The following is a 144,179-nucleotide window of genomic DNA, read 5'->3' on the forward strand; positions in this document are numbered from 1 at the left end:
ATCAGATTTTCTTACTACTCACCAGGGTGTTCCTCAAGGGTCCATTCTTGGCCCGCTTTTATTTTTAATTTACATGAATGACCTTCCCCTCTCAGTTACTAGCTCTCTGCCTTTTTTTATGCCGATGACACTACAATACTTGCCACTGGTAAATCAATTGACTCTTTAACGCTAAAATTACAAAAAGATCTAAATAACATCTCAAGCTGGTGTCTCACGAATTCCCTCAGTATTAACCCTAAGAAAACTAAGTTCATAATATTTCACTCAGCTAACAAAGTTCTTCCCTCCCAAATTTCTATTAAACTAAATGGCTCACTCATTAACCCTGACAATTAATGCTCTTTCTTAGGAATCGTTCTCGACAGCAACCTGAAATACTCTAAACATAATATTCATTTGCGCAAAAAACTAGCATTTGGTGTCAGGATTCTAATCAGAGCACGTTACTACTTTAACATTTCAATTTTAATCAAGTTATACTATGCTTTCATTCACAGCCATAATAATTATTGCATCACCACTTGAGGAAATACATACCTCACCCACTTATCTCCCATTCAGCACATTCAAAACCAAGCCGTCAGACTAATGACTTTCAGTTCATATCGTTCTAGTGCATCATCATTACTTCGTTACTTCGAAATACTTTCTACTGTTAGTTTATTTAAATATCACCTCATTATCATGCTGTTCAAATCCTTGCACCATCTTGTCCCATCAAGCGTCTTTTATCCTAATGCTTTGTCTAACTTAAACCGTACTAGATTCGCTTCAAATGGAAATTTTCTACTTCCTACTATCCGCACTGATTTTGGTCGCCACACTGCATATTTCTCAGCATTATCATTATGGAATTCATTGCCATCTCACATCAGGCAATGCTCGACTATTGGCACAATTAAAAAACAATTGTATTCGTACTTGATAAACTACTAGATGTTTTTATCTTGTTATATTGTTTATTCCACTCTTCTTTTTACTTGTTTCCTAGTTAGTGTTGGTTTTATCAATTTACTCATCTCTCTGTTTTCACTGCTACTGCTAATTGAGTAAATTTTGTAATCCCATTTTGAACAGGAGGTCCCCCTGCAGCCTTGTGCTTTCGGACCTCCTGCTGTATATATACTTTGTATACTGTTCCTTTTTCTGTACTAATAACTGAAAATAAACTGAAACTAAACTGAAACTGAAACAGAGATGTCTCAAAAATCCTCGGTACACCTTTAACAGACACTAAAGCCGAAAACATTTTTCGCGTATTAGTCAAAGATAATTTTTCAATCCAGGAAATACCACTTGTACCACGACTCGACGCTTGTAAGTGAAAAAAAAACGTGCCAAAAGAAAGTGTGGGTGTAGATATCGCCTTGATCTTCTCGCACCAAACCATGCCACATGTGTTCTACTGATCCGCATTTTAACGTGATAGCGTTAGTGAGCTCTAGGCGCAGAAATTCCACCGCCGGCGTTGGTCCCGTTGGTTGTGAGTGAAAAAGTGTCTGTGCGTCTGTGACCTAAAAAGCAAGTTAAAGAGATCACCATGGGAGGCTGCTACTTTTCCATGCGTGCGCCCACTTTCACAGTGAAAAAGCCATAGAGGTATTATACACACTCTAGAGGAAACGCTGTGTCGGAAAAAATATAGCCACAAAAATACTGACATCTTACATTGTTGTCATTGTTGCCATCAGAGTACTTTAAAAAAGTGCTAAATTTCAACGAGTGAAACTCAAACTTTCGCAGTAAAAATGCTAAACAAACGTGTTCACGAATTCTAAATAAACTGAAATGTATAAAATTTATATAAACTATTTTTAGAAAAGATACAATGGTGATTTATCTAGCTTACTGAGCGTGGTGAGGAGCGTTTGCAGGTTTTTCAGTAGATGGCGCCACCATATTTGGCACATTGAGAGCGTGTCGATGCGACGTGCGGCTGATTGCGCCGACTTGCCTGCACGCCGGGTGAGTCGGCGTCCGTGTTTTTGGAGACGACCTTCAACGAGAAAATTTTCGTCTGTCTGTCTGTCTCTGCTTTTGTCTGTTTGTCCACTATTAACGGCTTTGGGTACTTGAAACGGCCGACTCCATCTGCAGCGCCCACCTATGTTCTCTAGGTTGAGCGTTCATGCTTGTGCAATTGTCAATTAAAAAGCAATTATTGAGAATGTCTGGGGCATCATACCAACACGTTTAATGGTTATGGATTTTAATGCATGGGCTCTATGGGGGGCTTTTCCTCCAGAGTCTGTATAATAATTGTATTGAAAAAGCCGCGCATACGAAGAAAAAATGTTGTCGAGGTCACGAGCAGCGGTATTTTCTTTGCCACCCCTCCCTGTTTAGCTTCCAGCTCTTTGTCGGGACGAGGGAAGAGAATATGCAATTGCAGTACGTGACAAATTATTCCAACTCCACTTGCACTAGACGGGTTCTTGAAAACGTTTGCGGCGTTCCATTTTGAGGCAACAACCTCTCTTAATGAATTCATTCCATGGTTACTTGAAAAAGTGTTTAAGGGCCTATTCAACGCATTTTGTTTGACAGATGTGACGACGAAAATGAGCCCCTTTGACATTAATAGCGCGCTGCTACAATTTACTGCGCACGTTCATGCCTTTTTGTGTATGTATATGTGTGTAACAAAACATAGTATTTGGTATGCACTTAGCGGTTGAATGGTGTGCACAAGGAGCCGGATTTCGCTATCGCAATACACTTTTAAAGGCGATGCTTAAGGGTTCCGCAGTTTTATATAACAAACGGCTCTATTGAAGTTAGAGCTGTCGCAATGATGTCCCATTGTGTGGGGCAACTTTTTGACAACGTTGTTTTTGGCTGAATATGATTAGAAAAGAAAGCTAGCACAAAGCTACACCAAGAAAAGTTTATTTGAGTTATCTACAACTGGTTTCTGCTCTGGCAACCTCACAACTGTATGAAAATTTATTCATACATGTGCCTCCTCAATCAAGAAGGCTTACCTCAAGAATACCCCGTTTGCCTACTGGCCTAGTGGATTCAATTGAGTACAGAATGACTTCTTTTGAGTACTAAATTGCGTCTTTGCAAGCCACCAATCTCCAGTTCTTTTGGGTCCAGCCCATAGTGCCGATCATGTGCCTATCCGGTTGGATTGCTGTCGCTCTCACCAGGTAAAGTGGTCGTTCAAAGTTTACTATGTTGAAGCTATTCTTCTCGAATCTTCTTTTCTCCTGAACCCGCACGATCGAATCCGAAACGTTGCTAGTATAGGAATGCAGCTTTGATTGATTGCTTGTCCGATATGGCCGAACCCATTAGATCGGGTGGTGGCTAATCCCAGCAAGCCATAATAATTAGTGAGCCAAAAAGTAAATTTACTTTTTTTCTTGAAAATGTGAGGCTGAGGACTGGTACTTCTCAGTGAAAGGTTTATATTCACTCGTGCATTGACTTTAGGCACCAATCCAATAACTTCCTTCTAGTTAATTCTACCCGCTTAAAGTCTATTTTGCCCACCTTGTCCCTAAACACCAGTGCCTTGAAAACCTCTGTGCCATCATCTTGAACTATAGGGTGAAGCCTTTGACAGAACATCAATAAGTGTTCGACAGTTTCCTCCTCTTCCTCTCTACACGCACTGCATACCGTGTCTACCCTTCGTGCTTGGCCTGATATGTCTTGGTTCGCAATACTCCCGTCCTCGCCTTAAACAGTAGAGAACTACCCCGAGTATTATCATAGACCCTTTCCTTGGCAATTTCTTGCTTAAAGGTTCGGTAGATCTCTAGTGCGGTCTTCTTAGTCATGCCGATTCTCCACATAGTCTCAGCTTCCTTCACCTTCTTCTTAACCGATAATTCTTTTTGGTTTGGCCCCCTGCTGTTTTCAAGTATTTACCCGTCAATTTTCTGGTTCGCGTCCTCCATTTTGTATCGACACTCTTCATATACAAGTATCTGAAAACATTACTAGCCCAATACTACTCCACCCTTTCTCTCAATGCTTCTCAAAGTTTATCTTGCTTCCCTGCCCCCAAATGATGTCCATCCCATATCACCTTGTATTCGTTTATTTGGTGTATTCCCGTGTGCTCCTACGGCCAACCTACCTATTCAACGTTGCTTAATTTCTAATCTTGTTTGAACTTCTGATCTCATGCACAAGACCACATTGCCGAACGTCAGACCAGGAAATATAACCCCTTTCTATATTCCTCTCACAACGTCATACCTATTGTAATTTTACAGTGCCCGAATTTTCTTCACTGCTGCCTTCTCGTTACCTTTAGCAGTCCCATATAATTTGTGTTCCTGAGTTACATGGTCCTATTGTTTTTTCATACGCCCAGGAGTTCTGCGGACGTATTGTGAAGTCTACCGGCTAAGAAATGCCGGTAGTGAAAAGCCCATAATAATAACGGTGGAATACTGGCAAGCCTTTGGTAGCCAATATTCGTCGTAAAGCGAATGTTGGCGTAATAATAGCATTTCATCTGCAATAGCGTGGACCGAGAATGGTCCTAATTATTTATTTATGCAAAATACCTTACAGGCTCTTAATTGGAGCATTGTGTAAGGGGGCGATGCATGGCAATACAAGACTTGTGGTAAATATAGAAAACGAAGCAATCAAAATCGTACAATCTGGAAAGTGCACTGTGATGTAAACGAATGCCAGAAAAGCAAGAGTAACACCCAGTAGAAAAACCAAACAAAGGAAGAGTAGGTTCGTGCACGAAACACGAACCTACTTAAGAAGAACAATCAGTGATTGTAAAATAAAAAAAATTTTGGCAGTGTTTTAATACTACAATGAGACATAATACAACGTTAACTAATTCAAAACATGAGATAACACATCTAGAGAAAATAAATAAGAAATAACTACGTAAGCATGAAATGTTCGAGTAAGTGGTAGTGAAAGCTTTGCAATTTGTGATCGAACTGATATCACCAGGGAGGTCATTCCAAAGCTGGATGGCGTGTGGAAGCACAGAACAATTAAACGCCTTTGGTTGCCGAAGATGCGCTCGAAACTGCCACGATTATGGAGCCGCCTAGACATGCGCAGTGGGGTTTTCAAAGGCAGAGAATGAGGTCTGGTGTTTTGCAGATATCCATTATGTAGGCATAAAAGGGAAACACACCGGCGAACCTGAAGAGGGTGCAGCGAAAGTTCGAGTTTTATTTTAGTGATACTGGATTTTCGTTCGTAATTTCCGGTATTAAAACGAGCGGGCCCCGCCGCGGTGGTCTAGTGGCTAAGGTACTCGGCTGCTGACCCGCAGGTCGCGGGTTCGAATCCCGGCTGCGGCGGCTGCATTTCCGATGGAGGCGGAAATGTTGTACGCCCGTGTACTCAGACTTGGGTGCAGGTTAAAGAACCCCAGGTGGTCAAAATTTCCGAAGCCCTCCACTACGGCGTCTTTCATAATCATATGGTGGTTTTGGGACGTTAAACCCCACAAATCTAATCTAACGAGCGGCACGGTTTGAACAAGCTCTAAGTTAGTAATTAAGTAGTCTTGATAAGGGGACCAAATACATGACGCGAATTCTAACTGCGGGCAAATGAAGGTAAGGTACGCTAACTTGCGAATGTTAGGTGGCAGTTTACGGTGGTTGCGGCGAGTGTATCCAAGCGTTTGGGATGCTTTAGCACAAAGAGCGGTAATGTGAGGGCGCCATGAAAGATTGTGAGTCAAGTTTATCCCTAGATACTTGAATTACTGAGCACAAGATATGACAGAGTTGTTAATGACGTAGCAAAAATCGAAGTTCGATTGTTTGCGCGTGAAATAAATGAGTGCGCATTTTCCGGAGTTCAATACCATGAGCCATTTTTTACATCACGTATTTATAAGGTTAATGTCACTTTGCAAGAGGTGGTGATACTTGGGAGAGGTTATTTTTCTATAATCAATACAGTCATCGGCGAACAAGCTAATACTTGAGGAAATATTATTGGGCAGGTCATTAATGTAAATAAGGAAGAGTAATGGGCCTAGAACGCTACCTTGAGGGACTCCGGAAGTTACATCAGCTAAGGGAGAAACACAAGTTAATAATTACGGTGAATTGTTGGCGAGATGTTAAGAAATTTCTTAACAGATAAGCTAGCAGAGTGCAGTCTGAGGGAACTTGGAAAACTATCGACAATGAGCGACCCGGACAAAAGCTTTGGTAAACTCAAAAAAATGCTATCGGTATGTAGATTGTTGTCCATGTTAAAGTGCAAATAAGTAGTAAGTTCAAACAATTGCGTTTCACACGACATATTTTCACGAAATCCATGTTGATTTATGAAAAAGAAATTATTAGTCTCTAAGTGGCGTTAGATGTGTGATGCAATTATGTGCTCTAGCATTTTACAAGAAATGCAGGTTAGGAAAATGGGGCGGTAGTTGGGTCGTTGATTTTTCTTTCCAGCTTTGAAAACCGGAATAACCCTGGCAATCTTCCAGTCTTTAGGTAGTTGTCCAGTCGACATTGATTGAATAAGTATTCTGCATAGTATTTTGCTTGAAATCGGTAGGGTATTTTTTAATATCTTAGCGTTTAAATTATCTACACCCGCCGATGTTGATAGTTTAAAGTTATTTATGAGACACGCAACTCCATCCTCAGTGACCGTTATTGGTGTCATGTAAGGGTAACCTAAATCTGGAACATAAGGCACATTTAGGTGATCTTCTTTAGTAAATACCGACGAGAAAAATTTGTTGAACTCGTGCGAGCATTGCTTATCTGTTAGTGGTCTGTTCTCATTAAAAGACAGATTTGTCGCGATTCACTTCCAGGAGATATGGTTTGCCAGAACTTTCGTGGGTTTGACTGCAAGAAGGAGGGTAGGTCATGTGAGTTGTACTTGTTTCTGGCGGAACTTATAGCTGATGAATATTCTTTCAGGCATGTCTTGTACCTATCCTAGGAAGACGCGCTGGATGAATATTTGGCTGCAGTGTAGAACCGCTTTTTATTTCGCAGTTTGCGCAGAGATGAACTGAACCAGGCATTTTTGTTATCGTGAGCAATGGAGATAAGAGGCACATGCTTGTCTACCAACTCTAATATTTTGTTCTTAAATGCAAGCCAATCTTCAGCTACAGACTGAAGAGAGAAAGATTGTATAAAAGACTGATGGAAGAAGGCCGCTAATTCATTGTTCATGCCTTTGTAGTCCACTCCATTGTAGTTACGAATGAACTTCGTAGCCATACAACCTATGTTTGGTACCGGTTTGTGGATGGTAAGTTGCAGGAGATTGTGGTCACTAAAACCATCACAGTATTCGATTGTTCCTATCGTATCAGGGGTGGTGGTTAGCACCAAATCTAGAATATTAGCACCACGTGTGGGTTTATTTACCACTTGTGAAAAGTTGAAATCTAACGAAAGGTTAATGAAATCAGTTGAAGTTTGGCAGGGTGATGATAAAGTGGGCCAGTCGATATTGGGTAAGTTAAAGTCACCAAAAAGGTACACGTGATCTGTAGAACATCACACGATTGCAGCCGAGATGCTCTTTCACAAATCATCTTGGAATAGCGGACTAGCATCGGGTGGACAATAGCAAACGCCTATTAGTATGTTCTTGGTTTGAGCCCTACATGCTGCCCATGTTATTTCTAGATCAGAAAACGTATCAATAACGAATGATGCAATATCGTTCTTAATGGCCAGCAGTACCCGTCCACCTCTCCTTTGTGGGTCGGTCGTGCCTACAAATGGTGTAGTCCTTATCAAACAGCAATTCCTTGTCCCTGATATTAGGGCACAACCAAGTGTATGTAGGTGCTACGACTTTTGGACAGCTGTCATCAAGAAAGGATGAAACTAGGTCGCATTTCGGTAGAAAACTTCTGATGTTAGTGAATAAAAATGACAGCAGAAAAGTGGAGGTGGGTTTCGATGGTTCACTACGACCACACTTATTCCTCTTTCTCTAAAGCTATCGTGGAGATAAAACAACAAAGTTCGTGGAGGGGTCATAAACGTATGTCTCTCTATCTATTCGGAGCTTATGAACCGATAATCTATAAGGTTTAGGTTTTCCCCTGGCCTATTCCAGCAATTTCCTTCTTGCTTGACGTGTTGAGGGTGAAAAGTCTTCGCTTATTCCAAATTTTGACCCTTTTAGTTTGTGGGCAGAAGCCAGAATGTTTTGCTTGTCCTTGAAGGCGGCCATTTTTGCTATTATAGGCCGGCATTTGTTAGAAGCAAAGCAACCTAACCTATGTACCTTATCAAATTGTGAACCATTCATTGTGATGTCAAGATTTTTGGAACAGAAAGATGTGATCTCTAGTTCAGTCGCCGTACAATCTTCCTTCTCATCATCTTCAATGCCAAAAAAAGTATCTTGGAACGTCGCATTCTGTTTTCGGTATCTTCGCACCGCGACGTTATGCTTTTTAGTTGATTGACAATGTCAGAAACATTTGAAGCGTTTGTTTCACTATGAGCGACTGGAGAGTAGGCCGCTTCCAACGTCCCGACGCTTTCATTTAAACTCTTGATTTCAAGGTCAGTCGCAACCTGTTTTTCTTTTACGCCCTGAAGTTCCCGCCGTATAGCGTTCTGACCTTCCTCGATTCTGCGAACTGTCTCCAGAACCGAAGCCAAAGAGCGCAACAGAGCGGCAATAGCGGGAGCTGAGTTCTACTCTACGTCTCCAGCGACTAAAAGTAGCAGATCAACGATACTAGAATACGTCAAGGCAGAAAGGAACAACAATTTCTTAGTGACGTCAAAAACATGGGGTGGGCACGGCCCCGCAATAAAACAACGGTCAGAGGTGCTAACGCTATAGGCATGGTTCGACATCGTGCTATAGGCACTACCCCGACATCGTGCACCGACACCGCTGCCACGATGTCGGGGCAGTGCTCTACGTATGTCGGCGACCACGTCGGTGAAAGGACGGGCCTTTATTCGCATGCGTAGAGTTGGTCAGCGTGGGCTGAATATTGGCAAATGCATATCCAGAACGTCAGACCTTGGCTGGCTGGAACATCGGTGCGTCATGTCTGAACATTGGTCCGTAAACAGCAAGCCTACCTTTGGCCAATATCGCGGCCGACTTTAGCTGACACGTGTCCAAGATTTGTCCAAGGCTGATGTGTCGCCTGGGGGGGATAAAGAGAGGCAGGGAACTTGGCCTTTGCGTTACGAATATGTTCCCTCATGGGAACATAGTCATAACACATATACAAAACACAACACGGTAAACTAGCGAAAATTGGGGAGGGGGACTCCAGCCTTCCTGTGCCTAGTTCTCGCACCACCCCTGAATTTAGCCTGTGTCATTTGACTGCAGACGACCTCGTGCACTTGTTGTTTGTGTGTTACTCACTCGCCTTATCAGTAGAAGACTGTTCATGCGATAAAACTAAACCTTTGTCGGTTCTAATTTTGTCGTTTACTCATGGCGTGTCCTTAGTATGTGTTCTAAGTGTACTCTTATCGTACTTGGCGGGATGATCAGCAACGTTAAAACTTTCAATTCTAGCGAGTCGTTATGCACTGTAAAAGTAACCACCGCTTCTTTCTCCGGCAATCTGTTTTGGATGGTTGGCATGTCAGTGCTTCTCTTATCCGCTGGTGAGTGTTCTGTAAGTAGGACTTTGCCGTTGCAGCTTCCTGGTACAGGATGCAGTGCTCACTCGGCCAGCCTTTTCGGCACATAGGAAAACATGAAAAATGTGGACTAATAACTACATGTGTGCCCTCTATTATTTGCGGCAAGTGTATCTTTGCAGAGATGATGTGCTGTGTATGTATTACTTGCTCGGCTGACAACTCATCTTCTTTTAGTTTGCTGCAAATCAGGTGAATCAGTCCCTTCACTAGAGTGATCTGCTGCGCAGTAGACTAAGGTCAAATCAGAACATACTGACTAGGGAGAAGGTTCAGTTCATCTAACGAACCCAGCATTTTGCTCTGTTCTGGCCACAAGTTGACAGAGCTTGAATGATCAAATTGCATACACAAATGTAGCCACTACTGCTAAATGGTTATATTTTTTCTCTTGGAAAAAAGTTCCCGTCGAAAAGATAATGTGGCACAAACCTTGACAAAACGATTCAACATGGGTCATGAACTCACAACCTGTGATATAGGCGGAACTTTGTGTAGTGGAAGAATAGGGGAATGCCGTAGATGGTCTTCAGTGCAGGCAGGTGGAGTATGTGTGATTTGGTGCTTCGTATTTAATTGCTCAAAATTTCAGGGGTGAGCAATTTGCCCAGTGTCCCTTCCTTGGCTACACCTCTGCAATAACTATGAGGCATCCATCATGCACTTTTGTGCCTTCCGTGGCTCATCACTTAAAGTGCCTCTCTGGTAAATGTGACCATTTCAGCCATTAAAATTATAAATAAGCTTATTATAATGATCTGCATGTCGAAATAAAAATGATAAGTGTCGTTCCAGTCACATGCCAAATAGAAAAATGCACAGATCCTGACAAAACAGGCAACAGTCTTCAGTAATACAAACTGTCGCTCACTCGGAGCTTATGATTTATTTATAGATATTGCCCTTCAGTTATGAAGAGCAGTCCTGACACCACCTGTCAAGTGATCCTCTTCATGTTATGCAGATTACTGCGACTTCTTACACATTTTCCGGTATGTATCGTGTACGTCCACTGATGTCTCGAAAAACAGCCAGCTGGCCTTAGCTGCCTTAATAAGCGGAAAAATAAAGGACAGCGTGTGTGAAATAAAACTTTCTAATTTACAGGAACCAGCTTGCCAGATCTGTGCAAAGCACTTCCATCTTTCCACAGACCTAAAAAAGAAAAAAAGACAGGAGGGGGAGGAGGGGTGTGGTTGTGTATTTGATCAAAACAACACGACGCCGTAAGCATGTGTGTTTTTCGTTCATAAACGAATTAGCCTACGTGTTATGTGTTCCATGCATCAGGACAAGTGCACTCACAGAAACGTTTGAAGTGCACGTCGTACTGCGGGTCCAGTTAAGTCTACGTACTGCGTAATCTAGCTGATGTTTCGGCTACAGCAGGGCAATGTATATATATATATATATATATATATATATATATATATATATATATATATATATATATATATATATATATATATATATATATACACATCAAAATAATCAACGGAAAAACGTTCCACAACAAAATTCTAACTCGCGACGACCCACAGAGACAAGGTGCCCGACGCTAACGCACTTCACCTCACTTTACCAGCCGTTCGCGTCAATGTTGTAGGAAATTCGCGTGGTCGTTGCGATACAAGATGTGTGCGTCAGTGCGTGTGTTAGATTACGGTAAATGCTTGTGTTCTACGAATCAATCACCGTAGCAACTGATAACCACCAGTTCCCACACGTCAAGAACTTCCGTGCCGTTAACTGGTACCGCACTGTGAACTCGAAAAAGCCCAATTGGTCACGGCGATAGCCTCGCAAGACACACGATACGATACGATTTGCGTCCAGTATCCACGAAGTTCAAAGCGCTTGGCGTTGCATCGCCGGCGTGATGCGACAAAATGAACGCCGGCGCACGGGCGTGCCAGGTCATGTCGAAGTGCGTCGCGTACAGTAGTGGCATCTACGGTTGCTTCATCGCACAGATCGGCACGAGTTTCATCTGGGAAAGCACCGCATCGAATGTCTGACAAGTGACAAACTTTATAAATGTTTCTCAGTAGTCTACCTTGCGCAACTTCAATCAATATTAACGGATAACAAGTAGTTGTGCATGATTTAATGACAAAATAAATATCTCATGCACCCGGCATATTACTCTCTCAAACTAGGAAAATCGACGCGTGAAATAGGACCAGATCAGCGCCAAAAAGCCGCACATGCAGAAATTAGCTGATACCGGTCCAATGTTATGTCAACAAAGTTGAGTCTTTAGCCGACGCCGGAAATAACGTTCGAACAACGGGCAAATATTGTCAGCCTAATTGAATGTCTCCACCGATATTGACTGCTGCTTGTACAACTCAGTACAATGTGCCATTCTAATACATTGGCACAGCCTATGTTGGCGGAAAGTTCTGAATGCTGGTTCAACATCACCCGGCACAGCCATTACTGGCGGAACGTTGTGAATGCTGGCCAAAGTCGCTGTTCTATTCGGCTAGCACAACTATCATTGGCGGCACCTTGTCAACCATCATCCATCCTTGGGCCATCATCTGCCAATCTATCCCAAACATGGGGCTAACGTTCGGTGCTGCATGATCCTGATGGACCACGCTTATCGTGAGTGCACTCCTGTTATGAAACAATTCTGGCACCAAACCTGGCCAAAATACTATTAAAGAACCGAAACCTTAAAGCACATGTTACCACCATACTTTGACTTCTTGCTTTGTTTGCAAATGAATCTAGCGAGGGGTATGTGGAACACCAAATACAAGTACAACAATCACCAGAAGCTAGTAGTTGCTTCCATATTAGTACAAAGTATTGAAGAAGCATGCAAAGAGCAATTATACGAAGGAAAATGTTATAAAGCAATAAGAGGCTGTGTGGCGCTTACTGAGACAACACCACAACAGAAAGAAAAGCCTTTCAGTCATGTCAGCAGTTCATGCACAGAACTTAATAGTCATGAAAACCTACTTTCAATGCCTTTCTTGCCCAGGAACTTTAAAAGGAAAATACGCTAATGAAGAAGAAAGCCATTACTCAAATCCGGCTCTTATGCACCGATGGAAGATACTTGGACCTGGATTTCAAAAAATGGCTTCAGTACCACTTTTGAACATACCCACAAAAGTGCTTACTGCAAGTGATTGATTGATATGTGGGGTTTAACGTCCCAAAACCACTATATGATTATGAGAGACGCCGTAGTGGAGGGCTCCAGAAATTTTGACCACCTGGGGTTCTTTAACGTGCACGCAAATCTGAGCACATGGGCCTACAACATTTCCGCCTCCATCGGAAATGCAGCCGCCGCAGCCTTACTGCAAGTGGACAAGACATGATTGATTGATTGATTGATATGTGGGGTTTAACGTCCCGAAACCACCATATGATTATGAGAGACGCCGTAGTGTAGGGCTCCGGAAATTTCGGCCACTTGGGGTTCTTTAACGTGCACCCAAATCTGAGCACACGGGCCTTCAACATTTCCACCTCCATCGAAAATGCAGCCGCCGCAGCCGGGATTTGAACCCGCAACCTGCGGGTCAGCAGCCGAGTACCTTAGTCACTAGACCACCGCGGCGGGGCGGAGAAGACATGATGGCAGACTACAATGCGACACAATGAACACGTCAACCACCAACCATGAACCTAAGCTAGAGTGCGTGCCGCAAAAAGTTTCGAACTCTGGCTCCAACTCAACGTTCCCGTCTGAAATCTTGACCTCTTAGACAAAATAAGATTTTTTCGATGACCTGCTGCCCATCGCCATGATGTGAAACAGGGGCTTATACACACCACCAACTCGTGTTTATTTGGTGAAATTGGTCTTGCTTTCAGAATTATAGAAACCATCTTATCGAATTTCTCTCTAAAAAGCTCACCACCTTTATCGTTGGTGGATGTGTGTTCAAATTGCATGCATGGTCATCTTTGGCCACCTTACATTTCTCAGTCATTTGTTTTCATTTACATTGACGTGTTAGTGTTGTAGTTGAGCATAATCAAAGGGATGAAAGACATGAATATCAGTAAGATATGCATGTAAACTCTGAGATGTCTTTTATTATTGCAACAATTGAACTGGGTTAAAAATAAAAAAAACAGAATTTTGGTCTATTAACACAGTGTAGACTATAGAGAAGCATTTATACCGTGTTTCCGCCATGTTTTTACATCCGATGAGTGGGTAAAACAAGGCTTGCTTCAGCTAAAGTGATGCTTGAAAGCTGAGCAGATAATGACAATTAACGTGTTTTCTTGCACGTTATTCGGCTAACATGTTTTTTTTATTAGATGTATATAGGTAGGGCTCACGTGTTCCTCAATTTATATGGCCTTTGTTAAAATCTAATGCTGTGTCTTGCTCCGAACAACTTTTCCTAGGAGAAAAATGCCATCACTAGCTTGCCTCTTACTTTTTTTGCCTTGATTGTGTGTTTGACTCAGTCAACTGCAGAAACTGTCAGCGACAAATGCAGCTCATTGCACTAAAGCTGCTGGGAGTTGGAATAGCATTTTTTCAGTGTGCTAGAAGTAACTTAAAAAGAGCTAATCACGCAGCAGATACATAATAATTATGGCAACAGTGGAGTCAAAAAGAGTTCATACTAGTGGATTTTCACATAAAAAATAGGATAAAAACTACTATATGTAACCTTGAGATCCAGTAAGCCTTCTGGTTTTTAGAATGACAGGACAAAGGAGGAAAAAAGACTATCGAGCAGCGTACGCGAGCACAAGCTTCCCGAGTTGTCCTTTGATGATGTTCCGAAAAAAGGAACTAATTGGAAAGGTACAGCAAAAATGAAAACCAATCATGCATCAGCTTTCTTTATATTACACTGCAGGGTAAACAAATATTTCACTCTTGTGTACAACTTCTGTTTTGTTTTTTTGTATTGCTGGTCAATTTTACATGTAGCCATGTTGATGTATATATCTCATCTGTAAGTTCGATGAACCTCCACCGTGAATTTGCGCTTGTGCTGCAGTGGTTCATTTGTTTTTAATTTTCGTTGTTTTACTGTTCTAATATTGTGAATCCTTACCAACGTAATATGTTTATCTTATTCAAGCTTTCTGGTTCTAGACTAAGGGTGAGTAATATTTTAGTGTGCTTGAGGCTGAGCGAACCTTGTTTCAGAAAACTTTAGTGGGTCAGAATAAGCCCAGGCGCGAAGTATGCATACGTGAGTTTGAGTGAGCTCTAATTTTTGCCAAACCAATGTTTGACATGAACCAAAACTTCCTTGATAGGACAGAGTATGTTTTAAAGGGTTTGATTCAGCAGTTCACAGACATTTAGTTTATATTATACAAGATGTTTATTTACACTACTTACAACTGCGTTAGAAACCCAAGAATCTATGGTTGACTGTTTTCGAAAAGTCTCTTGTCACTCTTTGTTGGAAGAATGATTCACCCCGTACCGGCCACTCTTGTCTTCCTATATTGCTTGCTGCGCCGCCCAGTATACCAAGGTTCGGTCATCGAATTTCCCTAGTATATTGCGTGCCAGGTCCTCAACCAAAGGCATGAGTGCTGCAATCACTGTGACATGCAGGGTTGGATCACGTGATCTCGCCTCGCACTGGTAAAGAAAAGCCGGCAGTTGCTTGTTTGCTTTTACCGTGACTTCGTGGTGTCTTCATTTTTGAGCAGCGTTGTATTGCTCTAGCTTCAAGTGTGCGGACTTCTGCGAACTACACCATCCCGAAAGACAGCAAAACTTATCAGCGACATGCCACAGGGCGCTGCGTACATGAGAGCACTCTCACGGCCACTTGCAGTGTCACTGTCACCTCTCTCTTTTTGTGTGGGGATTGTTACCTTGAGCCTATGGTGTTAAGATGAGCACAGACCATGAATGCTTGCATAGAAGTGGAACGCTTAAGTTCCCGCATGGGAGCCACACTCACAACTAAACATGAATGTGCGAACAGTCTGATTATGTATATTTTTAAGTAGAATGTAGGTGTGTACATCTGGGGGAAGTTGCTGTCATTACAATCAAGAATGTATGCCGTTGTTGTCCGGATCGTCAGAGAGTCTAGATATATCCCGGAATTTAAAATTGTTTTCGCTTTATTTTGTTTAATTTCACCTTATTCCGGTCTATTTTGTGGCCAGTTGCTTCTGCATGGTTGGCTAGCACATTGGATGAAACCTTCTTTCTTACATCATACTTGTTCCGCTCCAGTTAAAGCTACTTTCCTCGCCAAGCTAACCTAATCGCAGCCTGTGCCACTCCCACTCTCCTCCCCGGCTCTCGTTCTGCATGTGTGTACCCGACCACATGGGTTTCCATCCACCAGTACACATAGCCAGGGTTGGCACGCCAGGCTGGTGCTCAACCTGAAACTTTTTTCTTTGGTATCTAGTGGCGCAGAAAATAGCGACCTACCACATCTGCTTGCCTAGCTGGGACCCCATTCTAAACAAGGTGGCGCGCCCTTCGAAAAAAATTTTTGGCAACGCTCCTGCAATTTCTGACTACAGCTCACAGGGTTCTTTGCTTATAGTTTACGTCTGTAGAGTGGGCCCATAGCCACTGTCACTTCCTCTCATTGTTGGTTTGATCTAAAGGTTAAAACATGGTAAGCGTTTATAGATGATTCATATTCTAAGTGTTGCAATGAAATATCAAACAGCTTGTGAATAAAGCTAAAAAAACTGAACACTCTCTATGTCCCTGAAAGCTGTGAGCCCTTTGTTTTTTGTCTTGAAGTGTCATCGTCCCGGTCACAGTCCCTGGCGATAGACATCCCGGTACTGTCGCCAGGCTAACGGGTGCACGTCGTTGTTACTTCATCTGGTCGGACATGCCTTGCAAGGAAGAGTTGAAATGGTACTTAACCCCACGGTGAAAAAAAAGACAAGGCGGGAAGTTGGGGAGGGGGAGGTGTAGTGGTTACAAAATTCTTGGCATGGGATTATTACCCGTGCAGAGAACCCTGCATAAGTCACCTTTGCCATTTTACATTTTCTCCCTGCAAAAAAGCGTACTAAGATTTGGAAGGGAGTGCTATCGCTAGTCACGCGACATTGCACATTTTCTTCAGTTACTTATGCGCTTGTTCGCCGCCTAGTTCTGAGTGCCAGTGTAACCAATGATGTCTAAATGTTCAACTGGCAATAATTTGGAGCAGTGCATAACATGTCTGCGTCCCTAAATAACTAATACGTGCGCCAGTTTTTTTTAACCACCCGTACTCTTCAGTGTCAAAAATCTCCAAAAATTTATGGTTGCGAGCTTGGCTGATCCATACATAAATTCCCAGAGTCTACCAATGATTTCACAGGCACCGCAAATCTAATATGAACTTTATTATTATTGGTTTAGTGGGGTGTGTAGAAAACAGCTTGAAGATAGAGCTTGGAGGCGAGGAAGAAAAATGGCCAGGGGCACGCTCTGTATATTTTTAAGATCTGGTTGTGTGAACAAGAAAACCGAAGCTGAATTGATTCTATGGTTTCTCTGGTCCTTCTGAAACATGGTGCCGTGACCAGCATATCTGAGGACAGACTCAACGACTTCAATCCCATTCGCAAAAACGGGTTGAAAAACTAAACAGCAGCGTCTGGCTCGACTATGAACTGTCAAGGGAAGGACCACGACGGATGACTGTTGGCGACGCACATAAACAGGCAAGAGCTCTTTCAACAAGTTCTAAGCGTGAATAAAGAGGTCCTTTCGAAGAAGCGGAAGACGCTTAGAGCAAGTGTGGCAGCATTTACGAGCGATATTGACAAGAAGATAGAAGAAGACGCCGATCGAGCGCAACTTATGACGCTTCTAAACCACATGAAGAGCATGTCACAGACGCTAATACAAGTTAACTAACAGATTAAACGACTCATTGAAGAAGAAAACCCGGAGGTAGAATTTGACAGAGTTTCGCAGGATGAGATTAAGATCATCACCGCAACGACGAAAACAAAGGAGCAATTATGCGTGTTAGAAAAAGTGACGCAACTAACTACGAGAATATTCGTAGAACATGCGAGCTCAGTGCAAAGTACTAACCAAATTTTGGAGACGCAAGATCTTGTCATGTTGCAACATCTTGAGATGATCAAGTTTGATGGAAAAAAACAGCATAGCCAACGTTTTATCATCAATTACAGACATCGATGCATAACTGATTGAACATGCCGATGAATAAATTTTTTTTTACCTGGCGTCTCTGAGCGAGCAAGCCGCGTCTCTAATAGAAGGTTTGCAGTTTTCTTATCAGAAATACGATCATGCAGTTGCTCTTCTGAAAGAAACCTTCGGACGACAAGATAATTTAAGAAAGACCTACATGAAATAGCTAGCAAACGTGCAAGCAGTGAAGAGTCCTATAGACGTAATGTGTTGAAGAAAGTCTTCCAAAAGTTGCAAATGAACACACGAGCATTGCTGTCGCTAGGAGTGGAAATGGATAGTTACGCCGCACTGATAGCTTCTGTTAGAAAATCTGGGCTGCTGGTGCATATGATAGTTGACACGAAAATGAGAGAGATAGAGAAAGACAACAGACCAGTAACTAGAGAATGCGACTCAGCGTCAAGACACAGCACGGGCAGTTTGAAAGAAATTATGGAGTTTTTAAAGGTATATATACGCAGCAGAGAAGAAACTCCAGAGTAAAAATACGACGCGACCCAGTCACCACACATTATGAGGCGGACTAGAACATCTACGCTTCAAAGCACCTCGCCGAAAACATGCACCTTCTGGGAGATGACCGAAGATTACACGGAAGATTGCAGGAGAAGCATTACTATGCAACAGAAGAAAGACGTCTTACAACGGGAGCCAAGGTGCTTCAGATGCACCAGACCTCACCATACAGCGAAGACATGCCCCGCTAATGTACGTGGCTAAACATGCAAGGGAAGGCACGCGACATCCACGTGTCGACAACGTACACCTGCAGGAAAGTCAGCACCGCAGCAAATGTATTGATGTTGAGCAAGTACGTATAAGCGCGCAACCTGACCAGTTACACATCAGCAAGCCCTGTAACATGCACGCACAGCAGTCTGGTGAACACAAGTGCATACTACTGCTGGCAGCCTTTCCGTGGACAGAGAGGGAAGACAGATTCTGCGGGACAATGGAAGCCAGAGGACATTCATTCACAAAAGAGTGTGAAGAAAACTAGCGTGCAAGATAAAAGGATCCGAAAGGATTACCGTACGATCATTTTGAGGAGGAGAGATGGAACTAGACATGAGACTCGTCGAGGCCAGCATGAGGAAGGACCCCACATCGGAGCGAGCTATGATTGAGGCTCTGGAAATAGAAGTTATATCCTGTGACGTGCTGATAAGGAACGCGTAACAATGGGCGATGACAGCACCGTTGCAGAGAATAGGCTTATCTAGGTGACAAAGAAGTCATACAAGAATAAAAATTACCTCCTAGCCTACGACGAAGCTTTCCGTGAATACTTCCAGCAAGAAATGGTAGGAAACGTCGAAAACGATGCTGGATTAGATATACAAAATAAATTTGTATACTACATGCTGCATTAAGCAATTTTTAGGAAGGACCGAACAACTACAAAGATATGAATTGTCTTTGGCGCATTGTCAAGCCAGAATTTAGGCGAATACTTGAATGACAACTTGAAAAAGGGGCCCCGACATCACAAGTTTGCTGATGAACTTTCGACATCACAAGTTCACTATGTCATCAGACGTGCAAAAAGCATTTTTACAAACCAAAATACACGAAAATGACCAAGACGCACTGTGACTTACGTGATGAAAAAGAATACCCAGCGAAGTATGCCAAGCCCAAAGATAAAAACGTGGAGAATGACGAGGGTTACTTTCGGGACTACACCAAGTAGCATTGTTCTAGCAGCCACAATTCACCGACATGTGGACAAATTCGAAGAGATATATCCGGAAAGGACTCTACGTCGACGACGTCTTACTGGGAATTGACAAATATTCAACATCAACAAAAATATACAAAGAAGCAAGAGACAATTTTCGTAAGGCGGGAATGAGTTTAAGAAAACAGACTTCAAATGTCGCCGAACTAAGAAAACTGTTTGATGAAGAAGGAGATGATCTGGATTGAGGGATAAGAAAAGAGGGACAAATGAAGATTTCGGGACTGAAATAAAATTTCTTCGACGACGTGTTGAGCTTTTCCGACACTAAAAACAAAATGGCAAGGACATTAGAATACTCTCAAAAAGACAGGCTTTGCAAGCGTTGGCAAGGCTATACGATCCTCTTTGTTTTTCGACACCATTTTCAGCTAGAGCAAAAATGTTGCTGCGAAAAGTTTTGATGGAAAAACTGAAATGGGATGACCCGTTACCAACCCACCATCGATCAGCTTTGAAGGACTGGTCGGAGGAGCTCCAACACTTAGATGACTTCACCACTAACAGATGCTATGACAACACGCAAACGGAGGTGAAAGTTTGGACTCTACAGGTGTTCTCTGAAGAAAGTCCAATAGCGTATAAAGCAGCAACATCTTTTGTAAAAGAATACTTCGATGGAAGCCATAAAGCCAGCTTAACCATTGCAAATGGTAGAGTTACTCCATTCAAAGTGATTACACTACCAAGATTGGAGTTGTTCGCTGCCACAATATCAGTCTGATTGGCCAGTCATATAACTGAGAATTTTATCAGGGAACTAAGGAGTGTGGAATTCTGAACTGACTATCAAATCGTAACATGCTGTATGAAGTCGAACAAGACGAAATATCTGTTTGTTTGCAACCGCGTGGCATAAATCAAGAGCAAGTCCAACGAGAGTCAACGGAGATATGTTAAAAGTAATGAAAATTCAGCGCATTTGATGACAAGGGGCGTGAAGATGAAAAGTTTGCTGAACAGTGAATTGTGGTGGAAAAGCCCCACGTGGGTCAAGAGTGAAAAACAAAGGCCACAACATGACATCGCGAAAGAATCGGTCAGCGATGAAAACAAAGACGACGAAAGGATCGTGGCAAGCTTAACTACCACCACGAGTCAAGAAAAAATAATATGTGTGAACAAGTTTAAATCTTAACAAGCTTAAATCTTTAATATGTGTGAACAAGTTTAAATCTTAAGCGTTACTAGTTACCGCGTGGGTGATGCGTTATATAGCAAACCGACAAAAAGAAAGGAATACAGGTTCGCTCACAGGAAAAGAATTGGACAAGGCAGAGTTTGTGCTGATAAAGCAGGAGCAGAAAACGTTACAAAATGCAGTGATACGAATAGATGACAACATGAATATGTACGGCGCGAATATCTTCAAAGACGATTAAGGTGTCCTAAGACTGAAATGGAGGCTTCAGTGGAGTGATTTGGGCTTTGATGAAAAGCATCCTATTGTTTTACCACGAGAGGGTCACTTTTCAAAACTCCTAGTTCTTAACGCGCATCAAGTTACAATGCATGGTGGCGTTGTGGCAACATTGAAACATCTAAAAACAAGGTTTTGGATTGTGTGTGGCCGACAGAAGGTAAAATATGTTATAGAGAAATGCAACACATGTACGAGGTTTATTTCTAGATCAATGGCACAAGAAATTTCACCGCTACCGGCTAACACAATAAAGCAGACGAGTTCATTCGACACAGTGGTGTAGACTTCACTGGACCGCTAAGTGCTCGAGAGGAGAAAGGCAACAAAATTACAAAGTTCTACATTGTGATATTTACGTGTTCAGTAACGAGAGCCACACAACTGAAGTTGGTCAAGAGGGTGTCATCAGAAGCGTTTATACAAGCATTCCGAACATTCGTAGCTAGAAGAGGATGGTGTGCAGCAATTTACAGTGTTAATGCAAGAGCGAGCGCTCAAGAAATCTAAGAAAGAAATTAACAAGATAATAAAAATGGAAGATGAAAGAATCCAACAATATACCAGTAACCTGAAAATGAAATGGGATTTTATTGTTGAGTTAGCTCCATGGTGGGGAGCTTTTTATTGAAGACTGATCAGAAGCTTTAGGAAGTCCATGGCAAAAGCTATAGGTGCTCCACTTTTGCATGAGGGAAAACTACAAACTGTGGTTGTTGAAGCAGAAAGAGTAATTAACAACCGGCCTCTTAATATGTGTTTGATGATCCTAACGAGCCGCAACTCATCACACCGGTGGACGTTATAGGAGGCAGGCAAGCAATGAACATGAAGGGAGACAACTGACTCAAAGAATACAGTTTGCTGAATTACTAGAGTTTAAAAAAACAGTGAATGATAACTCGGTAGAACAGACGGAAAAATAGGTACCTGAGGGAGAGTAAGTTTGCCAGCAGAAAAATAGAGGGTCACACAAGTATACAAGAAAAAGATGTACATCAGCTTGAAGAAGCGCAAAAAAAACACTGTGGAAACTTTGCAAGAAGAAAAAGATTTTCCGAGGCAAGGATGAACTAGTGAGAACATGCTTGCTTCATACACCTGAAGGAAAACTGGTCAAGAGGGCGATTGAACTGTTGTATTCACTCGAACGTTGCTTCGGTGGAATCTGGTCGGCGGGAAGATTTAGAAAACAAATTAAAGATGGAGCTCGGAGGTGAGGAAAAAGAGGTGGCCAGGGGCAAACTCTGTATATTTTTATTCTTGTTCTGTAGCAATAAACAGAAGACGTATCGGTTTTATAGTCTCTCTGGTCCTTCTGAAACAGAGTGATTCAAAATACCACTTTCATTAAAATAGCAGTGCTCATGTTTACACTGCACTATTTAGGGGATGTCCAACGGTTTATACATATTTTGTTTCTAAATGTAGACCTTCTTTTTGCTACTGCTCCAAATTTGGTATCTAGTGATAAAAACTGCACATTTCCCCCCCTCTGACCTGCTCAAAATTTACATTTTAGTTTTCCAAAAGTACTTGTTTGTGAGTGTGAGTAACAATGGATCTCGGCACTATTCGTCGGCAACGTTCAGAAAGTCAGTGATCGCTAAAACGCCGTCATCGGATTCAAACATGGTAGAGTTAGGTGGATCAACGGGATGCCGGAATAATCAATCAGCGTCGCTGCGCTGCTTTCCAGATTTGTACACAACCGAGAACGTGTACTCCTGTAATCGAAGTGTCCATTGGCCGAGTCTTCCTGTAGGTTCCTTAAGCGTCGACAGCCAGCAAACCACAAGATGTTCCGCGATGACTGCGAATGGACGTGCGTATAAGTACGGACGGACTTTCACAATGGCACAAACGAGGGCTAAGCATTCCCGCTCAGTGATGGAATGTTTGTTTTTGCTTGCCGCATAGGACGTTTAGCGTAGGCTATTATACGGTTGGTACCAATCTGCATCTGAGAGAGTAGAGCACCAACGCCATGGCCGCTTGCATCGGTGCGAACCTCTGTTTGAACGGCTGCATCAAAATGAGCCAACACAGGTGGGGATAAGAAGAGGGTAATCAGCGACGCGACGGAATGTTCTTGGTGTTTTCACCTAGAAAATGCCACATTCTTTTTGAGGAGTTCCGTGAGGGGCCTGGCAATATCCGCGAAGTTGTAGACAAAGTGGCGGAAGTATGAGCAGAGCCCAATAAAGCTGCGAACTTCTTTTGTGGAACGCGGAGCCGGGAATTCTCGGACTACAAGGACTTTGTTAGGCTCGGGTTCAACCCCAGTGGCGTCAAGTAGGTGGTCGAGTAGTTTAATCTGCCGGCGTCCAAATGCGCATTTCGAAAAATTCAGTTGGAGACCAGCGCAACAAAAAAAGGCTAGAGACAAGACAGGTGGCTTTGGATGGAGGGCGGGAAAACGATTACATCATTCAGGTAGCAAAGGCAGGTCGACCATTCGAAACCACGGCGAAAAGAATCCACCACACGTTCAAAAGTAGCTGGGGTATGCACAACCGAAAAAGCAGGACCTTGAATTGATAAAGGCCGTCTGGTGTGGAGAATGCCGTCTTCTCACTGTCAAGGTCGCCGCCACATATTTTCTAGTATCCGGATTGAAGGTGAAGGGACGAGAAATAGTTGGCGCCGTGGAGGCAGTCGAGCGCATTATCGATTCGGGGTAGAAGATAAACATCCTTCTTAGTGATCCGTTTCGGGTGCCAGTAGTCGAAGCAAACGCGCCAGGCGTTGTCCTTCTTTTTAACTAAGACCAGAAGGGATGCCCAAAGACTCGATGAAAGCTCAATAACGTCTTTTCTGGGCATTTTCTCGACCTCCGTCTGTATAACTTGGCGCTCAGCATGTGACACGCAGTAAGGGCGTTTGTGGATTGAACTGGTGTAGCCGGGGTTTATGCGGTGGGCTACGGCACTTGGCGCCTCAGGGGACGGTCGTGGACGTCCGAGATATCTTGTTCAGAAAATGCAGCCCCCCGGAGTGCTCCAACTTGTAAAGTTTAGAGGTCGCCAGATATCATTGTGTCGAACAATGTTTTACATTGAGGGGTGATGACAGGTTTCACCACGGTCTTAGTGTCAAGGGTAAAAAAAACAAATTGAACATTCACTCATTGTGGAAAGATCGGCTAAAGTGATGCTTTAGAGAAGAACTTCGGTCGACGTAGAAGAGTTCAGAACAGGAAGTACCGCTATGTTGTTAGCAACAACCAATATAGTATGTGGTTGTGCGATATTGTGTATAAGGGTCAAATAAATGAAGGGCGCCACCAGATATTCTCCACCAGGAACGGACGGCAAGGGCGACATAGGAATGTACATAGCAGCCTGGGGCGGTAGCCATCGAGACTCCGCGGATTGTAGCCGAGTGCGACTTGGAGGAGCGAAGTCGGTGCACAAAGGCGATTCGAGCCATAAGGTACCGGTAGAACAATCGATTAGGGTGCGGAAGGTGGTTAAGAAATCAATTCCAAAGACGGAGTAGTGTTGGCAAGCATCCAGGGCTGCGATGAGAATGGAAGTGTGGTGGCCGGCAACAGTAACGTGTGCAGTGCACATGCCAAGCATCGATGTTCGACTTCCATTGGTCACTCTAACGGTAGAGAACATAGCAGGTGTGAGAACCCTCTCAGGTGAGACCAAAGCGCAGAACTCATAACAGATACTTCGGCCCCAGTGTCAATTAGAGCAGTAACGGCGTGGCCATCAAAGAACACTCGAAGTAAATTGCGTGTTGAATTTGTAACAGGTTGAGGGCTTTCGTTTCGAGTCGTCAACACAGCGCCACCTCCAGGAGCTGCACTGGTCAGTTTTCCGGGTGATGAAAAGAATAAGCCGGTGTACGGAGAGTACACGGCCGACACTGAAGTGACGGAGAGTCGCTGTACCAGTTTGTTTGGGCGACAACGTTAGCGTAAGATGGTTCAATGCGTGGAGATGAACGGCGAGGTGAAGAGTTCTGAAGATGGTCATACGGAAAAGCGGGTTGCGGATAGGGTCCACGGTCCTGACGGTGGTCGACATTAGGAAAGCTTGGCCGGAAATATCCCCTGTTACGGCAACAGTGGGAGATGTGCCCAACTCGAGAGCAAGAAAAGCAGATGGCCGTACATCGTGCATGCACCACTCAGATGGATTTCTGTAGCGTGGTGAAAACCGAGGAGTCTATCCAGCCACAGTGACAAGTGGAGCAGAGTGGTGGTCGGCGTTCTGGACGGGAGTGCTCATGAGCTGATGAGAATCACCATGCTGGAGACTGCGTTGTCCACAGAGCAAGAGAAAACGAGGGCTATGGGAGAACGGCTCAAATCCGCCGAGGAGGCACTAGCGAAGATCAACAAAGGAGTGGCGCAGGGCCGGCAGCATGCAGTGACAATTCCGTACACGTGTCGATGTCTAGAATTGCCAGCTACAGGGGCCTGCGTTATTTTCCCGCTATTTCAATACACTGCATCAATAAAACAGATTTTCCTCCAACCTCCTTTGTTTACGAAACCCCTTTTGTAGTTTTCCCAGCACCCCCTCATTTTACACCCATGTCTGTAGTCTTCTATTTACTGTCTGCATCATCAGCCTGTAAACTACTGATGTCAATGTTATAAGACGTTAGTTGTTCATATCGGCTTTGTCCCCCTTTCTTTTATAAATCATGCTCATCCTACTTACTTTCCACCCATCGAGAGCTTCACCATGCGTTATTGCTTTGCTCGCTACCTCTCTAAATGTTTGCTTAGAGTTTGGTCCTAGTTTCTTTTATAATATGATTGACATACCGCCAGGGCCTCTTTATGTGCAATTAGGTACTCTTTTCTCTGCCCTCTTCCCCTCTCGTTGTCCCAATGGAGCCACTGAGCTAACTGGTTCATCCTTATTTGGTACGGTGCATGTGGCGCTTTCTTGATGCTTAAAATTTTTGTCATCATTGTTTCTTTATATTCCATTGCCTCATCCCCTTCAAGTCTGACCCCTTGAACTGTAGTAATAAACCTCTGTTTCATGCTTGTCTTAATAGTTAGAGCACTGAGATAGTTCCAAAATTTTTCAGCTGCCTTTCTATCCTTTTTGTTTATTTCCGCTATTCATTGGGCCCCTTTTTTCTGATCTTTTCTCTGATCGAGTCAGTCACTTCTCTTTTGCGGCTTAAAAAGTTATCCCAATTTTTTTTCGACATCATCGTCCAGTTCACCCCTCTGTTTGCATACCTGCGTTTCCTGAAGGCTTCCTGATGTCTTAATAAGGCTCCCTTAAGCGTTTCCCGGTTGATTTGACTCGCACCTTACCAAGCTCTAACTCAAAAAGTCGAGTTAGATTTGTGTATGTCCACTCTGTTTTAGTGCCCTCGGTGAATATTTTCTCCATCTCTTCAGTTGTTATTTCTGTTGGCCTTTCTTAATAAATATTGCCGTGTTGTTGCTCGTAATGCCATTTTTCTAAATTCATTTCTTTTTCAAAACTCAGCTCAATTCGTTTGTGATCATTACCTAAGCTTCTGTACCCATAATCATCTATGTTCATCACCCTAAGCTAATCATACATTCTATGTGACATTATTGCGTAATCTATTGTCGACTGCCGCCTTCTCACCTCCCCTGTTATCTGCCCTTCACAATTCTCGGTGCTGTTCCGAATGATTAAACCATGCTTTTCACACATATTCATTAGCATTCTGCCTGTTGTGTCAGTATATCCTTTCATACTATTTGTGTGCGCATTCATATCTCCTAATATACTTAACTCGCACTCTTCTTGTTCGTGATTGTCCTTTTCTGTGCACTGCACCCTTTGTAAGTTTTCCTCTCTGGCTTTTGCCCCTGCCCACACGTATACAAAGCCCAGGAGCGTCATTTGCCCTGCCACTTTTCTTTTAGCCATAACTGTTCTTTGCACTCATGCTTGACCCTTTGCCAGTCTAAATTTATGAATGACTGCGGCAATACCACCCCCCTTCATGCTGCCTTCTGTTTTATTACAATATTCGCATGCGTATTCCGGATTGTTAGGAGGTTGTTTTGTGTCCCTATGATATGTTTCTACGAAACCATATACCATCGGCTTCTCCTCCCTTGGCTGTTCTTCGATTTCTTCCCACTTCAGCCTATTCCTGCCAACCTGCATGTTAATACTCCCTACGCCTGAATTGGTTCGGCTCTCGTGGCAACGTCGATTTCTGCTCCAGACTCCACGTGTCTCAGATATTGGTGCCACTTTGGAATTGTACCAGGCTATACCACCTGTCAAAGGGCCCCACTGGTTGTTTTCCTCGTTACTAGCTATCCTAGACACCGAAGGGTCCGCGTGCCCTTCGAAAAAGCTACTGCGCGTCCTGCAAGTTGCCAACCCACCTCATGACCTATCCTCCAATCGAAGTGAATTCTGTCTCTTTAAAACCACCCCACCTATGCACTTCTCTGTTTATTTCCATCACCTCAAAGCCTCTCTTTCTACTCATTCGCAATATCTCTTTGTTTACGTTGACAACTTCTCTTTGTAGGCTGCCGTCACGAATTGGTACCTCCGGTACCATGCATATCACTATCTGTACTTGAGGAAAATGGTGCCCAATGCATCGACCCCTTTTGCCAGTGTGGTCGCTTGTCCTGCCATATCTTCATTCAGGACATCGTTTAAACCACCTGCAATTGTCACGAAGTTTTGTTCATCAGCTGTAGTTTTGAGATTTGCGCTCACTTGCCTCATGACTGCTTCCAGCTTTTGTCCTGGGAACGTCCCAACTGCAGCCCTCTTGTCACCTCTTACCCTCGCTTTGATTGTTTCTGTGCATGAATTTAAATTCGAGTCTCCGGCGATTGTCACGTGCTGTGACATTTCAGCTCGAGAGTCCTACACCTTAGGATTACTTGCACCTGTGACGCCGGCTGGTTTGTCTCCTCCCAGACCTACCACTAGTTCACTGAAGCTGGGTCTTGCGATTATATAACCGGCTGAACCTGTTTTTTCCGAACTTGCTTGCTCTTTCTTCCCCGCCGTTTTGGTTGCCGGTGCCCTACCGTTCTCTCTGTCGGGCACTCCTTTGTTTGCCTGCGCTAGTGCCTCTTCGGAAGATTTGAGCCTTTCTCCTGTAGCCCTCGTTTTCTCTTGCTCTGTCGCAGTCTGCAGCTCGGTGATTCTCATCAGCAGTTCACTATGGGCAATTGGGTCACTTCGCAAACCCAACCCGCATCCCTAACAGTTTACGTTTTATTTAATCATGTTTTTGACACCAATTGTCCTTACGAATCATCCCTATGGATAATTACAAAACATGGCGTACGACCAACCCTTTCCTATGAAAATAGATTGTCTAAGCTCCACTGCAAAAGTTTGTGTGTTTTGTGTACGTGCACCTTCCCCAAGGGTGGGGGGCAAGAGAAAAAGCACAAACAAACATGCACACAAAACTAGTAAATATATGGTGACTGACCACTGAAAAAGCCGCACAATATAATAGGTGCTACAAAGGCTTCAACTGCTGTACTAATAATTATAAAAGCAAGCTCGAAACATGCAAACCACTTATCTGCGGAGTCAATCGGGAGCGTTCAAAAATACGTCCATCCACCGTGCCAGTCCGAACTGAATTTTGCGCCAGGTGGTCCTGCATGAGGTGGCTGCGAACGACAGTACAGAATGCTTTTGTTGTCTGTTAAAAGCTCCTGACGCTATCATGTCAGGCTTTTCTTTAAGCGAACGACCACCGTTACGTCAATCACATTCTTGTGAATTCCGAATTTTTAAACTTGTTTTTCACTCTGATGTGCTTTTATTATTTCCGCGAAACCTAGCTTTCAACAAAACCTTTTTAAATATTATTTCACAAGTTACGAGCGCTATAAAGGTCACATGGTATGTAAAAATGTAGTGCGGCTCATACTATTGATAATCTGTTTAAAAACTTCCTTCGAGATCTGTTTCACTGTAATGTGTATATTAGGCCAATAAAATTATGCACTGGTGCCCCCACTTTGCTAAACATTCACGTTTTTAAACTTCCATGTCAACCTAATAAAGGCAGCTAGCTGCTCCAAAATTGAAATTTCGCTGGTCGAAAACCAGGCTCCCAATTTAGTTTTAGCCGTCTCACCCCTGTTTAAATAAAACGTTAGCCTTAGGTCTAGAAACTGAAGGTTTAATTCTTGCGCCAATTCTGTCGTAAAGTCAAGTACGCTTCCACTCCCATTCAAAGAGACCCTAAAGGGCGAAATGATTTCATGCACAATATACACTGTATTTAACAATCACCAAAACACCTCTCTTACCGCGACATGATGATTGGCGACGAAGAAAACTTGCAAAAAGAAAATTCGGGTGAAGATTGAACTGCTATTTCCGTGTCAAATAAACTGACGTACGAAATATTGACAGCATCTACTGGATCCAACATAGCTTCTACTCAATAAAAATGAACTACATTGTCTTCAGTGCGTGCCCTAGATTTAGCATACGAAGGTTTGGAAAATTTCAGTGAGCCATTGTCGTCAAAATAGGAAGAAGACATTGAGAAACTTGCTATGTGAGGCTCATAAGCAAGGGGGCAATAGCTGTGCCGATAGCGCTAGTTTGATGAAATCCTCATTTTTGCGCCAAGCTGTGCCAAAACCATGAAATTTGCCAAAATTGCGGCGCGCTGCGCCAAAATGCCTGACCAAACTAAAAATTTTTTAACAACATAGTTTAAGCGAGAAATGGAGACCACTTTAGCCACCGGTAGTTTGCAGGATCATTCCATGCGGGCAGATCCTAACCATGAGCCGCAGTGTAATATAGCTGCTCATTAGGCCAAGACACTCGCAAAACGCGATCGACCAGATGAAGTAACAACGCCGTGCGCCTGTCTCTCTACTGATCGCAGCAGATATTTACCAGCGAGACGGCGCAACTTCAACACAAAAATGGGTTACCATAGTCAGCAACACTTCGTGGAAAATGTGAGATTCCTAGTGTAAAAGTGCAGCCATTGCATGTTAGGAACTATTAGGAACTAGAGCTAGAAGTGTACAAGCTTTCAGCAGGTCACGCTTGTACGCTTCCAGCTTTAGTTCATGTCATGACCACGCAGTTCCCATATTAACGCCACATGCGAAAGATATCCGGTGCCGCTGCCAGGTCAAAGTGATAATGACCGTTGCCACGCCAACATGCCATTATAACTTTAGCTTGCCAAACGCACTTTGCAAGTGGCAAGCCGAGAAGTTGTGTTTAAACATAACAACTTAATGAAAAAAAATGAATGGTGGCGGGAGGTGTGGTTCGACAGTTTCTTGGTCTTGTTCTAACCTGTGCAGAAACACTGCTTGAGCCACCTTCGCCATTGTGATGGGCGGCCTGCGGAAAGGCTTTAAAGATTTAGAAGGAGCTTATAGTTGTAGTCTCTAGACGCTGCACAGTTTGTTCAATGACTGATGCATGCACACGCCACACAAGTGCGATTACTAATGTACTCGCTGATGTCTAAAACTTTATTGGCAAAACATTTTATGTACAATATGACAGCTCTGCAGCTGTAAAAAGTCAAACAGTTTTTCTCAGTTTTACGAATTTCATAGTCACCTACTTGAGGGATCAACATTTGAATCCTCAGACTCTGTCAAACAATTTGACAAGCAAGGCGACTTCTAAAATAGACCTCATCATATATATATATATATATATATATATATATATATATATATATATATATATAGAAGGCAAACAAGTGTATACTTTACGACTCGTTTTTCGTGTTTACACAATATTAATGAGATATAACGGACAATAATGCCAAGGAAGATATAGGGGAAGGTATTAGGCCAATTGTAATGTAAATGAGAAGAAAGAAAAGTGGGTGAAACGATAACTTGCCGTGGGCAGGATCCGAACCTGCGACCTTCGAATAACGCGTTCGATGCTCCACCACTTGAGCTACCACGACAGCCATCCCCCCAGCCACTTTATTGAGTCTCTATGTCAATTTAAACGTGGGAGTGTCAGTCAGCGCCACTAGTAGCTATGGCGATGAGTGTGGCACACTCTTTATGAGCCTGTTTGGCTTCACGCAGCACGTGAACTTATTACTAACTGGCAGCTGACCAGTAGTCCCTCGTATGCATCCTAAAGGCTCCAAGTCTGCCAGTACGATACCCTTGTTAATGAATAAGAGAAACAAGTGTATACTTAAGGGCTCGTTTTTTTGTGTTGACACAATAATAATGAGATCTAACAGACGAAAATGCCAAGGAAGGTATAGGAGAAGGTATTATGCCAATGGTAATCTAAATGAGAAGAAAGAAAAGTGGGTGAAAAGATGACTTGCCGTGGGCAGGATCCAAACCTGCGACTTTCGAATATCGCGATCGATGCTCGACGAGTGTGCGAGTGTGTGACGTTTGACGAGTGTGCCACGCTCGTCGCCATGGCTCCTAGTGGCGCTGACTGACACTCCCACGTTCAAATCGACATAGATACTCAATAAAGTGGCTGGGGGGATGGCTGTCGTGGTAGCTCAAGTGTTAGAGCGTCGAACACGTTATTCGAAGGTCGCAGGTTCGGATCCTGCCCACGGCAAGTTATCTTTTATTATTCCTACGTTTTGGCCGGGGTTCAGCCTTCGTTAGGGAATACATTGCAAACGTCAACGTGCTGCTTATATACACTGGGGGCCCCCAACACGTGTCTATTCAATATCAAATGTCACATATATGACAGTGGCACACAAATCAACAGGCGAAACAGCACGATGTGATAATGACAAGACCATATCCCGAAATGAAATGCGTGAGTTTGCATTGTCGTCATACGTAGCTTCACAAAAAGTACCAAAAGGCCTTCAGCTTTCCTTCAAACCAGCTACACCGGAAATGTCTAGCCATATTAAGAACGTTGGAATGACACGCTGGGGAAAGCGTCTTTTGACCTTACCCACATTGTAATCAAACACTACAGCTCATTGGCAAAAACTTAAGCAACCAAGAATGACAGCTACGAAGCGCCCATTCAAGTAGTTCCCACGAACGTATTTTGCTTAAAGATTACGAACAATGGAAGCGATTAGAAATCCAAGCAAGGAAATCTGCAAAGATGGTTCGCGATAACGTTCTACCTTCACCGCTACCAGCACTCCCGTCCACCAGCGCTTCAAATTTATCCGGTCAGGCTATTGATAATGAAAACCAGTTAACTAACATTATCAACATTTCGAACATCAAACTTACAAACCCTGAAATGTCTCTTCTTTCTCGTGGTCTCAACTACTGTCCGGCAACTGACAGGTACAATGAATTTCAGCTCGTAAAGGACCTTGACGACTTCGCGCGGAACATGAGACTACGCAAATTTTTTCATGAACGATCCTCATCCAATGCGTGTCATCCAGTAAACATTGTACACCACCGGTACAACGTGACAAGTGCCTTGATATGTACATTTCAGCTGTCCAACACGATATTCTTGAAGCATATAACCAGAAAAAGTCTTTCAAACACAACTTGACCTCAAATGAAAGGAAAGCCATTAGGACATTGCAGTACCGTTCAGACATTGTTATCAAGCCCGCTGACAAAGGCGGTGCAGTAGTGGTAATGAATACATCCGACTATATCACTGAAGCATTGAGACAGTTAGGCGACACAGCATACTATAGGCAGCTCGGTCACGACCCAACTGAGGACTTTACACGCATTATTGCAGAGGCCCTTGGGGAACTTTTACAAAAAGGGTGCATCAGTAAAAAGACGACGGAATCACTAATACCGCTTAGTCCTGCTGCAGGAAGGTTTTGTTTATTACCGAAGGTGCACAAACCAAATAACCCCGGTCGTCCAATAGTTTCAGCTATTGGCAATGGGCAGGGTTACTGAACCTCTTTCCGGCTACATTGACGCTTTTATCAGAAAAATTCCCGCCTCCTTTCCCTCGTATCTTCGAGACACTAACCATTTCTTGAGTGGCATTGCTGATCTTGACGTCCCCGACAAAGCGCTATTAGTCACTCTAGACGTAGCTTCTCAAGACACGAATATCCCGCATGACGATGGCATTCAGTCCGTAATACGCGCATATGACGAATCTTCGCTAGACAAACCTACTGACAGCTCAACTCTAGCCTCCTTTTTAAAACAAATTGTGCAACTAAAGAACTTCGAATTTAATTAAACCCACTATGTACAGACGAGTGGCACCTCGAAGGGCACGAAGATAGGACCGAATTACGCCGATATATTTATGGGCACATTGGAGGACAGGTTTTTTGCCACGTGCGCCGTAAACCATTATACTATAAACGCTTTATTGACGATATCTTTTTTATATGGCATCACGGGGAAACTGAACTTTTGTCTTTTGTGGCAAGCTTTAACAATTTTCATCCATCAATCTCCTTCTCACTCGTCTACTGAGCATCAAACATAAATTTTCTGGACGTCACGGTATGCTTATCAGGTGATAAAGTAACGACAAAACTTTACAGAAAGTCGACTGATAGACACCGCTACCTTCATTTTGAAAGTAGCCACGTAGGACACAACAAGACAAGCATACCGTACACCCAGGCGCTCCGTTTTAAAAGGTTGTGTTCCGCACAATCTGACTTCAGCAATAATTGTGACAAGCTCAGTGATGCGCTAAAATGACAAAAGTACCTGCCTCAGATCATTGACGATGCCATTAAACGTTCTAATGAAGTGGACAGGAGCGTGCTCCTCCATTCCAACAAGCCTGCTCAACAGCGACCATCTACAAACCTACTATAAACGCATTCCGCATCAGCACCAAACGTTAACAACATCCTACGAAGGCACCACAACATTCTTATGCAGACTGACCGTCTTAAAAACATATTTTTGGAATCGCCACGTGTAGTCTATCGCTGGTCGAGAAACTTGCACAATATGCTGACTTCATCTGTACTAAGTCATCCTGCCTATTCAGGTTGCCTCCCTTGTGGCAAACCACGTTGCAAGGTTTGCGTACACATGACCACCTCTATTTCAGCCCAGAGTTCGGCGTCAAATTTCACAATGAAAATAATGATGATTACGATTGCGATACAAGTAACTGTGTATACCTACTTGAGTGCTCAGTCTGTAAGCATCTGTACTTAGGCCAGACAGCGACACCATTCAGACTGCGGTTTATTAACCACAAGGCACATGTCACAACCTTTCCTAACCTACTCCTATCTAAGCACCTGAATGCGACAGGACATTCACTCGATAACCTAACAGCAACCATATTAGAACCTGGTTTTAATTCTCACCACGAACGGGAAGCACGCTAATCATTTCTCATCTACTAATTTAAAGCACTGTCTTTCGGCATTAACGAAAGCGCCGGAAAGCTCACGTTCCTGGGCGCACGTTCCGCAACGGGATCACTATGTCACGGAAAAGGCTAAATTCTCCATCACATGTCTGTTGCTTTCATCAGTTTTCAGCCTGTTACGTACAATTCTGTTATATTTCATTCTCATGAATGCCATGTATTTCACTTTCACCTAAGTTTTTTTTTCAAATCACCATTGCCACATAATTCACCTATGTTTGCTTTATATTGCTGTTCTCGTTGCTTTACACCTGTTCTTTGTTAATTCTTTTAGCGCATTGTTGCTGGTTGTTTACCTATGTTTTTTGTTAGTTCATTGAGTTGCTTTAACGCAATATTGTTAAATGGATTCGCGGTACATAATCACCCTTGTTATGTTCATTCTTCCCGTGACTGTGAAAAACGCCCCTTTTTTTTGCTTCAACGTTTATTATCATTTCGTGATATAGTACTGTCATTATCACATCGTGCTGTTTCGTATGTTGATTTGTGTGCCACTGTCATATATGTGACATTTGATATGAAATAGACACGTGTTGGGGGCCCCCAATGTATATAAGCAGCACGTGGATGTTTGCAATGTATTCCCTGACGAAGGCCGGACCCCGGCCAAAACGTAAGAGTAATAAAAGTTTTCGTACGTTTGTCCGCTCAAGCCGATTATAATATGTATATATATATATATATATATATATATATATATATATATATATATATATATATATATATATATACATATATATATATATATATATATATATATATATATATATATATATATATATATATATATATATATATATATATATATATATATATATTGTTACACAAATTAAGGTAACCTAATGGGGGGGGTTTAATGGGCCCTGATCCGCGATCACAGTATAATGATGATGATCACCGCCATGGCTCGTACCCACTCAGGGGGATGGCAGTGGAGGCAACGTCGTCTTCCTTCTCTGCCCACGCTTGCCTTGTTTTTCCTGGTAGTGATACTTTGTATCATTCCTCCTCTCTCAGACGAAGCCCTCTGGGCGAGTCATTCTTGCATCCTACGTGTAAACGGCTTCAGGCGGGCAACATGCGTCACCTCCGTCTTGCATGAACGTCGGCCACTAGTGGTGGCACGTGCAATTTTATAGTTGACCTCGCTGACACGACCGAGTATCACAAAAGGACCGGCATAATGTGCCAGTAGCTTTTGGCTCAAGCCACGTCTGCGTATTGGGGTCCACACCCACACTAGATCACCGGGGGCATAGGTTACATGCCTGTGTTGACTGTCGTAGCGAGTTTTGGATGACTCTTGCGCTGCCAGTGTACGTAAGCAGGCAAGTAGACGGGTCTCTTCCGCACGACACAAGGTTTCCGCAATTGTTAAATCGTCATGGATGACAAAAGGAAAGATAGTGTCCAGCGTATGTCGAGGTGAGCGAGCGTAGAGCAGATAGAAAGGGCTATAGCCTGTCGTTTCGTGTTTCGACGTGTTGAAGGTGTACGTGACGAATGGTAATACTTCATCCCAGTTATTGTGGTCACAGGCGACGTACATTGACAACATGTTGATCAATGTTCAGTTTGTGCGCTCGGTGAGACCGTTAGTTTGCGGATGATACGCAGTTGAGTGTCAGAACTTGGAGGCACACAAACGAAGTAATGATTCGACAATATCAGCGGTAAATTGTCGTCCACGGTCACTTATTATCATGCGAGGAGGTCCGTGTCGGAGGATGACTTAAAGCAACAGGAACTCCGAAACCTGGACTGCCGTGGCGCAGCATAAGGCAGCTGTCTCGCAGTGCCGCGTCAGGTAGTCGGCGCATACAATTATCCACCGGTTACCTTTTGAGGAGCGTGGAAACGGTCCCATCAGATCAATGCCAACCTTTTCAAAAGGGGAACCGGGAGGCTTTACCGGTTGCAGGTGACCAACTGGACCCGAGGAGGGCCACTTGTGGCTCTGGCACTGCGTACAGCTGGCCACGTAGTTCTGAATTGTTTTGCTCATTTTCGGCCAATAGAACCGCTCTTTCGTGCGACTAAGTGTTCGTGCGGTGCCTAGATGGCCAGAGGTGGGGTCATCATGCGTGAGGCGCAGAACAGACGTTTGAAGGGACGCAGGAACAACCAGCAGAAAGCGGGCGCCCGTCGTGGACAAGATTCTCTGGTTAAGAAGACCATTTCGGACGCAGAAACGGCCTTCGCCTAATGAATTTCTCGCTCCAGGGAAGAGAGCTTTTAAGCTTGGGTCATTACGCTGCTCAGCGGCGAAAGTAACGGCATCAGGAAAGCCAGACGACATAGAAGCGATAAGGTGGTCAAAGTTATCGGCTTCACAATCTGTCGATGGTAGCGGCATTCTGGAGAGGCAATCCGCATCTGCGTGTAGACGGCCAGTCTTGCAAGAGATGGTGAAGACATGTTCTTGCAAACGAATGACCCATAGTGCGAGGTGGCCGGATGGGTCACGAAGGTTGATCAGCCAACACAGGGAATGGTGATCTGTGACGATAGTGAACGTGCGACCATAGATAAGCGAAACCGTTGCACGGCAAAGACTACCGCTAGGCATTCCTGTTCGGTCACTGTGTAGTTGCGTTCAGGCTTGCTTAAGAAACGACTTGCGTACGCCACAACGTGTTCCTTCTTGCCAGAACGCTGAACGAGAACGGCACCGATACCGATGCCACTTGCATCTGTGTGAATTTCCGTGGGCGACGAAGGATTGAAATGCTGAAGTATTGGCTGCGAAGTTAACAAACACTTCAGCTTGTGAAAAGCGGCGTCACACTTGGAGGTCCACTGAAACAGGCTGTTCTTGTGTAGAAGGCTCGTCAGGAGGTGAACCACATCCGCAAACTTGGGTACGAACCAGCGGAAATACGAGTAGAGTCCGATGAAGCTACGGAGTTGTTTCACAGATTTAGGACGCTCGAACGATTCAACGGCCGCGGTCTTTTGTGGGTCAGGTCTAATGCCATCTTTGTCGACGAGATGTCCTAACACCAATGTCTGTCGCTCGCCAAAGTGGCACTTTTTTGAATTCAATACAAGGCCAGCTTTTTCAATGTAGCTTAGCACGAGGTCTAGGCGAGTGTTGTGCTCCTCAAACGTACGTCCAAAAATTACGACATCATCAAGGTAACACATGCATATATGCCATTTTAAACCACGCAATATAGAGTCCATAAATCTTTCGAATGTCGCAGGAGCATTGCATAATCCGAAAGGCAGAATGTTGAACTCGTAAAGTCCGTCGGTCATAACGAATGCCGTCTTTTCTGTGTCAGCTGCGTGCATCGGAATTTGCCAGTAATCTGATCTCAGGTCGACAGATGAAAAGTAGGACGCGTAATGCAGGCAGTCTAGAGCGTCATCGATGCGCGGCAGTGGATAAACGTCTTTCTTGGTAACAGAATTCAGTCGGCGGTAGTCAACGCAAATTCTCCACGTACCATCCTTTTTGATACTTTGTATCATTATAAATATATATATATATATATATATATATATATATATATATATATATATATATATATATATATATATATATATATATTGACACGAGCCTCTTCAAAGGCTCTTATCATCTCTACCAATGGCCACCGCCAGTTCACAACATGTATTACGAGACAGTAGTCCACCAACCCTATCTCAGGTAACGCTTTTTTCACTGTTGGTGCTTGATCCCTTTGGTGGTGGCGCACATGAAGACATCGAAGGCTGTCTTGATCACTATAAACGTGTAGCCGACGTCAACCAGTGGTCTCTTGCGCAAAGGGTCTCCCGCGCCTATTTCTATTTCGACGACAGCGCTCGTACTTGGCACGAGAACAGAGAAGGCAGTTTATCAACATGAAGTGACTTTAAGAGGGTGATGATTGACACATTTGCCAATGCGAACCAGCGTCCTCAAGCTATAGGTTAAGAAACCCGATGAAACGATCGCTATGTTCACTGAGGACATGTTTCGTCTCTTCTGTAGAGCTGACCCACGCATTACCGTCGACAAAAAGTTACGCTACCTCTTGCGCCGCGTTAAAGAGCAGTTGTTCGCCGGACGTTTGCACAAGCCGCCATGCACCGTCACGAATTCCATCAAAGAAGCTGCAGTTATTGAGCGGGTGCTCAAACTACAATGCCGACAGTACGATCGCTTGTCAAGCATCGCCCACATTCAAGTCGCCGCTACGACGTCTGACAATGAAATGTCATTGCGCGATTTAATGCCAGAGATTGTTTACGAAGAACTGCTGGAGCTGCGGACTTTGGCCACAGACCCAACCAAGGCCTCTGTCGCTGAAGTCGACCGCGAAAATATACGCCAAGCGTTCTCAACAGCTGATCCTACTTTCGATCAGCTATCCATGAGCTACGCGCCCACGATTCGCCACCCGCCACTCTGTAACGCCATCATACCGCCAGCCATCAGCAGCCGTTCCTTGGTTGCCACCGCAAAAACAGACACCGCGGCGCCTTGCCGTCATGCCTCCGTACGAAATGCCACCGTACGAAGAGCCGTCTCCTAACGTAACATGACATTTGCCACATTACGAGCCGTTGCGGCGTTTACGGCTTCGCAAAAAAGATGCCTAGCGCAATGTAGATAGCCGTCCGCTTTGTCTTCCCTGAGGATGTGTGGGCCAGATTTCCCGTCTTTGCTGGCACCGCGTCGATACTTTTCAACCTTTTCGGCCGTGGTCTGACGATCAACGCACCAACGACAACTACGCACTACGCCGAAACGCTGATTCTCAAGGACCCCCTTGTCTCGGTCCCATTCGACAACCACCGTGCCAACAATGACGACAATGTGCCTGATTTCCAGCCAGGTTCGGGACGTCTACCGCGCTCTCAATCTCCGGCCTATTCGCTTTCGTCGCGCCACCGCAATACTGCCGACGTCAGTGGAAGGTGAACCAGTCTATGCTGGGAAAACTGCAGGCGGTGACCACAGGGGATGAGGATGCAGGCCGTCAAGGCGACGAAAAAAAGCCCCCGTTACTTTCACCACAGGATGCCGTAAAGCCAACTAGTCGTAACACTGACGAAAATGTGACCACAGCTCTCACCGTTTTTGTAGACGGACAGCAAGTAACAGCCTTAGTTGACACTGGTGTCGACTTTTCCATTATAAGTGAAAACCTTGCCGTAAGCCTCAAGAAAGTAAAGACTACGTAGGCGGGACCTCATCTTAGGACAGCAAGCGGCCAGCTGTTGATGTCTGTCGGAAGGTGCACAGCAAAACTGGGCATCGGTGGCTCTTCTTTTGTGGCGACGTTTGTCCTCCTCACCTCACGCTGCAAGCACCTGATCATAGAGAACGACTTCTTAAGAGAATATGGCGCCGTCATCAACATCCCGGACCGTTCAATTACGTTTCACAACAGCCCTGGTTTGGTCGACTGTTCAGACGCAATACGTAACACTTTACGTATAATTGATGATGATGTGGTCGTTCCGTCACGGTCATGCACTTTTTCTACAGTGGAAGGGCACAAAGCTTGTCACGGCTCAGGTTATTGGCAACCAAAGTTGCTCGCTACTATTCAGCCATTGCATTTGGGTCGCACGCGGTATCGTCCGTCCCACTGATGGACGCACGAATTTGCTTCTAACTTAAGTACTGAGCACCAGCACCTTCCAAAGGGCGCAGCTATCGCTCCCTACGACAATATCGTAGAAATGCGAGCCAGTTTCTGTTTGTCGGTATTGGACAAAGCGCCTAATCAAGAACGAGAACCCGCTCTCAACGTTGGCACTACGCTGTCAGTCAAAGTACGACTGACAGAGACTTCTTCAGCTGCTAGCCAAATTCCACGAGTGGTTTCATTCACATCACGAGTTGGTTGAACACCGTTCACAAAGCATCGAATAATCAGCGAGGACACGGCGAGACCTATTCACGAGAACCCTTATCGTGTAGTTTTAAAAGAAAGCGAAGCCATACAACAACAAGTCACGAAACTACTTGAAGATGACGTTAATTAACCGTCACAGAGCCCCTGGGCATCATGTGAAGTGATAGTAAAGAAAAAGGACGGCATCCTGCGTTTTGTGTGGACTACAGTAAGCTGAATCATGTGGCCAAAAAAGATATGTACGCACTCCCACGTATCGATGACTCCCTTCGGAGACTTCGGCACATTCGCTAGTTTTCTTCCATGAACTTGAGGACTGGATACTGACAGATCGAGGTAGACCCAGGAGACCGGGAGGAAACTGCTTTAGTGACGCCAGATGGTTTATATGAATTGAAAGTCTTGTCTTTCGGTTTGTGTTCCGTGCCAACGACTTTTCAAAGGCTCATGGACACCCTAATTTCGGGATTGAAGTCAAGGACGTGTCTAGTTTATCTGGATGGTGCCATAGTGTTTTCGGTCACTTATTACAAGCATCTCAGAAGGCTGTAAGTTGTTTTACGTGCCGTACAATCTGCGGGCCTCAGATTGAAACCAGAGAAGTATCGTTTCTGTTTTTACGAACTTCAGTTTCTCAGTCACGTCGTCAACAACGCAGGCATCCGGTGTGATCCTGGAAAAATTGCCGCCGTCACACATTTCCCAGTACCCTCAGATAAGAAGGCAGTCAGACGCTTCCTGGGCCTATGTGCCTATTATCGCCGGCGTATCGGAGACTTCGCCCGCAACGCCTCGCCACTAACTCATCTCACAAGACACCACGTAGGTTTTTAGTCGAACGAAGAACAGGAGGCTGCCTTTAATGGCCTGAGTCAACGTCTTCAAACGCCCCCAGTGCTGGCCCGCCTCGACAAAAAAGCCCCACCGACTCTTCACACAGACGCTCGCAATGTAGGTCTGGGGGCTGTGCTTGTGCAACGGCAAGAGGGCACAGAAACAGTCATCACCAACGCAAGCGAAACGCTAACAAGCGCAGAGGCTAACTATTCAACAACAGCAAAAAAACTCCTCGCCGTGGCATGGACAGTAATTAAATTTCACACGTGCTTGTATGGCTGGCGCTTCAGAGTTATTCGTGACCATGACTTTTGCTGGTTAACTAATCTAAAAGATCCCACCGGCCGATTAGCGCGTTGGAGCCTAAAGCTGCAAGAGTTTGACAATATGGTTGTACACAAGTCGGGGAAGTGGTATATGAACGCCGACTACCTGTCCAGATCGCCAATACATTCAGCTTCCTTGCCTGATAAAAATGGAACTACGTTTCTTTGGGTCCTTGATATGTCTACCATCGTCCAACAACAACGTGACGACCCTGAGTGGCTTGGTTTGATTAATTACTTGGAAGAGCGATCGCAGAGCACACCCAGAGTTTTAGCAAGAGCATTGTCGTCGTTTGTCGTACAGAACAGCGTCCTGTACAAAAAAAAATTTGTGTCGATCGGTTTTCCCCACTTGCTTGTCATCCCGGCAACTCTCCGCACGAAAGTGTTTCAAGCTTGTCACAACGTATTGACTTCTGGTCACCTAGGCTACACACGCACATTGGTGAGAGCTCAGCAAAGATATCCCTGGCCAAGGCTCACCGCTCCCGTGAAGCAACACATTCGTACTTGTTTGGACTGCCAGCTACGTAAGTCTCCTCCGACGAAACCAGTCGGCCGGCTGCAACCTGTTCAGGTCTCAAGTACGTCATTCGGTCAGATCGGAATGTATAGCTTATGTCTACTTCCTACTTATGCTGCAAAGAACCGCTGGGTTATCGTCGCGATGAATTATGTTACCCGGCACGCCGAACCGAAGGCTATTCAACAAAGCACAGCAGCGAAGGTAGCCAAATGTTTCACAGAAAGTGTTGTACTGCGACATGGTTCACCATCCGTCATCGTAAGAGACCGTGCAACTGCATTCAAGGCAGGTATTGTTGAGCACGTCTTGATGGTAAGTGAAACGAGTCATCTAAAGACCTCTGCCTACCACCCGCAGACGAACGGACTTATAGAACGCCTGAAGAAGACAATTGAAGATATGCTGTCGATGTACGTGGACGTTCGACCTAAAAATTGCGACGATATCTTGCCCTATATTACGATCGTGCACAGTACCACAAGGCAAGAGGCGACTCGCATGACTCCATTCAGCCTTGTTCATGGACACGATGTAGGGACAATACTAGATGCCATGTTACCACATGAATGGGACGACAGCGAAACGGGCACCGCATATATACCGAACGCGCGGAAGAAGCCAGGCAGCTCGCACGTTTTAGAATCCACCAGCAACAAGGCTACGACGCAGATTTCTAAAATGCCCACCGGAGAGCAGTAACCTACGAACCCTGTGAGCGAGTGTGGGTTTGGACACCCATGCAAAAACGTGGACTGTCCGTGAAACTCTTGAGGCGATACTTCAGACCATACTTGCATCATCATCATCATGACCATCATCATCATCAGCCTGACTACGTCTACCGCAGGGCAAAGGCCTCTCCTATGTTCCACCACTCGACTCAGTCCTGCGCTTGCTGCTGCCAATTTATACCCCGAAAACTTCTAAATCTCATCTGCCCACCTAAGCTTCTGTCTCCCCCTAACCCGTTCACCTTCTCTAGAAATCCAGTTAGTTAGCCTTGATGACTAGTGGTTACCCTGTCTCTGTGCTACATGCCCGGGCCATGTTCATTTCTCTTCTTGATTTCAACTGTGATATCCGTAACCTCTTCCCCCGGTTTCTTCCCTTAGACACTCTGCTTTTTTTCTTGTCTCTTAGGATTTCACCTACTATTTTGCTTTCCATTGCTCGCTGAGTCGTCCTCAATTTAAGCTGAACCCTCTTTGTAAGTCTCCAGGTTTCTGCTTTGTAGCCAAATACTGCAAAGCTGCAGCTGTTATATGCTTTCCTCTTGAAGGAGAGTGGCAATCTACCTGTCATGATTTGAGAGTGCTTGCCAAATGGGGTCCACCGCATTCTTATTCTTCTATTTACTTCAGTCTTGCGGTTAGGTTCCGCGGTTATTACTTGTCCTAAGCAGACAGTTTTTCACAACTTGAAGTGCACCCTTACCTATTGGGACCGTATAGATTATTGCAAAAGTTGAGTAACCTCAACTACGAGGTCGTCTCTGACAGTCCGTCTTGCGCCAAGCGTCAAAAGCAATGGTCTGAGCTTGTACATGTGGTACGCATGAAGCCACCGGTCACGGGTTGACTGGGTTTTCTCACAATGGTCACTCGGATGTAGCATCAGGGCGATGCTCCTATAAGGAGGGATAATTTTCCTAAATGTAAGCCTTTGTTTTTTTCAAAGGCACCCAACATTCGGTCTTTCGTGGTAAAAAAAAGAGTGTTTTCCTCTTGTAACCTGCTCCAAGTTTGGGCTTTAGTGCTCCGAAAGTTACTGTTTGCTGCTCTGCAAATTGCTCCAAACTCCATATCGGCTGCGGCGCCCTTGGTAAATGTTTCAGCACAAAATTCAACATTAAAATTTCGACCTTGATTTTTATCCATTAATAATGAACTTATGACAGTGAAAATCGTAGCCTTGGAGTTCTCACCCTGCAATTTGTCAATGTAAATCAAGTCATTCTTTCTGTTTATTGTTCCGAGTATATTTACCTGTGGCTGGTCTGGAGGCGCACGCTCGCATTTTTTACGGCCTGTGTACAGGAATGATGCTGTGCTTCTACCTATCGCCGCAATTTCGCTCTAAACTAACTCGCCGCCATCCATTGCAAAGAAAGGCAAGCGCACTGAAATAATGCTCTGGTTCATTTCTACTGTTGCACTTCCTGTTGGTACCATTGCAAAAGAAACATGGTAGGAAGCATTATGACAAGTCTTTCTTACACTTCAAGAAATGAGTAAATTGGTAAATATTCGATTCTGCACGCATGTAACATTGTGTAACGTGTTCAGAAGGCTCGTCCAGATGACCGTCACCAACTGGCAGATGAAATAACCAACAACGTAATCTTTTTTTTTGTCGTTTTTCTAGGAACATAGATTTGGGAACGTTTACTTTGAATCGACATGCCGGCAGCCAGTGCCCATGAAAGTTATAAACTGTGCACATTTTTGTTCAAGGTATCACAATACGTGCTTATTGAAATAAGTACATCAAAAAGGTGAAAGGTGAATCACAATAGGGACGGCAGCTATTTTTTCTAAGTAGGCGATAATAGCAATCGCAATAGCAGAAATAATAACAATAGTAACAAGAATGTGAATAAAAATAGTAATTGTTCAAAATGAAAACACAAAAGTTAGAAACATGAAGCAGCATGGACTAATAAAGTTTCAGGAAGTCGTTGTAGCACAGAAAAAAAAACAACCTCAAGCCAAAGTACACCATGCTGAGTCTTTGCAAACATAAAAAATCTCAAGCCCACACAAGCCTGGAAATGTGAAATAGTTTCATAAGCAATAAGGCTCGCCAGAGATGCCAGGAAACAATAAAATTTTAGAGATGGACAAAACGTTCTCAATAGTACTAATATATCTTATCCACCGGAAAAAAAAAGCACTCTTGGCAAAACTCTGTCGTGATGATTCAGCTGAAGTAGCGACATTGTTTCCAATCAGAAATGCTTATGTTTGGGCTTGGAAACAAAGCCAGCCGGCAAGTCATTCTGATACGTTAATACTTTTATGCAATTAACTGGAAGAATCCAAAGAAACTTTTCAGAAGTAATTAGCGCCAACCCTTCTGCGTGACTCTTTTCCACACTTTCCGTACAGTTCAGTAGGAGTGGATTTTTATTGTATCACTCAAGAATCAACTGCAGATTGTCAAGTATTTTCGTTCGAGGAAGTTATTTTACTGATATCTGTAAGAAAAACGCCATAGTGGAAGGCTTTGGGAGTTTTCACCATGTGGAGTTCTTTACCGTGCACCTAAGCGGTAAATCCAACCACACGAGCCTCAAGCAATTTCGAATTCAGCAAATAGAATGTGTTGAAACCTTAAAAAAAAGATTTTTGTGCCGTTGGCTATGCGTATTCATTACCCAATGCATGAGTGCCAAAAACTGCAGGCTGTGGACACACACACCTCTACTACACTCGCCACTTCCTACAAATGAAAAAGTAGTTAACAAGAGAAAGTGGCCTGGGAACACTTATTTACTATGCAATGCTTATGCTGCAAAAAGCGCTTCGAAGAGTTGGCTGTCGACGCCTTCACGCGTAGTACGCTGTCACTGTATAGCAAAACTATATTGTACTCGTGGTGGCTGCATAGGCTATAAGAAGAGGGAGCGAGCGAGTGCCTATAGACCGGCCGTGATCTACCATCCGTTCGTTAATATTGTTCCCTTTACAACTGATCAGGTAATCATGCATATCCCGAAATAGATACTGCCAAACCATCTAATATTACTGTCCTGATTCGTCTTGCTGGCATCACTTAAGAGAAGTGAGAAGAATTTTAAAGATAGGGGTTGTTGTTCTATACAAGACGATTGGTTTCAATAAGGCAATATTGTGTTGCCTGGGAAAGCATTGCATATATTTTTAACACCTGTTCCTTGAAAAGGCACTTTAAGTTTCGATATCAAGTGGGTGGCCTCTGGGTGACATGAGAAGGTAGTGTGACGTTGCGGGAACTTGGCTATTCACTACGTACCTATGGCAGATAATCGATGTGCTTGTGGTACATATAAATGATGAATGCATTGTTTCTATTAACCATGACAGTTATTTTTTGTGTGGTTCAGGCAGCATGGAAGACTCCATTTGCGAACTCAGAAGAATGTTGTTCACTCATCATGATAATGTCCAGTTCACTGTTTGCTAATACTCTGCAGCGAAAACTTTAAAATCAATCTAATTACAGTATGCACACTGGCTGGCTTTTGTCTTGTAAGTGGTTATACTACTTCTAAACCGAGCAAACTCAAAATTTTCCTTTTGCGATGTCTCAAAATTGCCTCGGTACACCTTTAAAAGACACTAAAGACGAAAACACTTTTCGCTTATTAGTAAAGTGCAATTTTTTCAATGCAGAAAATACGACTTGTACCGCGACACAACGAAAAGAAAACGCACAAAAAAATAGGTGTGAAGATGCCGCCTTGATCTTCTCGCACGAAACCACGCGACATCACGAAATTTAAACGCGTGTTCTGGGTCTTACACAGCTAATAATTGTTAAAATTTTAGTACACTGTCACCTGTCAGTGTGATGAATCTAAGATACGAAGTTTGAGAAATATTTATTGAGCCAATGATGTGAATATACAACACATTTTCAAAATTTGGACATCACGAAATTTAAAAATAACCTGAACACCGATTTTCCCATCTGATCATGAACTTGTGGCATGAGAAGGCTCGGTGTGCAGCGTATCAGTCTAAACTGGAACATTGGTTCCCTTTATTGTACCTTTGAAAAAATACTGCAAACTGCTGGTGCAACACAAGAGTCACTTCAACCACTGCTTTGAAGCAATATTTGATTGTAAATGCCTACAAAAGCCGATTGAATTCAATTAAAACTTCAGAGGTTCCAGGAATCTGTTCACGGACACTTTAGTCCTATCACTTCATTGAACTTGGCCTCGTCCTTGACTATTGACTTAACGGTGGTGATTAGCTTTTTTTGGAGCATGACGTAGCGTTCTTAGTTTCCATTTTTTGTACCCGATTCAGGGGCTATCGTGATATTTCTGCTGCAGTATGATGTGAAGCATGCAATGAATTTAGCTTACATGTCGAAGGCATATATTACCGTGAAATGGGGTTACATAATGACAGATTTTGCATGTTTTTCTTCCTTTGCTGGAGAATTGTTAATATAAAGGCAAATAAAAATTGCACAACATTTATAAAACCTTCCCTCACACGACGGAGTGTTCTACTGATTCGCATTTTCAATGCAAAAGGCTCTCGTTAGGTTAAATTCTGTCACATTGTTGCCCTGTCGTGTGGGGCAATTTTGTGACAACGCTCTTTTGGCAGAATATGATTCGGAAAAAAGGCTAGCATAAATCTACACCATCAAAAGTTCATTCGAGTTATCTGCAACTGGTTTCTGCTCCAGCAACGTCACAATTGTATGAAAATCTATTTGTAGATGTACCTTCTCAATCGAGATGTTTCACCTCAAAGATACCCCGTCTACCTACTGGCCTAGTGAATCCAATTGAGTACAGAATTATTTCTTTTGAGTACAAAATTGCGTTTTCGCTGTCCGGCCATCTCCAGTTCTTTTGGGTCCTCCCTATAGTGCTGACAATGCGCCTGTCAGGCTTGACTGCAGTCGCTCTTCTCGGGTGAATTGGTCAATCGAAGTTATTCTTCTCGACGGTTTCTTCTCCGGAACGCGCACCATCAAATCCGAAACGTTGCTAGTATAGGGAACCAGCACTGGAGTTTCCACAGCCACCCTGTCAGTGAGAGCGTGCACTTTTTAGCTGCTTCCGCAGATGATAGTGGCAGCTGGTAGAGGCAGTGCGCGCACGCATCGTCGTAACAAAACAAGAGGGCGCTGGCGTTACTGCTGCTTATTCAGGTCCAACAATATTTAAAAGATGGACGTACAGCGGCAAGGAAGGAAGTAGAAAGAGGAGGCAGCGTTGCTTGCAGGCGGTCAGCCAAGCAAAATTCTTTTCTCGCTCATCTGTTTGGTGCTGTCGGGATTGTTTCTAAGCCGGATGGCACGTGTCTGCTATATTTAATCGATAGTGAAGACAGCCCCCAGAGGAAATCTGGGCCACACAGTCGAGTTTAAAGGGTGTTTCGCCGGAAGTGAGACGATCATATTATGTGACATCCAAAATTGCAGACTTTTTATCTTGCCCGCTGAGCGTTGAGTAGTGAAATTGAAGACCAGCAAGATTTCCATTCATCAATTCATTTTACCAGCACCACAAGACTGCATCTGATGCCACCACGTTAAGTGAACGAAACTACAGGCAGGTAGTCTTTTTCTGTAAACAGTTGCCTGTAAACGAAAGCTGTCTTATCCGCAAAACTTGTGTGGGGCCCCGTTCATACGCTTCTGAGTTTATTTATTTACAAATACTGTTGGCCGATGTGGCTGTAACAGGGTAGGTACAGTAAGCATAAAACAAAAACAAGTACAACGTATTTAATAGAAGACAGATTTTTTTAATACACAAAGGAAAAATATATCAACGCTGTTAATAAAAACGTACATACATATAATGTGACGGTGGTATAGCATGCAATATGAAGTAACTACGCGATGCATTTTTGAACAACTTGGCAATATATGCACAATACTTTAGCAACACTTAATGTTCACTACATATTTATTGCACTGTTCAAAGCTTTTTATGTTATTCGAATTGAGTACCAGTACCGGCAACTGATTCCACTTTTTTATCGTTCGCGGAAAAAAGGAATACGCATACACATCAAGATTGCGTTTAGGAACCGAATACAAATTGATTGCATCACCTGACATTGCTGGAAAGCCTGGGAACAAGTTAGGGTTTAGTTTCAATATGAAGGTGTCCTTTTGATAACAAAAAAAATTTAAGTCGACCGACTTTCTGGCGATGAGCCAGCGTAGGCAATTCAAGCAACCGAAGCCTTTTAGAAACGAAGTCAATTCGTAAATAAGGCGATAAAATTAGTCTTGCGGCTTTTTTCTGTATTTTTTTTTCAATTCGATTTATTAACCCCGACTGGAAGGGGTCCCACACTGAACTGGTGTATTCTAGCGCTGGCCTTACGTAGGACAACTATGAAAGCAGCTTAACGAATGTGTTCAGTCTGTGACACAGGAACCATAACTTTCTTCTGCAGCTGCGAAAATGCTGTTCACGCGAGTTTCCCAACATAAGTCATTTGAAATTATTAGGCCTAGGTATTTTATCGAGTCATCTTCGATTAGAGTTGTCGAATTTATCTCATACTGACATTTAATTGCATGTTTTTTCTGTTCGTAACTCTGAGCATAACTGATTTGGGTTCATTGATTTTCATTTGCCATTTAGTGGCCCATCTTTCTATGGCTCTGAGAGCTTGCTTATGTGACGCCTGATTATTCTTGTTATTGATTTCATGGTATATTAGGCAACCATTAATGAACAACCTGATGGATATGTCGTCACTTACGTCATTAGCAATATCATTTATGTAAATAAAAAAGCAGCGATCCCAAAACGGATCCCTGTAATACGCCTAAAGTTATGTTTAGCAGATCGGATTTGATTGATTGATTGATTGATTTGTGGGGTTTAACGTCCCAAAACCACCATTTGATTATGAGAGACGCCGTAGTGGAGGGCTCCGGAAATTTTGACCACCTGGGGTTCTTTAACATGCACCCAAATCTGAGTACACGGGCCTCCAGCATTTCCGCCTCCATTGGAAATGCAGCCGCCGCAGCCGGGAATCGAACCTGCGACCTGCGAGTCAGCAGCCGAATACCTTAGCCACTAGACCACCGCGGCGGGGCAGATCGGATTTGTTGCCATTTATTTTGAAGTATTGTGTCCAACCTATGAGGTATGAGCGGGTTCACGCTACAACTTTATAATTTATATTCAGTTCCATTAGCTTATTTATTAAGTTGGTTTGCACAACCTCGTCAAAAGCCTTTGATGAATCTAAACATATAGTGTCGATCTGCTTTTTGTTATTTAGTGCAGTCTTAAAGTCATTAATTGTTTCTTCCAATTGTGTAACAGAGGATAGGTTCCGTCGAATCCCATGCTGATTAGAAAAAAAACACCCTTTTGTTTTGAAGATAACCATAGATTGATTTTGATATTGTGTGCTCCAGAAGCTTGCAGCACATGCACGTCATTGAAATGGGCTGGTAGTTTCCTATGTCTTGATTTCCACCTGATTTGTGTGCTAGAACAACTTTTTTGACTAGCCAATCATCTGGAATTTGTTTCTGTACTAGTGATGCTTTAAATATAATCTTAAGATAGCGGCCTACCCACTCTAAATACCTGCGTAAAAACGCATTTGGTATACCATCAGGAGCTATGAATTTTTTATCTTAATGTTAAGCAAAACTGCTACAATGCCTTCATAGGACATCTCTATCTCAGGCATTGTTCAAATGCATCGGGGTGTCAGCGCAAAGGGTGAAGAATCACTTGCAGAACTATAAGTAAACACAAGTTTGAAAAAGTCATTAAAACAAGTTGTAATACGAGAGCAATCTGTCACGAGTTCGTCATTAACGACAATGTTTCTAGGACCCTCGTTATCGTGTGGCAAATGGCGCCGAAAACGGTGTGGCTCATTCGTCATAAAACCAGTCAATATAACATCATAGGAGTTTTTCGGAGCGGCCGTCAGCTTTGTGTGCAAGGCACAGCTTATGGCGAAAATTTCACTGTGATATTTCTTTAATTTTTTTCATTTACGGCTAATTTTTCGTTTTAAATGCATGATTTCACGGATCATCCATGCATTCTGTTTATTTATTTTTTCTTTTCTACTGGTATAAACCTACCAATGCAGTTAAATACTACATTTTCAAATTCAGCCCACATTGAATTGACGTCATTCGTCTGACTGAATCTATATTAACATAGCGAAAGGTGATAAATAGTGCTTGTGTCATCAGCTCTCACAAAAATTGAAGCATGCGTATTTGTGCTGTCAGTCCTTGAGTACAATGTGGTACGCTTTATTTCCAAATAAACTAACTTATGATCAGCAATGCCAGCCTCTACTAATACCTCATATTCTTCAAAACGCCCGTCCAGGAACACTAGATCCAAAATCGATCCCAATTTCCTAATTATGCGCGTGCACTCTTGAACAACCTGTTGTAAATCATGACTGATGGCTATGTCTAGAAGCCGTTCACAATGTTTTTTTTTCGCGAGGCTCCGCACCAAGCTCAAACCAGTCGATGCCTGGCAAGATAAAGTCGCCAGAAATTATATTTCGAGAGCTGCGGATCTTCAGGCCTTCTAAGTGAAGCTCCATATTTTCGAGATATGAAATAGGGGAGTTAAGTGGTCTATATACCGCACCTAGAATTGTCGTTGTTTTATCTACTTTGATTTGAAACGAAACACTTTCGTATGTTGGAATGCCAGCCATTTGTAGAGAGTATATATTAGCTATGATCACTACAGCAACTCCGCCCCCCCCCCGCGCATCGCGGTCCCTGCGAATGATTTCATAGTTTGGTGGCACAAGCTCTTGGTTTTTTTGTTTCGGGCCACAATCACGTTTCGGTAATTATGATGACGTGAGGATCATGGTTAGCCAGGATGTATTCGATGTCTCCACCCTTGTTAGCCAGACTTATTTCAATTAAACTGATCAAGCGTAATGTGCTCGGATCACACTCTTTTTTCCGTCAGTTATCCCTACCCTAAGAAGCATGTCTTTTTGGACGCTGAACCTTCATGCGGCTATTCTTTGACTGATCCAACGTGCATACGTCCGAGTCTACGTGCAGCTTCTCATAATTGAAGCGTACATGGCGCCCACTATCCCTTTCCTGTTTCGCAGAATCCCAGAGAATTTTACGCCTTGCCAATGTTTCCTTCGAAAAGTTATCCGATATAGAGATGCCACTGCCTTTAAGGTTTCTGCACTGCTTGTAAACTTCAACCTTTTTTCTATAGTCATACAACCTGAGAATGACAGGTCGAGGACTAGAGCTTTTCTTCTCCATTCTGTGTATTCGTTCCATGGTACTCAGGTTGACACCAAACCTTTTCTGGAATACGTTTACGAGCACATTCGCTTCAAGGTCGGCAGCAGATTTCTTGTCAGTTTCCGGTACTCCAAATACCATTAGGTTATTTTTCCTACTTCTGTCCTCGAAGCTTCCTCTTCTTTCCTGCTGCTTACAAAGGGTAGTCTCTAATTCCTTAACTCTTTTTGACAATTGAGCTGTTGTACTCGCTTGTTCTTTAATCGCTTTAAGGCTGCTTTCTACTACAATCATTCGCTTGCTCAAGTTTTCTAGATCAGCTTGTATCGCCTTCTGCCCATCACACAATTATTCAACATTGGTTTCGTTTCTGGCCCCGGAGTTTATTTTTAGATCGCCGGAAAGCAATAGACACAATGATGCAAAGCCAGGAAAAATCGCTTTGGGTCACAGCAGCACAACAATAAAGCGACCATCATTCTTGTAGCCATATTAACAGTAATGACTAACCTGTTCAAGGAACAGAAGGCGATTAGGTGACATTGCATAAGCTGTGCTGCGGTGCCCACTGAGGTCATAGGTCGAAGCTGGCAGATTTTATAGGGTCAGCCATGATACGTGTTGCTTGCCGTTGATCACAGTGCCCGAAACTGCAGTCGATAGCGTGGTTCCATTGAGCACCGATCGTGTCCGCAGACGGCCAGATGGCGCAGTGATTTCACGCATGAAGTTGGTATGATGTGGCAATCAGCATCATCTTTTTAAGAAACAGAGATGATTAGGCGACATTGAATAAGCTGCGCCGCTGTGCCACCGAGGCCATAGGTTGTAGCTGGATGATTTATTGGGTCAGCCATGATCCGTGTTGCTTGCCGCTGATCACAGTGCCCGAGATTACAGTGGATATCGCAGTCGCATTGAGAGCCGATCACGTGCGCAGACGGCCAGATGGTGCACTGGTTCCACGCATGCAGTTGGTACGATGAGGCAATCAGCATCACCTGTTCAAAGAACAGAAGGCGATTAGGCGACATTGCATAAGCTGTGCCGCTGTGCCCACTCTCCTGTTAGAAAAGACACTCTCGCGGTGAACACTCGATGCGGAAGTGCATCTGTGTGACTTAATTGTGCGAAAGTCAGGGTTCTTGTTACGAACAAAGCAGCGGACTACTTGAAGCTTAGCTTTATATAGCCAGCCGAATGCGGTAAGTGTTTCTCTCAGTGGCTGCCGTGGCAAGTCACATTGTAATTTATGCGTTGCTAGAAAGGTATTAAACGTCTTCATGTTTACGCGTTGTTTAATTCACCTAACACAGAGTTTAGTTTTCTTCTGCTGCCTGTATCGGCCTAAAATGAACATGTGAGTTCAACATTGATAACTGCTAGGCTTTAATGTGCCAACAAAATAATATTCTGAGGTACGCTGTAGTGTGCGTATCAAGATAGTGACCGCTTCGGGTTCTCAAGCGTTGGAACGTGACACCACCCGTGTTATGCTGTCACAGGGATTTGACTGATCAACGTCCAAGTACAGATACCGCAGACAGGGCGTACGTATCGCGCAAAAAAAAAAGTGATTTCGCACCTACTACTTCCTCGTTTTTTCCTTTTTCTAAAGATGTGCGCAGTGTGGTATTCACGCCGCCTGGGCACATAAATCGGCACTAGCTTAGAACAAAATCCCAACGAGAAAATGATGACAAGGGAGTCGAGATCTGTGCACAACACTTCTTCTTCCATGCCACATGCATATATGCAGGCCACTTTGCAGAGCTTCTCCTCGTTTTCAAGTACAATTTATGTGAGAGTAGTCTTCAGACATTGTTTCTTGAAACCACAGTGCAGTTTTACTGGCACAATGGCTTTTAGGGCTGTTCGTTCCGAAATAAAGCACGGCAGCGGCACACGTGCGTGCTTTCCCTGCAGCTGGTCGTATGGGCGCGAGCGGCTGGGTTGTGTCGCGACTCTCTGCCAAGTGCTGTTTTTTGTCGAGCCACCTATCAAGTTCTTGTCTCCTATGATATCAAGGCTTCAAATCAATGCAAGTAGCAAAAAGCGCAAGAAGCTTCAGTGATTTATTTATTGCGAAAAGAACAACATAGGGAACCACATCAGCACATCTTTCATAGCATTTTGATATACCATTTTAAAATAATACAAGAGCCTTGCACTATTCCACATGTGTCTGTGCTGAAAATAGGTTTGCAGGGATTTTTTTGTGTTGTGTCCTCTATCTGGTGGTATTAGTTGACATGTGTCCAAGAATAATACAGAGTTGAAAGTTCGTGCATTCGTGTGTCTTGTTGTCCTGTTATAAATTTATAATTTATATATTAAAATATCCCATAGCTGGACACTAGTTCACTTTGCTTGCAACCCTGTGTGTCATGTTTGTAAATCGTGAAACACCTTAATTTTATTAAATTATTTGTCAAAGGAGCTTGTTTTGATCAACTTTAATTGAAACCTTTTTCTGAATATTTCGGTCTGTGGCAGATTTTCTTTGCAAAATTTCTGGTGAAGTATTTGTTTATTTCTTTTCGTATAGGTCATATCGTATTTGGTCTGAACAGTACAACATACCATCTGCTGTCATTGTTTATTATTTCATTACCTTGCATATATGTCATACTGCACTGTTTAGAACCTATTTTGTGGTACTTATTTCTATTCAAGTGTGCAGGTGCCTGAAAACTCTCAGTGTTTCATCAAGACGTGGCTTTTGAAGTTTGTTGGCCGCAATGGCGGTTAGGAAAGGCACTTCACAGATGTGCTCACAGTTTTGTAGCCTGATCGTTGCTGCCCTTCGGAGCAGGAATCTGCGACAGCTTATGATGATTTGTTTCCTGCCCAATTGCTGCTTTTAGGACCCTGGGCAGCCCACCGTCGTTGCCTCATCTCCTGCTGCAGCCTCAAAATTATCACCTCACCCCTGCTGCCCTGGCCAGCCCTATTACCATATTGCCTTGCGGTTCTCGCCTTTCAGTTTGGGTGGTATTACTGAACAACAGTAACTTGAAAAACTGAACTAAAAATGAATGATTTGACTTGGTTTATTTACCATCAAGGTATAAAAATTGTGTTCTTGTAGTCTTATCTATAGATTGCTTGTATGCGGAGTATTTGCATCAAGCAGTTATTTTAGATGATGTTTTTTAGCTAAGACTTGACCGAACAGCCTTGGTTACAAGTTCTTGCAATACTGAGAAGGAATGTTTAGATTAAACTAGACACTAACTTGGACTTGTGCAGTCTTGCGCCCTACAAGTGGGGAGGGTATCGGGACATGCAAGAAAAAAAAAGAAGGCCTAAATGAACGATTTAGCAGAATTATCTAGTGTTATACACTAGGTCATCTTGTGGTCATTCGATGTAAAGTATACTACACCGCAAAGCTCATACAGGGCTGCTATAGGCTGCTAGGCAAAGTACGGGGGCGTACTGTGAAGCCTATCGGCTAAGAAATGCCAGTAGCCAAAATTCCTATTCATAACGGCGGAATACTGGCAAGCCAGGGCCAGCCAATATTCGTCGTAAAGGGAATTCCGGCGTAATATTGGCATTTAATTGCCAACAGCATCGCCCGAAGGCGGCCCTATGCTGGATGTGAGGCGGCAACTACGTCTAATAAAGGAGGATGCTTCATTGGTATGTGTAGAGTGGGTCAGTGTTGGCTGAATATGGGCAAGTGCAACGACAGAGCCTCGGTTCCAGGTTGGCTTGAACATGGGCCGACATCTGAACAAGTTGCACTTGTCCGAGAAAGCCAAGCTTGGGCCAATGTAGCAGCCGACGTTAGCCGACACGAGTCCGACATCGAACCAACGCCAGCGTGCTGCCTGGGCACCATCAAGTGACCGACGTCACATATGACATTGAACCACTGTCTTCCTCCTCGTCAACCTAGCCCCTCTCCGACATCGTTCACATTGTCCATCTGAAGCGTTATCGTACACCAGACTCCACCAGACATGGACAGTGACGATTCTCACTGCCGTCTTTTTCCAGCTGCACCGAGTCGGTGTTTTCGCCGCTGGAATGTAATACTATGTGCCGCTTCATTTCGGACGAAGAGAAGAAATAAGTGGTTCCTGGTCTCGCCATCTTGGTTGTTTCTACCCTGATTACATAGTGCCTCTGAACTATTTTTCCATTTCGTGCCGAAATTTGTTTTTTGTGTTTATTCTGTACATTATTGTCATGATGTTGGAATAGCCAACTCTAATGTAGGCGACTTTCCCATATAATGGCGAATATATATAAAACTCTACTGTGATTGTGTAAATATAATAATTACAACCTTTTTCTATCGTTTGCCTGTGACACTGTGACCGAACAGCAAGCTTCTGTTGTACGAAGAGACGCCTAATTGGTGAACTTTCCAGGATCCAAGGCTTATTCTAAGGCGTAAACTATTTTATTCAGTCCATAACACAAAAAAGGAAATAAATCTTCAGAGTATTTAAACCCACCACATCGTCTTTTTAGGACCACAAATTTAAGGTGCAGCTATACAACTCTGTATCGCCACTGTTTAAACATTCTTCTTTCCTCAAACCGTAGCCAGATAGAGCATGTTTCCAGCCGATTTGGTTGGCCACAAGACAGCAGATTGATTGCATCATAGACTGTGCTCCCGCAATAATGCCTAAGATGAAGCTGCGGTTAATGTTCCTTACAGCCATAGTTTTTCGCTGCAGACGATGTCGTTGGGCCTACTTCAACAATTCTTTGGGCCTACTTCAACCAAAATACCTCAAAATCTGTATTGTGAATAATATTTACATATGTGGCCTGCAACCTCCAAATGAAGGGCTCAATTTAGATTTTGCTCAACTTGAATTTGCTTGTTGAAATTCTGAATCACAGTGAATGAACGTTAATGATAGAGTATGAATCTTCTTTGCTAATATTATTAATAATAATAATAGTAATAATAATAAAAATAATATTAATAATAATATCAATAGTGGGGTTTTTAAATAACTTACACTGAATCAACAGGCAGCACCCTGGCTGTTGGCTGGTTCTTCCTCTTTTCCTTTTTTCTCTTCCCCTTCATGGCTCATACAAAATGCAAGAAATTGGCTGAGTACGACGTGATTTTTTGGTAATTTCTTCGTTATGATTCTCGTATAACTTGTGATTGGTTAGTATATTAAACTTAGCTACTCATTATTAGTATTGAAATATTTATTAGATGAAGAATTCAGCTCGGTATTTTTACTACTGCGTGGTAAATTATTATATGGCGCAGAAAACATGCCTATGATGCTAAAGGTTCTTCTTCTGCTCTCATGGTTTAAACGCAATGCAGAAAATTGGCTGGGTATTAGGTAAAACTATTCGGTTTTTTCTTTGTGAGATACTCTTTGTATATGCTATAAATAGCTAATATAACAAGCTTACAGACAGAATAACATTACCTAAATATCGTTTTTATTCTGATCCTCTTCTTTTTCTTCGTTCTCCCTTTTGTCTAGCGCAGTTTTGCGCCGAAATACGCGAAATACAGTAGATACCGTCTTCCATATAGTAATATTGCAGTTGACCACCTCAACTGTACTTTCTTTTGGGGCTTTGTTGCCGATGCCAGTTGCCGATGTCATGCAGGAGTTTATTAAAGCTACAGTAGATGCCGTCTTCCATATAATAATATTGCAGTTGACCACCTCAACTGTACTTTCTTTTGGTGCTTTGTTGCCGATGCCAGTTGCCGATGTCATGCAGGAGTTTATTAAAGCTTGAAAAAGATCTTCAGACTATAGAACATCTTATTACTCCTAAATTACTTGTTTCGAAATCTTTTTCGTTATTTATTTATTGATTGTAGTTGCTGAATTGATCTGCTTCATTTTCTATATTCGTTTTCTCCAATTGTCAACTTGTATTTTTTTGTTTGCTCCCTATTATTAATTTAAAAGATGTCAGCTAACAAATTAACGGTATTTTGTTAGGAATACTTGGTTCTTCGCCAATGTCCCAGTGTAGAAGTGTGCCACAGTTTCCAGGCTCTTCCTCTTTTGAGTATGCGCCCGTGCCCGAGCCCCAGTAGAGCAGTCATCCTTACATTCAGTCATCGCTGCGACATACCATTGACATTGATGATAAGGGTTGCAGCACACGCACGGACGTGCTGCAAGAAAATCGCACGGAGTGGGCTGGAACACCACACGGACAAATACGGAATATTGCTGAGGCGTAACATATTAGGAAATTTGATGATGGCTGCGTGAGCCAGTTTTCAGTGGCTTTGCATGAAAAAGAGATCCTGCTTTTAGGTAGGGGTTAGCCATTTTATTATTGTGCCTTCGCTTTTATCTGACACTCCCTAAGAACTAAGTCACGTCGCTCACGTTTGCTTGTTGAAATATTTTGCCCGTTTGTATAGAAAATGTGTGCTGCGAAAAATAGGTTCAGTTGATAGCTAGCACTCGCGTTGTCCCTCTTTGCCTTCCGTCTCTCGCCTTACGTACGCTTTTCTTCCAGCACATTAGTGCTTGTGCTGCAAACGTCATTACCATGAAATTTAGCACTAGCCGGAACAGTCGTTCTTTTTCAGTGTAGCATGACCAGCCGCCCAAATAGACTTTGTTAGGCAGAACTGAGTGTGCCACGGGGGTCTATCTTGTGTACGAGACGCGTTATCTTGCCGCGCATTGTCGAGACGGAGGTCGCACGCCTAGCAGATACGCTGTCACTATTTCGGGCATAGGTGTAAGCCATGCTTGTCCATGTTAACAAACTGAGCAGACATGCACTTTGCCAATAAAGCATGCTTGTGAATACGGCCAGGCTACGAGAAGTGACCTTCAACGATTAGGGCGGTAGCTATGGTGCTTTCATCACATCACTTTGCTCTCCCGTAGGTACAAGGAAGAGAGACGTTCTCAGGTAGTTTCGTACCACTGCCACATGAGTTAACAGCACTTTCACTGCACCCCACGCTGACGGTGCCATAGCTGTACACAAATAACATACCACCGCTTGATGCTAGCAGGTGACCACCTGAGCAATGAGTGTCGCGTTCCCTGTAGGCACAAACCACTTCATGCTGATCCCTATGGTATTCACGTTTTACGCGAGAAGTCTGAAAACCTCTTTGTCAGTTGCATTAAAATTACATGCTAGGTGGCCAGAAAGGCCGATACTGGGATCTTTTGCCTGCAGCGCATCGGTATCATCGGCCTTGCTGCGGCCGATAGATACTGATGAAACACTCACATTTTCGATAAGTTTGTCCTCAGCGGCCATGGTCGTCTTGTGGGCAGCATCGGCATATTCCGCTGACTTCAGTAAAGTTTGTATTTGCACCTCTGGCTGCTCACTGAGGTTTCTCTCTTTGCTGGATATCGGTGGCTGCGGACTTCCCACTGGGTAGCTTGAGGCCAAATAAACACTTAGAGGCAAAGAGTGGAGCTTTACACTGCCGCCGTCAATGATAAGTTGAGCTTCACCGGACACTTTTTATGTGCAAAAAGACGAGGTGATTATTGGCCACGTCAAAGTGACGGGATTAGGTAACTTCCAACCATCTGATGTTTGACGTCCATTGACATCGCATAGTACACGGGCTTTAACCACCACGAGTGGGATTGTCTTTTCTGTGTTGGTCGTATTCACAGCACGAATATGTGTCACTCGGTCATCGGTCACTAGTCCAGCTGCACTGACACAGAATTTTCATGAGAGCATGAAAAAGACTTGGTCAGATATAAGTAAAATCATTAGCGCAGATACCTCACTGTGGCTGAAGGAAGCATTGGGACAAATGTCTGCGTCATCGATGGCTAGCGCCATAGTCGATTCGGCCGGTCGAAACAGAATTTGTGCTCTCACAGGTGGAGGACCGTTCGGCAGGCGGTACCAAAGAGGTAGATCAAATGGCCTTGGTTATACTTCCCACTGGGTATCACACCCGATATACTGACCTAAAAAGGTATCTTAATTTGATGATTAGTTCATGCATACCCACGAAACGTCAAAAAGTGGTGACTAGCCGACACAGCATAAAGAAGGCAACAGTTAGCTGTACCCATATAGTCCCTCAGAATTAGGGAAGCTGTAAGGTACATGTGCTGGGCAGGCCAATATAAGCAAACATACACGTGCTACAGTTGGTACAAGCTCAAGCACTGTGAATAGGCCGTGGGCTTCTGAGGTGCGCCTTGACAGCAGCAACTGTCACTCTAGCTAGTGAACAGCTTATCAGAAGGTACATTTTTGTAGATGCTTTAAGAATGAACATCGCAAATGTCACCCGGATTTCGTTGCCACATTTCGCCTCCCTTCCGATTTCCAGGCCACACACTGTGTTCTGCACTATTATTGTTTTGCTTAGCAGGGTATTATAGCGACTGTGATGCACGCAGCAAAACTATTATTACCGTTCTGGGTTAAAATTTTACTGGAGCCTGTCAACTTTCCCCGAAATGCAAAAGAAGAAACAGTCCTCGTATTTCGCCCTACTACGGGCCTGTGGTATCTATGGAAACGGCCGTGCAGGTAAAGCAGCCAGATCTGCCTATTATGCTGTCTCTTGTGCAGCAATACCATTTTCAAGAACGGACGCTGCAGCAACGCCTCGTTCACACACACGAGAACTGGCACTAAAGCAGTGTAATTCGATGGCATTCGCCAGCGCCTGTCTTTACAACTTGTACCCAAATCGACTGCTGCGCCTTCTGTCGACCATAACCACACCTGACGAGACGCTAATGAGCCACTTGTGGCTCTGGGTTGCTTTTTCGAATGCTCAATTGTTTCAAATTAGAATATCTAGCAGCACAACATGGGGCCAGGTCCAGGTTGCAATTTTTTCTCTTCTTCGCCCGTGCCGCCTATACTATACAACCTAAAAACTTCGAAGTATGGTAAGTTTACAGCACATGCGAATCTCTTGCCGTAGCATCGCGGTTATCAGTGTGGCGCGTATACACAAGGGAAAAAGCCCATTTGAGAATAAATACGCCCAAGCATTGATTTGGTCTCTCCTGGTCCTTGCTCGACATTCCCAAACGAAAGCGAGTTATATAAAAGCGCAATACCGTTCTTTTTTTCGTCACATATGCAAGCTTCGTCAACAGCTCGGCAGCCTTTTAGAGCATTCAAAGGTGTGCCGTGGTGCCAAAAAAAAAAAGAGCGAGCTACGCCCACCTCTGAAAACACGCTCTCTCCGTGTGATTGGGACGGCCGGAGTGAAACCCGCCGCTCGTCCATCATTCCGGAGGTCATGCGAAGACGCGCGCTCGCTAAACCGCTCGTCTGGCCACAGTCGCAAGGTACGCGACCGCGTGTGGTTTGATTATAACCTCACCACCGTCTCCTCTTATGGACATCTCTTCTGCAACAATCACAATCATATGTAAATTATTAAATCTTATGTGTTAATTTGTATATACAATCCCCATTTATAACGTGTTGATTGATTGAAATGTGGGGTTAACGTCCCAAAACCACCATATGATTATGAGAGACGCCGTAGTGGAGGGCTCCGGATATTTCGACCACCTGGTTTTCTTTAACGTGCACCCAAATCTGAGCACACGGGCCTGCAACATTTCCGCCTACACCAAAAATGCAGACGCCGCAGCCGGGATTCAATCCCGCAACCTGCGGGTCAGCAGCCGAGTACCTTAGCTACTAGACCATCACGGCGGGGCTTATAATAACGTGTCACGTTTTATATTATGTGAAGGGTTAATGTTCAATTCAGTTCAGTTCAGTCTACCTTAAAGGCCCTCCTTTCTTGGAGGGACATTACATCATGAAATTGGGTTGTGTTGAGTTTAATAAACGCAGTGAACAAAGTTTTAGTTTTGAAGATGATGAATAATACGATCTTGAAAGGCAGATGATGAGGCATCGGTGACGATGTCCCGGGCAAGGCCTTTCCATTCCGTGGCTGCTCGGAAAAAATAAGGATGCAGAAAAAGCAGTACGGCGTAGTAGTCATATTGTAATATATTTAGCGCAACCTCGACTTTCGCAAACACTCACAAAATCACTCACACAACCATCCGAGTAACACACACAGTGCTGTAAGCTGTGTGTCTCAGTCGGGGGGTTTCGTGAGTGACTGTGTAAGTGTTTGCGAAAGTCGAGGTTGCGCTAAATATCTTACTATATGACCAATAATGAACTACCCCAGAAACAAGTCTTATTGTGCGTAGTAGTGTTTATGTTTCACGGGTTTATCGAATACCTTGGAAGCGTTGCCCAATTCATCAGAATTAACTTTTTGGAGATGACGGGGATGTTTATTACATTTAAAGAAACGCAAAAGCCAGTTAACTTTTGATTCTTCCTCAATCTTTTTTGCCAGATGGCATTAAAACCAGAAACTTTGTAGTCTAAAGACAGCCAAAACAAATAGGTCAGTGACAAAAATAATACTGTATGAATCAATCAATCTATCGTTCAGTTTATTATTTCTAACAAAAATAGAGTGCAATGGGTAATATTTAAACAGTTGGACCCCAGAACTCAGCAAGATTTGTGGTAGAGGCCCTATAATAAACAATGGTATTTAAATTCCTATACAAGGATTTGATATATATGTGTATACTGAGCAAGACAAATAAGATACAAGGAGCAAAAACAAATTAGAAACTAAGCAGTATGTAAAAAATATGAAGAAGGAGAAAACGTGTAAAAGTATTCTATACGTAGGTGTATGTGAAACAAAGATTATTATATATTAAGTAAAAGAAAACTATTCACAGCGTAAAAAAATTTAAAAAATGAAAGCAACAAATAGCTACATGGTACACAAAACTCGAAAGAAAACAAAGTTGTGTTTTTTTTAAATTGCAGACGAAGTACTGACGCAAAGAGTTGAAAATTGCTGAATGGATGATAAAGTGGTTTCTGTAAGAAGGGTATTTCAAAGAGTGGCTGCAGCATTCATAAAAGAAAATGCCCCATAGTTTGTGCGTGCTCGTGATATTGTTGACAGCGTTTACAAAGAGAAACGTGTTGTATAATGCGTTACGTGTTGATGAAACTGAACTGACGGACTGTGTATATAATTTCTTAGAAATTTGCTCGTAAGAGTAGCAGTGCTAGAAAGAATGCTATGATTCAGCAGTAAAATATTTAATAAGGGATAAGCAAATGATATAGATTCAGAACGCCGCAAAGAACAGATTATTCGCAAAACAGTATGTTGAGCTTCCTCAATAGGATGTAATGTTTTTGCATATATGAAACCGTAAACTGAAATACAGTATGACACAAGTGATTCCACAAAACGACGGTTAAGAATCAGGATGATGCGTAGTAGAATCCAATATCATAGCTTATAAAATATTGACATGATTTTGTATATCTTCCTAGTTATATTATATACAAGACTGTGCCTCATGAGATGTTTCTTTATGACAAAGCCTAAGAATTTCTTTCGCTAAAATCTTCTAGGGAAACTTCTCTCAACACCAAGTTTTTGTCCTTACTATGTGGCACGTTTTGGACAGATAAACTTGTAAAAATACTTTTAGAAAGATTCAGAATTGATTCATTGATGTGTAAGCTGTTAGAGAGCCTTTTAAGAGTGCAATTAGCTTTTTGGTGTAAATGTTTCTCTGCCTTAGCCGCTATGAAGTTATTTGTGTCGTCTGCGTACAGGACGCATTCTTCCCGCAGGTATGATGGGAGATAATTTATAAATACAATGAACAAAAAGGGACCTTATAGTTACCCCTGCGGGACACCTGTACTCACAGGTTTTTTATCAGGTATTTCTTCCATTGATGCACACATACTGTTGTCTATTTGTGAGAGTTTTTTATTAACTGATTAACAGTGTCTCGAATACCATAGCCCTCTAGTTCTTATAGCAGTAGCTTGTCAATAATAACATGGAATGCTTTTGTAAAGTCAAATATTAAGCTCATAGTGAGGAGCTTAGTTTCAAAGTTTTGCCGTTTTTTTCCGTTAGAGTATACCAGACCACTTCTGCACGTTTGGCTTTAAGGTAGCCATATTGAGCGCTTCGTCAGAGTCTTATTTTCAAAATGAAAGCTGGTTCGTTTATTAAGGTATTTTTCGAGACCCTTAGATAGAGGTGAAAGCAAACTAATTAGCTGGTAATTCTCGACGTGTATTTTTTAAATTGTATCGTGTGTGGTCGTTGGGCCATCCTGACAGTCCGAGCGTAACGGGAAGAATCCCCTAAGTTTATTGTGCCATGCTTTATATACAGGTGGAACGGGCGAGGGCAAGCCAAAGATATCTTGACTGATCGCCACGTGTTGTACATGCAGTAGCGATATCATCCGATACATCCTCTTTCGTATGAGTAAACAAAACAAAACAGTTAAATATTTTCCTAACGGGGAGTTACAGGGTTGAACAGTGCACAGAAGAAACATCGTTCATTGCACGCCACTGGGAAGCTCATCACGACACTTGCACAAAGTTTCTGTCGTAGGTCAACCGCTGTGGTGGCCGTCGCAGTCTTGTCGAACTTCTTGAAGTTACGATGCCTGCCGTATTGGGTGCATGGAGAGCTGCGGGCCCACTACTGCAATTTGCAGTTTGTTCGGCGAAGTCCTCACTGCTGCTGGAACACGTGCGCCTTCGAAAGCTTTCACCGGTCGGAAGTAGGTGCTGGCGGTTGCGGCGGAGGACCCTTCCTTCCTCTGTGACGACATGGTATGACCTGGGAGTATTGCATGGCTCGAGGACTCGTGCTTTGGTCGACCATGACCCCCCTTTAACTCGAACGGTGTCGCCTGCTCCCAGCGGCGCTAGGGTCCTCCTGCAGGCGTTGCTCTGGCGATGCTTTCGGACCGGAAATTCTGGAACGGAACGGACATCCGGCAGCGTCGTTCGCAGTCGCCTTCCTTGTAACACCTCGGCAGGTGAAGGCGCACCCTCCATCGGTGTCGTCCTGTAAGCGAGTAATCCAAGCCAAAAGTCTTGTTTCGCGTCAGTAGTTTTCTTTAGTATTCTCTTAACGACCTGTACTCCTTTTTCTGCGAGGCCATTTGATTGTGGATACCTCGGGCTTGAAGTGACGTGTTTGAAATCGTACAGCTGAGAAAATGCAGCGAAGTCATGACTTGTGAACTGCGGCCCATTATCGGTACAAAGTTCAACTGGTATGCCATATCTGGCGAAGATGGCACTTGCTGCTTCTATGACAGTTCTCGAAGATGTGTCTTTGAGCAACTCCACCTCGGGAAAGTTGGAGAGCGCGTCATAAACACACAAGTATGTTCTACCGCCATATTCGAAAAGGTCCGCCCCTACACGGTACCAAGGCTGGGGTGGCGCCGGGCGCATCTTAAGAGGCTCTGTCGGCTGTTTGTATGCGTATTTTCTGCATGGTGCACATTTATGGCAGATCGATTCGATATCTTGATTTATTCCAGGCCAAAAAACAAGCTGTCTTGCCCTTGATTTACATTTGTTGACACCTAAGTGACCTTGGTGAATGCGATCTAGCATTTCACGTCTCATAGAAGCCGGTATTACCACCTTACAGCCTTTCAAAAGTACACCGTTAACTTGAGATAGTTCTGCTTGAAATGGCCTCCATTGGCCCTTGATATCCTTTCCAGATTCTAGGTTTTTCAGAACGTCTTTAAGCTCTTCGTCCTTCTCTGTTTCTGCTGACAACCACTTCCATGTTCGGTCGCTCACTAATGAAGACATCACACTTACCGCGTGGACTTCTACATCGTCGCTGTCGGTGTCACCCGCTTGCCTGCTTGTGGCTCTCGAGAGCATGTCGGCCAGGACGAGCTGCTTCCCTGGAATGAATTGCAAGTCAAGGTCATAACGCAGCAAACGGAGGAAGAAACGCTGTAGCCTTGGCGGCATATCGCCTATTGGTTTCCGAGCAATGGTAATCAAGGGCCGATGATCGGTCTCTGCAATGACATTGCGGCCGTAGATAAAGTGATGAAATCTTTCGCAGCCGTACAGCAATGCTAACGTCTCTTTTTCAATTTGTGAATACCGTTGCTCAGTTTCGCTGAGCGCTCGTGACGCGTACGCGACCGGCTTCCACGCGTTATTGTGGTATTGCAGCAAAGCTGATCCAACCCCATTCCGTGATGCGTCGCACGACACTTTGGTTTTTCTCTGAGGATCAAAGATAGATAGCAAAGGTTCTTTGCTCAAACTGTCGCATAGCTGCTTCCATTCCTGATTGTGGTTATCTGTCCATTCGAAGATTCGGTCCTTTTTGATCAGGCCCCTCAGTAGTGTGGTTCTTTCAGCGAGTGACGGCAAGAATTTGCTGAAGTAGTTGGCAACGCCCAGCATTCGTTGCACCGCAAGCTTGTCAACTGGTGTGGGAATTTGTAGCATGCAATTTATCAAGGATGGGCTTGGTCTGATGCCGTTTTTGTCAATCACGTCCCCGAGAAATTCTATCTTTTCGACCGCAAACGTGCACTTTTCTGGGTTGAATGTAAGGCCGGCGCGTTCAGCTGCTCGTAGCACCGACTTAAGACGCTCATTATGTTCTTCTATGGATGCACCCCAGATAAGGACGTCGTCCACGTACACTCTGACCCCAGGAAGTTCTTCAAAAATTTCATTCAGGGTCCTCTGGAAGACCTCTGAAGCCGATGCTATACCAAAGGGTAAGCGCAAAAACCGGTAGCGGCCGAATGGTGTTGCGAAGGTGCAAATTCGGGAGGTTTCGTCATCTAAAGGGATCTGGTGAAACCCCGAGTTTGCGTCTAGGCGTGAAAAAACTGTCGCGCCGGCGAGGTCTGCTTCTATATCTTCTCTGCGAGGCATTATGTAATGTTCTCTTTTTAGGCACTCATTTATGTTTCGTGGATCAATGCACACTCGGATTTTCCCGTCCTTCTTTCGAACAATAACGACAGGACTCACCCAGTCTGTAGGCTCGGTCACCTTCGTGATAATGCTGGCTCGTTGCATGCGGTCCAATTCCATCTTGAGGGGTTCTTGTAAGGCCACTGGAACACGCCGTGCGGCCTGGACGACGGGTATGGCGCCGTCACGTAACACCATCTTGTATGCTCGTTGCACGCACCCGGTTCCGGTGAACAGATGGCGAAATTCGTCAAAGATGCACTCATGGTTGCTTTTAGACACGCTGTAAACACGCGGCACAAGCCTCATGAGTTGGCATGCTTGAAGTCCGAGGATCGCTTGACGCCCCTTCCGTACGATGAAAAAATCCAGTACTGAGGTCGAGTCATTCAGTGTGACTTCGGTACGTATGACCCCGACGTGCTGAATTGCCCCTCCTCCATACGAACGTAACACCGCGCTACTTGGATTCAGCGGCGGTTGAGGGCGCATCTTGAGGTAGCAGCTCAAAGGCAGCAAATTTGCTTGTGCTCCCGTGTCGACTTTTAGGTTTACTGGCAGGTTCTTGATTTGAGCTCGCACCGTCCAGTCGCGTGGAATTTTGCCTAAATTTGACACGTCCAGAATGTCAAAGTTGTCTTCGGAGCCTCGGAGCTCGTGAACTTCCGTGGTTGTTTTGCAGCATATGGCGAAATGGTTGCGCCTGTGGCACTTCCGGCACTTCATCCCGAACGCTGGACAGCTTCGTGGTGCATGCTTGCGCCCACATCTCAGACACTTAGAAAAGGCGGGTCCTGGCGAAAAAGTTTTGTCAATAGGAGCCACGCCTACCGGATCTACTTCTTTCAGTTCGCGTGCCCAAACTTCTTGGTGTCCCGCTGCTGCTTCTGCGGCTTTACCTGCCAGCTCGGCCTTTTGTAGTGTCAAATTGTTGTCCCTTAACAGCTTTTCTCGAAGGTTGCTGTCAGTAGTCCCGTAAACGATCTGGTCTCTGATCATCGACTCCTTAAGACTGCCAAAGTTGCACGATGCTGCCTGCGTTTTCAGATCCCTCACAAAATGTTCGAAGGGTTCTCCCGGCTTCTGGATCCTTGAGCGAAATACATAGCGTTCGTGCACTTCGTTACTCTGTCCGGCAAAATATGCATCGAACTTCTGCACGACTGTTTTGTAATCGCTGCTATCCTCCTCTTGCTGGTATTCGAACGTGTTAAAGATCTCAATGGCTTCCTCACCTGCGATACTTAGGAGGAGGGCAGTCTTTGTTGCTTCCTTTCGGGGTTTGCCACTGGTCTCCGACGCGGTCAAGAACAACTCGAAGCGCTGCTTGAAGCCCTGCCAGTTCTTGCTGATTTCCCCATTAGTACGTAGTGGGGGCGGTGGCTTCACAAAATCCATGTTGTACATGCTAGGCGCTAGCTTCGGTTAACTTCTGACACCATGTATCGTGTGTGGTCGTTGGGCCATCCTGACAGTCCGAGCGTAACGGGAAGAATCCCCTAAGTTTATTGTGCCATGCTTTATATACAGGTGGAACGGGCGAGGGCAAGCCAAAGATATCTTGACTGATCGCCACGTGTTGTACATGCAGTAGCGATATCATCCGATACATAAATAACGGTATTACATTGCCAACTTTCAAAGGTGTTGGAAAAACACCAACATCAGAGGAAAACGCGGTGTTTGTTATGTTGGCTAAGAGTTCTGCTATGAAATGAACTGGGTGTTTTAACAGGACTGCAGGTAAGTCACCATGTCCTACAGAATTCATATTGTTTAACGCTAGCAGAGCACTTTGGACCTCAGTAAGTTCAGTTGGTGCCAGATAAAAGAAGGTGCTTTGTTGCTCAATTATTGGTAAATTATCATTCTGTGAAAAGTTGGCAGGTTGTTGTTTTGAGGTTAGCTCTGTAATAGCATCAGTGAAATAACCAATAAATTTCTCTTTGATTGCATATAGATTCGTCATGACAGTGCCACTATCAGGAATAGCTATCGCAGTACTTGATGTGTTATTTTATTCATTGCAGAGTTGAAAAATTTTCATGTTTTAGCATTGTTATTAGCAGCACGAGTTATTTGTGATTAATAAAAATTGGCCTTCACAATATGCACTAATTTTTATAGACGTCTTTTTATATTTTGTATCTCGTTTCTAAGTCAAATTTATAGGAATAAAACTTGAGTTTTTATGTAGATTGTTCTTATAATTTATTGACTTTAATAGGCCTTGGGTAATCCATGTCTTTCTCGTTCGGCCTTGCCTACCACCAGATACAATATTGCAAGAGCTGCTCTTGTGACCATGTAGTGTATTTGTAAAAGCATCAAGTTTTTCATCAGTAGCAGTGTCACTATAAGCACTCTCCCGTGTTTCTAGACTGAACTTGGACATTATGGTTTTGTAGTCATATACTTTACTTAAATATTTTTCATTCTTAGCAGCAAATTGCGAAGCGGATGCAGTAAAGATAGGCATATGATCTTTTATAATAGCGCATATTGTACCACTCATAAAAGCTGAGCATGGATGATTAGTTACTATGTAGTCAAAAGGAGTATGCTTGTTACCACTGTACCGAGTTGGCCTAATTATTTTTAGGGTACGACTATGAGACGCCAAAAGGTTGAAGTACTCGCAAGCTAGGTTGTTCTTGCAAAGGTATCAATTTCGAGGTCACCAGTGATAAAAATATTTGTCGCAATGACTACTTGTTCTTCTAAAACATTTGTAGTGCTTGAAAGAAATCTTCCCTTAGGTTTTGTAGGTATCTGTATATTACAACCACATGTGTATTTTGGTTTTATGTGGTACACAACAATTAATCTGTAAATAGCAGGAATTTCTACGAAAAGTGATTCACACCATTCTGTTGTAGAACATAGGTCCCATCGTAATTTGCACTTTATGCAGTCTTTAACGCATAGAGCTACCCCTCCGTGCAATGAAGTGCCTGTTGTGGATCGCCGACTATCTAATAGAAGACTGTGACCCGGAATAGTGTTGTGAACACAGAACGAAGCTCTGTGACAAGTATCAGATAAACCAATCATGTCGAACGAATGTTGCAAGGTGACGCATAGATGCAAAAATTTATCATAAATACATTGGAGACTATGAATTGGAGACTACTTTCAAAAGACAGGAACCTGTGTATTGTGGAATTCGATACCTAAATATTCAGGAGAAATCAAGCAAACAAACATCTCTAGCAGTGATGATAGTTACTTACTGTTAGCGTCCATAAATATACGGAGGTCTTCCATAAACTTATTTTTGTGTACGGCGCTTGGTGCATTCCAACGAGCTTTTATCACACACTAATACATCCACAAAAACCACCAATGATTTGTTTTGTTAAGCTTTAAGGTCGGGGAAAAAATGGCTTTGTTCTGAGGACTTCAATGGTCATTGAGGTAGATGTTCATTGGCTCACTGCATAAGGCAAGTTCCTTAGCTGTGAGCCTTGCTCCACGCACTTTCATTTGAAATTCATTCTTTTTGTTACGCGAAATGAATCCGGCTACGCTGTTATTTGCTTTCCGGTTATTTGGTATGGGAATCCTGTGAATCGTGTCAATATATGAGTGTTGAACTTGACGTTTCACTCTCGTTCTAACTCTGCACAGTACTTCGCTCAAGTTCTCGTATTTAGCGTTTAGGGCTGCTTTGATCTCTATATCGTTAAGACGAGAGTATTTCTCCACTTTTTTACTTGGTTTGTTCATTTATTGTTGTTCGAGCTCAGAGCATCGTTTCTTTTTTTTTAGTAGCTTATTCTCGATGAGAACGGAGTCAAGCTTCGCTGCAATGCCACCATACTGGTAACTGATCACTCAAAAATTTCACACCCTTCGTGAGTTCACTTGCTTAAGCCTCATAAGCTGTAGCCCTGTTCTCACCCAGAACATGGGCTTTCCTTAATTCGTCGCCCAAATCTTTTATCTGTCTGGTCATGTCGTTCTCAGTGTGTTTATATGCATGATAACCTCTACTTGAGGAGGTATATTGCACCTCAACAATAAACAGCAGGAGCAACACACACAAGAAAAAAAGTAGCAGAAAAATAACTTGAAACGTGACCCATATACTAATCGAAATGCAGAAATTAAAGTGACACATGGTCACCTACCTCTCGCAAAAAGAGCTACAATAGTGCTCATTAAGATAATTTGAGTAGCACGGATTGCTTTATAGCGGCGTAAGCCACTGGCTATTGCGTTTATGTAGCTTTCTCCTGGAGGAAGTACGTCAACCGGATGCTCACGCAGCCACTGAGTCAGTCACGCCAGGTCAGTCTACATCAGTCAAACAGTCGGTGTGTGCCGGGGTCGGGTATCAATGCAACGATGCAAAGATTTGTCGTCAGCAGCCGTGCAGAGATAGCCGTAGCAAGAACATTAGTGCTCGTCAAAATGCTTTGCGTAGCACATATTGCTTTCCAATGCACCTAATGCCGAATTATGTTGGTTTATTCTTACTGCACCGCTGCTGTTAAGTGCTAATGGGGGGGCCAGTGGCCTTGTCCAGCTGTCTGAACGACCGATTTTTTCACCCGCCTTTTCGTGTAGATCACTGTATTGATGCGAAAATAAAGTCATTGTCATTGTCAATAAGCGCTAAAGGTGCAAATTCATGCGTGTAGACCTTCTATTACACCACATGTTCAAAAGTTTGACAAAAACTTGCCAGGCGAAAGGAGTTCATGAAAGAAATAAAACAAGCACTCACCTCGGACGAAGAAAAACAAGCCACACCACGTTTTCACTACACAACGTTTCATACAACAGACGCAACAATATGTAACCAAGCGAGACTTCTTGCTTAGTTGGAACTAAGGAACAGTTGATTAAGTCTTAATTAATGCAATTTTTTCTTCATTATAAACGTGATCAAACCATAGCGGCCTTTGTGATCAGTTCCGTTAGCACGCAGCCAGTCGTGCAGACATCTACATTGATGAAATTAGGGTGCGAGACAAATGGACTGACACAATCCGCTGACCGAATTTCCTGCACGGAATCTACAGTGCCATTGTCACAAACGAGCACAAAACAATGCGCGCGTCACTGAACTCCAACCGCTACATGAAATCGAGGCGCCATTCAGGCACGACAGTAGCCAGCGCAAAAAGAAAACAACTATAAAACTACATGGGCGCGCTACCTCTTCCTCTCCAAAGCGTCGCTATGCTGACCAACTTCCCTGCCCCTATCACTGAGCGAACACCAGAAGCTTCGAGAAAAAAAGCGTGGTAAGCTGCGTCACGCATGTCGAAGAGAGTTCTAGAAAAGTCTCGCACCTTCCCCAGCTTTGGCTGTGCGGCGCGCCGACTAAATTTCCACAACCCAGGGCAAACATATATACTCAAGTAGCGAAGGTATTCGCAATCAGGACATGAAGAGAGATTTTCCGTCATAAGGCGAAGGCTTGTATTGTGTCTTCAGTGACATAGCAGGGAATGAGGAGGTTTACACCTAAGGGTAATGTATTTTGTTACAAGCAGAAGAGTGTGTATTTAACTTCAGTTGGCGAAGACGTGTCCTCCTGTGGCAGCACGGGAGTAGCCGGCGTGTTGCCGGTGAAAAAGTTTTGATATTGAAGTGCGGACATTTAGCGCTGTAAGAGCTTCCTGAAAGAGAAACCTCAGCGGTGCGACAACCAGCGCTGTACTTTGAGTGAATGTTTTTTTGAAGAGGAACATTCAAGTTTTGTTTCAAAAACATTGGACTGAATTCTTTTGATGGACATTTTAGTTCATAAGTGTCTTGGTTTGTTAGCGAATGAGATTGCATTGTAGTGCGTGTTGTTGTCTTTTGTACATTATTTTGAGTGTTTCTAGTTGCCTTCTGTAGCCCGTTGTTTGGACCTCTTGAGATCGGTGACGTATTGTGTTGGAATACTTCAGAGTGTGCATGTTTATGTGCTTTTTGGTTCAGCCGTATTTTGGAAATTATGTTTTGTTCTGTTATCAACCCTCGGGTCTGTCTCGTTTTTTTTTTTGGACCACAGCTGGCGTTCGCTGGCACGCCAAAAACTAATCCTAATATATCCGTGCTTTTGTGGTGAAGTTTTGGGGGCCGATATGTCGGCTTTTGTAATCAGCCCGGTGATCGCCTCCCTATTGAACGGGACCAAAGACAGCTGAACATGATTCATAGAATAGATTTTAGGCCACCTCTACATTATGATAGTACTATTTTTCTTGACTCGAAAAATATACGGGAGTTCACATCCCGGCTGAACTAAACGTGTTGCCGCACATTGAGTTACTATAAGCAGTGCTCACTAACTGCTGGTCTCAATACGACAGAACTTTCGTACTGCTTGCTGTGGCATAAAACTGCAGCTTCAGAAGACACAAGTGCCCTCTGAACAAGAGCATGCTACATCAGAGCTTGACACCAGCAATTAGAAGCTGGCAACTCCCCTTGTAATTTTACACAACTACGTTCGTTTTATATTGTGCAATTGTAACAGCACTGAGAGTGTCTCCAGCATGAAACCGCTTACACTACCTTCATAAACATTTCGCAGAGAAATTTCTCATTTAGGACACTTTCAAAGATATATCAGTATTCTATTGTGCGTGACACACAACTAATTCGCATGGGCGAATATCGCGCCATCATTGTATGTATTCCTTTATGCAACACAGACGCGTTTTAAATTTATTTGTTATTGTACATCATAGTACTGGAACAGACTTTTTGGTGACAACTTTACTAGGAATAATAACAGCTACCCCCTAACGCATTAGCTTACATTGTATAATAATGTATTGTGGCTTCTTAACTAACATCATGTTGTGCGAACTTTATATGCACAAATTCAGCGAGTGATCTCTGTTCCCTAACGAGAAATAGAAAACAAAAACTTTCGTTGATTTCACACTGTATATTTCTACTAACGTTTAGTCTGGTGAAGCATATATATATATATATATATATATATATATATATATATATATATATATATATATATATAAAATACAACAGACTACAATGCCAAGGGAAGTATAGGGGAGGTTATCACACTGAATTGTAAGATAATTGCGAATAAAAAGTGATTGAAGTGAATGTAAAGATAACTATAGCGTGCCTGATAGTCATATGGTGGTAGGGGTACGTATAAGTCCTGATATTGTATACGATCATGCCTTCACGCATGGACTATGCTGTGATATCACGTTTCCTAGGATATTGAAAAATTATTTGTGATGCTTTTTGATGAGCCTCGTTGCATTGACGAGTGCTATTGGTGCCGTGCGAAACTAAAACGCAAAGCTTACCAAGTATCTTGACGCCAAAAGAATCCATTATTTGTTTACCGGCTTAAGTAATGGATAAAGCAAGACAGTTCAGGGAAGCAGAGCTCCTTGTATTCATGACAAATTGGTAGTATGAAACAACACGACACACACGAAAGTGTAAGGAGCATCGTGAACGCGCCTGGCGATAAAAAAAGAAGGCTTTTTTCTACACCAATAAAACAAAAGTATAAACGTCACTCTGCATTGCTTGGATCCATTGTAGGTAAAAGTAATCACACATGACTGGCCGCGGCCGGCTAGGCTCGGCGTGCGCATGCGCGCGTGCAAGACTGCCGTGGTTGAGAAAAAACTTGAACACAAGAGAAGAAAGGCGGATTTTTTCGTCCTTGCCGGGAGAGGGCGCGACGGGTAAGGCGCCCGAAGGCGCAAAGTTGCTTCACAAAAGAAGGAACAGAGCCCATTTCTCTACTTTCACTTCTCTTTTTTTTATAGAGTGTAGTAGCTCACTCGCTCAACCAACAGGGCCACAACGGCAGCCCGGCGCGCGGCAATACGAATGGTGTTAAGAAGATACTATGGTCGAAAACGGGAGTTCGAGATGCGACTGTGTTGTAGAAAACTGAATTTTGGAACGTAATAATACGTGTATGAAACTGTCGCTCCGGCACTGCTGAAATATAACTCAAAAGGAGGAAGACGACAACATGGTTGTTGTGGGTTGGACTCTCGAGTTTCCCCCGTTGGACTGCATGACTGTGCGCTCTTTTAGGCGTTAGCAAGACCCGCTGTCGGTGAATAAATATTCCCCGTAACAACTTTTGGTGGAAAGTGTGGGGTCTTCACATAACGCGGCTCTGGAACTCCGCAGTGGACGCCAGCTTTGGCCAGCCGCGATGCCTGAAACCTGCACTCAGGCTTCGCCATACGCGCCGGCTCCACCACCTGTAATCCCCCCCCCCCCCCATCTTCTTGACCCTCGCACGTTTTTCGGGATGGACAGCACGGACGTCGAAGAATGGCTCGAGTTATTCGAGCGCGTCAGAGCGCTACAGGCGGGACGAGCCGCTTATGCTGGCAAATATTCCATTCTACCTACAAGTACGGCACGCGCCTGGTATGAGGCGCATGAAGAAGAATTAACGAGCTGGGACACACGCAAGCAAAAGCTTCACGACTTGTTTGGTCGGTCATTAGTTCGTCAGATGGCAGCCAGGCCGGAACTCGCGTCGCGTGTTCAATCATCGACGGAGTCGTGCGTCACGTACATTCATGACGTACTGGCACTGTGCCGGAAGACTAAGAAAACCATGTCCGAGGCGGACAAGATCAGCGACATATTGAAGGCATTGCTGACGATACTTTCAACATACTAATGTGTAAGAACTGTACCACTGTCTACTACATCATATCTGAATGCCGACGATTTGAACAAGCTAAAAGCAGGCAAATAACGCACTACTTCATGAGACTACCGAACACCCCTGCGACTTCGTCTTTCGGGGATTCTGCTACTCCCCGTTCACTTGCGCCTCCTGCCAATATCCCGAGGCGGACAAGATCAGCGACATATTGAAGGCATTGCTGACGATACTTTCAATATACTAATGTGTAAGAACTGTACCACTGTCTACTACATTATATCTAATTGCCGATGATTTGAACAAGCTAAAAGCAGGCAAATAACCCACCACTTCATGATACTACCGAACACCCCTGCGACTTCGTCTTTCGGGGATTCTGCTACTCCCCGTTCACTTGCGCCTCCTGCCAATATCGCTAGGATTGTTCGCCAGGACCTGGAGGCCATGGCACCCGCTTCCTGTCAGCCACTTGCGCAAGACAACTGGGCAACAGTCTCGCTTATTCAAGCCGTCGTATGTCAGGAGTTTGCTAACCAGGGTGTCAAGGTTCTCCAGCCCCTCAGCCTCACGCCACAGCCCATGAGCACTCCCGTCCACAAAGCTGACCACCACACTGCTCTATTGTCACTGCGGCAGCTTCGACTCCTCAGTTGCCACCACGCTACCGAAATCCATCTGAGTGGCGCACGCACGATGATCGACCCATGTGCTTTTCTTGCTTTCGAGTTGGGCACATATCCCGCCATTGCCGCAACAGGTGGTATTTCCGGCCAAGCTTCTCTAATGTCGACCGCCGCCAGGACCATGGACACTATTCGCAACCCGCTTTTTCGGATTACAATCTTAAGCACCCTTCACCTCGCCGTTCATCTCTGTGCTCCGAACCGTCCTACGCTGATGTCGTCACCCAAAAAAACTGGTCTAGCCGCTCGCCGCCCGCCACGGTCGGCCGTCACGCTCCCTTCAACACCGGCGCTCTCTGTCACCGGCTTATTCTGGTCGTCCCCCGGGAAACTGACGAGTTCAGGTCCTGCATGTGGCGCCGCGTTGACGAATCGGAACGAAGACCCCCAACCCGCTACAAATTCAAAACGCAATTTACTTCGAGCGTTCGTTGAGCGCCACGCCGTTACTGCTTTAATTGACACTGATGCCCAAGTATCTGTTATGAGTTCTACACTTCGATCTCACCTGAAAAAGATTCTCACACCTGCTCTGTTCTCTACTGTTCGAGTCACCAACGGAAGTCGAACATCGATGCTTGGCATGTGCACTGCCCGCGTTACTTTTGTCGGCAACCACACTTCCGTTCTCTTCGCAGTTCTCGATGATTTCCCAGAGGACGTTATCCTTGCAATTGACTTCTTAACCGCCAGTTCCGCCCTCATCGATTGTTCTATCGGTATCCTTCGGCCCGAATCGCCTTTGTGCACCAATTTCACTTCTCAAAGTCACACTCGGCTACGACCCGTGGAGTCTCTACGGCTACCGCTCCAGGCTGTATGTACATTCGTATGTCACCCTTTCCGTCTGTTCCTGATGGAGACTATCTGGTGGCTCGCCTCATTGATTTTACCCTTACGCACCACATCGCACTACCACATGCTAAAGTGCTTGTTGCTAACAACGTGGCGCTACCTTCAGTTGTGAACTTCCCTACGTCAACCCAAGTTCTTCCCCAAGGCATCACTTTAGCCGATCTTTCCATCCATGATGAATGTTCGATTTGTTCTTTTACACCTGACACTGAGACCTTGGAAACCTGTCATCACCCCGCAATATGAGGCTTTTCTCGACAAAATGATATCTAGTGATCTCTTATCTTCCAAAGTTGCAGCCCTCCGTGGTGTTTCATTTTCTTATCTGAGTATCTTTGACGTCGACGGCTGTCCCCTGGGAGGCACAAGTGCCATAACCCACCGCATCGACACGGGCGACGCCAATCCACTCCACAAACGCCCTTATCGCGTGTCACATGCTGAGCGCTAAGTTATACAGATGGAGGTCAAGAAAATACTGAGCAAAGACATCACTGAGCCTTCGAGTCCTTGGACATTCCCTGTAGTATTACTTAAAAAGGACAACACGTGGCATTTTCGCGTCGACTATCACCACCTCAATTGGATCACCAAGAAGGGCGTTTATTCTCTACCCCGAATCGATGATGTGCTCGACTGCCCCCACGGCGCCAGCTGTTTCTCGTCCATTGACCTTCGATCCGGATACTCGCAAATTTCGGTCGATGACCGCGACCACGAGAAGACAACATTCATCAAACCCGATGGCCTTTAGCAATTCAAGGTCACGCCCTTTGGGTTGTGCCATGCCCCGGCTACTTTTGAACGTATAATGGACTCTCTTCTCAGTGGTTTGAAGTGGTCAACCTGCCTTCGCTATCTGGACGACGTAGTCGTTCTCTCGCCCTCCTTCGAAAGCCACCCGTTTCGTCTCTCGGCAATTCTTGACAATTTTCGTGGCATTGGTCTCTAACTGAATTGTTGAAATGCTATTTGGACGCCGGCAGATTCAACTACTCGGCCGCATTGTTGACGCCACTGGTGTTCAACCCGACCCTGACAAAGTCCGTGCAGTCCGGGAATTCCCGGTTCCGCGTTCCACACAAGCTCGCAGTTTTATTGGCCTCTGCTTATTCTACCGCCACTTTGTCTTTACTTCGCGGATATTGTTAGGCCGCTGCGGATCTCCTCAAAAAGAATGTTCTCTTTTCTTGAGGGATGGACCAAGAAAGTCCATTCATGTCAGTGATTACCGCCCTCACATCAACATATGTGATGGCTCATTTTGATCCATTGGCTCGAACAGAGCATTGAACTGATGCAAGCGGCTATGGCAGTGGCTATGGCTATATTGGCTCAGATACAGAATTGTGCCAACCGTGTAATAGCCTACGCTAGTCGCCTTCTGTCGTAAGCAGAAAAATTTATTCGATCAATGAGCGGGAATGTTTAGCCCTCGTTTGCGCCATTGCGAAATTAGGTCCATACTTATGCAGACGTTCGTTCACAGTCATCACGGACGGTTATGTGCTTTGCTGGCTGTCGACACTTAAGGACCCTACGGGAGGGCTCGGCCGATGGGCACTTCTATTACAGGAGTACACGTTCTCGGCTGTGTACAAATCTGGAAATCCGCACAGTGATGCTGACTGCTTATCTCGGCACCCCGTTGATCCACCTAACTCCATTGATTTGGAATCCGATGCCGGCATTTTAGCCATCGCTGACTTTCTGAACGTGTCCGATGAACAGCGCCGAGATCCATCGCTGCTCATCATCATTGAACGCCTTCCAGCGCGTCATACTGACCCTTCTCTTAGCACATTCCTGCTTCAAGAGAACGTGTTGTGCCACTGCAATTTACACCCCGATGGTGCGGAACTTTTACTCGTCGTACCACAACACCTTCGAGAGGATGTTCTGCGACAATTTCACGACGCCCCAACTTCTGGACATCTGGGCGTCTCCAGAACTTACGACCACGTTCGACGACGAGTAATATGGAAGGGTCTCTACCGCTCCGTTTGCCGTTACGTCTGAACTCGCGACCTCTGCCAGCACCGAAAGAAGCATACGACTCCCCCTGCCGGTATTCTTTACCCTATTAGGTTCCAGTCAAGCCGTTTTATCGAGTGGGGTTGGACTTGCTAGGTCCTTTTTCTACTTCTACAACTGCAAATGAATGGAATGCAATGGCAACAGATTATGCCACTCGGTATGCAATCTCTCTGGCGCTACCAACTAGCTGCGCAACTGACGTTGCCGACTTCCTGCGCTACGACATTATTCTCCAGCATGGCGCTCCGTCTCACCTGCTCACAGACCGTGGTCGCTACTTTCTATCTCGTGTAGTTGATGATCTACTCCGATCTTGTGCTACCCGTCCCAACTTCACCACATCTTACCACCTTCAGACTAGCGGCCTTAAGGAGCGCCTTAAGCATACATTGACAGACATGCTTTCCATGTATGTATCTACCGGCTACACTGATTGGGAGATTGGTCTGCCGGTCGTCACCTTCGTCTATAACTAGTCGCGTCATGAAACAGCAGGCTACTTTCCATTTTATCTACTCTTCGGACATCAATCCTTACGGCCCTTCGAAACACTGTTTTCATCAGACCACCCATTCTCCACTTCGTACGCTCAGGACGCCATCACCCGTGCGCTTACGGCACGCGCGGTAGCCCACGCTCGGTTATCGTCGTCACAGACATCACTAAAGTCTCTTTACGACCGTCGACATAGGAATGGCGTTTTTTCTGTGCAATCTCTTGTTCTCTTGTAGCTCACAGGACAACGTGTTGTCCTCTCCGAAAAACTACTATCGAGATACGCTTGGCCCTACCGAGTCCTTCGTCAGGTCACACCTGTGACCTACGATATTGCTGCTACCTGTCGTGGTTAGGTTCGTCACGTAGCAAGGCGTGTGACGCGAGGAAGATGGAGACAGTGAAGAAAAGAAAAGGAAGTTATATTGGACGAAAAAAAACTATTGCACATACAGTACTAAAGTCGTACACGCACGCGGTTTACAAACATAAGAAAATAAAGTCTCACAGTCTGAGCCCTAACCCGGTGCCTTGAAGTGGGACCCGTTGCGCACTCGGATGCAGTCGTCTCTTGGGTGCAAGGTCAGCATACCACTGTAGAACGCATCGCCAGGTCTAGGAGTGGCCGCACACTGTCAGCGACGTCGGCTCGGTGGACGTGGTCAGCAGCTCCGGTCTTTCGAGGGCGCTCGCTGTATCAGAGATATCCACAGGACCACTCACCCAGAACTCGGGCCTGGCCATGCCGACACGCCGTGCCCCGAGGACGTCAATGGCTCGAGGACTGGAACCCGGCCTTTCAAACCTCGCGCGTAGTTGCGGGTTCGCCCTAGGCTCCCTTGCGTCGTCTTGTCGGCATCCGAACAGCTTCGTTCTCCGCGAGCGTCTCCTGTTCTTTTTTCAGTGGGCGCGCTGCAATGCCGCTTCATTCTTCTCATCTTCCAGGTGATGTGGCCCTTTCGTCTGCTATGCTTGAATTTTTTTAGGCTACTTTATCACACTACCATAAACTCATCAGCTGAAGCACCCAGAACAGAAGTATTCCACGTTTCTCGACTTAAGCCCTACAACGCAGACTTGCTCATTTAACAGGCACAGAGACGGTGCCTTACCGGTCGGTGTGATGATACGTGTGTGGAACTGTCGCTCCGGCACAGCTGAAATGGCACCAAAAGGAGGAAGACGACAACGTGGTTGTTGTGGGTTGGACTCTCGAGTTGCCCCCGTTAGCCTGCATACCTATGTGCTCTTTAGGGCGTTAGAAAGACCCGCTCTCAGTTAATAAATCTTTCCCTAACTGTATTTTTCGTCACGCAGAAACATGATTGTGGACTCAAATCAAAGCTTAGTCTTCGTACTATAAGGCCTCCGAGAAGTTTTCAGGCTTTCATTAGGTGTTTCCAGACGGCCTTGTTTTTGTCCAAAAAAACCTAGGTGCGATTTCGATAGCTTCCCTACGGTCCCATGGGGTGAACTTTATTCATCGTCGTACAAGAATCGGGAGCCCTGATGTTAACGATGCTGCAGCTGTGAAGTGCAGTGCAGCTCCTAGAACTTGTACCTTCCAGATATTTTGTGATTTTTGTCTCTACAATTTTTATTGTGGAATAATAACCCCATACCATTCAAAACGTGAGAGCTTCCAGCCAAGGCTGATAGGAGCGCTGATTAGTCAGTGTCCCCATAGTTAACGTATTCGCACCTAAAATGAAATCAAGTGAGTGCTGCGCAGTTAGGCAACACTGGCAGTAGTGGCGGGTGCAGTGAGGTCAGTGCGCAGATTATTGCTGCAATAAATACTGCGTTTCTTGGATTGCGACGTTACATTCGCGATGTTTTTTTGAAGGCGAGCGTGTTCTTGGCACTGAGCAACGTATTTTAGTTGGTGCGAAGGACAAGTTTGACGATGAATCGGGTGTTGCTGCTCCGCGCGTCCAGATGTCCGGTGTAAAGTTGGACCCACAAGGGATCGTAGTGCGGCTTCGAGGTGTTTTTACGGAGCCTGAAATTGGGAATGGCCAGTGTTACTGCTTTGCGGGCCTCTCTGTAAAAAGCAAGCATGTATCAGCCATGCTCATTCACTGCTACGGGTAAGTGCTGCTGTGCTATAAGATGTGCAGTCATCCTTCAACAATGGGCATGCTTATTGCCTAGAGGTGCGCAGGAGCTTCTCATGTATCTCAGCTAACCCGCGCTTTTGCATGGAATCGCGGTGCCCTCAAATTTTGTTGCTTATCCTCATTTATCAATGTGTATCCCACGTAAGCCACAATCATCCCACGTAAGCTCACAAGTCAAGAAAGCTTAGCGCACAGTACCTGAAGAGTGAGACACAAGCAGTGGGCGTAATCGAACAAGCATCTCTAAACTGTACGACATCTTGTTACGAAGCGCACCGCCGACGAGGTTACGATTGGTGCCTTGAAACACGTCGCTTACAAGGACACCAGCCGTTTATTAGCGTGTGTTACTCAGCTCACGACTGCTTCTGCGCAGAGCTAATAGGCGAGCAGACGAGACGACGGTGAATTAAGGCAAGGTTTATGTACAGCATAATAATAGAGGCGTTACATATTCAGCACTGAGGCCGACAGCTTAGGGACTCGATGAGCCGAGGTGTCTTCTCTGCCACATACGTCGGCTTCTGTCTGACTCATAGGTCAACTGCTGGCGACGCGCCGCTTGGCTCTCTTATAGGCACCAAGAGTACCTTTTTCGTCACCTACGTGCAACCAGAAGCACCACTTGCAGTGATGTCAGAATCCTCCAATGGGGACCCACCACTGGGCGGCGTCATGATCATCAAATCCGGAGCCACTGCGCTTGGTTGCACCCAAGGACGAGTGATAATGCCTAGCATTGCGTAAAACTCGCCAGTCTGGAAGGCGCCGATTGCTTCAACGGGCTCGTGGGCTGAGGAAGCTCGCTGTGCGTTGCGTAAGACAGACCGGCACCACCGCTTGATCACGTCGTTGAGTTGATCGTAAATGGCGGGATCGATCGCTGGCCTTAACACAGATTGCCTTTGCCGAGGCATTGACCTTCGGTGTGGACTCCCAGGATTAACAGCACTCCCGCTGCCAGCCGATGTGCCAGAGAGACGAGCTGCTTTCACGTGGCTCGGATGTCGGGCGCGCTCGTTCGCCAGGTCCCTCCAGGTTCACCTCCAGGGCCATGGGGAGAATGTATCTCTAGGCTCAGTTTCGAGAACACATCCCATTCTTGAGGACGGATCTCCGCTCCACTGGCTTGTCGCCACAACTTGTCGGTCAGCTTCGCTCGTCTCTTCTGATGATTTTTGGTCTCAGCACTTGACGATGGTTCTGCAATTTGTCAAGAACGGTTTGACAACAGACATCACACGACATAAGCAAGTGCCCTAGGTTACCCCAAAGAACACCAGACAAAGTATAGAACAACATATACCAAGCTACGTGTCTATCGAAATTTCGTTCCCCCTAAATCAAGAGGCACATGTGAGGCACAAGAGTCTTAAAATGAGAACTCAAGTTTTTACGCGCACAACAACCTAATGAAATGGAACGCAACATAAAGTTGGTTCTTTAAAATCACTCTTGACGAGAGCGCTCAGCTAGGGCAATGATGAGGACAAAAGTTTGCCCCGACTCGCCAGCGAAAGTCCGAAAGGTGAAGGTACTAGCTAGAACGCACAGCTCAGTGCATGTGCAATAGCTTGTAGCTTTCCCTTTTTGTAGCGAACGTCAAAGTTGTGCTGTTGGAGTATCATGCTCCACCGCAGTAACAGGCCACTTTTAGGCGACATGTTATATAACCAGGTTAGAGAACAGGAGTCTCGTTCGACCACAAACCTTGAACTGGAGGCATAACAGGCTAGCTTTTGAACGGCCCACACGAGGCAAACGCTTTTTTTCAGAGGTACTGTATGCCCTTTTCCAGCAGCTGAGTTTTCCACCTAAATGCAAAATGGCCTTTAGTTACCAGCACTGTCTTCCTGGCACAATATAGCTCTCATGCTGTGATCACTCGCGTCGCATTGAATGACAAATCTCTTAGAGAAGTCGGGCGCCATGAAAACGGGTTCTTCGCTTAGGGCCTATTTCAGCTTGCAAAACGCATTCTCCTTTTCTGAGTCCCATACTGCTTTGACCGGCTCGGACTTTAGAAGTGCGCAAGTTAGATGGCTGGCAATGCTAGAGTAGTTTTGCACGTAGTGCTGATAGTATCCACCTAGGCCAAAGAATGCCCTTATATCAGATTTTGTGGTTGGTCTTGGATAGTTCATGACGGCGGCTATCTTAACTTTGTGAAGTTTTACACTGGCCACGCCCCACAACGTGTCCCAGGGAAGACACCTCGCCGCACCCTAGGGGACAATTAGTAGGTTTCGCGGTAAGACCAGCTTTTTTTAACCTGTTCAGCATGACGCGTAAATGCTCGTCATATTCTTCGCGGTTGTTTGAGAAGATGGCGAAATTGTCAAGACACGGCGGAGCGAACTCCGTGAGGCCTTGAATTAAGAACGCACTTCATTAGACCTGAAAAACAAAAGGACGCATTTTTCAATTCAAAGCTCAGCTTAAGTGGACTATACGTTCCGAATGGAGAAACGAATGTGGCTTTGCGGCTAGCACGCTCCGAAAGAGGGACTTTCCAACACCCTCGAACGAGCTCTAACGTGGAAATATAGCTAGACTGTGACACAGTTTCAGCCCTCTCCTCTAGGTTCAGCATCGGGTAAGTTTGGTCTCAAGTTATGGCGTTAAGACGCCTATAATTGATGTATGAACTCGGGTCTTTTCCCGGCACTTGAACCAATATAAGAGGGGATGTATAGCCACTCTCGACTGGTACTATGACTCCCGACTCCAGCAATTTATCCTGAAAAACAAAAGGACGCATTTTTCAATTCAAAGCTCAGCTTAAGTGGACTATACGTTCCGAATGGAGAAACGAATGTGGCTTTGCGGCTAGCACACTCCGAAAGAGGGACTTTTCAACACCCTCGCACGAGCTCTAACGTGGAAATATAGCTAGACTGTGACACAGTTTCAGCCCTCTCCTCTAGGTTCAGCATCGGGTAAGTTTGGTCTCGAGTTATGGCATTAAGACGCCTATAATTGATGTATGAACTCGGGTCTTTTCCCGGCACTTGAACCAATATAAGAGGAGATGTATAGCCACTCTCGACTGGTACTATGACTCCCGACTCCAGCAATTTATCCTGAAAAACAAAAGGACGCATTTTTCAATTCAAAGCTCAGCTTAAGTGAACTATACGTTCCGAATGGAGAAACGAATGTGGCTTTGCGGCTAGCACGCTCCGAAAGAGGGACTTTCCAACACCCTCGCACGAGCTCTAACGTGGATTTATAGCTAGACTGTGACACAGTTTCTGCCCTCTCCTCTAGGTTCGGCATCGGGTAAGTTTGGTCTCGAGTTATGGCGTTAGGACGCCTATAATTTATGTATGAACTCGGGTCTTTTCCCGGCACTTGAATCAATATAAGAGGGGATGTATAGCCACTCTCGACTGGTACTATGACTCCCGACTCCAGCAATTTATCGATCTTCTTTCATGATCTGCTTTTGCACAGGGGAACATCGCTACAGCTTGCTACGGATTGGCTCCTCACAAGTTAGCTTGATATCGTGTTCAATCACCGTCGTGTTTCCGGGACGGTTCGAAAACACGTCTTTAAACTCGGAAACAAGGTCCTCCTTCTGGACCTTGTTTCCGAGGTTCTTAGGTCCTCCTTCTGGACCTCACTTAACCTAGGCTCTAGGTTCAACTGCTCCTAAATTACCTCCGATCCCCTTTTCATTACATCGCTAGAGGCAGAAATTTCTGCTCCCTCTTCCTCTGTAAAAAGCAGATTTACGACTGCTTGTCGTCGAACGTATGATTTCATCAAGTTACTGCGGTAAATTTTGTTCGGCCGCCTTCCTGATTTCACTTCACGTTTGGTATCAGAAAGCTTTGATATTACTTTGGTGGGCCCTTCCCAGTAAACCTCAAGTTGGTTCCTTTTGGACAGCCTCAGCAGCATTATCTGACTATCCACTTCAAAGGTGCATTTCTTTGCCGATTGGTCGTAGTACTCCTTCGATAACCCTTGTGCAGCCTAAAAGTGGCCTTCCACAAGATCTTTCGTTTTTCCAACCCAGTCGAAAATTCAAACAGCCTGTCAGTCTCATGAAATACGTAATTTGGGCTTGCATGTACTGGTCTGAGTGTAACTGGTCTGCATGGTGCTGGTCTGCATGTAACTGGTCCTCATGTACCTGGTACGCGTGCTAGAGGCTCGGCCAGGCCCGCTCATTAGGCAGTTTTTATGCGATTCTGTGGCAATTTAACAGCAGTGATAACCCAGAGTCATCAGTTTGAGCACTTAGTGTGGCCACGCGAAGGTTGCATAATTACGAGTGTTGACAATTTACCTTCGCATGTTCTTGCCCCTCTTTGCGCAGCTGCACGTTCCTGCCGACAAATTTCAGGGTGACAATCTTACAGAGAAACAATCTGAACCAGTGCCACGCTGGAGTGCCTTCAACTGCAGAAGCGCAACTTGCCTACCATACACATCACCAAAAATGGCACAAAGCAAGCGGACACGTACCACACTCGTGAGGCAGCTGCCTCACGAAACAATGAACGAAAGGTTTATAACAGTGAAAATTACCATCGTTGCAACGACAAGTTTAGGGCGCACTAATCATGTTGGAAGAAGAAATCTCGGTGATAGTTACAACCAGCATTATTATGCAAACATGGTTGACTGTGCATGCATGTTATGTGGTATTCAAAACGTGACCATCGAGGGTTGATTATGCAAAACAATATGCACTATAAACTATTCTATCCAAGCCCTTATGATCAAGCATGCAATGCTGCAGGTTAAAGCACTGCGACACACAAAACATGGTGGCGATGCTGATATAATGTTGAAGTAGCAATGAGAAGTTGCGAAACAAGAAGTGAAGGATTGATGCAAATGACAAGGGCTGTTTCTGCCTATTACACTTATATACTATATTCATGTCACTGCAACTGAAAGCAATACCTGAAAATGAAATAAATGCCTGTATACTCTAGGTATAGATTTTAGTTTTGCAGCATAAGTGTAGTGACACCTTCGAGCTTCATTTATTCAAGGCTCTTCGATGTAAGAGCTTTCTGTACAATTTTTCGAAGTGAAATAAAGTCATTTATTTTTGGTACGTATTTCCGCTGCACATAACCCAGATTTTGTGTTAGGTGCTTGCGGACGCTCTCTTCACCCTTTGGTGGCGACATCTGCTGGTGTGCCATCCCTCATATATAGAACACCGCTGCGAAGAGAAGAGCACTGTTACACTCAGACAATACACACAGAATACTGCCACCGGCCGATTTTCCAGACCTGGCTGGCACCGCAAAATAGTTCAAAAAATCTGACATACAAAAAATGTTCTAAAGGAATGCAGTTCTGAAGGAACGAAGAGGAAAACAATACTGCTGTTTGTTGCAGCTTTAACCTCGGTCATTATTGACATAAACATAAATAGAGTCCACACAGTTCACGTTCGCCAAGTAAACAAAAAAGAAAAAAAGTTTGCTGGAGTTGCTGAAGCACTGGCCACTAACAAATTGATATTAGATGGCGACAATGCCTTCTACTTTGGTTTTCCGTGAACATAGCTTTGCCTTCTGTGCACTTCACACTTGGCTCACTTTAAGGATCATCTCAATTTAACCAAGTTGAGGCCAAATGTGACAGAATAATTGAGAGTTTGACACCTTTCAACAATTCATATGCTTGTGGGACCAGATTACACTTTCGAATTGTCTAATTTTCTAAATAAACAAGTTTTTACTATACCGCAAATTAACTGAGTTGAAACCACACAAACATGCTCATGGGCTCATAAGAGCCGATACCACGACATGCTCACAGAGAGCCTAATATATTCCTAGAATTACCCATAATGAAGAATTACGCCGGTACTTGCGATACAATAAGGATCTTAATGCAGTAAGCAACAGATAGCAGGATGTGAAAAAAGCCTGCTACCTGTGATAGTGTTATTCAAAGGGACATGATTAGAAACAATGGCATGAAATCCCCATCAGCTGATCTAACCTAAGACATAAGACCATGATACCTTTCAGAGAGTTTAGCTTCTCCGGCGTCATGGCAGATTTCGGCTGTATCGCCCAAGGACCTTATATTTATTGGACAGGATCCCCTTGACACTTTGGCATTTAAGCTGCTCTGGTGTCCAGTAGATGAGCCATGCCACACGGAAAAACATTGAATCGCTGGGCGATTTCATCAACATGCCCTAGGCATACTTTTCTACCCACCGGTTGCACCCAGCATAGATCTGCATACAGAAAGGGGAAAAAACAAAGCTGCACAATTTAAACAAATAGCAAGCATGCACAGCTCACATCAAATTTACTAGTTAACTAACGCAACATTGTTACTGGCTCTTTGGCAAGCACAACATTTCGTGTTAGAGTGACTATTTGCTTTGTAAGTATGACATGTACACTCAGAGAAAAAATAGAGAAAAATGCGAATTCTTTTGTCCCACAACAATAATCATATGAATTGCTTACATTTCCTCTCTTGAAAACTTGGCGCTTGCCGCTTGCCTACCAAGAATGCTATGTCACGCTGATAGCGCGCATGCCCTTTGTGACCAGAAAAACGCTGGGCGTGCGGTGACAATGTAAGAAAAAGAGGCAAAATAAAACACTAGCCCTGCATGGAAGGTGCAGCACAGTCAGAGGGAAATCTAGAAGAGCGGCTTTTCGGAGCTTTTTCTAAACACTCATTGGGTAACTACTGCAAGCGCACTTGCTTGATACCCACTAGGTCGTTATTAATACATTTATCTGAGTAGTAGGCCGGCATTCGCTATGCTATATTTTGTCATTCTTCTGAGAAGCGTGGTGTCCTTTAAACTATTGCGAGGAATTTTTTGCCAACTACACATACAGTGGCTGACGACGATGAGGAATTATGGCTGAAGCGGGTGTTTAGACGATGGCGTTCCAGACACTGCGATCAGACTCAACTCCGTCTTTAAGGTATAAGGCAAAAAAAAAACTTGTTTATTTAACTGCGTTCGGAAGCGCTTTGCTGTCACTTGAGCGTCCCCGCGTCCCTCGCTCGCGCTCTTCTTCTTTCTCGTTTCCTTGTCCCAGCCCAGAACGTGAAAAATAATCAACATTCCCGGCCGCGCAAAGTTGAACACATAGTTCAAGTGGGTACAGTCTTTGTATCGGCCTGATCGCAAGGTGACCGCCTTGCAACTTGATCTTGCAAGAACGAATGAGACCATCTTCACTGCGGTACACTTCCGTGACACTTGCAAGCTTTCATAGCTGGCGTGGCGTGTTGTCCGCATGCACGAAAACGATGTCCCCTTGCTTCAATGATGTATTTGATTTCGTGTCGGCATAGTGTGCCGATCGTAATTGCAACAGGTATTCTTTTTGCCAACGCTTCTAAAAACTTTCAACCAGCAGCTTCCTGTAGTTGTGTCTGCGTATGGCGTCTGATCGTTTGGAATTACTGTTGACTTCGTCAGCGGTCGCATACGGTATGGAAGTCAATCTTCGTCCAAGGAGAAGTTCGGCTGGCGTCAAAGTGCAAGGTTCTCCTGCATCTGTCTCGATGAAAGTCAGAGGCCTAGAGTTTACGACTGCTTCGACCTCCGCCAGCACTGTCGATATTTCTTCGTAGTTCAGACATCGGTTTAGTTAGCCACTCGGGACCATGCCTCCATTTTGAGCTGCACAGCAGTCTTTCAAGCGTCGCGCCACGTGTGAGTAGGTCAGCCGGGTTGTCCGTTCCAGGTTAGTATCTCCACTTTGATGGATCTGTAGTGCACCTAATTTCATTGACTCTGTTGGCTATGAACTGTTTCCAGTTTTTGACGTCACCTTTAATCCATGACAAAACGATGGCGGAATCTGTCCACATCTTGTAGTCAACTTGAACATTCCTCAAAGACCTTTTGACGTATGCCAACATTCTTGAGCCGATTAAGGCAGCCAGCAGCTCCAATCGCGGCAGCGTTGTCTCGTTAATGGGTGCTACACGGGACTTCGCGATCAACAGTATCGGCTCCTCAGGACTTGATACGACGTATATCGCTGTTCCGTATGCCGCTGGACTGGCATCGCAGAAAACATGTACTTTAAGCACACTGGTCTTCCTTGCTCCGCCGCCTAGATAGCGAGGAACGACGACGTCTTGCAGTTGCGGCAGCTGGATGACCCAATCATTTCATTCTTTTCGCAGGTCATCGGGTAGGACTTCATCCCAGCCAATTACTCGTATCCACAGTCTCTGAAACAATATTCGTATGGCAATAGTATATGGTCCTACGAATCCCAACGGGTCAAATATTCTTGATGCTGACTGCAAGACAAATCGTTTCGTACCCGTCTGTGCTGTCAAAAAGCGGAGTAGTTTTCAGGATTTCAAACCAAACCCAGGACCTTGACCGACGTTTCGTGAAGAACGACCATCTCATTACTAGTAGATTCCACTTGATTTTCATGCGTGCGCATCAAATTTGCTGAATTTGTTGTCCATTTTTGCAGTGTCATGCCGGCTGATTTCATTATTGTGCGCGCTTCTCGGCATAGTTTATCGGCTTCCTCTTCTGTGTCGGCACCAGTGACTAAGTCATCCACGTAAAACTACTCGGCAAGAGTTTGCGCTGTTTGTGCCATAACAGCCGGTGCTCTTTTCACGTGGTAGAGAATAGTAGCTGTGAGCGAAAATGGGCTACATGTAGCTCCAAAAGACACTCGTCTCATCCTTCACTCTTGCAGCTTGCCCTTGGATAAATCTCCTTCTGCAAACCAGAGAAAACGGAAAGCGTCTCTGTCGTCCTCCCGAATCGCAATTTGAAGGAATGCCTTTTCTATGTCCGCGATAACTGCCACCGGGTGCGTTCTGAAGCGTAGCAGAATTTGCAAGAGGTCTTGGTATAAGTTGTCACCCTTTTGAAGGCAGTCATTAAGGGACTTGCATCCTTTGGCATGTGACGAAGCGTCAAACACCACTCTCATTTTCGTCGTCAGTGCTTGTTCACGCATGAGTTCCTTGTGCGGCATGTAATATAATTTCGTCACCTCTGCAGGTACGTCACTGACTACTTCGGCGTGTCTTGCCCTCAAGTACTCCCTTATGGTATGGTCGTAGGTTTCGAGCAGTCCTTTTCTGGAGTTTAGACGGTTGACAAGCTTGTGCAGTCGAGTAACGGCTACTTGCCTGTTGCTTGCAAGCTCGAAATTATCCTTCCAAGAGAGGGTCACTTCATATCTTCCGTTTATAAAGCTAATCGTTTGCTCAAAATGCCTCATGGTGTTGCTCATTTCAGGCGGCTTGTTTATCGTGCCCGTAATTCCTGTTTTCAAGTTCCCAAAAGGAGTGCGAAATCTCGTCGGAATCGGTAGCTTGGGCTTTCAGCACGCACACCATCATTTGTGAAGTAGTTGGGCGGGACACCAAGTGCGATGTACTTCCCTGGAAGGTCCATCCAAGCTTGGAGTTTAGTGCGATCAATGATTCGTTGCCTTCGCACCATGAAACTTCGCCGGTCAACACTTTCCACATCTGATAGGACCCGATAAGTACGCTGATGCCACTCTTAGTTATGATAGATGGATGTTGGAGCTCATCGGCAACATCGTTTCCCGGCTTCTTGAAAGACGCAACGAAGGCTACGTTCATTGCAGTCTCTGCGATGTCTTGGCAGATGCTTGGAATCTTTATTGCAGTTAAGACTATTTTCGCGTCGGAAAACTGGCTTCGCAGTCGTAGTTCTACTATCGACGCTTCTTAGCCTCTTGGTCCGATGTATTTGCGAAAGTATTGAAGGCTATTCGAGTTGCTCCCACGCTTTTCAGCTTGAGGTGCTTGAACAGATCTTCAGTTACGAAAGTCTTCTGACTGCCGCCATCGAAAACGCCTCGTATGTAGCAGCAGGTGTCATCATTTATGGCCCGTGCTCTCAAAATCTGAAGAGAAACGGAAGTGGTAGAGTCTTCCTTGACGGGTCTTCTTACAAGTGATGCACAGACTGTCGTAGTTTTTTCGTAGTTCTTTTTAGCATATTCAGGACTTTCGTGAACACCTATCGGAACCGCACATGCTTGTAGCGCGTTGAGCTTGGCATCTGGAGCAGGAAATCCTCTTTTTGCAGTCCCGTGCCCGATGTCCTTTGGTGGTGCAGCGGAAACACCTTTTGTCACTGGAAAGCAGTTCCTTCTTTTTCGTCAGTGACAAGTCAGCTGTACAGGCTTCCGATCCGTGATGGCTGGATGAGCAGAAACGCAGTTGTCCTTTTTTTCTCGTACCGAGTTGCTGTGAAGCATAGATGACGTCGGTTTCCCACGCCGAGAGTACGTCGACTGACTGGCCACGGGGAGTGTTTTATGTTCTCGTCCTTTGGCATCCTTCAAATCACTCTTCTCCAGGCTTTCCAGCTCGATACACAGGAAGTTTAGCACACGGTCCAGTCCCACGGGTGTAGCTTCAGCTCTCGAGTCATATGCCAACTGGACGGCACATGATCGATGATACTGCACGACTATATCCCGTGGAAGAGCACGCAGTAGGATATCGCAGAGCATTGACGAAAATGACGACTTGTGCACACCCAAAGCCTCTAAGCCTCGGATATTCACGAGAACTTGGTCGTACAAGCTGCGTAGCGCTTTGGTGTCAGTCGATGAACGGACAGGGCTTAACATTCGTAGTTTGGCAAAATATTCTTGCTCCAGGCGCGTTTTGTCCCCAAATCGCTTCTGTAGCATTTTGATGGCGTCACTGGAGCAACTTTCTGTCGTCGGAAGGCCCGCAATTACTGATGCAGCGTCTCCTTTATGATACAGTCGCAGGTAATGAAACTTCTCTGTGGCAGTGATGTGATTGTTACTATGAACAATTTGGTAAAATTGTTCCCTAAATTTGGTCCACTTGCATTGGTCGCCAAAAAAAGGAGCTATTGTCAGTTTAGGCAATTTAACTCCAGTTCCGTCTGATGGTGCTACGATTGTCTGGGCAACTGTTTCTTGAGTTCCAGCCGATGTCCTTAGCATGCGATCTTTCTTGCTGAGAATCTCAGCGAGAATGCGCGTAGCAACGTCTTCGTATTGTAAGACAGCGTTATACTCGACCTCGAACTCCTCGTCAGGTATATGCGGCTCAATCTCGTTGTTCAGGTTTTTAAGCTCTTCGTTATTAGCCTTCAGCCTCTCATATATGGAGTTGAGCTGGTCATAGGAGGCAGAGTCGTTAGCGAGGAGCTCACTTGCCTCGTTTGTAATCCTCGTGTTCTGTGCTCGCCGCGACGTCAGCTTCGACTTCAGTCGCTTCATGCCGCTGCAGTTGACTGGTAGCCGTCCGTAGGGTCCTGGTTTTCAATCCCGGTTATTCAGCACCAATTTGAAGACGATGGCTTTCCAGACACTGCGATCAGACTCAACTCCGTCTTTAAGGTATAAGGCAAAAAAAACTTGTTTATTTAACTGCGTTCGGAAGCGCTCTGCTGTCACTTGAGCGTCCCCGCGTCCCTCGCTCGCGCTCTTCTTCTTTCTCGTTTCCTTGTCCCAGCAAAGAACGTGAAAAATAATGAACACGGGAATGCGCAACAGTTAATAGGAGACCAAGAACAAATTTTGTGATGGGTTGGGGCAATGGACGGCCCACTCGTTACGCTATTCACATTGTGTGGCTGGTTGTTTTTTCGCTGTTTCAAAATGATTTATAAATCGTATTAACGTGATTGCTTTCCCTACACGAAGCCTGCCTAAGGCAAGTTTCACAACAACTCACAAGTGTTTTTGTAGCTCAGTGGTAGAATACTGGGCTGGCACCCAGCGAACCCGCGTTCGAGCCCCACTGCGTCATTGGTGCTAGGTTTTTTTGTGATTTCGCGCGAGGTGATTACGGACATTGGCGGCGGCGGACAACTGCGCGTTACCCAAGTTGTGATCTCATAACAGCTTTTGCTGTGAAATGAAGGTTATTATTGTGGGACGATGTCACGGGTCCCATTAATTTGGGAGGCGATCGCCGGGCTAATTCCAAGGGCCGAAGTATCGGCCGCCCGAACCGCACCACGAAAGCGTGGACAATTTAGAAGTGGTCCTTTTGGCTCACCAGCGGACGCCGGCTGTGGCCCAAAGAACAAGTCAGAACCGAGAGTTGATAAACAAAACAAAATTATATTCTCAATAATTGCAGATCAAAAAACAATACACAAGTATGCACACTCCACAATAGTTGCATACAATATGTCACCAATCAAACAACGTACTACGCAGTACAATGAGCCACACTCGAAACAACGGACACAGACAAAAATACACACTACAATGCACTCGCATGCATTGAAAAAACCAAGGCACTTAAAGACTAAAGAGATAGAAAACCTATTCAGTCCAAAGTTCTTGGAAGAAACGTCTGGATGATACTCTTCCGAGAATCACTCACTCAAAGTCCAGCGTTGTTGTCGATCCGCTGCCCCCGAAGTTTCTCTTCCAGGAAACCTCGCCGAAGTTTCTCTTCCAGAAAACCTCGCGTCTTCAATTGGCTACTCTCCAAGCTTCAAACTTATTCGCCGGAAACACGTCGGCTTCACACACGCAGCTGTTTCCACGTGTCTTCACTCGATAAGGGTAGACACACGCTCTTGCCTGTAGCTCGAGCCTTCACCCCTCAGGTGGAAATCTTCTTCTTCTCCTGCTTTGTCACTTTGGACAAAACCTTCGCCGACTACACGGCGGAATCCCTATGCGCTCTGGCGCTAACTTCCGTCTTCTCCTCATCTCCCATCTCCGCTGCTCGGGTGGCTTCCGCGCGCAATTTCTTCCGCGCGCAATTCCTTCCGCGCGCGATTCCAGCCTTCCGCGCGCGATTCCTACCTTCCGCGCGCGATTCCAGAAAATTCTCATCACTTGGTCGGCGCGATGCGCAGCGAAGGCTGGGGGAAAGCGCGAGACGGTACGAGGGCCGTCCGCGACGGATGACTCAACCCGACATCACCACGCCCCTTTTCATCTAGAATGTTCGAGGGCTTGCTCGGCCGCCGATGTGGGTGAGGAGGTTCGTCGGCAAACCTACGCTTTCGAGGGGAGAGGGACGCGTGCCCAGGGAGTCTTTGGATGCTTGTTTTCTTTTCCTTTTTTTTATCGTTGACCTCTCGGCGCTTCGTTGCGAGAATTTGGCGGCGCGCCCTTTTTCGAGCGCTCGTTTTGTCACACTGCCCCCCACTTTAAGAATAATATCTCATAATATTCAAAAACCACACAAACGAGCGCGAACAGTCCCCACACTCTCAGAGACTGTAACATAGTCCATAGCTCATGACACGTCACATTCACAATCAATCACTCAATACAATTGTACATTGCAATTCAATCTCACAGCACATGAAATATAACCACAGGTACATGAGTACAACACTCCATCACATATTCGAAACAATACAAATGTACAAGGTTCTCCCATTACAACAATTGTACAATACTATACATCACATCACTGTAACAAAAATTATGACTCACTCGACATACACTTGTGACACAGGATAACAAGAACATTACCACAACATATGGTACTGAGCCCTGCCAAACACATTCCGATCCCACCTCAGTACCTATCCTGTGTACCTTGAGCGGCGCTTGCGCCCTTTCTTGCGGTGCTCGCTCGACCTCTTCTCGTTTTTCATCGTTCTTTTTCGGCGAGCCTTTTCCAACGACGGTGTCTAAGGCGGCATCTCAGCCATCGTTTCCGACACTGTTAACGGGTCATAACATTCAACCGATCCGGTAACCCTCTTGTTCATGTCACGACATTGGGCCTGGAAGGCCGACTCCATCACCTTTACATTGTCGGTCGGTTGAGGTCGAGCCGACGTAAGTCCAGCTGCCCAGCACGTAAACTCATTCAATACGATCATGTTCTTATTCGCTGTCTCTTGCGCCCAGGCTTCACCTTGGGCTCGAGTGAAATCCTTCACGGGATTTTTCTCCGCTGTATCTCGCGGTCCCTGTGTCGGCGGGGGCTCCACCTTCGGGTCTTCCCCCAAACGTTCTGGATCATTCGGCCCTCGCGCCCCGTCGATGTTTCCGATGAGGAGGTCGTACAGGGGGGTCGTCATGCATAGAGCAGTGACTTTCTCGCTGAATTACTGGGTTTCCACCTCAATTTCTGCTTCGGGAAGCATACGAACCGTACTGTCAATTAGGCAAACCGGTTCCGTTTTTTCTGTCAACTCACTCTCCCGTACCAATTTTCTCTGCACGATAACCGTGGAGCTACCGGTGTCTTTTAAAACCGTAATCTTCTTGCCCGCAACTTTTCCAGGCAGCGTTGGCATTCCCTTCGTAACACCGGTTGGCTGTTTTGTCATTACAGTACCCACAATAGGAATTTTCTCCCCAGTTTTCAACTCTACGAATCCATCGGTGACGGCATTATTACCGGATTTTGGTGCCGCTTGCACACAGGATACCTGGTGAGTTTGACTCGCTCCGTTTAGACATGCGTCTGCTTTGTGCCCAGTCTGACCACACTTGAAACATTTTACTACCGTCGGGCTCGTAAAGTTAGTACGACAGTTGTTCGCGCGATGACCACTCGGTTACACAGAAAACATCGCGGAACACTCTCCGGTGCACGCTCCTTTTGTTCGGGTGCCGAGATTTTCGAATCTTCGGGACACTCCTTCTTGACCTTGGCCAAATTAGTTCCACCTTGCGCTTCCAAGAATTGATCAGCCGATTCAAGCATGTCTTCAAGTGACTCAGCCTTCCTCTCTTTCAAGAACAGCGACAGGCTTGGGTGGCAACTAGTAAGGAATTGCTCTCTAATGAGGAGCTCTCTAAGCTCATCGTACTCCTGCACTGTCCCTGAAAGTTCAATCCATCTGTCGAAATAATGGCAAAGTCGGGCGGCCTACTGCGTAGCCGTCTCACCATCAGCTGGCTTTCCTGTCTGAAATCTGTCCCGGAAACCTTCCACAGTAAATCTAAATCGCTTCAGCAAAGCAGCTTTCACCTTTGCATAGTTGGCTGCATCGGTCGGCGTCAGCCTACCGTACACACTAAGCGCTTAACCACTCAAACAAGTACTCAAAGCAGTTGCCCATTGAAGTTCCAGCCAATTCTGGCTCCTTGAAATTGTCTCAAATCTGTGAAGGTACGCGTCAAGGTCGTCCTTTTTTTCATCAAACGCTACGAGCAGCTTGCTTGGGTTCAAGCGGAGGCCATGACCTCCCGTTCGCTGCTTTCCACTCTAGCTTGGACCGGAGTTTCACATCGCTGTTGCAATCGGAGCCGCTCGAGTTCCATCTCGTGCTGCCGCTGCCGTTCCCTTTCAGCCATCTCTGCTTCTCTTTCTTCTCTCACTCTTTCGGCTGCCAACTTTTCTCTCTCCAGCTCCAACTTCAGCTGCTGCTCTCTTTCTTCCTTCAGCTGTCGCTCTTTTGCCTCTCTTTCTTCTTTCAGCTGTCGCTCCTTTGCTTCTCTTTCTTCTCTCGCCCTTTCAGCTGCCAACCCCTCTCGTTCCAACTCAGCTGTTTTTTCTTCCTTGGCTCTCTCAGCTGCCAACCTCTCTCTTTCCAACTCAGCTGCTTTTTTTTCCTTGGCTCTCTCAGCTGCCAACCTCTCTCTCTCCACCGCCTCATTCTCCTTCTGGCTTACCCACTTCCGTAGTTCGGCGCCAGAAAGACCCATCTTCTCACCAAGAGCTACTAACTTTTCGAGATCCATGGTGTCTCGCAAATAAAGTCTTTCTGCGTGCCAAAAAGTATCTGCCTAAATCAGTCTATCAGAACACTCTCCTGCACTCGTTAATGAGAACACTGCGCAATACATGAAATCGTTCCGATAGCAGTATCAACAACTCGAGGCTTTTTCTCACTACTTGAGACACACTGTGCACCAAAAGGTCCTGTCGCGGACGCCAGATTAATTGTCACGGGTCCCGTTAATTCGGGAGGAGATCGCCGGGCTAATTCCAAGGGCCGAAGCATCGGCCCCCCGAACCGCACCACGAAAGCGTGGACAATTTAGAAGTGGTCCTTTTTGGCGCGCCAGTGGATGTCGGCTGTGGCCCAAAGAAAAAGTCAGAGCCGAGAGTTGATAAACAAAACAAAATTATATTCTCAATAATGGCAGATCAAAAAACAATACACAAGTATGCACACTCAATAATAGTTGCATGCAATATGTCACCAATCAAACAACGTACTACACAGTACAATCAGCCACACTCGAAACAACGGACACAGACAACAATACGCACTACAATGCAGTCGCATGCATTGAAAAACCAAGACACTTAAAGACTAAAGAGATAGAAAACCTATTCATTCTAAAGTTCTTGGAACAAACGTCTGGATGATACTCTTCCGAGAATCACTCACTCAAAGTCCAGCGTTGTGGTCGTTTCGCTGCCCTCGAAGTTTCTCTTCCAGGAAACCTCGCTGAAGTTTCTCTTCCAGGAAAACTCGCGTCTTCAATTGGCCACTCTCCAAGCTTCAAACTTCTTCGCCGGAAACACGTTGGCTTCACACACGCAGCCGTTGCCACGCGTCTTCGCTTGATAGTGGTAGACACACGCTCTTGCCTGTAGCTCGAGCCTTCACCCCTCAAGTGCACATCCTCTTCTTCTCCTCCTTTGTCTCTACGGACAAAACCTTCGCCGACTACACGGCGGAATCCCTACACGCTCTGGCGCTAACTTCCGTCTCCTCCTCATCTCCCATCTCCGCTGCTCGGTCAAATACCTTCCGCGCGCGATTCCAGAAAATTCTAATCATTTCGTCGGCGCGATGCGCAGCGAAGGCTGGGGGAAAGCGCGAGACGGTACGAGGGCCTTGCGCGACGGATGACTCCACCCGACATCACCACGCCCCTTTCCATTTAGAAATTTCGAGGGCTACGGCCGCCGATGTGCAGTGAGGAGGTTCGTCGGTGAACCTACGCTTCCGAGGGGAGAGGGACGCGTGCCCGAGGAGTCTTTGGATGCTTGTTTTCTTTTTCTTTTTTTTATTGTTGACCTCTTGGCGCTTTGTCGCGAGAATTTTTGGGCGCGCCCGTTTTTAAGTGCTCGTTTTGTGACAGACGACAGACAGCCTTTTTACTTGAGTTTTCACTTTGAGTGTAGGCCATTTTGCAAAGTGATAATGATGATGATGAGTGGTTTTTAATGGCACAGGGGCCAATCCATGGCCAAAGAGTGCCATCTCAAAAGCTTCGATATATGAACAATGATATGATGCGTGGGTGTAAAGAGGACTCAAAATTCCTGGCGCTAACGCGGGTAAAAACATAGAAACATTAAAACCATGACATTGACGTGAAACATGTGCAATAATACTAAATGACGAGACGTCGTGATAGTAAGACAGTGACGGAGATGCAGCCATTGCGGCAGCGACCTCTCTTTAGTGATCGTGCTACGAAGCGCCTGGATACATGGCATTAAAAGTATGTAAATCTGTTAAAAACACCAGCGGTGATTTATGAGGAAAAAGGGGTTCTTTACCGATGAACATTGGTGGGTGCAAGGGGGTCTGTTGTCGGAAGAGATATAGAAAGTGCTTTTTTCTGAGAGAATCTGGATCACTGCACTGTACAAAGATGTGGAGAACCATGAGCGGTTCTCCAAATCTCTCACACAATGGTGCATCGCCACCAGACATAGGGTATGAATGTGTTGAGTATGTGTATCCTATCTGTAGTCTTGTAAGTGTGACTTGTGAGTAGCGTGATCTGTATACTGTTGGCCAATTTCTGTATACTGTTGGCCAATTTCCAAATCTCTGTTTGACAACATGCAGTTTGTTTTCTGTCTGCTGATCCCATATGCGCTGCCAGCACAATCAGAGCTCCCGTCGTAGAAATGGTTTCAGATCTAGCACAGGGACAGCTACAGATGTATTGGCTCCAGTGTTGTCTTGAGCAGATGCGGCCAGCTGATCCGCCAACACGTTTGCAGCAATTTTGCGGTGCCCCGTCACCCAACAGACTACAACATAGCGTTTAAGAGCGTAGATCGTGCATAAGAGAGAGTACAAGGACACAAGGACAGGATTTTTATGGTTTCGCAGAGTTTTCAGAGCCAATATACACAGATTCGCTCAGCGAATCTGTGTATATTACCGCGCATTGTAGTTGCAGTTTCTTAATATGTTTGATAGCCACAAATACCGCGTGAGCTTCTGCTCTGAAAATGCTTGTTTTGGAGTGCAGAATACTGAGTTGGAGAAAGATGGGCCAACAGCTGCATAGGACACACCAGTGTGAGACTTCAAATCGTCTATTAAAAATTCTTAGCAAGTGTAATTGTGGTGGAGTTCGAGGAAGTGCGTGCGGATATGTACAGAAGGTGCGTATTTAGTGACTTCCATGAAAGACACATCGCAGTCTATGACTTGCCACTTCCATTGGCAGATATACTGCTGGAGTCATTAAATGTTGTCCTAGAAGTGGCACAGCAGTTTTTTCAGCCAGCCTCCTGACACGAACTGAGTATGGCTGTTTCAGGGAAGGACAATTATTGAACAAGGTACAGTTAGACAGATCAATATCTGTGGAGTGAGCGCGATGTTTCTCATCAGCGTTAACCTTGAAGAAGTATGTAAAGAAAAGGTAACATCTCTGCAGGCGGAGTGACCATTCATTTGATTCTACGTACAGACTCTCTACGGGGCTAGTTGGAAAAGCACCCGTAGAAAGGCGTATGCCTAGATGGTGAACAGAGTCGAAAATTTTTAAGGCTGGTGGTGTCGCAGACTGATAGATTATGCACCATAATCTAGGCGCGTGCGTACGAGGCTTTTATATAAATTCATCAGACATTTTCTGTCACTGCCCCACGTAATTCGTGATAAAACTTTCAAAATATTCATGGTTTTTAAACATCTGTCTTTTAAATACTTGATATATGGGATAAAGGTTAGTTTTGTGTCCAATATTAGGCCCACAAATTTGTGCTCTGTTTTCACAGACAGACGTTGATCATGCAGGTCAATCTCGGGATCGGGATGAACGACCCTTTTTCGGCAGAACAAGATGCAGATACTCTTTTGCGCGTTCAGTTTAAAACCATTCTCATCTGCCCATTGAGAGACCTCTTTCAAACCTAGTTGAACCTGACGTTCACACACTGCGAAGTTACAGGATTTAAAGCCGACCTCCACGTCGTCAGCATATGTACAGTAAGACATATTTTGTGGGATAACGAGGCACAAAGAGTTCATTTTCTCTATAAAAAGTGTACAACTCAATACCCCTCATTGCGGCACTCCTGTTTCTTGAACAAATGTACGGGACAACACAGTGCCCACACGAACACGCAATGTCCGATTGGACAGGTAGCTTTCGATTATTTTCAACATTCTGCCCCACACACCTAGGTGTGACAGGTCTCGGAGTATGCCAAAGCGCCACGTAGTGTTATAGGCTTTCTCTATTTCGAGGAACACTGACAAAAAGATTTGTTTATGAATGAAAGCATCTCTAATTTGTGCCTTGATACGGCCAAGGTGGTCAGTAGTGGACTTAGCCTCTCGAAACCCGCACTGGTAAGGGTCAACCAGGCTATTTGTTTCAAGGAAATGCATCAATCGCCTGTTCAGCATTTTTCGAATACCTTGCATAGGCAACTTGCCTATTGTACGGGCCTGTAGCTTGATGCTAGAGATGGGTCCTTGCCCTGCTTAAGAATCGGAATAATGATTGCTTCTTTCCAGATGGAAGGAATCTTACCGGAAAATCGAACGGCATTATATAAAGAAAGGAGAGGTTTATAGTTTCAGGAGGCAGACGTTTGAGCATTTCATATAATTACCGGTCTGAGCCTTGGGCGGTTTTGTTACAGTAATTTAATGTAGTAACGCTTGTAACTCATCTCTGACGAAAGGTTCATTGTATGCCTCATTGTTTGTGGATTTGCGTTCTATTTTTTTGTTTTTCTGTTGTTTCTTTGTATAGTTGAAACGCTGGACTGTAATGGGACGAGCTGGAGACCTGTTCAAAGTGTGCACCAAGGGCGTTCGCTTGGCCTTCCAAATTATTGCCTTGTGTGTTTGTAGAGGAAGAGGGTATGTTTCTCGTCCTACTACCATACTGACTATTCTCCAGACTCTTGCTTCTTGTGTGTATGTATTGATTCCCAATAAAAACCTCTGCCAGCTCTCCCTTCTGTCCTGTCGACGCGTACTCCTGGCTTGGGACTTGATGTTTTAAAAATTGACAAGATTTCCAGCGGTCGATGAGTCCCGGAGCAGTTTGCATGCCTTGTTTTGTTGTTCGCGAGCATTTAGGCACTCACTGTTTCACCAGGGGAGTCGTTTTCTGCCCAGTCCAGATGTTTCCGGAATGCTCTCAGCTGCAGCTTCAATAATAAAAGCAGTAAACTATTGTACAGCTGCATCTAGGCTAGAACCGCATATGTCAGTCCAACTTAAGCTACCAGCCTTGTAAAACTGCTCCCAATCGACTTTTTCTATTAGCCATTTAGGAACCTCTGGAGGATTTTCATTTGGTACTGCTAAGCTCAAAAACACAGCACAGCGGTCACTCACAAAAGAATTAATAATGACTTTCCGGTGAAGTAATGGAAGAAGCGATGGAGATACAATGCTTAAATCGATTGACAAGTAGGTATGGTAAGCGAGGCTATATTGTGTTGCCTCTTTCCTATTGAGGAGACAAGCGCCAGAGGAGAAAAAAAACAGTTCAGTCAGACGACCTCCTGCATCGCGGCGCGAGTCACCCCACAGACTGCTATGTGCGTTAAAATGTTCAAGGAGAAGTTACGGTTCTGGAAGTTCAACAATTAACACCTGGAGTTCTTGTTTACTAAGTTGGTGCTAAGGAGGTATATAAATAGAGCAAATTGTCACCAGTTTATTCAATATAATGGCTCGGGCGGCTACTGCCTCAAGAGACGTCTGAAGTCATAAAAACGTACAGGCACTTTCTGGATCCACAACAATGGCAACACCACCAAATGACGGAACTGCATCATTTTGATCCTTTCGAAACATGGCGTAATGACGTAGAAATTTATGTGTTTCGGTTTCAGGAGTGTCTCTTGCACACACAGCACTTTTGGTGTATATTTGTGTATATGTTCTTGAATATCATCGAGGTTCTTCAGCAGTCCTCTGAAGTTCGACTGTGATATTTGTGTCCTTTTAGTCTTTGTGGTGCGGTGTGTACAGAAATGTTGCCTTACGTTACAGGGTCCTTAGGAGGCCCTGTAATTTGTATTCTTTCTTTTTTTGTGTACTTCAAAGAGCTGTGCCTCTCCTTCAGCGTCTCGGGCGCTGGAGTAGTCGTACTTGTTTCCATCACCTCTTGTGAGGTGGTGCATGGTGCCTGCTCGACAGACCCATTTACGGTGCTTTCGGGCCTTACTGTGCTTGCAGTGGCCCGCGGTTCGACAGACTGGGGGGTCTGCTGGCCCTGTTTGTTAGTTGGCGGAGCAGTGCTGGCTGCTCCAGTCGGGGGCGCTTGTGGGGCGCACGCCATCTCACTTTGTGCGACTTTTTCGGGCACGGAAACATGCGGCGCGGCGCCCCGGCGCATCACATCGGCGAAGAAAGGACTGTACTGATGGATAGAGAACCGTTTTCGTGCTTCGTGAAAAGACAGATTGAACTTCCCTTTTATCTCAAGGATTTGTTTTTCTTTCTTCTATATTGGGCACGTTCTCTGGTAGGCAGCATGGTCTCCTTCACAGTTCACACAGTATGGTGTGGTTGAGGTACACGTATCTGATGCGTGCCCGTTGAAGCACAATTTGCACAAGTAATGTGCCCTCTGTAACTTCGTGACCCATTTTCAAAGCGCTGGCACTTGAAACATCTGTGAGGGTTTGGCACTTAGGGCCTGACACGGAGCTTGCAATAGCTGGTTTCAATTGAATCAGGTAAGTCACTGGTACCAAATGTGATGATTACGTGTTTTGTGGGTGTTTCCTTTTTGCCCGTAGTATAATTATTTTTTGGACTTTGACGACATTCTGGTCTTTCCAGCCTTCCAATAACTTACCTTCGCGCAGCCCAAGCAGGTCGTCATCTGAGACCACACCGCGCACTGTATTCATTGACCTGTATGGGCCCACTGAGACTGAGACATCCCCAAACGCTACCAGTTTAGGGAAGTTGTCGTATTTGAGCTTGTCGTGAACCTCCAAAAGGAGGTCACCGCTTATTAACTTTTTTACACAATATCTTGGGCCGATGGCTTCGGTGAGTGTTTTCGAGACAAGAAAAAGTGATATTGCTCGGACTGTTTTGTTCCCTTTCTGACAATGCACAACATGAAACTTGGGGAAAGGCTGCTTTGGTTTGGAAAAAAAGAAACAGTTCTTCGCTGCGATACTTTCTTGGGTGGCGATCAGGGAGAGGCGATAAAAAGTTGGCCATACAGATTATGTACAGTTCGGCGGCGATGGTGGCCTCCCCCCACCGAGCCCAACAAGGGGACGCTACAAGGTTGAATAGTGAACACATGGAGATGCCAGCCATGCATCGCCGCTGTAACTGAATACAACTAGCCAAGGTTTGGTAACTACACAGGGTTAACCCTCTCCGCCAGGAAATTTGGAAGTAAATGGAAGAGAGAACATGATAAGAAAGATAAAACGTGAGAGATAAAGAACAAGATTAGAAGGAGAGGGAGAGAAAAAGGCGACTGCGAATTTCCCCTGGGTGGGTCAGCCCAGGGGTGCCGTTTGCGTGAAGCTAGGGCCAAAGAGGTGTGTTGCCTCTGCCGAGCGGCCCTAAAGGTCCAAGCACGATGCACCAACTCAACCCCCAGGATCTCCTTTTCCCAGGACACGGTTCAGCCACGCACGGCTAGGCGTGGGAGAAAGTCGAAACTCCCCCGTTAGCTCGGGTCCGTGGTGTCGCTACACACCAAACGCCTGCTCGCGCAGACGCCCCTGCGGGGATTTTGCAAGGTAATCAGTCGTGCATTCATCAAACGAATATTGCTGAAAATTCAACATCTGTTTGTGATTGCCAAAACTTCATTCACTGCTGCTGTAGAGATGCCCTAACAGGGCAAAAGCATCAAATCTATGTCTTTAAAATGCAGAAGTCACTTCAGCTGATCTCCCCCATTGAGCTTATATTCTCCTGCACAAACACCGGAGATGAGACGGCTGAAGTGGGATTGGCAGCAGTTTCTGGAGCACCAAAATTTCAATTTGTGAGCAGAAGAACCTTTATTTCGTGCAGTCAGCGGCGTTTATTATGTCGTGTTAGTAACAAATGAAAAACAAAGTTTTAGTAACTTGGAGGACAAGTACATAATTTAATCAGTTTAGAATATGCTTAACTCAAGCAAGCTTTCCAGGAAGCCTTTTAACCAACTATCACCAGGTTTGAACTGCACTACCTTTTTTACGCACCAAGCAACCTATTTAGCCGGAACAAACCCTATAAAGCAATAGAAGAAACATTCTGCAAACTATGTTTACTTCACGAACACATAAAAAAGGAAACCAGAAAGCATAACACTTTTCAAAAATAAAAATTGAATCGTGATTGCACAAAAATTGTAGTTACATAGTAGTAGGCCTTCATTTATAATAATGTGATATGATTAGGCAAACTATTGCATACGTTTTCTGTAAGTCTGCTTATTTAGCTTTTCGAGCTTCCCCAGAGCTCCAGCATGTCAGGGCCAGTCTTTATTAGAAGCACATCACAAAAAGCACCTTCAGCTATCTGCTTGGTCACGCAGTTGATAAAAGCACGCAGTATAAAAATAATGCTATATCACAACAAACATGTGCTGAACCACTGTTTGCTGCAACCTCGTGCGGAGCCACCTTCAAAAGTGCGACTCGGGAACCCAAAAACCTCGACCACTATCACAAACGTGCATATGGTACTGCAAGCATAGCGGCGTTGTAAGCATACTGAATGCTTTTAGTAGTGAATGACACAAATGCGCTTCATATTTCTTCTGCTGGCACCCTCTCACGAAAAACATCTTGAGCATCACGAAGACGCATTGTGTGCATGAAGCTAGTCGTCAGCACGTTGATGCAACACAAGGTATTCGCTTCACCCAAGCGCAGTATGGCGCTTCGCAGCACTCCAGCGGCAAACACACGTAAGTGACCTCGTACAGCAGCTTAGACACGAAAACGACAATGATCGGATGAATACGTACGCTACCCACAACAACGAATCTGAGATCAACCCCACTATGTGTGCAACTTTGCAAAGAAAGACTATATAGCCTAGCGAGTACAAGCAGCATGTTCGGGGCACGGCCGCAAAGTTTTTAAGAGGTCAAGAATATTTACAAAAGCCATGGTCTCAGATTAAGGTGGCACTCTGGAAGCCTTTATTAGAAATGTACATAGGGCTTTTTGTTCTGCGAACGTCTCATTTTCTTAGTATCCCTGGCACTTTTTTTTATTTTTGCTCTTACGGGTGTTTCACGAAGAGAATAGTTTAAAAGTCGCTGTTCAGATTTCTAACAAACTCTGTCACAGTATTCCTCAAACTCAGGACAAATGAAGCTTTTCGGCCAATCGATTGCGTCTGTAATTTTTGATTATAAAATATGAATAACGCAAGCCTACTCACCAAAATAAATTAAATACTCGACTAAAATTTTTAGCAGTATGAAAACCTTGTTTTTGCCAAGAAGAAGTTTGTAACAGAAAATGGGCTGCGGAAGACTGCCAACCAATAGTCGGGGTTCCACTGTACCTTGCCATCATCTCTGCTTGAACCAATGACAGTTTGATCTTGAGAAAGTCTCGCTCCCTCTGGCTGTCACCAAGCTTGTTGAGGTCACCGAACTCGTCCTGGCTGTGGCCGAGCTCGACTTGGCTGTCATAAAGCTCGACGTAGCTGTCGTAGAGCTTGACATGGCTGCTGGCGAGCTCGACACAGCTACTGCCAAAGTACAGGTCGCCTAAGCAGAACACAATTTATGAGACATCAGTAGCAATGCGGAATGTTAACACTGTCTGTCCAAATAACATTAAAATTTATAAACACTTTCGTCGAACAAAGACCCAAGAAATGTTATTGATGGAGATATGCTTGCTTACCAATGCTTTCACTATCACCTGCTGATGCAGAGGCTGGTGCAGAAGATGATTCAGGTGGTGGCACTGTAAATGTTACACTATCAGAACAAGTGTTACACTATCAGAACTACAACATAAATTCGGCATGCTCTATGCAGATGTCATACTGCTTGGGCTGCGAGTAAGAGTGTACACATGGCCCAATGAACATAACGATGAACAGTTTGCCCTGGTCACTGAACTGGATTTGCATGAAACTAACTTTAGGTGTAGGTTTTCAACCCAGAACACTTACTCTAAAGTTACGTTTCTTGTAAATATTTTTGTTTGACTTTGAAAAACATTATGTTGCATAGTTGAAAACATTGTTTTGTCAAGTTCAGAGTTTCGAAAAGTCAAGCGCATGTAACAAAATTATGGTACACATGAGCATCAATTTTTTTTCTAAAAAAAAAGGATTGAAATGCAATGTTATGAATAATTTATGGCACGCTGCCAGAAAAAAGGCTTTGAGCAAAAGAATTTAAAAACAACAAACAGCCCAAAATGCTAGTACTGATTCAGGATATTATTGAAGACAAGTTAAACTGAGGACGTAAGATACTATACACACCTGTCAAGGCACTGTATAGTACGTAACAAAGCAGAATAAGTCTTGCAAAGAAGTAATGCCTAAAAGAGCTCTCTTGTGTCCTTTTTTAAATATGAGACAGTGGTCTTGCAACTGTAACAAATGCATATTAAGAAGTAGGTATTGGTAAGAAGTAGGTATTGGTATCAATGACATGATTATGAAGCAGGTCATTGGGGGAAGGAGGGACTCTGGATTGACTTTGACTACCTGAGGTACTTCGTATCAATGGCATGTTCATGAATGAAACATACTGAACTGGAACGCCACAGACACGTGCCCATTGTGCTACTTACTTGAGCATTCTGTAAATTATTACAAGCGTCTAAGAAAACATGCATGTAAGGGACGTATTTACGTAAAGAGCACTATCACGGCATTCTCCATAGTGATGGCCTTGCATGCGTACCAACGTTTTTATATACTGTCAGCTGGAAAAGCTCGCTCCAAAGGCAGCCCGAACTCGTATTCACTCCTAGCAACGACGCAGGCGTAGCGTTGAGATTGTGCCGCCACCCCTACCAGCGTCCCGCGGCAGAGTTGATTTTGTTTAGTTCGCTTGCTCAGACCAGAGTGGCGGGAGCTTGAAGGGAAGGTTATATTTCAGTCATCGCAACACATAATACTTAATATGTTACACGACAATCAAGCATGCTTGATTGAATTAGCTGTTTAACATAATAAACATGCCGACCTGCGGCACGCCGGGCTGTCAAAGTGGCTATGCCTTTTATGAAAACACTTGCGATCGGCAGCACTTCTTCAAACCCCCAAAATTACCGTGCACTTCTCAGGACCTGAACAGCTGCTATTCCACGAAAAACCTCCCTGGTGACAATCAAGACATACATTTCCGACTTACATTTCAAATCCGAGGACATAACCAGTTCCTGCGAGCACATCGTAAGCGGAAACAAGGAACTTTCATGTGGTATCTGGACACCCAATCCCGGTGCGTTTCCTAGAATTCTCCCGAATATTTCGGCGCTTTTGTCTAAACCAGAAGCATTAAAGTGCAAAAGAAAACTACCAAAACTTAAAGAAACCGCGAATTTTGAGGGCTGTGTGTCCGCAAGTGGTGGCTTGAAGTCCAAGTCAACATTGAAATCAGCGATGTTGACGAAGCTACTGGTAGCCCCCTTCGCGCCTGAGTTGTGTCTAGAAGTAGCAACTTTGTTCCTTGTACAAGACCGAACAATGTTCTAATCCTGGAAGGCCGAGCTTATCCAGAAAGAAGGTTTTTTTTTTTCAAACTCTCTGTTTCTGCTGTGCTGAAAGCTTCAAAGCGAAGTCAGCCAGAGGGCTGCGCTATGAAACTGAGTGGCTGATTACTTGCGTGCTCCTTAAAATATTGACCCCTGCTGCTGCCTATAGGTTGATGTCAAAAATGAACATACTGCCTCTGCCGGCATCGCCACCCCTTAAAGAAATTATGAAGGGAATGCTTTGCGAATTCGGCTTCAAAGAGGTTTCGGTCAGCAATGTCAGTTGTTGTGCTGGAGGAAGGCCAGTCATCAGTTAGTCCACTTGGCTGGCAGAACACTCGGAAAGACGTGTTTTTCTTTTCCGTATGTGGTTCTACACTTTTTCTTCAAAACTGTGGCCCTATTGACCGTAATGTTTTGTTTTTAGTAGTCGAGTATAATTTTTGGTGAAGCTTCATTTGATTTGTTGATTCCTTTCCTTTTTTTCTTCTACCGAGCTGAACGATTCTTCCTTCTGTTCTTGCACGGTGGGCGTAAGCTTCCGGGATAGCCTGAAAGTGATCCTCCACACATCCGGAATCTTCGGTGCTGATGTTGCGGTCTAAATCGAAGGAAATCAGCTTATATGACAGCCCATGTATGTATTCAGGTGATCAATATATTGGAATAAAGTTGACACTATCTGCAAGCTCGTGAGTTTCAGCTGGCTTTCAAAACAACGTTTGCTGTGTGCACATTAGAGGTCAAGCTTCTCCCTACAACTGAAGACAAAGGGAAAGCCTTTTCTTATCACCACTGCCTTGTCGATACCTTTGTCAATACCTTTGTTTTGAACAATTTTGAAGAAAAAAAGATTTCCTGAATAAGCTTGGCATTGCTGGATTGAAACTTTCGTCGGTCGTTTACTGCAGGTAACAAAGTACCTGCCTCTGGACATAATTCTGGATGGGAGGAGACGCCAGTAGCTTCGTCAACATGGCAGTACTCCATGTTACGAACGGCCGACACACGGCCCTGCAAATTCGCGGTTCCTTCTAGTTGCCGGGGTTTCCTTTTTCACTTAAATGCCGCTGATTAAGACAAGTGTGCAGGATTATTCGGAATAATTCGAGGAACAGCACCGGGCTCTAGTGCTAACGTACCACGTTGAATTTTGAGACTTCCGCCTACTATGTATTCGCAGCAAGGGATTAGGTCCTGCGATTCAAAATGTAGGTCTTGACTGTCACCTGAGAGGCTTATTGTGGAATAGCAGCTGTGCAAGCCTTGAGAACCGCAAGATTATTTGGAGTTTGAAGAAGTGCCACCAATCCCAAGTGTTTTTCTCGGAGGCATACCTACTTCGACTGCCTGGTGCGCTACAGGATGGCATGTTCACTATCCTACCGCTGATTCGGTCAAGCATGCTTGATCGTTGTGTCACGTGTAAAATACAAAATGTGAAAGAGCTTTTCTATTTTTAAATTAAAGTTGTTTATACTAAATGTATGCCATGTATTGCACTGTGTTCTATTTTTTTTAACTCTGGAAGCCCTGCTCCTAACTCCTTGGATTAATTCACCTACAATCCTAGGAGTTTGTGTATGAAATGCATCTTCACATAAAAGTTATACCATTTATGTCAGCTGTGCCAGCATTAGGCTTGCAAGCTCACTGAAATAAAGCACAGCAAGATTGTGGCGCTGATTCGCGCAAAACTGCCCATGTGCCCTGTCAATTTTTTCTTGGCTGTTCAAAAAAAAGCACAATCGTTCCTAAATATGTTCTTGCGCGTAATTTATACGATGTGTAATTACAACAGGCTGATTCGCTTAGAATCTCCCACAATCTGAAGACGCAGATGAACCCTATTTATTGCAGAGGCACAGGCAGAATTCTTTTTCGGGGGGAAGAGGTACTACCTCGATATGAAGAGGGGGCCGGACAGGTAAGTGTGGCCGAGTGTCCCTTTTTACTCTGTAAACAAGAGTGAAAGGATTTTTCTTGGAAGGGGATGGCACTGGTCGAGTGTGCCACCCGCTGGCTACATTACGGAGCCATTGCAGGCAAAGCAATAATTTTATATGCTTAGGTACAGTTGCGGTCCTTATTTATCACTAAGTTGTAATAATTCGGTCTTCATTAAGCTGCTTTAACAACAATCCGAGTATTTGGAGGCAAATTGCTCGCTGTTTCGCATGCAGAGGTAACAGACGATGCTCCTTCGCCAATCTCAAGGTGACTGCAGCACTGCTGCTGCGAGGGATACGGGAAGGGGCCGCTCCTCAATGTTCTAACCACGCGTGTTTACCCAACTTTCAGTATCTAAAAATGTTGGTGCACACGTCGTCATCGGACTACAACCAAAGTTCTTGGAAGCATATGTTATGTTGTTATTTTTTAAGAAAACAGCTTAGTGAGGTGCAGTGCTGATAAACATCGCGCTGTCCTATGCTGGACCGTTGAACGACCACGGCTATGATGGTGCACTCACTAGCACTGTGGTGAGGTGAGTTCAGTGAATACCTCCTGTAAGGTACTATACACACGTAGTGAATATTAAGCTATCTGCTTAGAGGATTGGCTGTGTTCATGGTCCGAAGAATAGGCTGCTCCTGTGACTGAAAAAGAAAATACGCACCTTGTGTAAAAAAACCCACTTAACTGCATGAGAGAATCAGAAAAAGCATTTTATTTCTTCTGCACAAACAGAACAAAAAGCCACTACCTGAAATAGCACATAAAAACATTAGACAGCGATGTACGAAGGATGCGACTGGCAAAAATAACTTGCCTTTTTTCCCACTTCTGGGCGGCATCGACGTTGAATTTACAATGATGTCTAGTGTATGGACCTGTATAATTATGCATTCTGAAATGACAACATATGGTTAAAATTCATCAAGTGCATAGAGTCCTTATTTTACATATGAAGCAGGAGTGAAGTTACAGCTGTATTCTTGCCTCATTGGTTCTACCAAAATAATACAGACAGTTGAAATTCGAGATTTTGTGTAGGTTTCAATCCCTTGAGACACTACGTACAAAACTGTGTACGCGACTTGTTTTTGCTACAGTAGTCCCAGTTATATCAAACTTGGATATTTTGATTTATTTTCTGTAGCAAACAGTTAAGAAGTCCCCTTGAGTTTTCTATGCAAATGTATAGGGCTGATTCACAGGTATATCACACTTCCGCACAGCGAAAGATCCAATATATGGAACGCTGTGCCGAGCAAACCTCAGGAATGAATTTTTCCTAATAAATGCTGGTCATTTTCAGCCACGTTCGGTCAAGTGCCGATATCTCTCCGCGCGCAGGTGACAAAAAGGTGTTGTTGTTGCTTTACGTTATTCTGGTTAGCTGCGCAGCGTTTACGAGTGTATCAGCTTGTTTTAATGCGCGATCTGTAAGCTATAACAAGCGTGCATAGAGGTTTTCAAAGGGGCCGATTGCCGAAGACACCAAAAAGAGATGAATGTGCAGATACTCGGCAGCATCATTGAAATGTTCACATTCCTTTCCCTGTTTGTTCGCCCCCGATGGCATGTGGGCCCAAAAAGCATGGCGTTTGAAATCTGCTATTTATAGTGTTTTCGGTCAAAAGCACACAAAACGGAGGCTACCCTCTTTCTTGCTTTTCGCGCCAAAGCAGTGGCTGCTTGCTGCAAAGATACCAAGTGTCATCGTTCCCGCCAAGATGTTGACAGTCGGGACTACTTTCAATTTATTAATATAAAAAATACATTAAAGAGTTGTCACCATTGCTATGTGATGGCTACCCCTTTTCACAGAGTTGTTGGGGTAAAAAAAGAAGGAACGAAAATCCTTCATTGTTTGTGAGCCGCATTATCTCTTGCGGATTGAGGACTTGTGTACTCGCTTCGTTCGTGAAAATGCTCATTCAGGAGTTGAACTAAACGTTGACCCGCTTATAGCGATGAAATGATGACTGGTGCTTGGAACGACATCAATCAAGCACCGTCATGAACTTTTTCTTTGTGGGCTTTGGTGCCAGGGGACGACTTTGGGAGCGTCATGATTTCTGATGACGGCGTACAGTGCCTCAGTAAATTTTGCGACTTAGCATTTCCGGGCGCACTCTCTGAATGGGTTAAATATCTAACTATTCACCTGTACATCACTATTATGCAAAACTGCTTAGATGGTCAGCAGAAATCTAGTAGGTGCCTATGTGCTCTTAACTTCTTAGTAGAGCATTTCTGTAACACTGACCAGCCCCATTTCTCTTCACTGCTTCAGTACTCTAATCGACTTTTGTGGTACCTTCATAACATGTGTACAATGTGCTCCATGTGGTTTGGCGTGTATGAACGTGCTCAGCTAAGAGCTTTTTTTATTGCCCGCTATGTCAGACGGTATAAAAGCATAACAGTTATTCACATGCTTTGAGCACTGCAACTCAGCGCTCTACAAAAGCTTCATTATGTTTGAGGCCACCTGTGACATTAAAAATAATTGAAAGAAACAGGCTTGATTTGTGTAACATATGATCGAATAGCAGCACTCAGCGAAATGACAAAATCTGCAGGCGCCGGCTGCTTCAAAGCAAGTAAGTTTGTTCGAAGAGTGTGCTTGAAAATGGGGTAACATTGTGCTTTGCCTGTGAATTGGAAAGTGCCATGCATAAACACATTTGACTGACCTTTCATAGAAGCACACTTTCTAGCCAGAGAATGTTTCTTCACCAAGCCCAACAGCTGGTCTCAGAACCCTTTAACGTAATGTTTGCATACAAAAACAGCTCCCTCTTATTGTGTTATTTACACAGCAACCCTTATTGCACTTCTATATGCCTCCTACCTTTGTCTTTCTGCTTGTATTCATGAGACAGTCATGTCGTAAGCAAAATGCTGATATTATAACATGCATTTAGAATGAGCAGCACTGGAATGTTTTATCACTTTTTTATCAACTTGACCATCTTTCCTAGAAGTGATAAGCGTAGCCACTTATCAGCCCCATGCTGCCCTTTATGGAGTCGAAGAAAGCAGAAAGAACACTTACTGTTGGGAAAAAACTTTTGAGTCAGGCTTTTCTGGAGGTCCCTGTTTAACGCCTCTAGCACCTCCAGCTTCTTGTGCATTGTCTTGCAGTTTTCACAAATGTCCACAACGCTGCTTTTTTTCAGCAACGCCAACTCTTCTTCGATATTGTGCAACCTGCTCTCCAGGGCATCAAACTCTGTCTTTAGCACTGTACAATCTTCCCCGCTACATTCTGCCAGCAAGTCTTCCTTGTGCTTTTTCTGCACAGCCTTCCTGGCTTTGTTGTTAGATTGTGGAACCTGCATATGAAAATCCAAATAATAGATGAAAATCGACCTCATCACTGATGAAATTTTCAAAAAAAGATGTCAATATCGCAATAAAAAGTGTGGGCAAGGCAAACTTTTTGGACACCTTTAGTGCAGAGCATGTTGTATTTGGAACAGAACACTGCAAACAATGAAAAGCTCTGAGAAGAATGATAGCGCATTTCACTACAGTCCTTCCTTTTTCACATTTACACTCACGGTTCACACCCAACTTGTAGGGCTGTGCAAGAAAAATCAAAAGGGATATTTCAATTTTTATTCTTTATCGTATACAGGGAAGACCACCAACTGTAGTACACACTGGTGTAAACGAATGCGCAGTATAAAGCCATTTCGTTTCTTATGGGTTCACAACCATAGTTTTCTGGCATGTCTTCACACAGCAGTAAGGCTACGGGTGTGACAGTCAGTGTATCTACTATCAGCGAGTCAAGCCAGAATTTCTTTGATTCCCAAACTGGAATCAGATTCATTGGATATAAACCTACAGAAGAGTAATCGCTAACCAGTTCATAATCATAATCTGACCATGGAGAATTTTTTTTCGAAATTGTGCATAACTCGGCAATCCTAAAGTGATAAAGGTAACAGTGATATGCTCTTTGTAGTTCTGTAAGCGTGTGAAACATTTGTTAAATCAGCCTGCAATTTTTATTAATATATGATTGTACCTAAATTCTATCTACGTTACTTATGAATGAGCAACAGGTCTCTAGCTACAAAAACACTTTTTTGTTTCTTTGTGATCACTCAAAAAAAGTAGAGCAAGCTCTTTCTGAAATGAATTCCACTGGGAATTTCCAAATGTCCAATTTAAATACACTAGGTCACATTAGACAGAAAGTGTGATCCTCAAAGAGGCAAAGCATGGTAACCAAGCACCATGGCTGAGTTGTATGAACACTCGCTTGTACAAGCTATATGATGAACATCATCGGATAACCATCAGTCAAGCGTAGATGTGCATCACAAAACATTACCTTCTCCTTGCTCTTTGTTGCCCGCTTCCTAAATGTGCCACTAGCAGTCTTTCAGAGGCACTCTTCACTTTTCTGGAATGCCTCCACTTCTTCCTTCATCTCTATATTGCAAGAACTGATATGTGGTGAGAGTACTTGAAGCAAGCAACCACTTTATTTTTCTGGCTTAAGAAAGTGAATGAATGTTACACAGCTTAAAAATGTTTAGTTTGTGCGATGTTTGAGCGCGCTTAGTGAAATGAAGTTTAATTGTGTTCATTTTTCTACCTAATAATGGCAATAGAATGAAAACTGCAATTTGTACATGAACTGTGTTACAGCTAACACATCACGAAGGAGTGGTAGGCATAAATAAAGACATTACATAATGAAGCCAGGCAGAGCCCAAATGATGTTATTAGTATATTTTAACTGCAGTAATTGCGAAGCTTGCTTTTTTCGGACTCACCCATAAATAATGGAGAGGGGTCCTGGTGTGCCTTCATCCAACTAACAGAACTGTGCAAATCTCTGGAGTTGCCACTAATGAAATAGGGACCACCAACCTTAACATTGTTTCACATCAATTTCACACTGCCATGCATTTTGTGATCCCTTCAAACACTTCTATTGTACGCAGTCCACTGTTTTACCCATTTCCTAACAATCTCCCAATTCACCTGTCATAGGGTGTTATAGGGTGTATGCACTGAGCCTTGATCCGTAAGGTGGCAACACCATCGTTGCGCCATCTTGGAGATGCGTTCATATGCGGCGTCCGTGCCGTCCATGCATCGGTGTGCAGAAGGTGTTCCGGATGTCTAGTAATTTGTGCAGTACAGATCTGCGACCAATCTCGTGCAGCGAGCTTCTGTCGCGTGTGGCGAGTGCGCAAACTGTCAAAATAGTGACCCCATCGATATCGCTTCTGGCGGATGACGTCATGTGCATACCCCTTATAGGATTGTGAGACCACACGTCCTACTTTAACAGGCGCATAAATTTAAAACCTTGGTTTTATTGATGACACACGTGCAGCCGCATCATGTGCAGCATGATGCCAACTGTCCAGGCAAGCATTCTTGCATTGTTTTTGTTGCATATTTTCTGAAACTGGGTTTAAAATATCAGCCCATGAGCCCAATGTACAAGTTTTTGCACATGATAAAGCTATTGCAGACATTGTCAACACATTCCAAACATTTGTTCGCATGCTTCATTATGGACAGTCGGATGTGTTCGGTTCTTTTCCACATTATTGATGAGCTCTACATCTTTAAAGGAGCGGACAATGCGCCATTCTATCCTCAATATTTTGAGGCAGTGTGAACATCTACACATAAGATATTATACTTCATGACGGTGGCTAAGTGGGCTTTTTCGTACGCACTCATAGTTATTTCAAAATGGCTGTGTAGTGTGGTTTTTTCTTGTCCCGTTTCTGTATTGTTTTAGAATAACTAATTTAGTGTAGCTGCTTTTTTTTGTGCTCTGAATTTGCAGCTGCTTCAGTGTCGTTACTTGAGCTTCTGAACGCTTTTGGCCCTCAGATGTTCTAAGTGTGGCAGAATAACCAGTGCACTGTACTCAAGCTACTTGCTGCTGCATCCAACCGTGACCTAGCTAAGTAAAACGCTTCGTTCATGTTTAAGGTGGCAATAGCCAATTTAAATAGGTGAAGTGCCTTCTAATGCTTCAAGTACTCAATTTTGATTAGGTGTCTGTGCTAGCGATCACGCCTTGCAATTCTGCATAATTCTGGCTATTGATGGCGTTGTTTTCTTGTGTGTGTGTGTGTGTGTGTGTGTGTGTGTGTGTGTGTGTGTGTGTGTGCAATTTTAGGTGCTGTTGTCATGCATTCTTCGACAATACTTATAGTTTCGTATTTACGCAACGGGGATTCGCCACCGCGTCTGGACAAATTACGTGAACTTTTCCCGCACTCGTCGCCTACTATTAGACTCGTAATTCTTAGCCAACACAAAGCGCGCGACACAATAAATTGTACAATCTTCGTCACAAATACTTCTTGCGGGCTCACTTTTGACTGAAGTGAGTACATGCGCGAGATGAAGCACTACACAATGATTGTCGACGGCAACAATACCTCGACAAAGTACCTCTGAGCCTCGGACGCTTTGTGTAACCAATGCTTAGAACTCATGCTACGACTCTGTAACAGCAAATGATCAAGTTTGTGTACATCACATGCCAAGCGAAAATCCAACCAACAATATATAAACTTACCAGCTAAGTGATGAAGTGTCGCATCGTAATAGGCACCCAGCGTATCACTGTCACCGAACCAATAGGCCCGATATGTGGCACGAGTATCGAAGTGCGCTACATTTCTCGGTTTAAATTATTGAATGTCGCCACTCTCCAAGATGGCAGTTGTAGAGTCTACGTGGTATTGCTCGAGAGCATACATACTGCGAGTGCTGGGGCAAACGAGAAGAGAAACAATTGAAGAAAAACACAAGAAGGCGTAACCTCGAGAAAACCTGCACGTGTACCACCAGTCATGAATCCACCCATATGTTCCAGAAGTTGGATATAGCAGAGATAAGGCCACCATCTTAGTAAAGACGGTGTTTAGGGGTTTAGTACTTTTATGTAATTGTTCTGTTGATGGAAGTTTTCGTCTTGCAAGTAAGACTGTAAACGACAGGCTCCTAATTTTCACTAACGCATCTCATTTTTCTTCTTTTCAATATTTTCATGTGAAGAATGACGCCAGTGAGAAAACTGCCCCATGCAGAGCCCGCGATCCTCGTTTGACATGCTTTTAGAATTGAAAACACACACAAAGTATCAGTATGCAACTTCAAAAGCATTAGTAGAAAATAACATCCAAACTTCATGGATGTTGTTGACATACATCGATCACAAATGTAAGAATTCCTGGTTGAAATTATACAATGATTGCGAAGATGGATAACTGGAACTTCTCCTTAGGTAATCTTGAATATGATTGCAAATGAAGTCATGTATGTGTGCGCAAGAGGGCCACGGCAAATATTGTAACCATCGACCAGCAAAGCAGCCCTTACGCTGAGAGCTAAAGAACTGCATATAACGTTCATTCTTATGCGGTACAGCTGTCCCAGATGTGGTGCAGTGATACGTTGTTTCTCAGCTTTATGTCAAGGCCAGAGACCTCACAAGCATGCAAAATTTCTGCGAAGTCTCAGATCACCATGAACTTAACACAACTAGGACAAAATTTGCCTGACATTTGCTTCGAATGATTACGGTTTGTTTCTGCAAACTCCGAAACCGAAAGTAACTGTAGAAAAGCTGCTATACATAATTATTCATGGCAAACTGAGTTTCGGAAATATGTTTGCTATTGTACATATATCATGGCCCTTTGTGTTATGCCACTAGCGTAGCAGCAAAAACATGCCCCCACTACTCCTTTTTATCTATATATTGAGGGCACGGACATTCGTGTACCTCACAAGAAACAGTAAAACATGCTGTCGCTGCTGATGCCTAAATGTGCTTTCAACGGGGAACCATCCAAGGTAGAATTATATCGCTCTATGCTGTGAGAAATTTCAATGTCAACTCCTTTTACTTCACGCTTAGAAAACGTTGTGCTAGCTGTCTTGATGCTATTACCTGAGCCTTATACAGAAACGTCATGTGTTCTGCCAATTAACGTGGAACATTCGCTTTCTGCTTGCACGCGGAAGATGGACCCAGGTTTGAACCTACTTAACTTTTGAAATTTTCATACCTTTGCACAGGGGATGAAACAGCAGGGGGTGTGCATGTGTAAAACAAAATCCTACTATAGGAATTTAGAACGCATCACGTTCTTTCTCATGTTCCGCAGAATTATTGCATTGCAGTGGCGTCGCCGGAAGTAACACATCGGCCCGTGCTCCACTCCTCTCCCCGTCTCAAATTTCTTTCTGCCATCGAATACAATTCGAATAATAAATCGAATACAAGCACTGACACTCAATCACACTTGCTACCCGGCACCCATTTCAGATGAAGGACGTGCCCCCAACGAAACAAAATTTTTCTTCCTGCGCCACTGTCGCATTGTCTAATACAGGTTGCTTGCAGTTCTTTTAAGGTTCCAAAATGTTCAATTGTTTGGAGTCACAAAATATTGTCACGTGCGTCGTCGTCACTGGAATCCACAGAAGACGAGGGTGCGGCAGACAAGGTTTATTAGTAAGAAAGCGTACTTGTGCATCTCGCTTAGGACACCAAAGGAACACTAACAGGATCGGAGCGGCGTGCCCATGCACCGCTGCCGTTCCACCAAAGAACAACCCACAGCTTACGTGCTGCCAGTTATTTAAGCTATGAGAAGACAACACAGAACATGTGCACACCTATCATCAGATACTGCAATGTCTGATACGATGGACCCATCGGAAGTTGATCACAGTCCGCTCTAGTCTATCTAAACGATGCGACGGCTGTCGCTCTATAGTGGCAGCTGCGCAAAACGGCATGGCACGTGGCATTGCTCCCCCTTCAAAAACATCGCCTCGATGTTGAAAGCAAGCACTGAAGTCATGAGGCACTGAAGTTTTCACACACAAAAAAAAGATAGAAGAACAGGCGCACATAATGTCTCCTAGCGCGCATAATAGGGTTTCAAACGCACGACGTGAATAAATTCAGACCGCACACGTCGACGCTAGGAGTCTGTCACACCATCCGGGACGATTTCATAGATCAGTGGCCCTATGCGACGAACAATTTTGTAGGGGCCAAAATAACACCACAGAAGCTTTTCGCTGAGGCCTCGTCGGCGAACTGGTGCCCATAGCCAAACTTGTTTGGCGGGTGTGTATTCCTGATGGCAGTGTCACAGGTTGTAGTGTCGGGCATTCGTCGCTTGCTTGGTTGCCATTCGCAGTGGAGCCAGCTGCCTGGCCTCTTCAGCGCCTTGTTGAAATATCGCTCGTCCGGGTTCGGGTCATCTTCGTTTAAATGCGGCAACATTGCGTCCAGAGTCGTTGTCGCTTCCCGTCCGTAAACAAGAGCGAATGGTGTCAGCCCGGTTGTCTCCTGGGCGGCCGTATTATATGCGAAGGTGACATATGGGAGCACTTCATCCCATGTTTTATGTTCAACAACAACGTACATCGACATCATGTCCGCCAGGGTCTTGTTGAGCCATTCTGTGAGACCGTCAGTTTGCGGGTGGTATGCGGTAGTTCAGCGATGGGTGGTGTGGCTGTACCGCAAAATGTCTTGCATCAGTTCACAACATAAGGCTGTTCCTCTGTCAGTGATAACGACCTGAGGTGCACCGTGGAGCAGGATAATTTGGTGAACGAAGAATCTGGCGGCTTCTTCAGCAGTGGCTCGAGCAAGGGCGCGGGTTTCTGCGTAGCGAGTCAGGTAATCTGTCGCCACAATGATCAACTTATTTCCTGTGGTAGACGTCATGAAGGGTCCCAGAAAGTCCATTATGATTTGTTCGAGGGGCCTTGTTGAGGGTTGAAGTGGCTGGAGTAGTCCAGTGGGTTTTGTTAGTGGTCTCTTGCGGCGTTGACACTCTCGGCACGCCCGTACGTAATGCTTGACGTCTTCTAGATTGCGCGTAACGCTCACGAATCCGCGAAAGCGTTCGTGTACACCCAAGATGCCCGGAGGTTGGTTCGTCATGTGACGCCTGCAAGATTTTCTGACGCAATGACGACGAAACGACGAGAAGGTAGCCACTCTTCCTAGAGTCGAAGTTCTTTTTCACAAGGACACCGTCTTTCAAGCAGAATGTGTGAAGAGCACGCCTGAAAAGTTTGGGTATTTCCGTACGTTTTCCTTCAAGATGTTCAATGAGACAGTTTAGTTCAGGGTCGGCCCGTTGTTGGGCGGCTAAGTCGGAAGCGGTGATCATGCCCAGAAAACTGGCATCGTCGTCTGCACACGGTGGTGGTTGCTAAACCGGGGCTCGAGACAGACAATCTGCGTCAGAAAGCTTTCTTTCGTTCTTGTGCACTACCAATATGTCGAACTCCTGGAGCCGCAAGCTCCACCTTGCGAGACGTCCGGATGGATCCTTTAGGTTTGCAAGCCAGCATAAAGCATGGTGGTTGGTAATGACGGTAAAAGGCCTGCCGTACAATTATGGGCGGAATTTGGAAGTTGCCCACACAATTGCTAAGCATTCCTTTTCGGTCATGGAATAATTGTACTCTGCCTTAGACAAATCTTGATTGGCGTAGGCGATGATGTGTTCTCGTCCGTCCCGCCTTTGAACAAGAACGACACCGAAGCCAACACTGCTGGCGTTGGTGTGGATTTCTGTTGCCGCGTTCTCGTCAAAGTGGGCCAATATAGGGTGCACTTGAAGACATCTTTTGAGCTCCCGGAACGCTTCTTCTTGGGGTGCTTCCCACACAATCGAGCTGTCTTCTTTCGTTAGACGTCAGGGGCTCAGAGACCTGCGAGAAGTCCTTGACAAAGCGCCTATAGTACGTGCAAAGTCCGAGGAAGCTTCGGAGGCTCTTCTTTTCGCGGGGCTGCGGGAAGTCTCGAACTGCAGCTGTCTTCTCTGGGTCTGGTAGAACGCCAGCAGAACTGACGACGTGGCCAAAGAACTTCAGCTGTTCGTAGTCAAAACGGCATTTTTGGGCTTTAACGTAAGTCCTGAAGCCTTAAGTGCATCAAGTACCACTTTTAACCTGCTGATGTGTTCCTCGAAAGATGGAGCGAAGACTATGACGTCGTCCAAATACACCAAACAGGTTTGCCATTTCAGGCCAGCGACGATGTCCATTACCCTTTGGAAAGTTGCAGGGGCAGTGCAAAGTCCAAATGGCTTGACTTTAAACTGGTATAGTCCATCTGGTGTAATAAACGCCGTCTTTTCGCGATCCCTTTCGTCAACTTCCACCTGCCAGTAGTCAGTCCATAGATCCATAGATGAAAAGTATGTGGCATTGCAGAGACGATCGAGGGCGTCATCAATTCGAGGGAGCGAATAAACGTCCTTTCTCGTTACTTTATTGGGTCGGTGATAGTCGACGCAGAATCTTGGAGTGCCGTCCCGTTTTTTCACGATCACTACAGGGGAAGCCCACGGGGTTTGGGAGGGCTCAATGATGTTGTCATGAAGCATTTTTGTACCTGTTTCCGGATTGCCTCGTGCTCTTTCATGGACACACGGTACGGCGATTGGTGACTTGGTTGCACATTTTCATCAGATATGATGTAATGTTTCCCCAGCGTTGTCTAGCCGATCTTGGGTGACGTGGCGAAACAATCCTGGTAGGTATAGAGCAGTTTCCGCAGCCTTTCGTGTCTTTCCAGGGGCAACGCCGGATTCACCTTAAAAAACACGTCATGTGTACGAGGATGGAGTGCGTCGTCGATCGTGAGTACATCGCTTATGTCCGGGATGGTCTCGAACAGTGTCACAGTGGGGCCGTTTGCAAGGTGACGATATTCCGAGCAGAAATTGGTGATTAGTACACTGACGGTTCCTTCAACAATGTGAATGATTCCTCCTGCGATAGCCTAACCTTTTTCAAAAAGCAAGCTCTGGTTGGCCTCGACTAAACCTTTCGCGCAGATGCAGCTGTCAGCGCCTAAGGGGATGACAGCACTCGAGCGTGGTGGCAATGTGACGTGCTCGTCGAGAATCATTCGCGCCGCTGATAATGCAGGACTTGGATTTCGCATGACGCCCGTATCTGGTGACAGAGTGATTGCGCTCGAACATCTATGATTGCTTTGTTTGCCAAAAGGAAGTCTGCACCGAGAATGACGTTCCGAGAGCACTGGTCCAGGACGACGAAAACAGTAGGGTACGTATGCCCTTCCACATCCACACGAGCTGTGCATCTTCCCTTTGGTGTTTTTACGAACCACCTGCTGTTCGTACCTGCGGGCCTTCTCACGAAGTCAGCACCTCCTTCAATTGATCGGCGAACACCGCACTCATGACGGAGAAATCAGCACAGGTATCCACCAACGCAATTACGTCCCGGTTGTCGATTTTCACTACCAGATCGGTCGATTTTACCTTGGCGTTGCAGCTCTGTCCTGGTGTACTGTTGCGGCTTGGACGAAACTTAGTGCTGATATGTCGCTAGTGTCTCTCACACGCTGCAGGTAGTGTTGCTCCACTGGTACTTTCGGGCGGGGGAGGGTCTTCAGGGGTGCGCCGGGCAGTAACCACACTTCCATTGGTGGCCGTTTTTAGTTTTCGAAATGAGGGCTAGGGGACCTTCCCCGTGATGCTCCTGTGTTGGCACGGTGTGGCGATGGGTAACGGCGAGACGAAGGCGATGGTTACCTGCAGCGACCTGCTGGCAAACTTTGTCGCAGCAAATAGTCTTCAGTCTCAGCTGGCCTTTGACGAGGTTGCGGACGTGAAGCGCCGACGTGAAATCCACGAATTCCGAGGTTCCTATAGAAAAAGTTACGGTACAAGTGGCCAGGATCACCGCAGTGGAAACACAGCGGGCGATAGTCGTCAGTCCTTCACACGTCGGACTTTCTAGGGACGGCTCTTTCGGCAGGAGGTCGGTAGACATTTGGTTGTGGGCATGGCGGTGGAGAGTACGTCGGTTGGGCGGGGCGCACGCGGTTGCACGCGGCCGCGGCGTACGACTCGATTTGCGGTCCTCGTGGAGCCCACTCAGGCTCCTGGCTTGGTGGAACTAATGGTCCGGTCCCCAGCGCCTGCTGAACTTCTTGTCTGACGACATCGCTCAACGTCGCGACTTGAGGACAAGAACTCGGGAACATCTTCCGTAGTTCCTCTTGCACAACAGCCTTTATGGTGTCCCGAAGGTTGCTGACGGTTACAGCACTAAGCTCGGCCGGCGACGTACCGCCTACCAGAGCAGGGCGTCCACACTGTCTCCGCCGCACATCAAGAATCTTTTCCATGGCGTCTGCTTCCGATACAAATTGGGAGACAGTTTGCGGTGGATTGCGCATTTTTCCAGAAAAATTTCTTCCTTCAATCCTCTGATAAGGAACCGAGTTTTCTTCCTCTGGCATTTCCGGATCAGCTCGACCAAATAGATGCTTCATTTCTTCGACGAAGATAGCAACGCTCTCGTTAGGGAGCTGGAAGCGTAAATGCAGCTGCCTCTCCGCCCATTCCTTGCGAGTGACGCTTGAAAACGTCCGAAGAAGGCTGCCTTTGAAATCCTTTCATGTCCTAAGCACGGATTCATGGTTCATAAACCAGGTTGTCACAAAGCGAGCGCTCAAAAAAGGGCGCGCCGCAAATTCTCGTGACGAAGTGCCGAGAGGTCAACGAAAAAAAAGGAAAACAAGCATCCAAAGACTCCCCGGGCGCGCGTCCCTCTCCCCTGTTGGAAGCGTAGGTTTGCCGACGAACCTCCTCACCCCACATCGGCGGCCGAGAAAGCCTTGGAAATTTCTAGATGGAAAGGGGCGTGGGGATGCCGGGTTGCGTCATCCGTCAGGGACGGCCTTCAAACCGTCTCGTCCTCTCACCAGCCTTCGCTGCGCGTCGCGCCGACAAAATGATGAGAATTTTCTGGAATCGCGCGCGGAAGGTATTTAACCGAGCAGCGGAAACGGGAGATCAGCAGAAGAAGGAAGTTAACGCCAGAGCGCATAGGGTATCCCGCCGCGTCTGTCGGTGAAGGTTTTGTCCTTAGTGACAAAGCAGGAGAAGAAGAAAATATGCGCCAGAGTGCGTAGGGTGTTCCGCCTTGTGGGCGAAGCCTTTTGTCTTCCGTGACAAAGTAGGAGAAGAAGAGGATTTCCACCTGAGGGGTGAAGTCTCGAGCTACAGGCAAGGGTGTGTGTCTACCGCTATCGAGCGAAGACGAGTGGCAACAGCTGCGTGTGTGAAGCCGACGTGTTTCCGGCGAAGAAGTTGAAACTTGGAGAGTGGCCAATTGAAGACGCAAGGTTTCCTGGAAGAGAAACTTCGGGGGCAGCGGAACGACAACAACGCTGGACTTTGAGTAATTCTCGGAAGAGTATCATTCAGAATTCTGTTCAAACAACTTTGGACTGAATAAGTTTTCGAACTCTTTAGTCTTTAAGTGTCTTGTTTGTTCGACGCATGAGACTGCATTGTAGTGCGTACTGTTGTCTGTGTCCGTTGTTTCGAGTGTGGCTTATTGTACTGTGAAGTACATTGTTTGATTGGTGACATATTGTATTCGACTATTGTCGAGTGTGCATACGTGTGTATCGTTTTGATCTGCCATAACTGAAAATATAATTTTGTTTTTGTTCATCAACTCTCGGCTCTGACTTGTTGTTTGGGCCACAGCTGGCGTCCGCTGGCGCGCCAAATAGGACCACTTCTAAATTGTCCACGCTTTCGTGGTGCGGTTCGGGGGGCCGATACTTTGGCCCTTGAAACTAGCCCAGCGATCGCCTCCCGAGTTAACGGGACCTATGACACAGGTGCGCGCAGGCTCTTCCAGTGTAAAGTAGACCCACTACAACTTCGCTTCGTTCTTCCACTTGTTGATGGCCGCCATGCGCTCGAACTGTTCCAGCCAGTCCTCGGGATCGTCGCATGGCGTTCCGCAGAATTTAGGGGGTTCACGGGGTTGCTGCTATACGACGGCTGTTGGCCACTGGGCTTCACTCATTTTGACAAACCTGGCTTCTTTCGTGGCGGGTGGTTTTTCTGGAAGAAGGCCGTGCTCCGGGGAAGTCCTAGTTGTCGGCGGCTTCTTCTCTGATCGTCTTCCTTTGCTTGGTGAGGACTGTTGTCACGGCTGCACGAGGGGTTACTGAACATACCCAGCACCTCCACCAGATGTCACGCGCGTCGTCGTCACTGGAATCCAAAGAAGACGAAATTGTGGCAGACAAGGTTTAATTATAAGGAGGCGTACTTGTGGTTCTCGCTTAGGTTCTCGCCACCTAAGAACAATCCACAGCCTACGCGCTGCCAGTTATTTAAGCGCTGGAAAGACAACACAGAAGCTGTGCACACCTATCATCAGATACTGCACTGTCTGATACGATGGGCCCATCGGAAGTTGATCGCAGTCCGCTCTAGCCTATCTAAATGACGCGACGGCTGTCACAATATAGTGGCAGCTGCGCAGAACGGCATGTCACGTGGCATTATTCAATTCCATGGGGAAGCTGGCTGCTGCGAAAACAGTTTTGCGTGAAGTGTTGAAACAATAATTTTCACCGTTTGCACAAAAGTTGCCTCTTGTTAATTGCTCCAAAGGGTTTTTAGGACCTGCAGCAGCATCACCGCCGAGTTTTTTTCCAACTGTCGGCAAGCGGTGACCCCAAATTATGCTAACGAACTCTTGGCATTGGTTACAGACACCAAGTTTTATTAGTCTGCGTAACTGTGCAAGGGCTGCTCGAAACTCTGATGTAGCAAATCTTTTCTTCATTCATATGTCAATTTGTGATTCCGTAGAGCATCGGTCGTCGGGATTTTACTGCTTCAGTCTAAAGAGCGGCTTTGGATAGCTTTTAGGGTCCTGAAATAGAGCCTTTTAGCTTATTTCACGATATCTGAGAAGCCGTGGCCACGTTACAGGCAATATGTGAAGCCTGGGTCGAGCGTCCAGGTTCAGAGGCAAACTTTGGCAAATGCTGCCAAGAGAGCCAAGCGTTTCAGTACTGCCCAGGTGCGTGCCTTTTATGACTGTGGGTTTCAGGCCAGATGCGTTTCGTACTACTTCGCAATTATCACAGCCAGACATTTCCTGCACGCCAGGCGCCGTCAGTTTTACCGTCGCCCTCAAAATTTTGGTTTTATCACTAAATTCATGCAGCTGTCGTGATTTCTAAACATGAATATGCTAGAAATTTGCCTGCGTTACAACTTTATATTATAAACAACTGCCCTCAAGTCGATAAAAAAATAAAATAGTAAGCTTTGTTAATTAGTCGTGTGAATGTCACTTCAGCTGCGTAAAAGTATTTCTGCCTTGACATAGAGTACATGTGTGAAAATAACCGCAGTCTGAGTGTCACAAAAGCTTTCAGAAAAATATGTATTGGCTAAAGAACACTGTGTATGTACTATCAGAAATAATCAGGGTAGTAACTGCAAATAAAGATATAGAATATTTGTAGTTTCAGTCATACCCATACAATACATACTTGTTTCATTTGCAGAGCTCATCACTCCTCCAGGATGACACATGTCAAAATTCTGCCAGAAGCAGTCGAAACCAAAGTGACATTGAGCTGCTCAAGAACGCGCTCAGAGCAGCAGCAGCAGCATAAACGGAGTGTCTGCCAGTTGTGACCTTGCAGTTATGGACCATTTGTCTGCGAGTGCTGCTAGCCTTTTTGAAAACACCTGTGACAGTGAAACGATGAATCAGGAAGACATAGATAACAAGTGTGCAAATGATGATGCCAATGGAAGTGAAACTGATAAACAAGGTGCTCCTAACGACCTCATCAAGCTCTCGGAGGAAACACTTCCACACCAGACGAAAACCAAAACGCAAGCTCTGCTTCTAGTTATGGCGTATATTGTGATGGCAGGATTGATGTGGACACAGGTGAGAGGCTTGCTTATTCTGCTGAACACCCTTTTTGTTGAGGCTGTTTTGCCATCGACAACCTTCTTGCTTTGCAAACTTTGGAAGGACAAGAAGGAGGTGCCAAGGATTCATTTATATTGCCAGCACTGCCATTACTATCTTGGGATTTTCTAAGTGATGCCAGCACAAAGTCAAGTCCCCTGTGGTGGCTGTAATGTGCAATGGACAACTAAGAAACTCATGGGAGCTAAAAGTTTCTTTGTCATGTTTGACTTCAAACAACAACTTACAGATATGATCAAGTACATCAGTGGTCCCCTTCTTAGAAGCTTGCAAAAATTGTCTGCTAGTCGAGAACTGGGTATGTACTCTGACATCACAGATGGCGACCTATACAGAAGCATTCAAAGGCAGATGAACATGGCATGGAGTGTACTAGCGCTAACCTTCAACACCGACGATGCGCCAGTGTTCTAGTTTTTGAAGAGCTTGATTTGACCCATTCAAGTAAAGATCAACGAGCTTCCCTTAGAATGTAGGTGCAAAAATATTGCACATTTAGTACTTTGGTTCCCAAAGTAACATACATCAATGCACATCTTCTTAAGGCGGTTTGTTGAAGAAGTGAGAGACATTAGAACTCTTGTATTGTCACATGATGAAGCTGTCATCAAGTCAAAAGTTCATGTTGTTCTTTGTTGTGTTCGCTCTCAAGCCAAGGCATTCATACTCAACAGAAGCAATTTAATGAATATTACGGGTGCAGCTGGTGCCTTAAAAAGAAACTTGTGTTGATGGAGAGTTTTTAGTAGATTGTATGTGTTATGAAATAATTTAAAAATAAATCTTTGTAAGTGCCCATGCGATGTTTCTACAAGCTTGTATCGTGCATGTCAGACTCACAAGCAGCAGCTGATATGGTAAAAGAATAAAAACAGATAAAACAGATAAAAATGTTTGAAGTTTTGATGTGCAACAGCATAACTTTTAGGCCATGCTTCACCCCACCTGCATAGCTACCAGCATGCTCAAGGTGATAAAAAATACGTCAACCTTGTGCGATAGAATGGCATAACTCGATGTATTGGATAAATTAAAAAAAGGTGCATAGTCTCATAATCAGTGCAAATAAATGGTGAGGTTAATGTGCAACTTTTTCTTAAAGCTTTGCAGGGCCCTTTTACACGAAACTCTGTGTGAGTGCACATAAAAGAAGCGAGTGAAATCACAGTTACTTTTCGCTACTAAATAATAGACAGTGGTGATCCAAAACTGTAGATGCATGCTTGTTTGTGAGAATGAAAGATGTTTGAAAATAATGTCTTATTATTACTGCAAAGAACCGACTATCCCAAAAGTCACTCCTTAGTACAGGTTTTGTGCGAGAAAAGGTGGCTGTTCCTAGAGGCCTCTCTAGTAAATTCTTTTCATGCAAAACTATTAAAAGAGGTTACGTGTGCTTATAACATGGGTAAACTTAAAGTAGTACTGAAAAAAATTTTTTGTCAATATTTGGATTGTTGCTCTAAATAAAACCACTGCTTTCGAGAAACCTAAAACGGGTATAGTAGTGCCTGTAAATGCATCATATGTATTTGAATTACCGCTTCTTTAAAAAAGACACTTTCGGTTTCGATATCGAGGAGGCAGCTACTCTGACGTTTCATAGCAGTGCGATGTCACGGGGATACAGAAACTTTTGACATACTAGCGGTAAATTCATCATCTGCTCCTGGTGTATGTAAACAACGATTAGTTAATTTTCATACACTGACCCCGAGAGCACTTTCCACGATATAGGCTGCATGCAGAACATAGATCTCACAAACTTAGAGAAACTGTCTTGACTTGTTGGGATAATGTCCATCGCAGTGGGACGGGCTTGCAGATGCTTATCGACGAAAACTTCAAAAAGAAATCAAAATTTTTATACCTGTTCCTTGACTCCGGTGTATGGGCAGAATTGACGCTGCATACCAAGAAAATGAGAAATGTCCCTTTTGTGATGTCTCAAAATCATGTAAGTGCGTATGAATAATTGATATGTGGGGTTAAACGCCCCAAAACCACTATATGATTATGAGAGACGCCGTAGTGGAGGGCTCCGGAAATTTAGACCACCTGGGGTTCTTTAACGTGCACCCAAATGTGAGCACACGGGCCTACAATATTTCCGCCTCCATCGGAAATGCAGCCACCGCAGCCGGGATTCGAACCCGCGCCCTGCGGGTCAGCAGCCGAGTACCTTAGCCACTAGATCACCGCGGCGGGGCGTATGAATAACAACATCTGTGTTTGTGAAAGTTATTCTTACTCTTATGTGTGCTGTTCTGTGACAGGTTCAGTGAAGTACCTCCACTAAGGTCACCTAATGCCTGATCGAAGCCATGGTTGTGTGATGAATGCAAATAGGAAGGCTCAGGCACAACAGGTGGCAGTTTAAAGATTCAAGGGGCTATCACCATTGGTGAGGCTTCGAAGCCTCGACCTTGTCTGGGGACTGCCTCCAGTCTATATGCATTGTGTTTTGGAAGGTGTAACAAGGAAGCCTATGGAGTTATGGCTCTCAGCCACTGACTCGGTATTCAACATGGGACGGCGCATAAAACTTTTAGATAGGCTGCGTGTCATAATACCACCAAAACCTTTTTCTCGAACGGGGGGACCACTGTCAGAATGTGCATACTGGAAAGCCACCGAGTGGCTTAACTGGTTGCTGTTTTACAGTGTTCCATGCTTGTTGGACTTCTTGAAACGGAATTACATGGACCACTTCACACTGCTTGTCAATGCTGTATTTTTATTAAACAATGACGCTGTTGCGGAAACAGATGTTTGTTGTGCAGTAAAGATATTGCTAACATTTGTTCAGCAGATGGCAAATTGTGCGGTGATGCAGCGATGACATTTAATGTCCACCGGTTACTTCACCTCTCAAAAGCGACACGCATGTTTGGCCTACTGTGGGCTACATTCACATTTCTTTTTGAGGACGGGATGGCGCATGCCCTTCGGCTTGTGTCAGCTGCCAAGCATGTGCCAATGCAAACTGCTGAGAGATGTATTATTCATAACACTTTTCTTGAAATAGACAAGCATGTGGACCTTCCTTCCCACCTAGCTGCAGCCAAAAAAGAGATTGTTGTTAGATGCAAGAAATGTTCTCGAACATGCCCCCTAGGTATTGCACATTCTCCATCCACTCTCCTAGCGTATCCAAAGACTCTATTAATTCCTGAATCGGGCCACATACGAGACATGCTGAAGTACTTTCGGGCTCAGGTCGACACCTTAGGCATACACACATCTGACTATTCAGCGCCAAAGAAGACTTGTTTTTATGTCAAAACGGTAGACGGTTCACATTGCTTTGTCTAAGGAATTTATGTGGTTTTAGGCGACATATATTTTCATTGTCAAAGGTTGCTGATCACAGCAGTTGTGTTTGATGTATCACATATAGTAGATTGTCACCATCCACCAGATGCTCACAACCACTGCCTTTATAGCAGCAGTGATGAAGCCTGTCAGTGTGTGTTTCTGACTGTGAATGATGTTTTGTATCTATGTGAAGTGCCTAATAAAAAAGAAACAGGCTAGTCGTGGCTCTAGCAATTCGAGACTGCAAGTGTGTGTCCATGGGCTCAGTGTAATGATAATTGTTAGGGTTTTACATCCTAAATTGAAATTTAGTGATCATTGCGAAAAGCATGCGTTTATCAGGTTAAGATTTTTGTTATGATTAAATATGTTAATATTTTATTGTAATTATATTTGTTAAAATTCGTTTGTATGACAAATCATTCCAGATGTAGCCATGATGCTGTCCTTTTTCTGTAGCAACTATTGTTGCGTTGTCCCAATCAATCTTGTGGTCACGCATTCATGACGGCGTGCACTGCTAAAGCAATGTTCAGGGCACTCTTATTGTTAACGTCACGGGCATGCTACTGCAAACATTTCTTGTAATTACCTGATTCCCTGATGTAAACATCGTGGCAGTCTGCGCAAGATATACCGTAAACAACACTGGAGAGACGCTTCCTGGGCAAATGGTCTTTTACTGTCAAAAGTTGATGGCGTTTTTTTTTTGCTAGAATGTGTGTCGCGTACGCATTGTGATCAGACTGTTCAGCGTCTTTTTTTTGTTTAGAGTGTACTTTCCACACCAGACAGGATTCCGCCATGCTCCAGACTTTGCCGCTCATTGAAGTCCGTAAATGTGGAGGTTAGCATGCCTACCAATGACCACTCATACAAGCGAACATCGCAAACAAAGACAAAATGAGGGCACAAAAACATACATAATGATATAAGTAGGGGGCAAAGCTTCAGAGCTTGAACAGCTGCCAATATCTCAGGTCTGCTCGAAATAATGCTGCTATCAGAGCTTTAATTTATGGTATTGTCATCATTAGAATTTTCGCTTGAGTTGTCATTGCTGAATTCAGGTGCTGGTGTAAGACAGTCTGACTAGAACGTTTGTTTTGTGGCCCAGGAGGGCGGAATCCCCGGGAGACCTTCTTGAGCTAGCAGACCAGTTTTTGGAAGCTCAGGGTGGAGCAAGCCTAGCGAAAACAAAGAAAGACGGTCCCATACCTGACGAGAAGGGGAAATAGAAGAAAGGAGGCAACAGCCACGCAACGCACCACTACCACGGCGCTATATTTGCAATCGTGGAAATCACCCGCCACACTTGTGTCGCAACAGATTTGCCGCTAATGTAGCCATCGTCTGCTTCAAGTGTGGAAAAAAAGGACATAGGGCAAACGCCTGCCGGTCAGGAGCAAATAAGTCACTCCAGCCGTCCTGCCTCTACGCACCAAGAGAAACGCGTGAGGATCCCATATGCGACGGGTATATCGAGCTTAGGAATGGCGAAAAAGTCCCCGTCGTCAACGCCGTAAAGGTGACACCGCCGAAAAATCTGGCCGAGAAACTACCAGTGGCCACAGGGACCCTCCGAGGCACAGACATATCAGTGTTGCGGGATACGGGGTGCAACACAGTAATCGTGCAGAGGAAGTTGGTGAAGGAAGACGAGCTGACAGGTACAAGCAGACTCGTCTACTTGGTGGACGGAACAGCGAGGATGCTGCCCGAAGCACAGATTGAGGTTGACACCCCCTAGTTTACTGGCCATCTGACAGCACTATGCCTGCAAGATTCACTGTATGACCTCATTCTGGGCAATAACGATGGCGTAAGACCTCCTAATGATCCCAGAAAGGAGACTGAAAAACCTGTCTTGACAAAGAAGTTCAGGGAAAAGCCTGAAGCAGCAGCTATCACCCGTTGCCAAGCACATGCACAGCCGAAAAAATTTGTGCCAAGCTTCGTACGCCTAGGATCACGGCGGGATTGCCGGAAGATAACCATGGCTGCGAGCAGAGGGGAGATGCGACACTCAAACCGTGTTTTGAGGAGATCGGCAGGAATCAAACATGCCGAAATGAGAAGGGAAGCGTCGAGTACAAACAAGAACAGGGACTGCTGTACCGACAGTACACAAAGGCCAACGGACGGCTTGTACGCCAATTAGTCGTTCCGCACTGCCACCGAGAAGCTGTGCTTAAAACAGCACACGATCGTATAATGGCAGGACACTTGGGCACGCAGAAAACCAAGGACGGGATCTCGGAGGAGTTCTTTTGGCCAGGCATCACAGCTGACGTAAAAAGGTTCGTCGCCTCATGTGACATTTGTCAGCGCACCGTACCAAAGGGCCGTGTACCACAAGTTTCACTGGGGAGGGCACCCATAATCAACACCCCGTTCAAGCGAGTGGCGATCAGTATAGTGGGACCGATTCACGCGCCCTTAAATCATGGGAACCCATACATTTTGACTTTGATCGATTATGCCACCCGGTATCCAGACGCAGTGGCGCTCCCGAGTATCGAAACTGAGCGAGTGGCGGAAACCCTGGTCGAGATGTTTTCCCGATTTGGCGTCCCCCGCGAGGTACTGAGCGACCGTGGCACGAACTTCACATCGGACCTGATGAAGGAAGTAGCGCGGCTCCTTTCCGTGCGCCAGCTCCACACCACCCCATATCACCCCATGGCGAATGGCTTGGTGGAAAAATTCAACGACACCTTAAAATTAATTTTGAAGCGCATGTGCGCTGAAAAACCGAGAGATTGGGACCGCTACCTGGCACCTCTCCTCGTTGCCTATAGGGAGGTTCCGCAGGCCAGTATGGGGTTTTCACCCTTCGAGCTTCTCTAGCGCCACCATGTGAGGGGATTCTTGGCGATACTGAAGGATCTGTTGACGAACGCCGACTTGACTGAAGAAGCTACGACGACGTACCAGTATGTCTTCGACCTTGGGAACCGTTTGGAGGAAACGTGCCGCCTGGCACAGGAGGAGTTGGAAAAAGCCGGCGCACGGTACACGAAGCTGTACAATCGAAAGGCGAAGGAGCGGAGTTTCAATCCCGGAGACAAGGTACTGATTTTACTTCCCACTGACACGAACAAGCTGCTGATGCAAGGAAAGGGCCCTTTTGAAGTACGGGAAAAGAAAGGTGAAACTGACTACGTCGTAGACACGGCTGGCGGCAGAAAAATCTTCGACGCCAACTTACTGAAACGATACGAGGAGAGCGACAGCCCCTCCACCAAGGTGGGGTTGTGACATTTGGTGTTGTGGAATCGAGTGAGGACGAGAATATTCCAACCCCTGACTGGCTGAAAGTAGAAGGGGAAGAAGACGTGAAGCTCTCCGACAAACTAGACGCTCAGCAGATCGGACAGCTGCAAAGAATTGTCAGGGAACACGCTCGTATTTTCTCGGATGTCCCGGGCAAAACTGACTGGGTCCATTGCAACCTCAAACTCACCACGAGTAGCCCCGTCCACGTGAAACATATCCTCTTCCCTTTGCAACGCGGGAAGGTGTAAAGAAAGAGGCGCGAGAGATGGAGAAGCTCGGCATCATTGAAAAATCAGAGTCACCTTATAAATCGCCAGTCATTTTGGTAAAGAAACTCGATGGTACAAATCGACTGTGTATCGATTTTCGACGCCTGAACAACGTTCTGGTAGCCGACTCCGAACCTATGACAAGAACTGACGCGGCGTTTGCTACAGTGGGAAAGAAGAAGTATTTCTCTAAGCTTGACTTCGTGAAGGGCTATTGGCAGATCCCGCTGACCGAAGAGTCCAAAGCGAAGACGGCCTCTTCGACGACATCGGGACTATATCAGTTCCGCTTCATGCCATTCGGCATCAAGACAGCGCCTGCTGTATTTGCTAAGTCGATGGCGAAGGTTGCAGAAGGTATACCCGGTGTGGACCACTACTACGATGATGTACTGGTAGCCACCGAGACATGGGAAGAGCACCTGAGGTGTCTGAGACTGCTTTTTGAGCGCATACAGAGGGCCGGGCTTACAGTGCGCCCCAGTAAATGCGAACTTGGTGTGGAAGAAATCGACTTTTTGGGACACCGAGTTGGCAGGGGCAGATTGCGACCACTGGGGAAAACACTCGACAAGATCGAAGCTGCACCACGTCCTTCAACCAAGCGACAAGTGCGCGCCTTCCTCGGTTTGACCGGGTACTATCGGGAATTTATCCCAAAGTACGCAGAAGTCAGCGCTCCCCTTACAGATTTAACCCGGAAGGGTGAAGCTAACTCGGTGAAATGAACAGCAGCGCACGAGGAGGCTTTTCGAAGTCTCAAACATGTCTCTAGGAGCCGATACTATGGCTACCAAATTTGCACCAACCATTCGTACTTCGAACGGACGCATCGGACTCAAGTCTCGGAGCCGTGCTCATGCAGGCCCACGAAGGCAAGCTCCCCCCCCCCCACAGCTTATGCCAGCCGAAAGCTGCTTCCACGAGAGGCTTCCTATAGTACCATCGAACGCGAATGTCTCGCGTTGGTATGGGGAATTCAGAAAATCTCCATGTACTTATATGGAGTACATTTTTGTGTCCAGACAGACCACCAGCCTCTGAGTTATATCCAACAGGCAAAAGAGCTGAACGCTCGAGTACTTAGAGTTTACTACTCCAAAGGTACCAGTTCACTATTACGCATAATAAGGGTAGCGAAAACGTGGGAGCCGATTACTTGAGCCGAATATAGTTCTTGAGGTCTATGAGCATGTTATTTTTTTCTTTTTTTCCCTTTCGTCGTTTGTTTTCTGTTTGTATGTGCATATTTCATTGTACAAGAAGTGTATTTTAAGTTATTTTCTTTTTGCTTGGTGCATTGGTTGTTTTTACATGTTGTAATGCACAATGAAGGATTTCACTACAGTAGAGGAGCGCACCTGTTCCGTTTTGTTCGTAGTATACATTCGTGCATTGTATTCTGTATTGATGGCTGCCGTACATGGCTATTTCTTTTTCTTGTTTGCATGGCGCATTGATATTGTTCCGTGTAACTGAAGCTGGTACTCTAAAAATTGTTTTTTTCCTTTTTGTTGTTACTTTGATGCACTCTGCCTATTTATGCTGTGTATGAGAGGGACAGTCCTCATGTCTCCCTTGTTGGTGGTGTTTTGTTCCTCGTTGCCGAAAAATTCCCCTCCGTGTGAGCCAATGTTATGAATAACATTCTGAAAGTGGGGGGCAATGTCACGGACGGCCATTTTTGGCGGCCCCGCGTCACGGCAATTAACGGGCGCCGTACTTCCCCACTGACCGTGGGAACGGCGGGTGCATGAAAGGGAGCCGAGAAGTGCAGAATGGGGTGCTCATCTTGGAACGTCGCGATCGACGATTGATCCTTTTGTAATTGCAGCGGCGTCTGCAAGGTCGTGGAAGGCCGCGATGTACCCCGAACAAGGATTAGGCTACGGGACGCACCGGCTGAGAGCCAAACAGTCTGACCGTTTTCCACGGGGAAAAGCGTGGGAAATCCTCTGCTGGCTAAGACGTATGACAACACCCCAACAGGTTGTCACTCTTGCTAGTTGAGGGCCTTCTCCCAATTAAAAAGGGGTGGGGTCAAAATACTTTTGGGGCGGAGTTTCTACCAATTAAACGCGCATGATTGGACCCATGTAGAGGTCTCTTGTCCCCAAGGAAGAGAGCGAGGAGACACGAGGAAGATTTAAGCGCAGGATTTTGCCCTGCTAGGCAGACTAGTCGCTGACCAATATGGTGTAGAAACAGATCAACAAGTATCTCTTCTAGAAGTTTTTAGTGGGGCTCTGTATCGGCTGGCCACCTAAACTTAGCCGTTCGTCTGGTTGTGACGCGATATTAACGTCTGCAACGTAGACATCGGGACTTCGCCTCGAGTTAGCTCAACCTGCTCGAAGTCACCTGCGAGCACTAGCCTCCCGGAGCCAACAGCGTTGCAACACCGCGGACATCGCAGTCGTGCCAGAACTCCCTTCGACTTTTCCCATCCGATCGTCGGGGACACAATGCTGCCGGTCATCACACGTATGCCTTCACCTGTTTATATCTTCGAACTTTCTCCTCCGTCGTTCTATTGTTGTTAGCTTGTGTAGTTTGTAGTAGTTCTCTCTTGTAAGCTGATTTATTGTTTCTTTTATATATTTCTTTAGTTGTATCTAGTGTCGATGTATTTTGTTAGTTGTATTGAAGTGTTGTACTAGATCCCGTGTGCTGCAATATCACTAGAGTAAAGTTTGTTTTGTTTTCTCACGTCTCTAATCTCTTCACTGTCTCTGCTTGCGTACGGAACGAACCAACCTGCTGTCATTCCCGTCGCCGACTTCGCGCTGGCGACGCTAGAGTGGCAGCTTGTAACAAAAGCCTTGAAATGTTAATGTAACGCAGGTGAAGTAGCCCAATCTGTTATGTTTGTGCATCATTTGTTTTTTCCTGTACTCTCAACTCGCTTCCAAACTGCAATATGTTACGTTACAGCTAGTGACCACCTTTTCGCTTTTCTATTTTGCTAGTATTGTTTTATTTGACTATGTATCAGGCCAAACTTTTTCAAGATTCGATAGGGTTAGAAATGAACACTACACTGAATATCCAATGTGTTCAGATGTATTGTGTAGTGTCTATACTAAGTCCGAGTTCAATATTGCATGATATTAATATAGGATTATTATTGTCAATTCCGAGCACTCAGTCAGCATTTTAACATGCCTCAAAGTAGTCTCCCTACAAGGGAGACTTGTGCATGCTGTCATTTGATTTCTGCTTGCTTGATGGGTGCAATGCAACTGAAATTTATTATTGATTGAGTAGTGTTAGAAAATTTTATATTTACCTTTTTATATCAGTGTAAGAAACTCCAGTATTGTAAACTGAGCAAGCAGGTTCCCAGGATGCTGACTGACCATCACAAACACAGAGAATGGGTGCTGCCTTAATGTTTTATTTTGTTGTGTTGTCAAGATGGCGAAGACTTCAGGAACGAAATCGTCCCAGGAGAGAAAATGGGTTCATTTCGATACTGAAGAAACTAAAGAACAATCGAAACAGTGTATACATATTGGTCTATTTTTATAGATACTTTGTTCTCAGATAGACATGATGTTTTCTCGGTGGAATTCAGGAAACGTGGCATGACCACCACCACCACTGCAGTCTTCTGTAGCGGGACTTTTGAAAGTGTGCGATGGACAAATGAGAACAGTTGAAGAGGAACGTCATCATCAAGCGTTGTCCTTCATGACAATGCATGCCTGCACAGTAGAGCTGTCTAGCGATGCATTGGCTCAATCTTGTTCTTGCAACACTGCTCATCTTGTGCAGTATTCAGTACTCAGGCAGCACAGTGCAGCTTTCTTGCAAAAACAACAATGACTGCTGACACACAGGCACTTTAGGAAAGATGATATTTGTGATTGCTCTATTTTCATGCTGTAATGTATTGAAGGGGCCAGAACATGTTAATTGTTTTGCATATTACCACTCTGCAGCATCTTAAAAGGTAATTAGAGAATGCTTTAACGAGCCCATCCGCTCGTGTCACCTGCTGATTGATACCCACTATACTTATTTTATTTGTTAGCCTTATGGATGTAACTTTCAACTGTCAGCATCGTTACGTATGTTTGAATGTAGTGTAGTGCCTCTTGGCCAATTTTTTTTCGTTGTCCTCCATCTGTAAGCTATGGGGTTTAAATAAAGATTTGATTCGACTTGTTAGGCGCTGTGCACACAGATTCAGCATAAAATATATCAGTGGCCTACTGGGGCGATGGTTGTGGAACCCCTTAGCATCTTTCACTACGCGCGTAACTTGTGTCCATGTGTGTATATACATACGTCACTGCATGAAGCTTGCAAGTTCAGTTATAATCACAAATTTAGCAATTTTCAAGACCTGCTGCATGCTCACAGCTTCTTGTTTCTTCTATTGCACGAAGTGCTAAAGAGCTGTTCATAATAACAATCAATAATAATAGTAATAATCTTGATTTATGTCGAGCCTTTGAGGGAGGCCCTTCTGGTCCGGAAATAAGAAAATAAAATTTAGGCAGGTACCAGCAGGTACCTGCATTATGACTCGGTGCACCTGACAAACTAAAAATCGCTGATTGTCTCACTTGTTACCAGAACCAACTGAATCTGCACAATGTCGAGTAGCAGGACTGCGGTCCTACAGTAAGTGCTTAAAGATCCCTCAGTGCTCTTGCTGCCCGAACTCTATGTTGAACTTGGTGGAATGCCAGCTGTCTCAACCACCAAATCCTGACCGTGTGCTCCCATAAAAATATGCCGCTATATCATATGTGCCTGATGTGAGCGAGCGTTTTGCCAATATTCTACGCCATTACCACATCGAAATAGCTCATGTTTCTACACAGATACTACATCATCAAATGGTTAAAATTTAAAAGGGAGGCTACCAAATGAAAAGCCTTCCGGTGTCATTTACCAAATCTCATGCAAAGACTAGCATGGGATTGTGTATATATTGTCGAGACAGGGAAATGTTCACCAGAAACAGCATGTCAATGACGTCAACAAGAAAAAAGTGTGTTCGAATGCCTTGGCAGAGCACACTGAAAACTTGACCCATCAAATTGATTGAGAAAACGACGGGATCTTGGGGAAATAAATATAAGCTATGTTCATGACATCACTTAATTAGAATCCACCCTACTTGTTTCAAATGACAGCATTTAACTAAAATGATGGTGCCCCATATGGCACCCTCTTATCTGCACCCACTGTTTCCTCACAGTTTAAAGCCCTCAAAAACATCACTTCATTTGTCCTCACTTTCATTGTGAACAATTAAGGCTCCCGTCAGGGGAGCCGAGACATCTTTTTTGTATTAATCCTTTTTCATATTCGGTGTCCTCTTAACTCTATCATAAATTTTATTTGCACAACAATATGAACCCTCGGGGGACATGCGAGGCTATTGACAGAAATGATTGATTGATTTGTGGGGTTTAACGTCCCAAAACCACCATTTGATTATGAGAGACGCCGTAGTGGAGGGCTCCGGAAATTTTGACCACCTGGGGTTCTTTAACGTGCACCCAAATCTGAGTACACGGGCCTACAACATTTCCGCCTCCATCGGAAATGCAGCCGCCGCAGCCGGGAATCGAACCCGCGACCTGCGGGTCAGCAGCCGAGTACCTTAGCCACTAGACCACCGCGGCGGGGCTATTGACAGAAATGACATTCCATTAATCGTGTGCATAGATCTTCTGGCCCGCGTCACCGGAGGGCAAGGGGCGAGGGGCACGAGAAAAAAGGGGAGAGGCACGAGAAGAGGGACAAAGACAAATACACGCAAAGTAATAAAATAGAGGGAGGGGCATTATGCAAAGCCACCACGAGTCGCTGGACAACTGCAGAGAGCAGAAATATTTCGAGTATTCGCTTGTGTGAGGGGGAGGTGCACGAACGCTCATGAGACGAAGGGCGGCTACAATGGCGGAGAAGTTTGTGGGTGGAAAAACAAGCGCTTATTCACGCGTAATATTGTGGCGACGATAAGAGTATGTCAGACAGTGAGCCATCGAATAGGCAACAGAGTAGGCCCATTCGTGTCATAGCACAACGCTATAGCGAAGGCGCCACTTCGTGATCTTCAAGCGAGTGGCGTTTTCCGCCGCCAAGGACTTTACTGTGGAACGGACACGCGGCCGTGCTCGAGGCTCTTTTTCGTACACGTTTTTCTTAACTCGCTGTCACTGAACCAGTTATACAAATTGAACGTATATGTTCTTTTGCTAAATGCCGCTGGTAGCAGCGGCCCACGAACTATAGCGGATCTCTCAATTGTTCATGGCGGATGTTCGAGCTTCAGAACAAGGAAGAATATATTGCATAATATGTGATAAATGTGGGGGCGCGCACGTCATGAAATTTGCTCCTTGATGCTGCATATTGTCATTTCGGCTCTACGGTGGATGCACTTCTGAGCCAGTTTGTTGAGCTACGCACAATCACAGTTTCTCGGTCGTTCGTCTTCGATTGGCACGAAGCCTAAATGCGCGCTACGGATCGATAGCGTTCGTCGCGCGCCACTGCCAACGTATATGACAAAAATGAATTTTATAGACGCTATATACAACGAGATTTTTTTAATGCACTTGAGAATATAAGTGCATCACGGTGCAACTGGAGCTTCGATCAGTGAGCGTATCGACAAAAGTTTCTTCCAGGCTGAGGGGGGCGGGTTGCACCACCTTGATCTGAAGTTTGGGCAGTTGGGGAGCAATGTACCCATATTGCGCGCTAGCTGTATATGCCATGTGGCAAACGAAAATTCGGAAGGAGGGGTTGGAGGTCACGAACCCAGTATACATGTATACTCCTAGGTACGCCACTGATCATGTAGCTACACCTCCTGATTGAGAGCTCCCGGGCAAGTTGATCTGCCTTTGAGCGAAAAAACTTAAGCTAGCTGATTCACCAGTCAGCCAATCTTGACTGTGTTGCTTAACCACGGGCAGCCTTCCTGACCGATACCGCCAATTAACCTTGACCATGCTGTATGGGTACGGGAAGCGATCCTGACCGCACTGCATGACTACGGCCAGCCACCCTAACCTTGGTGCATGGCTGCAGGCAGCGACCCCAACCGCGCCGAAAGGCTACGGTCAGCCATCCTTGACCGGGCTGCATGACCAAGGGCAGAAATCCTGATAACAGAACTCTAATAGTGACTCAGTTAAAGGTTCCTGATCGACGTTCAAGGATTTCTGATGGTCAATTAGGAGTGCACTGACGGATTTTTCGACAGCGTTAGGCCTCTGATGGAGATCTAAAACATACGCAACTACATTAGGGTCCTCGTCGGATCCCTCCTAGTACTCACGTAGCATTCGCAATGGTGTTCTCAAGCTCCTGCCATACACAAGCTCTCCAGGACTAAAATCAGTGCTCTCATAAGGAGCTGATCTCAAAGCGAACATAGCGGGAGGAATACACGTTTCCCAGTCGCATTTGTGCTCGTAGCAAAGCGCTCTCAGTATCCGTTTCAGAACGGAATGCACATGCTCTTCCGGGTTAGATTGTGGGTGATGGATCGTGCTGTGCACTATTTTCATTCCGCATTTATTCAAAAAATGTAGCGGTAGCGCCGCTGGTGAAGATACTACCATTGCCGCATTGAATTTCAGAAGGAAATCCGACTCGTGCAAATATAGATATCAGTGCATCCACGACACGAGGGGAATAGAGCTCCTTAAGTGGTATTGCTTCTGGAAATTTTGTGGCTACACAGAGGGCCATCAGGATGTACCGACAACCTTGCCTTGACTCTGGCAATGGCTCGACGATATCAATTACTAGGCGCCAAAAAGGCTCTGTGACAATTGGCACAACCATCATGGGTGCCTTACACTTGTCCGTTGGTTTGCCCGCTCTTTGACAAGTGTCGCATGAATGTACAAAGTCTTCGATACCCTTTCAGCTTTTCGGCCAATAAAACTCAAGGGAAACTCTAGCCTTGGTCTTTCTTATGTCGAGATGCCCTCCCCACGCATTTTAGTGCGGCAGTTCCAATATTTGGCGACGATACTTTTGTGGCACCAAGAGGTGCTCATACTTCTGACCTTGCGCGTTGTGCAGCTCCGATACAGGCACCCTGCCTTCTGAAAAAAGGAAAAATTCCTTCTTTTTTTTTCCCAAGTATACGCTTTTCATAGGTGCTTTAATCGAGAGGTCCTCAAGTCGCTCTCGAAGCGTTCATCGAGCGTTTCTCGATGAACTCTCGACAGCTCACTCTAACTGTCCGCCACAGGCACGAGCACTGCGCCCCTCTCTCTCTTACTCAATGGCGCCATGTCGTCTCCTCCGCCGACACAGACCGCACCAGTAACTTCAGCGACAAGCCGCTCTAGTGACTGGTCAAATTACTCACACGGCGAATTTCCTGTCTGAGGTTCCGTTAACTCACCACCAAAGTCAGACAGATCAGCAGTCTTTGCAGGTGGTGCTTAACCACATTGAACAAGATCAAGTTCCTGCGAAAGCTTCCGCACTTGTGATCGCGTGAGGGCCATGTATGCTAATTTGGAGAAGAACGATTTACGCTGCTCTTTGAGAAGCTGCTCTGAGTTATTAGAAAAAAGATAAGGAAAACGAACGGGAAGCGCGGCAGACACAGCCGCTTCGGTGCGAAGCTTACCGAACGGGCTTTCAATGACAACCACCGCGATTGGTAACCAAGCATTCTGCTCCTCGGCAACTTGCCTGACCTACGCGCATTCTCCTGTAAAGCCATTCGCCGACACCAACGAAGGATAGACAACGTCCATGATGGCCGCTGAGTCTCGAAGTGCTTGACACGTTTTCCCATTCACACTAATTTCTTGGAGATACGGCTTTAACAACCGCATGTTTTTTTCTGATTCTCAGATTGTTGCGAAAGTAAACTTCTGCTTACAGTTTATCGCGATGTGCCCTTGTGCTTTGCAGTTGTATCAGATTAGCGGTGTCCGTAAATCAAACGCCTGTGTGGTATCAGTTCGTTGTTCAGGAACCTCACTCGATTTGTCTGCTTTCGTCTCCTTCCCCTACAGTGTCCTTCGTGAGAGACGGGTCCTTCCTGAAATTACGGTGCGGAGTGGGCTTCCGCTGATCAGTTTTATTTGAAAAGCCCTCCTTTCTTCCATCTTTTTCAACGCGCACTGCCCTACTATGCAACTTTCTGCGAGTTTAATACTTCTAAGCTAACTCTGTTGACTTGTTTAACTGTACTTCACCAAACTTGTCCTGAAGCCATAGCTTGACATTCTCCTCGATGCAGCGGTAGAATTGCTCCAATGCAATGCATTCTACCACTTTATCGCGATCACAACAAACACCTTCGGCCTTGAGCCATTCAATTAAATCGGCTTTAAGACGAAACGCAAAGTGAACATGTGACTCATTCCCCTTTTTTGCGTACCAGAACCTTTGCCGGAAAGCCTCGGGTGACAACTTATAACGTCTCAAGAGAACTTCCTTAACCTCGTCATAGATCTCAGTCACTTCCCTCAACAAGCATGTTATCACGTCGACACTTCGCCGGGAAGAAGAGCTAACAGGTTCTGCGCCCAAAGAGACCGCTTCGAAGCAATGCGCTCACAGACGTGTTCAAACTTGACGAGATATTTCGCCATGTCCTCGCCTACTACGAACAGTGGCACTTGCTCCCAAATTCTACAACTGCTGACCTCAACTGTCACAGAAGCCACGCTAGGCGCCTGCGAAAACTGCATGATTGCCAATTCTAATCGTTTCAACTCGAGGCGCTCCTCATGCTCGCGAGGTTCGCACCTTTCAGCTTCTTCACGTTCGCGAACTTGTCACCTATAAGCCTCCTCATGGCGTGCTTTGATATTCACCCGGGCTTTATCAACTTCCTCACCCGACACCCCTTCATCCTTCATGATCTCTTGCTTTTGTTTCGCACGCCTCAAAGCAATGCCAAGTTCCTCACAAAGTTCGATGAGTTTGTTCACTCCAAGTTTCTCCATCGTTCACACTAGCCTCTTGCTGTTTACCCCTCTTAAGAATCTAATTGTCGTATCTACTATAGGTCTACTAGCAACACACGAAAGCAATTTTAACACTGCCGTGTTTACACCCTCCTCATTACCTTGCTTTTGAAATGCTTCGACTTGGCTTGAAACGATCAAATCTCATTCTAATGCTTCACACAGCCATTGTCTAAACTACTGTAACCTGTGCTAGAGTAGTCTTGTGAACTGAGGGGAAAACATCAGGCACTCACCGCATCAATGTCGCTGACGCAGGCTGATCCCGCAGCTGCCATCCCTGTTACGAACCGCACCGCCAACGAGGTTCCGATGAGCGCCACGAAACACGCCACTTA

The sequence above is a fragment of the Rhipicephalus microplus genome, chromosome 1 (assembly GCF_043290135.1).
Source record: "Rhipicephalus microplus isolate Deutch F79 chromosome 1, USDA_Rmic, whole genome shotgun sequence".
Classification (NCBI taxonomy): domain Eukaryota; kingdom Metazoa; phylum Arthropoda; class Arachnida; order Ixodida; family Ixodidae; genus Rhipicephalus; species Rhipicephalus microplus.